The 144,179-nt window shown below is 34.9% G+C and overlaps 1 protein-coding gene across 1 annotated transcript; it reads left to right on the top strand.

Annotated features, from left to right (window-relative positions):
- The first annotated feature begins 52,540 nt into the window (after nt 1–52,540).
- LOC110373323 (angiotensin-converting enzyme) lies at nt 52,541–140,719 on the top strand. The gene is made up of 12 exons (XM_064037826.1): nt 52,541–52,575; nt 127,190–127,400; nt 130,648–130,815; nt 131,834–131,921; nt 133,324–133,464; nt 136,852–137,028; nt 138,053–138,150; nt 138,322–138,610; nt 138,681–138,837; nt 138,924–139,100; nt 139,189–139,302; nt 139,399–140,719. Exons 2-12 carry the CDS (start codon nt 127,197–127,199, stop codon nt 139,958–139,960), a joined length of 2,175 nt encoding a protein of 724 aa, XP_063893896.1. The 5' UTR covers nt 52,541–52,575; nt 127,190–127,196; the 3' UTR covers nt 139,961–140,719.
- The last annotated feature ends 3,460 nt before the right edge of the window (nt 140,720–144,179 follow it).

The following is a 144,179-nucleotide window of genomic DNA, read 5'->3' as shown; positions in this document are numbered from 1 at the left end:
TGCTAGCGTAATCTGTTTCGGAAGGACTTCTTTTGATATAACCGATACTTCAACATATTCAGGATTATCACTCACAAACGATTTTCCTGGAGAAAAACCAGAACGCGGTGTAGTGACTTTAGCTTTCTTACCACGCTTTCCCACCGTAATGAACTCTCCATTCTGTATATCATCATCCGGACTTGAATCATCTCTGCCTCTTTTATTCCCAACTTTCAAATTGCTTTCAGTGTCACCCTCCTCTAAATCAGACGTACCATCAGTATTGTGTATCATAGCTTGTAAGGTCACAGAGCTAGAATGACAGCTGCTACCGTCCTCCTCGTCGCAACCGCTTTCCATTATTTATAGAAACTTTTTTATGAAGAAAAAAATGACAAATGCCAACTTTGACAATTAAAATAAGCTGAAATTTTATTTAGAAATTATGATGAAAAATGGTTGTATCACTGGTAATTTGTGACACAAACACCATAATTATGTCCAAAGATATAATATGTTTTAGTAGTAACAGTCACTCACTTCAAAACTTACACAAACTCACATAGAATAATTATTATACCGGAGCAAAACTAAACAATGTTGTCGCGTCAAAATCACGATGACAGATGATCCCAAAAACTTGTAGATAGGCAATATGGAAGAGAGGAAGACTTTCGGCAAGGAAACCTCTCTTTCTTTTCTACAATATAATAAGTTTAAAATAACGATTGTATTTGCGGTTCGTTTGTTTATATACATTTGTCATTTCTTCAAAGAAGGACGGAAAATAAACCGTGAAATTAAATATAACTAGGAAGGTACCAATTTCTGTTTGCGGAACAGCTTTTGTACGAGGAAAAGGCACCTTCGTTGACATTTCAAAGAGCAAAGCTATGAAGATTAAATACTTTTGAAAAAATGACGACGAAATACCGAACGAGTAGAAGATTTCTCATTTTATCTTTCAGCTATTTATTAGATTAACAGCCTTCCTGAATTGGAAATTGAAAAGGCGTTGGGATTGAATGCGGAAGGTCGGGATGATCAAAGATGGCGTAAATTGAGAGAGGCCTAGTCCAGCGGTGGTTTACGGTAGTACGGCTTAGTTCATTGGTGTATAAGTAACTACTTACCTTCAGCCCGTAGTTTCAGGCGCATACCGACTTCTTTCTATACAGCGATAAAAAACCTGTTGCATTATTGTGATGTAAGTTTAAGCTTATACGTTTCATCAAAATGAGTGTGATAATCGTCGCAAAAAAATATTGAGTTCTTCTTTAAGAATGCCCAATTACCTAACATCAATTCTCATTCCAAATAGCCATAATATTTACTCTCAAACGTTTGCATGTAATGGTTTTCTGTGCACTGCCATAACTTAGTGCCATTACGCATAACATAGCGACATAGGAATCTCAATAAAAATTGCTCCAAGCAAGCGTTTGTGCACATGATTGTATGCGCCTAAGTGAGACCTACATTCCTGAGCTCCAGAGCAATCAGTTTCACCTTGAACTTGATAATACTGCAAGCAAACGGTTCTTAGGATGTATACGCATGAACGAACAGAATATGGTGAACAGGAACATTAGTGGCTATTAAGTACTTATAAAACTGGGTCAATGTAGCTGAACACAGGTCGGTGTCTTTGTGCGGTGTCCGGGAACGCTTTAATGTTAACGTCCACATGTTCGAACAAAAATATTCCGATCCCGTGTTCATTGTTCTCACTGCTGATAGTTCGTGCGTACACGCCTTTGAGAAAAGAAAAGTTTAACAGCATACTCGGGTGTGATTGGCAGGTTGCCAAGTAAAACTTAATTCTTGAGTGGGAGTGCGAAGAAGTAGGCTCTGAATTGAGGCCTTATCAGTATTCCTTGGGTGACCTAATTGAAATCCTATCTTCATAGACATCTTTAACCTCAATAGATTCAGTTGTTATTTGTTGAGGATTATTTTGTCTGTCGGTCTGATATGTGAATTGTTGAAGATCCGTATGTGGGGACAAATAGCTAAAGGTTTCTTATTCCCCTTTTCAAAACGTGTTCTTTCTTTGAAGCAGGCAGAACTTAATATAATTTTCTTCTACAATTTGTACTGGTTCTGAATTAGCTCTAAGCCCACATATTCTGATATTAAACCGGCGTATTCACGCTGTCTCATGCAGATGCATATAGTGCACCAACACTGCGGCTTCTCGTGGCTTTGTGACGCGTGTGTGCTAACAAATATTGCGTTGAAAAAATATTAAGCGTAGTCTCTGTATTGTGATTTCCACTACTTGATAAAGTCCTATATATAGTGCTACCACAATGTGACTTATAACGCGGTGTGCGTCGTGAAATATTACGGCGAGATTCATTCCAAATTCAACCAAAAAAGCTTGAATATCAAGGAGAAGAACTTCTAACTTCTTCTAAAGGCGACTTACTTTTAATAAAACATCCTTTATTGTTTTAATTTCAAAGGCTGTAAGATTATCCTTTACAATAACTAAGATGATAAAGTACCAAAATTACTCATTCATCAACAAATACCGCTGACTAATTGACAGCACTAGGAAACATCCACAAAATTACATTGTCCTTGAATACGAGTTGTTTCGCTATGCTAGTTAGTAATTAATTTCGTGTTCTCCACACTAAATAATGATTTATTAACCTTGATGTTCGGCGTCTTTTAATTTTAATCGTGTTTGTCACAGCAATGGTTAGGGATTAGGCAATGAGTTTGTTTCTCACATTTTCGAGCTTCAAACTTAAATCAATTGAAAAAGAATTTTGAAATTCATTTGTTTTAATAAGCCTTAATCATGAGCGACATACAAGTATCGTAATGAGATTCATTATTTCCGAACGGCTTAAAACACAACGCTTAATTGGCAGAATTAAAGCATCTCTTCACTTACACATAATGTCAACAACCTCAACGATAATAAAAAATCGATACAGAACATAAAAAGAGCGCGAAGTAATAATATAAATTATAGTAACAAGAGAAACATGTGACTTTTAATGTAACCATGAACTGGTTTGAATCAATCACAATCAGGCGCCCGTGACGTAGGGTACGGTCACGCGCCGTTTAGTTGATCTCTTTTTTCATTCTGACACCCTGGTAATGTATTCTGTTTTATTAGGTCTTTAGACTAGGAGATATATTGACGGAAACTAGGACTTTATTACTCTAGTGTTTGTGTTGCTAATGATTTTATAGCAAGAATACCAAAATTTTGACAATTCGGAGTGAAATATAAATTCGGAACATGCGGTGTATATGATGAACTAGGAATGAAAGAAAACTTCCGACATACATGTGGTTTTAAATCGAATTTTGTGTATGTTAGGTTCCTTTAATTTTGGATATTCTATTTGAATCCGATTTCGTGGTATCTAAATTGAGGCTTTGTTTGTTTCCAGCAAAAATATTTTTGATGGGATTTGAAACCTATTGTTTGCAGTTCGCTTGTTACTTAACACAGTTTATGACAGATATTTTTTTGTGTTTTGTTTGTATGTATATTAAATTCAATTTTCTCTTCTTTTCAGGGTGAGTACCTACATAGCCAAGCTGTTGCAAGTCTGAATGCAAATACGTGCTTTCCTGCTAACTGGTTGGTATATTCATTGAAGTTTTAAACTAAATAAACTCATCGTCTGCAGCTTTGTACAGTCAACTTCACGTCAGTGGTAATAGTATTAAAGGAAAATCGTACTTATTACTATTGAGTTACGGTGCATGACAGTTACCACTAATGTGCAGTTTACTGTACCTTGCAGCAAGATAAATAATAAACCAATTTGCTCTATACAGACTGTAGAAATGGAAATGAAAGATAAAAACGAAATCACCGGTAATTATTCAAGCTTTTGAAGCTGAATAGTTTATACGCTCCGGGATTTAAATTCGTCGACTGTTAACAATGCGACTAGACCAAAAGTATTCGAGTTTAAATTAGGATTGTTTGGGCTACAGTTCAAAACGGCGGATTCAAAGTTTTAGGGCATTCTAAATTTAATAGGCTTTTCAACATTACGTACGTTTTAGGAAAAATATAAATTATAGGCCGGAGAACAGAAAACATAAGTACAGACAATAAAATATTTTTTGGTAAAAATTCAAAAGATGGCAAGACAAACATTTATTTACATTAACGTGATCCATCAATACTTTCCTCTCTAGACATCACCAACACCAGCTTAGTTACATTTTCTCATCACATTACAAACTGCCTTATAGACTTAACAACTCCACTGATAAAGCAATCGTTCCAGAATTTTCGTCCTTATCAATTTATAACAATTCAGTAGCTGTCCGCACAAAGCCATTTATTTACATTAAGCTCAAGTGATATTTTATTCCGAACTTCGCTGCTACTTTAGATCGACACGCTCCAGAAATAATAAGGAGAGATCTTTATACAAATATAGGACAAGATAATGATAGATTGGAGAATGTAATGATAAGTAAGTAATCGGAGAAATAGAGAGTCACGCTCCTCTTAATGTCAAGGTTATCAATCTAAATATTTATCGTAGGTTATGCTGTATTATGCCAGCATTTTTTTCTGTAGGGTTAAAGAGACGACAAATAGAATCATTGGTCATCAGTAGTCGTTACTCTTTTGGAAATCAGTGATTAGATTTTATGGGCTTTTTTTAAGTTTCCTCAAAAGGATCCCGTAGCCTTCTTAAGTCTCAAACTTCGGCACTTCTATCTAAAACATCCGATTGTACGATTGTAACTGTATCAGGTAGTAAAATAGCAGTCAGTCCTTTACATGTTACGTTATTCAGAAGTTCACACTAGTTTATTCATTGGTGCATTCTATCAACGCATTCGGTCACAACCTGCCTCTCCATTTACTTTCTAATCCGTGTAACCGGACATTTGCTTACCGAAACAGACTCAATTGATTGAAGTTGACTCAAGCAAAATGTGGGAACAAAAAAATATGCTCCAGATATTTTTAGACAAGTTATTATTCGACTTTGTTTGGTGTTATTTCCTTTTTTGATTACAATTGTTTTGTTATCTGAGAAAAAAATATAAAACAATAAACACGCTAAGATTGCTTCCGTCGTCTCATTTTTATGTTTATCTATTTTAGTATCATGTTCATCTTTCGTCACCAAATCATACTTTAAGATAAAAACTATGATCGTGGTCTCCTGGACCTCGGCTATCTTAGATATTTAGTAATAGTGATATCACAAAAAGTTTCATACGCAGAACAATTTTTACGCCCCCTTGATTTAGTTCAGTACCTAACAATCTAGCCTTACTTAAAAATAAGCGAGTATACATTCTCAATTACCCCAAAAAAATAGTATAACTGAGAACGTTTTCTTATTTCTAAGTTAGAGACTATCATTGTCAAGAATCTGCGTCGGAGCTCAATTGTCTTTATTGTCACACTTGAAGCAATGAACACTCGGACATTATACTGGTTTATAGTAGTGTAAGAGATTTGCTGTATAGATACTTAGGTACTTTCTTGTGCGACTTATCTGATCTTTTTCTTATATTTTTTTGGGGAAATATTCATTTGCGAAGATTTCTGATCAACAAAGCGTTTAGATCAATTGAGGGGTTTTTCACGTATAGGTATAGTTATGAACTCGTAGTGATCCACCCGGTTTTACCCACCTCCATTAAATATTAACATTATCGAACCCGAATAAAACAGCTAGATAGCAAATGTTCAGCGCAGAGATCTTCCTTACAGTGAATTTTTATTCAAATACTCATATTAATCTATAGATTAATTAGTACTTTTACTTATATAAGACCATAAATTATTTTGGTATTACTACATGTATTTTAAAATCTTTTATTTCCCGCTTTTGCTTGTAAATTAAGCCCGTTTATCACACGCATGCATGTCATGCGTCATTATTTATGACCTCTGCATCTGTGGTGACAACTTCATTCAATAAATTACTGATGCCAGAAGTCCTTAAGACATCATTTATTCAGTTCGGTGAGATTGATCGAGAATTTTGATAACTCGTTTTGATATGGAAAAAATATTCATATGATATAGTTTGTTTGTGAACAGTCGTGGTGGCCTAGTGGTTAAAGAACCAACCTCTCGAGTATGTGGGTGTGGGTTTGATTCCAGGTCAGGCAAGTACCAATGCAGCTTGTATGTACTTTCTAAGTATATCTTGGACACCAATGGCTGATAAAAAGGTGAAGGAAAACATCTTGAGGAAACCTGGACTTATAGTCTGAAATCACCAACCCGCATTGAGCAAGCGTGGTGATTAATGCTCAATCCTTCTCCATGTGAGAGGAGGCCTGTGCCCAGCAGTGGGACGATAAAAAAAAAAAAAAGGCTGTAACATAGTTTGTTTGAATACAGACGGCAAAGAAAATGGTAAGTTTTCACAAGTAAAGTTAAAATTTTTAGGGGACGTAAAGTGAAATCGTACTACAATAATCTATCTACTGTTACGCCAGGTCTTGATCAATCTTGAAGCATCTAATACATAAAATTATTTAATTTTTAACTCATTAAATCGTTAAAAAACTAGAGAATACCTGAATTTGAAAATCTTTATTAAATATTTAAACAAAAAGTTCTTTTATAAATTGAAACGTTTTGCATAAACTTGTTATAAAGATTTTAAAACGTTTTCAGAAGCAGAACTTTTAAAAACTTTTGCATGCAAAATGTTAGGGAATATTTACATGGACTAGTTTGACTATTCAGATTTCAGATTTTCAGCGTGAACTAATGACATCTATGGAGAAGTGATAAAAATATTTTAATAAGAAACAAGTATGCAAGAAGACTGTGTACTTTACTCGTAAAAGTTTAGTCTGAATCCCGTTTTAATAACTAAGACATAAAGAATGCAATTCTTTATTAGCTGAGATTCATAAATATCATATCTGTCTCAAACACAAGCAAATTATAGTTTTCAAGCAAATATATATATATAAAAAAACATTGTATATTTTCTACAAAGGTCTTTAAGATTTTTTAAAAATAAATAGGTATGCTATTTATAACACAGAACTTTTTGCTAAACAGCTCTGTCTAGTCTCAACGGGTACTTAATTCAATTTTAAAGCGTTATGCACAAGACTGCTTCACGTGTAAATAGCGTTTATGCAAACAGCGATGACGTCAAAGCAGCTAATTCGTATGTGCGCCCATATGTATGCGCCTTTACATTCGGATGAACTTTTAAATTTTCGTTTTTTTTTTTTACAAGTTTTGTGATTGCGGTTGAAATAGAATCAACGTCTTATGGAATTGTAACAGTAAATGAAAGTACGATGTAAAAGGATGCCTCTGATTTTACTGAAAAATAATAATGATGGATTTTTCTTCGTTGATACACTCTTGACAGTGTGGTCATGGATCCACTCCATGAAACACTCCACACGTTGTTTCGTCATTTTTCTGCTAGAAGTCATTCTACTGTTACTAGTAAATAACGATGGATTACCAAAAAAATATATGGGAATAGTAGTTAGCTTATTTAGATTAGCCAATGTAACTTATTTGCAATATCATTTAAATCTGCCTCTTTTTCACAAATTAAAACAACATGTTCAAAAATGTTACCATCGTTCATAAATCCCCAAACTCATAGGAACAGTGGTGAAACAATAGCCGGTTAACAGGAAGCGTTTACAGTGAGTGGTGGACGACTATAGCAAGTCAAATAGCCCGGCTCGTTATGACAAATTTAGGGGGATTTAGCGGTACAGCTCCGAGACTGTGATGCTAAAGACTTTACAAGACATTCTGTTAACACGTTCGTGAATTTGTTGGGACTTTGTTTTGGGATTGATGAATATGTGTTAAAATAAAGAGGTTAACTTACAAGGCTCCTAACGTGTTTTCTTTGCTAAATAGTGGAATATAGGTACTGTTGGCAAATTTTTCAGAACAAAATTGTACACATATTTGTTATATCCACAATCCTTAGGACAAATAGAAATAAAGAGAGCTTTACCTATTTGGAACTTTAACGTACAGTTAATGGAAACCTGCTCTAAAGTATCACTTAATTTACCTCACAATATATGCCCTATTCCCAAAACAACCTAACATACATAAGTCCAAAGACCAACACCTAAAACAGAAAATACTTAACACATTTAGAAACTAAATAACTACCTACTTAGCAACAAGCCCTAACTGAAATAACTAAGAGCATACAGTCTTATAACTTATAGTTACACAAAGTAAGCCCAGATGGCGTTCACTGGACCTCTGCAAACAACTCTGTAATAGTATAACGTATATAACTAATAGTATACAAGATAAAGTTTCGGGTACCTAAGCCTTTAAGTTGCGTGTATGATGTATAGTTGCATATTAATAACTTGGTAAAAGGATTCAAGGTGATTTTGGTTAAAGTAGTAGTAGTAGTGCTGGTTTGAAAGAAATAAGTCCCGAAAAGTTCTAAGTAGACCTCCTTTATGCTTTTTACATTAAGTACAGAAAACGTGCATAAGAACATAAGTAAGTATGCCAAAAAAAGCTGCTTCTGTTTCCTCTATAATCCACATTTTAAAATCCGAGTTCGTCTTTCTAAAACGCTCTCACAAAACACTCGTTAAATCTTCAAAGGGAAATTTTAAAATCTCTTCAGCAAATCAGTGTTTTCCTTGAACACTAAACACCAAGGTCCCAGGGCTATTGTTAAGCTATATACAGAACACTTAGCTGTTAGAAGCTAAGGGTCCTACACACTATTCTCTCCGGCTCCGCTTTCGTAGTACCCTTGTGTCAAGGACGGCTGTTTTGCAAGCTCTCATTTGAAATATTCTTAGCAATAGAATAGTTTATGTTTTATTTGTGGCTTGAATCTTTTATGAGTTGTAGATCTAGTTTTTTTTGGAACCTATACTGGATAGAAAATTATGAAATGTATAATTTAAATCTATCAAAACACAAATATGGTTTAACTCCTTTAATTGTGTTTTACTTAAATTGTGATTCATCAATTAGTGAAGCAATTAAGGCATACTTGGATGGAAAGATACCAATGGACTTTAGGCAAAATAATGTCAAAAGTTGGCGGCTACGTTGAGAACATCCAGGCTTTCCATTTAAGATCCTAAACAAATATTTGAGGACACGCTAGTGAACAAGATAGTTTCAATAATCCAAAGATTAAACAATAAGATTCCCCAGAGACCTAGTAGACCTAGTAGGCACTTAAAAGTCCAAAAGTATTGGACTTTTAAGTGCCTACTTATCACAATTTCATCATATCTTCCGAAACTCCGACGGGATTTCTTCACGCACGTTAAGCAGTATAAATATAAATAGGAATATCTCCATAAAGAAGGCCTAAATAATTTCACCTACTCCAGTTACTTCATTCTTTTGTTTACCCATAAAGCAATGTTTACAAGCACGAGATTGGGTAATTTTATAACATAGCCCTACTGTAGGGCAGTTACACACTTGTGTTGCGTTCAAAGTTTGATAACATCGTGAAAACCGGAACGTTATTGCTTCATGCTTGAATTGGGGCAGATAACATTGTAAGTAAAATGATAAGGGGTTGATAAAATACCTAATTGCAGGTAATGTTTACATTCTTGATGATAGTCTGATTATGATAAACGGTTGAACATAAATTGGCATATATTTTCTTTTCTATCGAGCAGGTGTTTTATAAATAGATCGATCGATTAACGAGGTAAAACTGTATTAGCTACGGTCAGTTCATAGAAGTGTCACTACGTATGTATATGAGGGGACCAATCGGTAACAGTGAAGACAAATCTAGATCTGGTTTTGACGATTACATTATTTTATATCATCTATTTTGATACCACGCAATCCTGAGAAAACACAGTATTCTATCACAGTATCGCAGCTTCTATCCCAGTATGTCAAGGATTCAGCAAATAGCCCTATACGATGTTATCTCCACGAGAATTATAAGAAAGTTTCATAACATTGATTCGAAAGAGCTAGAAGGGTCCACAAAGTGACATATAGGAATGCTTGTTTCAAACACCGTATATCTTGGACAATCCATAAAATAGTTTTGCCCATAAAGGTAGTAAGGTAGTAAAACTTTCTTCAAGGTTATAAGCCAAAAAAACAAGGGGATTTTTTTGGTATTTGTCTGTGAAGTTTATATGTTTTTTGGTCTAACAATAATATTTGTGGAAGTAGGCTATCTTAATCATCTTTGGAAGTCCCTATTCGTTTCTTTGCGCGTTGCTTGCGGTATCATGCCATCATATTCTATGCCTTAAATTCAGATATTTATTTACAGAAACATAATCATGTGTCTCGCCCCATATATCTATCGTGCAATACTTTTTATTTTCAATTTTGCAATTTATTCAGCAGCAATATAAGTAGGCGTCTATTGTTACGAGTGCTGTCTGCTGCCAAAAAAGGCCGATTTGTTCCATCACAATAAGTTGTCTATCTCCATATAAAGACAGAAATATCGCACTGTAAATAAAAGTAAATCCTTGCATAAAGTGACTCAGCTCTCTGTAAGTTTATGTCGAGGTCATGATATTACAACTATTACGTCAGAGGGTATCGTAAAAGTGCTACATGGTAGGAGGTTCCGTAGGTAGAAAGATTTAAAACCAGCCAGTCTTGGCCCAGTACCAAGGCTCATAAAAACTTGAGTCCGCTTCCTACGCTCTCGTTTTAGGATATTGAAAATTATGAATGAATTCCGTAAGCAGTATACCGTTGTATTTATTCCTTTGTTCCTATTTGGGCGTTCATTTATGAGACCTGACTCAGTTCAAGCCCTGATTGTTAGGAAATTCTAAGAGTGCGGTGTTTTCAGGCGTCATCGATTCCTTTATTTCGAAAACAGGTTCAAGGCCTTTTCAGAGAAAATTAAGGAACAAACTGGAAATTCGGGAGGCATTAAGTAAACTTTTAATTATGCTTCAATGGCTTTAAATATAAACTCTTCTAATAACGTTAATATTTAATGGAATATAATTAAGAACCACTGGCCTCATTTATTATTCTTTAACCGGTCATCTTTATGGTTTTATTTGGCAAACAAAATCGAATCGAAAAATTGAGTTGAGTGTGATAATTCGATTCCTTTATTATCAGTATTTATTAAAGTAATTTAAAAAATGAAAATGTCTGAAGTTTCTTAGCTAGCGAGTTATCTACGTTTTCGTTTTTCTTCTGTCCCGGTTCTCAGCAGCGAGGGTTAGATTAATTAAGCTGAGTTTATTCCCTGGTAAAATCTTTTAGGACAACTTTAGCGATTAATTTACTATCATCCAGAAGGCTTTCCCTAATGCTTTTTATGGATAAAATAAGTTTTTAAAACAGAGGCATTATTATATTTAGCTTCCTAAAATTATAACTAAAGGCAATTTTGATAGGCTTTATATGTCTTTACATAAACTGCCGAACAATACCGAAATAACATGATTACAATACCAGAACTAACAAAGATGAAACGATATTAAATTTTCTGACATCAAAAGAATATTATTCTTTTACGAGACAATATTTTGTCCTTATATTTTTATTTATTTTAGTCCTTTTCTCAGACAGAGTAAACAATCAAATTCACGGAAAGATAGAAAAACCAGAGATAAACTTACTATTGTAGTCACCGTCGCTAATTACAGAGGATCAGAAGTTGTTTTATGCTTACAAAGAAAATATTTGTTGAGAACTACGAAGATCTAATTTTAATTAGTTGTTTACATTGTGAAAATAGCTTTCGACTCTGCAGCTAGTTTTAAAACCGCTGACAATATTCGAAGTTCAAAATCCTGACAACACAGTATCCTATCATTATTTAACACAAATTCTGGGTAGATTGCATAATGTCTCCTATGGAAATGGATCGTTATTAACCCTAAATATCCCAATTTGATGTTTCAAAAAGACTCGCAGACATAGGTAATTTGGACACGATCAGTTCCAAATATTAGCATCTACATAACTCGAAACAATACACGTTTCTAAAATAATAGAACCACTATACCTGGACTCGACTTCCTACGTGCCGATATTAAGCCAAGCTATATCGGTGCATAATAAGTGGATTTGCAATCAGACGTGTTTGGTGCAACAGCACTCAAACGCCACCTACAGGATCGCAGAATTAATTGGTTTTGTTTTATATGTCACAGCGTTTACAGGTTTAATGGAGATGTTAAGTTTTACCTTCATCTATTTTAATTGTACAGGAATTTTATTTTAAATATTTGGAAACTGTACTCGAAATTTTTCAATTCTTCTTAATTGGGTCATTACCCATTTTTGATCACCTTCATCATAATTTCTTGCTCATTTTGTACTGGAAACATAAAAAAACATACGTAAGTATATGAATAATTGACAGCGTCGTTCAATGCGGATGGATTCTAGATGCCTCTGAAGCAAAGAGAAAATAACCTACTAGTTAACTTATACCACCTGTACGGGAATCGTCTACCGATTCAGACCAATTCAATAATGTTAATGTTAATCCAAATATTTACGAGGCTATAAAATTAGTTTAGACTAGTAATCTTACCATAGCATCTCGAACTGTTCCCAATTCATCTCCAACCTTACTAGGTCAAATATTAGCAAGCCTTTATCGAATTGTCATTGCATCAATGTTCCAAAAACTCCTAGTCAGTTCCCCGCAGACGTCTTCACCAAATTTAGACGATATTTCAGTTCTAGTGACAGACATACTTTAATAAATTACCTTTCTGAATTCACTGCGTTTGACAAAGCTTGATGTCTTAGAATTTATTGTCAAAATGAAACTATTTGGATTAGTCGCCATACTTCTAACTATATAAAAATATCTACTTTTATTTATTCCTGAATAAGCAGTAGCTATTGCTTAGTTTTCATCTGTTTATTTATTTCGTTTATTTTTCCTCCAATTTCCTGTTTTTGTTTTGACATAATTACTGATTCCTTGATCTTATTTGCTGTGTTGTTTTGATCACTCTATTTTCCGGATTTGGTTACCATAATATTATATTTCTGAAATCAAAGAATGTCCTTGCACTAATATAACAAAGGCAGTAAAAATAGAACTTACCCCTTTCCCTCTTAGGAGATCAGTTTGTGATACCTTAAAGGAATTATGAACTCATTAATTTAATTATTAATTGCCTACTGATTCGCACGAGTTGCCTGTAATAAATTAATTTGTAAAGTACGGGAATTTATTTAAGGAAGTAATTAATTTAATTTATACATGTTCTTATTAAATAAGGTCAAAATATTTATATACCTTCAGGCAGGAATTAAAATTATGAAAATTTCTGAAAATGTTGATACATTGGGGGATCCAGGGGAGATTCAGGTTAGTGTGAATTATTTTATGGACACATTTGCACGACTACAACTAAGCGGGGCTAATTTGTTAGATCTATTCCCAAATTAATGGCGTTGTAAACGATAAATGTAAAAGTCTGAAAACAACTTAGAATTTTCTAGTCCAGTCAAGAATACTCGATCCAAAATATACAAATTTTTAAAATATCTTGCTGATATCAAAACAATATTCTTATCTTACGCAGCCGACTGAATCTATCTAAGCCTTATTCTGAAACGTTAATGAGGTGCCTGAAGTATGCTATAAGCTCTTGTTAAAGTAAGCAAGTAAGTACCTTAAGAGTACCCTCAGACTGCAGACTAAACAGTCGCCCGATGGTTGAGTTTTAGAAACTTTCACAAAGCAGCCCGGAGCCTGGAATTTAGGGATTGGTACACCCGTGCATCGGCGAGCACGTAAATGTCGGTCCTGCGCCTGATCTCTTTCCGGTCGTGTCGGATTGCCGTCCCATCGGGCTATGAGAGTTAAGGAATAGTGACTGCACTTGTGTTTGCGCAAATGCTTGTGCACTATAATATGTCCTGCGCAGTTGGCTGATCTCCTTACATGAAAAGAGGAGGAGGAGGACATCAAATACTTAATCTTTGTAATTTGCGTACCACCATCTTCATACTGATTTATGAGCCCAAAGAAACTATCGGCCGACTAAAAGTTTGCAGTGTGCGGTAGCTCTAAGTTTAGAGCTTACTCGATACCGGTATTAGTTAGATTATCGTTAGAACGAGCCAGCGTTTAATAAGATTTTGAAATCGAATCGAATTATGTATCAACTGTTTATGTATTCTGTCGATGAGTGTTTAAGTTTTGTTCTTGTTAAACTGATTGGTTTAAGTAGGTATTGAATGTGTTAAACTTCGTTGCAGTCGGTTTGATTTAAAATCTCTTTTCTGCTATGTATATCTTTTTTTTAATTTTGCTCTATCTTCGTCACTCACTACCCGTTTTGAGAACCCCTAAAATAACCCCTCACTACCTATGCTTTTTAATTCTTTACAAATCCTCTTCTCTATTTTGACTACTGTGATGACTGATGTTAGTATGCAGAAAAACCATAAAAATATTATAAAAAGACATTCGTAGTTTCCATATCCATATCGGTGTCGGCGAGTCTAACCAAATGCAGCTGAGTCGGTATGCATACCTACCATTCCACAGCCTAACCACGACAAACGCATATAAACCACACAGTTTGATCAATCAGCATGTTTGTTAATTAGCACCGCTCAGATTATAAGCTTTTGTAATCAATCAACGCGAATAGACAACGTCGGATCATAAATAACGTATGAAGACTCAAAAATCTGCAGGTACAAGCAAAACTAGATGAGGTTCTGTTTCGCAAATATACATATTATGTGATAGCGCTAGAAATAGACATTTAAAAGGTCACGCTAGATTTGTTTAGATGTAAATAGAAAGGATTCATTTATCAGTATCATTTTTCCTGGAAGCAAGAGTCATTCCATGATATCTTACCAATTCCATTAAGGTTAATCTTCCCATTTTCTCACTAATTGCTTCATGTTAGGTAAACTATGAATTGAATTTTATCTCACTTAAACTTGGTAACAGACAGAATAACGTCCTTTGAATGAACCCTAAAACCAGCGAATCAATCACAGTATCACAATAAGTAAAATATTTTTAGTCTCCACCGAATAGATTTAAACTGTTGATTGGCAAATATTTTTAAAACTGATTGATTGCTTTGGCTAAAACGTGGCGTTACTTATATGCATACACATACATGCATACAATTTATTTTACGTACTGTACTGTAAAACCATTTTAGTTAGTGTTATTCGAATTGGATTTTGATGGAATCACAGAAGCGCACTTAGCTTTACGTGGATTTCATTTGAGCGTTAGCTTTTAATACAAAATAGATACCTACTGAAATGTTTATTAAACGAATGCTTACCTAAACCAATATTATGAAACCTTAATAACGTTATAAACGTTTTTGAACGGTAAACCTCTGTAAAGATTGAGATTGAAAATAAATGACAAATACCTGGATATTTTTAACTTATGTAGTATATACGAAATAGGCGAAATCCAGTCTATCATAAACTAAATATTCTTTTGCATACTCATATATCCTCCAGGAATTCTAATTCATAACATAATGCAGGAATTTTGGCCCTCACTATATCACTTTTATTGATACTTTGGTAAATAAGTTATAGCGGATACAATTCATAGGCTAGACGGATAATCCTTTCGATATATTAGCCTTAAAATATTGGTAACTAGCTTTATCTAGGCACAGTTTATTTATCTTAATTATTCGGCCAACGTTTTCCTGAAAAGTTCTTAGGATCCAATTAGCGATTTGTAGGTATCCTATTTGTCTCGACTAGGCTTTTGAAAGAAAGTCAGTCTTATAAACATCATGAAATAACTTCAATGAATAAGATAAGAAGAAAGACGCTAAGAGAGTAATGCATATCTATATCTTATTTAAAAATAAGTAGACATGTGAATACTTACATGTATGCAAAGGAATTTATTCTAGAACTTTTTTTTTAGTGTACACAATTAGAAACTTCTCAATAAAATCGTCGGAAACGTTATTACTGAGTTATACCTACATAAATACACACTTGTGGTTGTCCACTTATTATATAGATAATTTATTACGTATACCACCTGTTGGTTTAATCAACAAACGAGGATATGTGTAATTCGGAAACTCATCTCAAAATCAGGATTTCCTTTTCATTAAACCACCGAATAATCTAGATATTACCATCCATATTTTCATTATTACATACATAGCTATTAATAACCGAACTGGATCACGTTTCGTAATGTAATTGAATTTACTTTTGGAAATCAGGTACCTATACGGAATACGTGATACTTTTATTGAAAAGCATCTGTAAAAGGCTGATCCGATTTTGTTTGTAAAAGTAATTTGTAAATGTTGTTATTAATAACAGTATGTCCTGTGATGAATTTATAATGAATTACGGTAATATATGTATGTATATGTGTAACTAGTTTTCGCCAGCGGATTCACCCGGGGTCCGTGGGAACTACTTCAAGTATCGATATAAATAGCAACCCTCATCACCCTGCAGCCTTCCTCTATAAATGGGCTTTCTGAAACTGAAAGAAAAAACTGATCGCTTTAGTATTTTAGAGATTATCGCGTTAAAACAAGAGACTCGTCAGCTTTTTAATATAAGTTTTGATTTTTTATACAGAAAAAATACTAATAGTCCAATTATAATAACAAAGGCTTTTTTCTTTTTCAGGTAAGTTCCAGACATATTGAAACTATTTTAGTATGAAAATAATAGCTGCTTAGTTTGGTAAGTTTAATTTTATTCTTTCTAAGAATTTATTAAAAATGAGAAAGGTTTTAATAATTTATTTTTGATCATACTTTCAGCCAGTGGCGTAGCGTGGGTATCTGCCGCCCGGGGCAGTTGTCGATTTTGCCGCCCCTTCCCGTGTATTTTTTTTTAACAAGTGTTACCTACCGGCCGTTTGTCATTTTTAACCGACTTCAAAAAAAGGGTTTTTTTTTGTATCGACGTTAAAAATCATCAAATAACCCTTCCCGCTGTGGGTTAGCAGCGGTGAGGGAGTGTCAGACTCTTACTGATTAAAAACCGTCGTGTTCTGTCGAAGGCCTTTTATGTTTTATGGTAACTCTTTCGAACAACCCGCGGCCCCGGCAGAAGGGGGAGGTTCTCAAGTAGATTTTTCTTTTATATCTTTGTTACTTGATTTCTGGAAGGTTTTAATATTCCAAATACGCGAGCGAAGCGAGCGGGAAATTTTTATCGGACTTAAACCAAAAATTACGTAAAATTTAGCCCAAACGTACCTAACTTTTTGTTTGTTGACAGATGCAAAAATAAGGGCATATCGTTTTAGAATAGGCGAGCGAAGCGAGCGCGAAATTTTTATCGGACTTAAAACAAAAATTACGTAAAATTTAGTCCAAACGTACTTAACGTTTTGTTTGTTGACAAATGCAGAAATAAGGGCCATAATATAGTTTCTGAAAACGCGAGCGAAGCGAGCGCGAAATTTTTATGGGACTTAAACCCAGGCCCGCCGTAAGCGGGCGTGCAGCGCGTGCACAGCACGCGGGCGGCACGTCCTAGGGGGCGGCAAATCTAGCGAGTTATCACGTAATATTTAAAAAATACAATATCTTTTTACTAATGATTTGATTTCAATATTTCCGAACGCAGCAATAGCACTAAGAATATTACTTACACTGCCGGTTTCAGTTAGGTACATCTGTTGAAAGGACATTTTCAAAATTAAAATTCTTAAAAACGATTTAAGATCAATCAGTGGCGTAGCGTGGGGCAAATGCTATTTAGGGGGCGGCAAAATTAAAACAATAAAATTTCAGAAAAAGCCGCCCTAGTTTTGGTCGTCTCCTATCAATTTTGACTGTTTCACCCTTTGCATCCCCAAAAAAATTCGCGCTCGCTACGCTCGCGGCTCCATGTCAGATTTCGCGCTTTATCTTTATTTAATTGTTGAGGCATTCAATTCCCAAAAAACATTTTCGCGCACGTCCGTTATGGCTTTTTATGATATGTTTACTTCATGAAAACTCTAAGGAAAAAATCGCGCTCGCTTCGCTCGCGGCTTTTGCGCTTCACTTCTGTGCACATCTTACTTTTTGACTTTGCTTTGTTAATTTACAGTGGTTTTTATTTGTTTTGTGTCCTTAGACTAAAAAATTTTCGCGCTCGCTCCGCTCGCTCTTCCTTACATATAACATGTGTCTTATAAGTTGACTTTTCAACGGGAAACTTTGATATACATTGATATAGATATTATTTAAGTGCGTAAGTTTAAGTTAATCATAATCTTATAAGGCTAAACCAGGACAGCTTAGGTTACTCTGAACATTTCAATAAATAAAAAGTTATGTGTAATGTATGTTATGTATTGCAATAGTTATTTATCCAAAAGTAGGTGGGTTTTCTGCAGTCAGAGCGGTGCATGTACATATTTTTTTCTGTTGGGCAAGTAAGATGGATATGAATGGGCGGGGGGGTCCGGACCCTCTGGGTCCCCCCCCCTTATCTATATTTTTTGACAAATGTATGTAGTTGTAGGGCGGCATAATCAGTTTTGCACGCGGGCGAACAAACAGCTAGCGGCGGGCCTGCTTAAACCAAATATTACGTAAAATTTAGCCCAAACGTACTTAACTTTTTGTTTGTTGACAAATGCAAAATCAAGCGCATACAGTTTCTGAATACCCGAATAAGCGAAATTTTAATAATTTTTTATTTAAGACTCAAAACCAAAATTACGTAAAATGTAGTGTCACGTGTGTTTTAAGTACCTAACAATAATTAATTTTAAGTTTTAAAAGTTTCAACTTGTTTAATGTTTTGTTATTGTTAGACAGTTTTATGTACCTAGCGGCGCAGATACTAGTTGCGAACAATTTTTTTTTTATTGCGTAAATTTTGCCGCCCCCTAAAAGCTGCCGCCCGGGGAATGTGCCCCCCCTGCCCCCCCCACGCTACGCCACTGCTTTCAGCGTATCTTAATTTACGGTTAATTTTAAAAGAAATAACCATTTTTCTTTATAGTGTTGTATAGTAAAAAAAACTCCAATTCGTAGTGGTTAAAAACACAGAAAGAATTATACTGAAATAAGAATTATTTATTGGACGAATATGAATAAAGACGACCAACCGAACGGTTAATGAATTTAATTCGATTTTGATGGAGGACATTTTTTCTTAATGAATTGAACTATCGACTAGCTTTAGTGTCTTTGTTAGTGCCTAGTTTATTTCATTTTCATTGTATTTACGTACAAAATCAAAGGTTTCATAAAAACCTAAAGTTCCTAGATTTTCTTGAAGATATTTAGTGAAACACAAAAAACTGCCTTCCAAACACATGGGATATGGACCATAATTTAATGATCGCTCATCTGAAAAAAAAAACATCGATCGAGAAGAAACTAGGCCAACAGTTAGTTTTATGGAACTTTGAGAAGGTAGCAATAATAATAATGATTGAGTAGTTTGAATTTCCGTAACCGCTGAACAATAAAACTGAGAGCATCTCTATTAATTTGCCCGGTTCACGACTGCACAGTGGTCGCCTTCAGTATCTTCTACGAGCAATCAAATCGTAATAATATAAACAAGACCTAATTTTTTACTCTGATTCAATGTGCAGAAATCCGTATTAATAGTCACGTTACGAGTAAAAAATTAAACATTTGTTTAATAAAAAGAACTGGAGACTGCTCGGGATTTTAAACAACATTTTTAAATCAGTTATCAAAAGTTATTCAATAGCTTGTTGTACATACAATCGCACAGTTCTCTTAAAATGTATTTGATTGTGTTAATTAATTAAAATCTTGGAACCAATAATTTCTGTTTGTTCCTAGTATTAATGGAATTAACATCAACTTTAATTCTTCTCTGAGCTGAATTATGCTTTCAGGCGACAGAATTCCAGCCTGTAATTAATAGTAATTATTCTGAAAAGTTCTGTAACTGATGTAATTAAAAATCAAAAGATCAACGTTACGTACAGACGGCAGTAGGCTAACCAACCCGAATCTGTCAAATTCTACCAATCAAATATTAATCTTCCACTATTGTGATAAAGTTGAAAATTGATTGAAGAAATGTCATTGATGAGATAGGTTGATGTGAAAAGTCTGTATCCAGAATTCAGGATTTTAATCTTTGTACTCAATTCAATATAAAGTTAACATAAATTCTGGCTACATTAAAACCTTTTTATAGGTTACATTATTGACCAATCCACTAAAACTTTGAATGGCAATAATACATTATTTATTTAGGTTAATGTTTCTACGTGTGTGTTCTTTAAAATGGGAAGAATGTGGTAATATGGGTTATACATAGTTTATAGGGCAACGGGGCAAGGTGCCATATATTCTAAATATATTTTTTATAATGTAAACACAATATAATATACCAGATCACGTGACTAATGGATATTATATTGAACTGTTTATTTTTTATTGGTGGTTAAAGCGATTTAATATTTTTATTATGTTTATGATCAGAATGGATAGTAATAATAACTTATATTTTAAAATAGCTTACATTAACTCAAGGCTATTTGACCAATGCAGTATTAGCTATTTATTGCTAGACGCCTAATCGTCAAAATATTCCACGGTTTCTCTGCCTACTGGTAATAGGCGCCAAAAAGTCTGCAATTTTGAAAGACATTCATAGTTATGTTCTGTGATAAAACGAGTAGTTTGTTAACTATTATATTCAGTTCCCGTTTATTCTAATAAACAAAGTAGTAGATTTTGTAAGTTTGTATTCCAAGAATCATATCCGAAATTACTCCTTCCGCCAATTAGAGTATAACTTCTCATAATTTCGTTTTGTTAAAGTTATTACTATTTTGTGAGAGCTCGATTCTGCTTTTGATGTAATTCATTCATTTTCAGTTTATAATGAATAGCAATCAGCATAAATCATAACATTTATCAACTAACCATCTTATCTGATAACAGGAACTAATTAGAATTACTCAACATAAATACAACTTCAATAAAATCAAATACGAAAATCGTGAAGCAAACCTTAGAATATTGAAATATCAATTTAACGTTAATAAACCGTTTGAAACTGATCAAATTCAATCAGAAATTCTTAGTCAAACATCATCAATTACTTTTAGAAGGTGAATGTAAATAGAATATTAATCATTCGTTAATTACTAACTACGGTCGTTGGTTTAATTTCCCTGTTGATTTTGCTACTGGGTAAGAGTAACAGACTGCAGACTAAACAGTCGACCGATAGTTGACCCGATAGTTGCCCAATGTATTTTTAAGAAAATCTTGTTTCCATCCAAACTTTTCAGTCGGTTTGATACCGTCTAAATACCTGATCTTTATTATGTGCATTAATCTTCACACACATTTAGGAGTCCTAACTATCGGCCTACTAAAAGTTTGCAGTGTGCGTTCTAAAGCGTTCAAATATGTATTAGGTACATACCCTTTCTACAACCAATAGTGTCATTAGAGGTGTTCAGTGAACTAATTAGTTGTTCCAGTAGTTCCAGTAAATTACCCTTTACATGAACTTAAGACCAAGTGTGATGGAAGTCTTAAGTATGGAACGAAACGACCGTCGACCAATAAAGATATTGATGGATGTGACGGTTGGAAAGAATGTCTCTTGTAAGATGACGTTAGATGGAGAAGTATGGTAGATGAAGACATGCTGAAGAACTATAATAAAATTAGATTATACTATACTAAGTATGGACTATATTTTAAGGAATACTATTGTGGTCTACTCATTAGAAATGTAGCTAGCAAGAACCAGATTTGCAAATTAGAAAGTGTCCTTTCTTCATAAATGAAACTGCGTATCACATCGTAAAATTCCACCATGCCCCATGGGCACAATAAAAACGGCATAATAAATTCGTAACTAAACTATGGTGAAATGCGAAAAGTTTCCAAAACCGCTTTCCATTAGGTGGGCCATAAACTCTCGTGTCATCTGTTTCAAACCTGGACCAAGTTTAAATTAAAGCACTCTCTTTGTAAAACTCCATTTTTGCTGCAGGTACGGTCACATAAAAAGGTAAAAGAACCAGGAAACAAGCTTTTCCATACTGGTTTTTAAACAAGGGGATCATAATATGGGATTATGCAAATTCGAAGACCTTATTTTCTTTTGCCGATTTTTTTCCTATTTAAGTAATCCCAGACCCTTCCCAAGTAGCATTCGGGGTTCTATATAAGATGTCTAGTCGTTCACATGTACTCTACAAGCTGTGTATGTCAGTTGTATATGAGCTGTATAGCTTGCTATAATGCTTTTATTGAACCAGTTTGGGCACAAATTAGACAGCCTTAAGTTCACTATGGCTGTACATTAGAAGTATAATAGCATTATAATAGCAGTTTAAGTAGTAACATCGGACTTAAGGCTGACTTACGGCACTATATGGAACGCAGTGTGAACCATACAACGTACGTGAGTGTAATAAAGAGTAATAAGTGGCTAAATACACAGCCTTCACAGTTAAAATCGGACAAAAGTACTCCAGTAAGCTACCTTAAATTCACTTGTGTCCTAAATTATTTCCACATTTTAATATATTAGTTTGTCAATTGTACGGAGTGCACGGATTCGGGGCAAACTAACTCCGGCGGATTATTATTATAATATAACACGCTGTAGTACCTGTTTTATATACTATAGCATGTTAATGCCATGGGAATGCAACTTTATCGTGAAATGTATACATATTGACAACTAAAATTTTCACGCGCCTCTGTAAAAACGCTTTATTCATTTTGAAATATTTAAAACTGGCTGAGAGGAAAATTTACATTTTCAGTTTTTGATATTTTATTGGCATTATAATTATACTACGGTTAATAATTTTAACATGAAACCAAAACTCATTCGCTCTATCTGCGTATTTTGTGATAAATCTGCATTAATCTTGTTGATTTATTTGGTAAATATTTTAGGTTACGTAGAACAAAATGGTGGAAATGAAATACGGCTATGTGAACTGTTATATAGCCCTCTAACAGCCTACAGTCCACAAGTGAATCATTTAAACACTTCTGTACAGGTAGTAAAAAAAAGGTTATTTTAAGTATCACAAACAAGTCCTAATACAGCTACTGGCTGTATAACAGTCTAAGACAAGTAAACATAACAGCCTTTGGCTTTATAAATGACCAGAAGTGTTCTATTAAAATGCCAGCTGTATAACATCGAACAAGTAGGCCGTTAAATAGCGGTTGCCGTATCTCTACCCTCCTATAATGCTCTTAGTCAGAAAGCTGACTAAAGGATAGTTGTTAGAGTATTATAACACTCATAACCGTATAAAAGTATTACTCTACACTCCTGTAAGTCCCTTAGACAGGTATAGGTGTAATTAATTACGATAATGCAGCTAATACATCACGAGTGAACTGTAGTAATGCTTTAAGTTCACCATGGAACTAAATGTGTACTCTTAAATGGAACAAAATGCTACTTGGGTTGGTTGTTTACTTGGTAGAAGGGCTGATTTGGATCGAGTTTCATCTTATTTACAAAGGTAGGATAGATTACTATTTGTAATTGGACCTTTCCTCATTAGGCTTAGGGAACAACCTGATTGGCTCCCCGTTATGAATCTTTCAGAGTTAGAAAGGCAACCGTCTACCTACTAAATAAAGTATACTCGTATACCGAATTAATGTGATAAGATCCTCTGTATTATTTTCTTATAAATTGTTGGTCTTATGTTGGGTCGTAAAGCTACTTGTTAAGAACTAAGTAGGTAGTAAGATAATTACGACTCTGATCATAGGAATAAAACATGTTATTAAAGGCGAAGTAGCCCTTAGTCAGGAATGATTCGTGTCCGAAAATAAGTATACGTCCGTACATTTATTTAAGTAGAGACATTATGTGTGGACTAGACTACTTTTGTCTCAGTTTGTTCATGAGTAGGAATTTTGTGCCTCTCTCAATGAGCTCATCCATATTGCCCGTCAGAAAAAGATTTTTTTCGCGGGTAGGTGCGAAAAAAGTGACTACATATCTCTAGAGGTTTTATTTTATTTAAATTAAAAATAACACTTTTTATATAATTACTTTAATAAAATTTTAAACTAATAGTGTCCCTACATAATTACTTACGTTAGTAGCACTCTATGAACTATTTGAACTAAGAAAACCATCACCAGTTCACCACACTTATTTCACTGACTTGCACGGGCACTACATAGATTCTTGCTATGTCACAACTTGCTGAGATCCTGTCCATTCAGAAGACGTTAGAAGAGAGCTTCAACAAGAAGATGACCGAATTGGGTGCTCAGATCCAGAGTGCGGGAACTGCCAAGGATACTGTGGCAAAGGTTGCTGAAGAGTTCCGGACGTTCAGAGAGCTCATGTATAGCATGCTTGGCTTGCTCAGGAAGCAGATTCATGAGTGTGCATTGCAGTTGGATGGGATGGAGACTAGACATCGACGTAAGGCTTTGCTTTTCCAAGGGCTCCCGGAAGCCGATAAAGAAGATTGTAGTGCTGTCATTCTGGATGTTCTCACTGGCAAGTTAGCACTCCGGAGCATGACAGCATCTTCAATAAAAGTGGCCCACAGACTCGGTAATCCCAGTAACGACCATGCAAGACCAATTCTTGTCAAGTTTGCTTCTCTGGATGTTAAGGCGGAGATATGGAGGGCAAAGTCTAGTTTGAAAGGCACCAAGATTTCTGTGAAGGAGTTCTTAACAAAGGACAGGCAATCCATCTTCGCTAGAGCTCGACAACATTTTGGAATGCGGTCATGCTGGACTCAGGATGGCGTAATAGTAATTAAAGCCATGGACGGGAGCAGGCACAAGGTGACTACGTCCAGTGAACTGAATTCGCTGGACGTGGAGAAATTACTTAAAGATGCCTCCGACATTGACTGGACACCTCTTATTGAGGCTGTTGCAGTTGATGAAAAGGTTGCTGTATTTAATTTTAAGGTAAATAGCTTGTATGATGTCCATGCTCCGATTAAAAAAGTCAAGTTAAAACGGCCACCAGCACCTTGGATGACGCCGTTGATTAAAATTGCCATGAGACGAAGAGATCGCGCTTTTAGGAAATATAAGAAGATTCGTACGGATGAGAACTGGGAACTTTTCAGGGTTGCTAGGAATCGGTGTAATCAGATGATACGCAACGCTAAACGCCGCCATATATTTGCTCATGTATCATCATCTTCTTCTGCCGATATCTGGAAGTTCTTAGGAACTTTAGGTATTGGTAAATCGCAGAATGTAGACTTTCCTAATACTATTGATTTAAGCGATTTAAATCGCCATTTCTGTGCAACACCTCTTTTGGATCATCGTATCCAATCGAATACTATCAGTTACATATCTAGTCTACCGCGCCCCAATATAGAACCTTTTCTTTTTGTACCAATCAGTGAAGAAGACACAAAAAAGATAATCCTTTCCATTAAGTCAAAAGCAGTTGGTTATGACAACATAAGTCGTTGCATGATTGTCACTATCCTGGATCAATTGGTACCTGCAATTACCCACATAATTAACTTCTCCTTTTCACTGGTAAATTCCCTTCACTATGGCGAAAAGCCTACGTGCGTCCTTTACCCAAGATCCCTGTTCCTACCCTTCCCAGTAATTTCCGTCCAATTTCCATTTTACCTTTTCTTTCTAAGGTGCTTGAGGCTTGTGCCCATAAGCAGTTCTCTCGTTTTATATATGTCAATAAAGTTATCAGCCCTTTCCAATCCGGCTTTAGGCCTGGGCATAGCACCTGCTCTGCTCTCCTTAAAGTGACTGGCGATATTCGAACAAGCATGGAAACCAAGCTCACAGTGCTGGTGTTAATTGACTTCTCGAATGCGTTCAATACAGTCAGTCACGATCTCCTGATACACATCCTATCCTTCTACAAGGTGTCTTCTCAAGCGCTGGATTGGTTCATGTCTTATCTTCAAGACCGCCAGCAGTCAGTACGAGTTGATGAAGTGACATCAAATTGGTGCAAATTGGATGCTGGTGTGCCACAAGGCGGTATTCTTTCTCCACTTTTATTTTCAATTTTTATAAATCTCCTTACTCTTGAACTTCAGTCTGCGTATCATCTTTATGCTGATGACTTGCAATTATATCGTCACTCCAGCCTCGAGGACTTATCTGCTACAATCATGGAATTAAATAATGATCTAGCTGGGTTGAAGAGCTGGGCTGATAGGTTTGGAGTGGCGGTAAATCCTGGCAAGTGCCAAGCTATTTTAGTTGGTAGTAGTCGCATTATGCAAAGAGTGGATTTAAGCAGCTTACCTCCGGTACAATTTGATGGTATGAACATCCCTTATAACTCAAGCGTGAAAAACCTGGGCTTACATATCGACACTACGTTAAGCTGGCAATCTCATATTGGGAGTGTTAGCCAGAAGGTAACAGGTTTGCTGCGCTACTTTTATCGGTTAAAAAACCTTCTCCCGTTCAACGTGAAAGCGATGCTTGTGCGAACCTTGATCTTTCCCATAATTGATTATGGTGATGTTTGCTTCTATGACCTGAATGCAGATCTGCTCAATAAACTTGACCGGCTTCTCAACAATTGCATTCGATTCGTTTTTAATCTCCGCAAGTACGATCATGTGTCTGCTTATCGAGAACAGCTTAGATGGCTGCCAATTAGGCAAAGACGTGAGATGAGAGCATTAACTACTTTATTTTCCATTCTTCATACTCCTTTTTCACCTCCTTATTTATCATGCCACTTCCAGTTTTTGTGTTCTCAACATGACAGAAATTTGCGTTCCTCCAACAACCGTCTACTCCAATGTCCCTCACATCGCACAGATTTCCTTCATTCCTCTTTTTTTGTCCAATCTATTCTTTTATGGAACAAGTTGCCCTCGGAAATTAGGATGGTTAATAGCCGATTGACTTTCAAATTGAAGCTTCGTGAGTATCTTCACCAGAGTTTGCAGAATTGACACAACTGTGAATTTGATTTTGTGTTATTTATATATGTATTAAAGTTTATTTAATATTATATATATATGTGTATGTATAATAAGTCTATGTACGTTTATATATTTTCGATTTGTCTCATATACATATTTAGTGCACCTGCCATGAAATTTCTCCTCCACCTAAAGGTTGACTGGTAGAGAACGCCTAAGGCGTTAAGTCCGCCTTTGTACATTGTTTTTTTGTAAAATGTGTGCAAAAAGTATAATAAATAAAAAAGATCTCTGGGAGTAAGAAAAAGGTTACGTGGATGGCGACAATATTGATTCTTTTCCCGAATTCAATAAGAATATTAATTTAATCCGTTTTCAATTTGCGACCTTCGCCCTACAATTAACGACAGCTAAAGGGAGCAATTAGCAACATTGTTCGAAAGATCAATAAATGGTCGACTTCCAAAATTTCAAGGACACGGGTTGAAGATAATCTTTAATTGGAAAAAGACAAAGTAACTTCCAGCAGATTTCTTCAATTAATCAGAATTCGAATTAACAGCTTACTTTGCCATAATTGGGAAGGGGTCGTCCGATTGCAGTGTTTATCATCGTTTATGCGAACAATCAGTCCACTGGGTTTCAATTTGGAGCTTTGGTGGTATTTGAACAGTTAATTAGAGTACATATTATGTTGTTAACATTTTGAATGACCCTAATTCTAGAATTGAACTAGATCAGAAGTTGTATGTTTTATTATGTTTGAAAGTGTATCACACTTTATAAATATCGTATATTAAAACATGCTTTGAGTATCAATATGCTACATAATAAGAGAAAAATCAACCGATATCACCAGTAGAAAATTAACTTCCATCCCATTTCCATTTTACAGTCTTCAACGCAAATTCATTTGCGAGGAATCTAATAACCTAACCTAACCGAGCGACCGAGAAATATGTATTAACATAATATTCGAATAACTCCAATACCATGACCGTAGCGATTACAATTCTAATAACAAAGCAATCTCTCTATAGATATACATATATAAGATGTCGACGGCGCCGTCTCGTCGTAAGTTTATAAGCCTAAAATGGCTGAATGAGAAAAATATTTTGGACTTCTTGCTGCCCGTGCCTTTTGTAACAATCTATGGATCCCTAAGAAAGAGGATAAGATGAATTTTGCAACGAAAGGGATCTTTAAAGTTTTCTGTTTCCCAAACCCAAAAACATCTACACGGAGTTTAATCGCTGATATATTATAAGCAACCTTTAAATTAATAACAAATACGCACAATTAATAAGCACCTAACCTTAAGGGCAAGCCGTGCGCAATATCTTTAAAATTTCGTCAGCCCTTCAAGCCCCTGTCATTAGGCCTACGTGCAAGAATTTATCGGCCGGTCGGGTTTCTCCTAACACTCGTATGCTATTCTCATTAAGCGTTCCTCGCTTCCAATAAATGTTCTCACTATAACCGTATTGAATATCGTGTAGTGAGGAATTAATAGGGTTAATGTGTCATGTGCTTGAAACATTATTGTGGCTGTTTTGATTTTAGTGTAGGACGTGATTATTATATTAATTTGTAGAGATTTTATATTATATATTATTTATATTATATATATACTCTGTTTCAGACCACCAAACAGCAGTGTCCTATAAAAACCAAATACTGAAAGGAAAACTAACCACTTTTCTGTGATCCTCGAAAATTAATATCCCCGCAGCCATTCCACGTTGGAACCATTCGTCTCGCAAAAACATACTTTTTGAACTTTTTCAACAAACGTTTGGCACAGAATTTTTTAATCGTCCATGTAAAAGTGACCACTTTCAAATTCGCTGGTGATTTTAGTACGTTCTATATTTTTTTCTCTCACTCCATCATGTTTTTGTAGATTCCTGAATTCATATTTTTTTTGACACTTACCTGTAGGTTTAAAATTCTCTTTTATTTTGTCTGTTACTAAAACAGTTATAGTAAAATTCACGGGTTATTAGATTCTTTATGATTTCAAAATACATATTTTCTACGTCCATAATAATACCCAACACATTGAGTGCTAAGTATAGGGGTATCATTAGCCAGATGCTTTTGTGGTGAAGCTCATATTTATGAGATTTCATGCGGTTGCCGGCTCGTGAATGATGAATTGTCTTCCGTTATATAATATTCTGATATGTGGTCATAATCTCTTAGGAGATTTCCGCACTTTCTCCGAATCAATTTTAATGTTTACTTACTTAATGTTATAATAGATCCCCCATTAATGTGCCCTTACTTATTGCTGAGTCAAAAAATAAGTATTTTTGAGAACATACAAAACCTATATACCTTTTTGTACATACCTAGATCTGTATAAGCTTTCCACTAAAAATGACTCAAAAGTAACACAACAAAATCACAATCTTTCATACACGACATTGTCAGATTTCATATTTGAAACCTTAGCCTTGTCAAAGAATTACGAGTGTAATATTTTCGAAATCCCATTAGTTTAACTTTTGAATGCATGAACAGACATCGTGTCATTTGAAACTTTAAAACATAATCCCAAATTGAATTTATTTCGGTAGAAATAAGATTGGTACTCTGATATGTCTGAAAGCTTTTTTTACTTTCAACTTTTCATAACCTTTATCTTTTATATTTATCTGCTGTTGATCTTTTTCATCATCTTTTTATTCAAATGCTTGTTTGGAATTCATAAAACTATGATTTACAGAGAGTTTTTCAGCTGTATCAGTTAATTTTTCATTCTCAACTTTTACTGGTAGAGTTTTATTGAACTTTCTATGCGTATTCTATTCTAACAAAATGTTGGTGGTTCCAAAATGGCTGGCTTTGTGTGGTTTAGTGTCATTTATTATATCCTATTCTGCGTTGTCTTACCCGTCATTCCGTCATGTCGCTAATTGCTGTGACTGATTTTATTAAGCTTGTGCTTCGTAATTTATTTTGTTTTATCACGTCATTACCTTCAGTTCCAATCAATAAACCTTATGTTATCTATCTTTCAGTGTTATAGCCAGGCCAATTTTGGGAATATTAGAATATTATACCTAAATGATTTAATTTCTCAGTCTATACTAAATCATGCTCCTACTTGTCAATCCCATCCACCGTCAAACCGTTTATATCTCTCAAAGTTTCAGACATAAAGTAAAACCATTATTTCTGATTAATGACCAGTACTTCAGATAACGAATGTAATGATTCAGATATAAATGAATTGATTGACATTACTGTAATGGACTTATTTGTTCGTTTAACCGTTGTGAAATGAGATCATATTTTATTGGTTGCAAATCCTGCAATGTATCTGAAACGTTAATTAATTGTTGATACAAAGAGGTTTGTTAATGTAACAAAAGTGTACGTAGATAATTACCCTATTATTGGCAATGCTGATAGATTAATTGGATTTGAGAAGGCTGCTAATGGCCTGAATAGAGATAGAACTATCGAACCTCAATGACGATGTATTTGAGGTAATGGAATTATAACTCACGTCACTGTATTTTCGAGTGATTCTCTGGAACATCCGGTGAAAACACGTCACTGAAAGGTGAATGAAGTAGTAATCCTAAAACAATAGGTTCAGAAATAATATCCTCATTCAACCCCTTTCGACTGCAAGTAGGTTATGGCGGATGAAAAGCAGTATTGTGGCGGTTAGTCTTTCGAATCATCGTGATTGATAATTATCTCTTATTTCCCGTGTTTTCCTTTCATAACTTTCCAATAATAGAAGGTATACAATGAGGGAGCTGACAAAGGTATGCTGCCTGGATGCTCTTATTGTACTATGAGTGGTTCCCAATTACTGGTTGCCATGGAAACACCGATGCGTGAGTATTTTATCCTTTGTTAAAGGGTATGCAAAGTATTTCCTATTCAGGAAGAATGTTGCTTGTATCTAGACACACGGCAGTGTGTCCGCCAAGTTCGAGCAAAAAAGGCGACACACCGGCCGTGGGTTATATTACACGAACCATTTCGGGCCAAATTCGACCCCCCTGTAACTCAAAATCTATTTTATTTACGCATATCAAATTTCTAGTATCTGTTGAGACCCCCTCACTTATCTAAAATACAAAATTTCATTAATATACCTATTGTAGGTCTTGAGATATTGACGTCAGAAAATCGCTATTTTTACTATACACTTATTCACTGATTCACTGACTCACTCATCAAAAACCTAGACCACTTCCAATGGTCGTATTGACTTGAAATTTGGCATGGAGGTAGGTCTTTATGTCAAGGTAAAGGGAAAAATCTGGAAATGGCCAAGTGTGAGTCGGTTTCAAAATAATGAAGGTGTTTTATACCCGGTGTAAATTTATACCCCTAAGGAACTAAAACGAACTAAATTTATCTATATTTATATAATATATCTTCGAATGGTACAAAGGTTTGTATTTAGTCAAAGTAAAGTAAAAATCTGAAAACGGCCAAGTGTGAATCACTTTCGAAAATAACGAATGTGTAACTTTGATCCACGAACATAATATATGATAACATGTCATGTCAGTCAGTTGGTAAATCTAGTCATAGTTAATCTAGTTCATTTCTTTGTAAGAAACATAGTGCATGTAAAAAAATCTAAAAGATAGTATAAATGAGACATTTCTTTAACTAACTTCATCATAAGAAAAAAATAAAATAAACAACCTTACAAAAATAAATGAAATCCCACCCAAAACAAAAATGTGAAAGACTGCCAAGTTCGATAATATGGCAATGCTTCGCCTATAAAAGAAGTGAGATCTGAATAAGTACCAAGTTCCATACACATACCTCAGTTAAAAATAGTTACTTTTTAATGATGATTACTTGGCAAGTTTTAATAGAAAATTAAATACTTGATTCATTGCGTTTAGTAGGTTTATAACAAGGTGTATGAAAACTTGCCAAGTAACATCATTAAAAAGTAACTATTTTTAACTGAGGTATGTGTATGGAACTTGGTACTTATTCAGATCTCACTTCTTTTATAGGCGAAGCATTCCCATATTATCGAACTTGGCAGTCTTTCACATTTTTGTTTTGGGTGGGTTGGTATTAAGTGCACATTATGATCAGCAATCTTGATAGAATCGAACCAAATGTACCGTAAACGACTTTAAAAATTGCTTTTTATGTGTGTGACTTTCTCTGAGACTCCTTTCACTCCCACCTTTGTCTTTATTCTGTCAATTCGCAATCAATTTAATACGAATTAATGAATCAATTACAGTATACTCATTAATGTTTGTCGGTATTAAAATTCCAAGAATTTTGCAGTATTACTGAAATTGCTGTCATTTCATTGTGACTATCGAAACCAGGGTCTTGTAACCTTTCCAGTATGGACCCAATACATATTCTATTGAAACAGGAATTCGCGGTATTTACACGGCCCCTTTCTATCGTGTATCCGTTTTCTATTAAATAACTAAATTAGATTTTGTTTGTTCAATGTTTGTAGTTTAGAATTTTGGGTGAAACGTGATGATCCTTTATTTGAATTCTTGTAACAATTTTATTGTTAAACGGTGCCGCCTCCTAGAATTCCTTCTCTTTATGGATTAGATATAAGATGAGAAAGGTTCATTTTAAGTGATATATATTTTACAAAGTTTGAAATAAACTGCAAAAATGGATTAGATATACATACTCGTGAGATGAGAATTCATGTCAGATGAGTAGATATTTTAAAAGACGTAAATAAAAAAAATAATCTTTGCGTTATTTTTAGCGTGTTTCTGTAGGCAACAAAATCTAGAGAGGTAACAAAATTCAAATAAACTATCGTTATCAGCATCAAGTACCTTTACGAGTAAGTAAATACGTATAGTTTACTCAAGATGTTTATAAAGCACACATTTTCGATCAATTGATGCTACGTAGGTGTAGGTCTAACTACCTAACAAGGGATATAGTCAATAGGCTTCCCATTTTATGAAGTGTTTCAAAATTAAGACCTTAAGAAGGAAAACCTTTTGAAGGAAGAAGTTCTTATGCTACTTAAACATAAGACCTTTTAATGCCATTTACACAAATAAAATAAACTTATAAGAAAAACGTAGGTGCCTTGTAAGTAAATCCTTCATAAATCTTCTATATGTTATCATATGATATTATCTACATCGCCTGTCGTTGTTCATCTCCTAATTGCACTTGTTGCATGGCTGAAAGACTTGCTTTGTTTTGTGGTAGCCAATTAGCTAAATGATAGTGTTACTCATTAGCTATTGTGTTTAGATAATACCTATTAAAGTGATAGTATATATTGATGCATGAATATGGTTTCAGACTGATCATCTTTCTGTATTGTTGAAACTGTTGGCTGATTCTCCTTCTCACTATTATCGTTCTTAATTGTTAAATAGCTCTCTATATTTTCTTCATAAAAACCCTTCCATATTGATACACATGAAAAAAACTGAAAAACTTTAATGACTACATATTTTTTCCTAAAGAAAAATTTCTACATTGACACACAAAAACACACAAAAAGAAAACTTTATTTACTATCTAATAATTTTTTACAACAAGAAGTTCGTGTGAACATGAAAATTGGTTGAATTATATCCTTACGTTCAACCGCTCGGTGTAAATGAATTGGCATAAAAATTCCAAGTTATCCATCAAAAGTCCGTTCCAATACCACAAGACTAAGTATCACGTATATATCTAAGTTGGTAAATAGGTCAGCACTACTTCTTCCTTCGACTTTGACTGATCGTATAGCCAAAAGTTGTTGCACTTAAGTTTAAAAAATGTTCTAGCAAACTAGTGAGCGTATTAGGTTAAGAGAGGAATAGTAAGAAATTAAAGCTATTAGTTTAAACAACAAAAAATATTTTAAGTTTTTTTCTTTTTGGAGCAGGTGGGCGTTTGGTCTAATGGTTCCTGAAACCTTTTATAAAGAAACCTATCATCTTTTCAATTAAATCTTTCTTAAAAGAGTTTGGAAAGTTTTCTAGAAATATCTATGGAGGCTTAGGTAAGAATCGTTACATTTATTTCTAGATAGTTTTACAAGAGTATCCATTTCATGATTAAATTGTTCAGATTCCTGTTAGCTGTACGCCGCGATTTCACTTGCGTTCTAAGAGAACTTCATGCATTTTCTTTAATAGTAGGCAATTAATGTCTCCAGTCATCCACCTGCCCGCTAGGTTTTATCTAAATCGGTTTAGTCTTCATAATATCGCTGACTAAAAAAATAAAAGCTAAATGCACGTCATAAACTACCAAAAATACCATCCTATCCATGCTAGGTAATGAGTTAAAATTTACGACACCAGTAAAAAATAAGTCTCCATAATTCGTATACAATGTAATTTATTTTTGTTGACCTTATAATCCTAACAGTCGCGGATCACAGGGTTTTATGACAATCGTTGGTATTCAGCTGTAAGAAGTCCGCATAAATAAAATTGCTTAGTCTTCGAACAATCAAAAAGGTCGAGGTTAACAGGTTTAAATTATTCTGAGCAATGCTTGAATTGTGATTAAAGTTTTATTGTACCTTCTGTTTCATTTGAATGAATTTGTTATCTGTAATTATTTCGTATTTTTGGCTAAAACTACGTTTCTTAATTTTACTATAAATCTTGCTATAAGTTTGTATGACTTTTCGAATGAGTTACAGAGATTTTAGTCTTTAGTGTTGGTACTGAAAAAGACCATACACTATAAGAATCTGACAAACCGCGTGGTTTTACGGTGGTTCTAACATCGCTCAAAAAAGTCTTATAGGAAGTACATAGAAATAAATTGACCCAAAACAAAACAAGCTCCCAAAAATGAAGCAATAACAAAATCCTATTAATGAATGAACAGAGAGTATGAATCATTCACTCGTTCACTTCACACGTGGGAGCACTGCACAAGTTAAACAAAACCGGGCCTCGTGGTGATGGCTTGAATGATTTATTATTATTGAGTGCGAACGAACGGAAACTACTGCGGAGGTATGAAGTTATTATGCAGTTCCGCTTTTAAAAGTTTATAGCTTTCAATCGTGGTTAGACTTTAGTTTATAGTTCATGATTGGTGAGTCAGTTACTGTCAATAGAGGATAGTCAATAAACGTTGCCGAAAATAGACTGGAAGTGTTCATCATTGAGGAATTGTTCGTGGTCATGCGGTCCTCTGAACAACCAAAATGACTCACAATTTTAGCGTCATAATACTCCTTAAAATTAAAGACTGGCTTCGCTGACTAACATGTTTTATACATCACAAGCTATTCTCATGTGGTTTATACGCATACGAGAGAAAGGGACAGACGCTATGACACAGCTGTGCGTGAAATAAATCCTTCACTTAAACTGAACACCGAAAATACCCCGCAAAAGTTTAAAGAGCGTAACAATGTTGTCTTTTAAAATTATCACATAGCAACGGAAGGGTTATAACATTTGCGGTCCCGGGGTCCTTTTGACCAAACTTCAAATATCCTTGGTTGGCAGGAAAATTATTCAAAAGCTTACGCTGTACCTTCTAGTTTCGTGTTTACTGACCGTAATTTATCTACATCGTACTCGTACAAGTGTTGGGGGTATCTATCCTATTTTCCTTGGAAGTTGTTTGTTCTTGGGTTCACCTTCATCAGCTATTCTTGTTTCAAACTCTTGGAGATTACCAGCAGTGCTTGCAAACTGTTGCGTTTGCTAATAAACGTGTCCTAACATGTTATACTGCGAGTCTGTGATGTTAAGATTTTGTAGTGCAAGCTTTAAAGTCATGTAGCACTTCGTAGTTGGAGTAATTTTAGCGATATACTGTGTGAAACGTGTACACTTTGTAAGTTAGTTAGAGGTTTGACTGCATTAGCTGGAATATTTGAAATAGTAACAGTGGGACATTAATTTCAGCAATTTGAAAAGCATACATGACTAATTAAAAATAGGCCACCACAATGTTTTCAGGTTCCCGTTTTCATACATTGTGCGACCATTCCACGTACTATTCAAAATAATTAATTGACACAATTATGTTAATTGCTGAAATAATCTGGTTTATACGCCACATAATACCGGATTTACCGGACTAGCCCGTAAACATTCACGGTGAGATAGGCACATGTAATATGAAAAATCATTTAAAATATACGTATGACGTAAATGTGAAATTATTCATAAAATGACACTTATCTGGTCCTTTGTGGCTACTTAACTTAATCACAGGCGTCGAAGGACCAGTAAAATGCTAAATGTTCGCAGTAAAAAGTAATATACGGTCCCAATGGTGGGAAACTTGTGTGTAAGAACTCCGCTAGTTTCCGCGTGTGTCTCTGAATATTCATGTTTATTACGAAATTTAATTAAAGGGAGTTTGGTCTTTGGTCCTTTAGTTGTTTAACTTGTTGGTCCTTTACCTCAAATGTTGCTAGTGACAAATAAGATAAGTATTTTTAATCGTGTAAGTAATACTCTGTGCTCGCATACTTTTATATACATAATAGACTCTCGATACCACCATTCCCAACTGTACTTGGCTTTTATTGTTTTTGACTCCTATTCGAGCTTTTATCCTGTTAGACACTTTTTTCTTTAAAATTATTATTTCAATTGTTTCATAACACAGAACAGTTTCTATTGGATCGTTCAAAAGATCTGTTACAGCAGAGTCAACAAATAAATTGAGCGCGATTCACCCGGTGGACTGTTCCGACACTTTTATTTCTTACATTTTCACAATCGCCGACTTCGCGTTTATAGGGAAACGTCGCGTGTCGACATCCTTATCCTATTTTAATGATCCGGATATTTTTAAGGATATCTCCGCTTTATTTTAACGGCTTTGAAGTTTTTAAATCCGTTTTGCGACTTTTCGGTTTTGTTACTTTATTAATGTCATAAGTAAGTTTGAAGATCCTTTTTTCTCGTGATTTCCTACTAAACTGTTTTGATTAAGAGATTTTAATTGAGATTCATTGGAAACTTCGGTCATGGTATTTTTTTTGCAATAAATAATATTCTACGTTCAAAGTATTTCTACCATGATAGTTCAGTCAAGCAAAGGGTAAGTAACTTACTATCCTCAGTTTATGGATTATGGAGAGGTGCCAACGTGTGCCAACAATCTTTATACGTCTTCTGTGAGGAAATAGCAATGAACTGTACAAGTTAACCGAATGTAACTTTGAGGCTGCGATTGCTGAAGTTAGTCTTTTGTTTTATTTGCTAGCACTGGCTTTAAATAATTCTGTACTTAAAACGTTCTCTTTTTGAATTATTTATTTTTTTTGGTGTGTTAGTATACCTATCGTCCTTTGATCAGAATGTCGTAAGTGTCATCTGTCTAAAGATATGTAGGTACGTTAAATAAAAAAGGTATAACAATACATTCGTACACAGATCAGTTCAAAAGTAATTAGAACAACCTAACCTTATCTCGAAAATAATTTTCGCAGAGAACCTCGATTATATTCAATATACAGGATAAAAAAGCTTTTCAATCTTTCGATAAGTGGTATGAATTTAGATGGTATCGGATTTCGAAAGGTGGCCTGACCTCCGCCGCGGGCCATTCCGATAGCAAGTAATAGAATCATGAACTCGATTTTATCGGTTAATCAACTCAATATGAGCGTACGGCAAATCCCTTGAGAATCATAAATTTTATTTTCAGTATTTTTCTTTTTATTTACGCGTTGTTTGTAAAAAAACACAAAAATATTGATAAAAGAATATGCTTGTTCGCTTCTTAGAAAACTACTTCTTGCTTTTGCGACTTTTATTTCATATCTTGTTTGCCAGGTCTAAATGTATCTTTGATATTATGCATATCATAAAATTGTCTCGTCCTTTAAAATAGAGCAGAAAAACTGAAAAGAAAAAGCAAAGTAATAAATATTTTGGCTTGAATTGCAATCATGCAGGTCCTTCCAACACTACATAATAGCTATTTCTTTACCTCTCCTATTTGTCAGTTTACTTCAGTACAAACAGGCACGTACTTGTCGTTTTCGACGAACACTGGGTTCGTATTTACCAACGCCCACAACATAGTGCTTTGATCAAAATAATATCAAATACCCAACTTCGTAAATAACGATCGTCTGTCAAAGAAAAGGCAACATAATATAACTAGAAATTTCACCATGTTCAAAAACTTTTAGGTGCTTTAATAACTCGTTGAAAATTTTATGATTAATAAAGGCAGACTGTACATATTTAAATAAGCGTTTTAACGTGAATTTAAAGTAAGTATATGGTTTAAGTTTAAAATTAAAGTTACATTTAGGTAAGTCACATATTTTTCTACGATAAAAAGCATCAATCAATTTTGACTGTGAAAGGTCGTGTGGATCAAATTGCTGATCGCGATAAGACCACCAAACGTTGCGATATTTACTACATAATACTAGTTTTTAAACCTTTATTGTTGCATAATAACGCCTATTCTCCATGTTTTCTGAAATATTTAAAGGGCTACATAACTGTTGCATGACAGCGGCCGTCAGGCAATTTTGAGAAAACTGACACCTGTTAGGAGAGAAAGACCGTCCAACCCACGCTATAAGAACAATAATGTAGTAAATTTTTCATTTTATCGCTTATCCACTGCATTAAGACTGTAAAATACAAAATAAAATGTACACTGTATTGTAATATTTTTCAATACCCATCACTTATTTTCCTCAACATCAGTATTCAAAGCAAATTCTTGTAATCCCGCTATCGGGTCCACGATTATAATATCGGATTACCACTGGGTATTTTCTAATAACGCGTCAGATACCAACACTCGTCAATTACTCTCGTTTGATAAGTGGGGATGGTATTACAGACAATAAATTTGTACTGTCCAAATAAATAGTGACTATAAAACACTTTATAGGTACTGTAAATAAAGCTAGTTTATTCCTGCTTGTATTGGAACGGAACTGAATTGAATTGATGAGAGGAAACGACAGCTTTGAAATTCCTTTTAGGATTCTTAGGAACAAACTTCGCATCTGCAGAAGTGGACTAATGCTTAGTTTAGAACACATATATTAGATGCATATTGACAGCATTTAATTGTGAACAAAATGCAATGCAATGAAGCTAGGCAAGCTTTTAAATTAACTGTTCATGAGAACGCGGTTGTGGTCTACCTTAAGTGATTAAGATTTGGTGATGATGATACTTAAAAGCGTTCATAAGAAAATCTATGATTAGTGCGGTTACTGGACTGAAACTTTTTATCTTGCACTAAATTATACAAGTATGGAACCCAATCTTCTCGACCAACACTATACTAGCATTACCATCACTCGCCAACGTATTTCAACTTACGGCAGAATGTATGACCACTGTATATTTTATCACAGTACGCAAAACATGTTCATCCTGGCACTGAGCCATTTCGAGTTGTGACCAGAAGTCATATAAATGTGTCCACTGTGCTATTAGTCCTACTATACGCTAAGGGGCTAAGAGTATAATATTTATGAACTCGAGAAAACATGTAACATTTTGATTGAGACCTTCTGTTTCAGGCTGCGGGATTGTTCGTAAGAGTTACCGCGGCCCTGGTACATAAAAGACTTACGAAGGAACACGATGGATTTTTTTGTCAGTAAAAGTCTGACAGGGAGTGTCAGACTTTCACCACACCTCACCCACAGAAGGAGGGGTCATTTGATGATTTTTGCCATCGATAAAAAAGACCTTCTGATTCTTGAAAATCAAGATAAGCTAGATTTCTAGCCCCTTGATTGCTACTGAGAAAAGAAAACTAATTTTCGTATATATCAAATGTCAAACCTCACAAAACTTCGCCAATTTTGATATCATGTTATTTCTGAAGTAATTTGAGTTGATATGTCTATCCTAGAAGCGGTATAATTTAGTAGCAAAGCTGCTGATAATGATACGTTTCTCATCAGTGGGCGTATTAGTGGCGTACTTGAAATAGAAGACGCTTGACGCTTTCATTAAGGGTAGGCGTTGTGTGGGAACGACTGTAGGTTTGCGCTAAGATAAAAATTGCTAAAAATATTGTATCCGTTTTCTAATTTAGGTTGAAGAAGGAAAATAATCTTAAGTCTTCTGTTAATAGAGGATTTGCTTTTCTTTTTAATTTCATTGGAAAACTATTAATATTATTTGTTGCTAGAGAGTATTTTGTGAATTTTTCGATCGTCTACCTGTTGCCGTTATAGAGCAACATTTTCCTGTGTTACTAAGAAAAAAATGTTCTATGAGAGGGAAGGCCCCTGAAATTTCTATTTTATTAACGCTTTCGGTAGTTTTTGTTATAGTGACAACAAAACTACATCACTTTTCAACTATACAACTGTCTAGTCGATAAGAAACAATCTAGTGAGAGACAGATAGCGAAATCTTAGAACTGGGGTCCAGTTTTACCCTTTGGTACGGAAACCTAAAAATAAATCAATTTAACTCTGGTTAATGAAGTGTAAAATAATATTAAACGAAACGGGCAGACCCTAAATGTCCATTAAAAATTAAAAAAATTTTCTTGTCCATTCGCCCTCTTGGCTAGACATCGGACGTAGGCGTGAAGCCAATACAATTTTAATTAAGGGACTAATAAAGTAACAAAGCGAAAAGGACCCCAGCAAATGAAGGCTATTTTAGGAACAAGCAGAAACTAGCTAAAATCTTTTACCAATGTCTCTTTGCTCCCTTCAAAACCAGCATTGAATAGATTCTAATAGAACTTTTACTGGCATCTTTGTGCGTTACAAAATAGCTTCTATTGTATACAAAATTGAGTATCTTCTTCTTTGACCTCAAATAGAATATGTGAAGTAGTACATAGCAAAGAAACTTTGTTGACTTAGGAGCACCTTTGCGAATGGGAAATAATTCAAATACAAGTCAATTCAAATAAAACTTTCATGGTAATAAGGGTGTGCGGAAATAGTAGTGTATAGGTACATTTCAATACTTTAGTGTTTACTATTCAAAAGTCCTGGTTTGTTGAAAGGCTATGATATACCTATTATACCTATACCCCAAAAGGAATCAACTGCCATTTTTTAATTTGTACACTCAGTGGTTTACTCGTGGTGGCGTAGTGGGCAAAGAACCTACCTCTCGAGTATGAGGGCGCGGGTTCGATTCCAGGTCAGGCAAGTACCAATGCAACTTTTCTAAGTTTGTATGTACTTTCTAAGTATATCTTAGACACCAATGACTGTGTTTCGGATGGCACGTTAAACTGTAGGTCCCGGCTGTCATTGAACATCCTTGGCAGTCGTTACGGGTAGTCAGAAGCCAGTAAATCTGACACCAGTCTAACCAAGGGGTATTGGGTTGCCCAGGAAACTGGGTTGAGGAGGTCAGGCAGGGCAGTCGCTCCTTGTAAAGCACTGGTACTCAGCTACATCCGGTTAGACTGGAAGCCGACCCCAACATAGTTTGGGAAAAAGGCTCGGAGGATGATGATGATGGTTTACTCCGTGTTTAATCAATCAGGATAAGTCTACATGTTTAGATTACAACTACAGACTGAATTAATGAGCCGATAAAGATCTGGAATTTAGATTAAAACATTTTGATTAATGGGTAAAGTGGTCTAAGCTTGAAGTTAGTGCTTAAACTTTGCCTTATTGAGCGTGGGAGGGCTTTGATCACACACTGGGTATTAATAAAGGGATAACTTTTAGTCCTTAATTTGAGCAACAAATTGCTTGTAACATGAAGTAGAAACAGGATTTTATTTTATGTATTCCTTTATATTCCTCCAATAAGAAGTTTAATTACCAGCCCCGAGGCTAATCTATAACATGTCTAATTAATTATTACTGAAATTCTGAAAATTGACACAGCAATAAAAATATTGAAAGAATCGATTGCATAATCACATCAAAAACAGAAAAATAATCGTCCTGTTTGTGTATTTGTCTTGTTTCTATTTTGAATTACAAAAGACCTAAATACCCATAACTGCCAATAAATCAAGGAACAGCTCTTTAAGTACAGTATTCAAAGAACGAGAAGGTAACTAGAACACATTAAACCTTCGTTTTACTACAAAGCTTTTTACTACGAAGGTTAGAAGAACAAAGGTATGCTATACATACACAGATGTAGTGAGAAACATGCCTGTAGTAAGACGATAGTGGGCGATCATATCGCGTCTTGGCATTACGAGGCAATCTGGCCTTTGGGGTTCGGGTACTGCCATGGACGTAAGCGGAGCGAGTAAGACTTTTTCGGTCCTTTATTCGACTAAAAGGACCAAAGTGATGACGCTTGTGAAGTGTACCTACAATTATTAATTAAATATAAATAAGGTGTTGAATATAAATCAACGTTGTGCTATCAGGCTTTTAGTATAATTAGCCCACACCTGCACTATAAATTATTCTTACAACGCGTGGTACGTGTTAAATCCTTTATCTAATTAAATTTTCATATTAAAATAACACGTTCTAGCATTATTAATACTATTTAACCCTAGAGCAGAATTATTTTAGTACAATTCTAGGCACTACATTATGTGAAATTGAAATTATTTTAATTAAAGCTCCGTTTTCATTTGGTGTTATTCTAAAGCTGAATTGGTTTTGTTCGGTGCAAATATTATACGTATGCAAATAATTGTTTGAAGATGAGATCTTCATGTAAGTTAGGCAGCATCTGAAGCGTGTGGGAACGAGGGCTGGTTAGTTTCAAACAATTGAGAGTTGCAGTTTCGGTTGGATAAGTTAATTAAAACGATTTTGGTAATTTTGTTCAAACATCTGAATAATTTTAAGTTGTAGAGATTATCCAGATAGATAAATTGAACACAAATTCTTTTTTAATGTAGTTGCTACAGATTTAGTTTTCTTTTTTAATTGTGAAGAACTCAATGCATAACAATATTATTACATTAATTACCATTAATTACTGCATTATATTTATCAAAAATCTAAAAATATTACTAAAAAAAACATGGAAAAAATACTTTTTTTTCTTTTTTTATTCCGCTTTTCTCAGCACCCTATCGCAGCCTAACGCGGCATTCTATTGATGTACATTTTTATTACGGAATGATTTGCAGATGTACCAACGTATAGACAGACATATTTACATCCCAGCTAGTAGTGAGCCAGTACAAAATTTCCGTACTTCTTTTGTTTTGACTTCTTTTATTCCAGTTTAATGACGGCCCTTTGTGAAGTAGAATTTACAATTGTTTTTCCGTGGGCTGGGCTGGTACTGTGACTTGAAACATACTTACAAATTGGAAACATGTTACTTTGATCTTTTGTATTTGACTTGATTCTTTTTATCTGGTTAGTTTTATTTATTGTTAATATTTCTTATAAAATATATTGTTGGAAATATATTTTATGTAGTCAATATTTTTTCCTAAAATAATAATTATTTATTTTTGATTACTGGTGAAGAAGCCATAAAAATATGAAAATTAATACACATACAAAAATGTTGTTATACATATGTAGGTAAGTAAACAGTGTTTTTCCGCAGTTTCACTCACGGATGGCCAAATTAACCTACCTGAAAAAAACTGGTCTATATTCTTCTAAGTGTGTATCTGTACTACATCCGATAATATCATAAAGGTTCAGTTACTTTTCTGTGAACACTCAGGTAAGGGTACGGATTAAGAAATAATGTAGCATATTTCAGTATTATCGCGTACTTATGTAACAGTGGAAAATACCCCAACTGCTTTGTCCTAAAACAAATTCAAGCTTCCAGGAACAGACAAATGACATTCTTAACTTAAGTCTTAATAGAATACGTTATCCTTAACATTTTTCCTCAGGAATAATTTATATTTCGTTTATCTTCCACCTCGACTTATCCTTCACAATTTATTGCATAAATCGACTCACTCCATCTTATTGTCCGGTCCCTTTGTTGCTATAAACCTTTGTTTTGTACGGAATACAATCATTATGATGTTATATTATTTATGATCGATTAGGGGTTGTGCAGGAAAATAGTATGTTCAATTTAATTCTCCGTTTATAGAAAACGTCGATGTACCTTCATGTCGACAGTTTTCTATAATTGTAAGCATAAAAACAAAACACGAAAAAGTTTATCCTATCTTAAAAAAAATCTTTATGCCCAGTCGTCAGCATTGCTTTCGTGTTTCATCAATCAAAAAAATCTGATCTAAAGAACACCCACCGGCCCAACAAATCACACAATGGAGTCTTGTATGCACTTATCTTTTATCAAACACGAAGGTCAAGCTAACGTACACCAGATGCGTAATACTACGTAGGTACTGCGTACAATTATCAACAGACGCAACCCACTTCAAAGAAATGTTTGATAAAGTTGATTGGTCTAGCGTCTGGCATTTCTCAGACCTCCGTTTTAAGGGCGCCACAGATCCTACCATTTCATATTAGTAATCGTTGTGTGTTGTGCCAAATGCTTTGCCTAATTCCTCCGTGTTTGTGCTTCTGCGAATGTGGGTTATGCGTGGTTTGATCGATATGAATATAGGCTGGATGTTGAAATAGTATTTCTGTTTATGAGGCCTTTCAATTGATTTCTATTCGTAGAATAGGTGATGGATAGCAGAAGTGTTATGTTTATGACGACAACACTGTCATTTTTTTCATTGTGTGTTTGATTAATATGTACAGCATAAAGATTAACCTATATAATATTATATTTTATACAATTGTCAAAATGAAAGATATTGTGAAAACAAAACTGGGACATACCCCAAATTATTTCGCTGAATAAAATGGCGCTGCCGCCCTACATTTGCAAACAATATCTCATACGATGAAACAGAAATTAAAACTTGGGAGAGAGAGATTTTTTGGGTACGTCCTAACGCAGAAAATTCGTAATATTTCTATCAAGCACATTTGCGGTGTTAAGATAAGAAGCCGTAGAAGTCCAAGTAATGAGTTTGGTCGATCGTTAGCAATTAAGTGAAGGCCGCAGCCGGTCCCTGAGGGAGCAATGTGCGTAACGAGATATTTCACCCGATGCTGGTGATACCATCGCGGCAGACAAGAGAATGGGGGTCAACGGTCAGCTAAATGATTTACTGGCTATCGATTTTGGATGCCGGTTAAGATTTCCAATATTGTGGCGAGATAGTGTATTCATTAATTTGTAATAGGTACCTATAAGTCATTATACATGGTTATCATTTTCTGAAAAGAATAAAAAGACAAAAAAAAAACTAAATACTGCAATTTGAGGACGCTACTTTTAATGCGCAAAACTTTTTTGTTGGACTTAATTATAAAGGCTTCTAGAAACTAAAACTGTAACTTAAAAGTTAGACCCGAAGTTGTAAGTTTCGGTCTTTCTGAGGAATAGTAAAAAAGAGAAATACATACCTTTTTTGGCATATAAGTAAAGATAGGAAATAATAATTGGGTCTACAAAAAAGTATCAATTTCGCTATAGTGGTGTTGTAAGATAAACTCTTTCACATAAATCATGATCATCTATAACCCTGATCTTCTAACAAGCATTGGTTATAGGCAGACGAGTAATATATTATTGTGCTGAATATAATTCAAGACGCCTATATTCTCCAGAGTCTAGACTTCTAGACTATTAATTAAATTGTCAGCTCTCACAGTCTTGAAACTTTTGCAAATTGGTAGGGGTACTCGGTAGTTTAAAATTACGAATCGGAACAGTTTAATACTAGGTCCCCCGTTTTCGGGTCCGACTAATTGACGGGTGACCTAAGTTAAATGTAATTATGATGTGTGTGACGTTTCCGAGTTCGTTTAGACGAATTTTAAGTGAATATGTTATCAACGACAAATGTGTTGAATATAGGGAATGTTTAGGTACAATTATATCGAACATTTCTTAAGACTGCGGGCATAAAATGAAAATGATCTGAAAGTGGATCTTATTCTTACATGCCCTATTTGGGAGGCTTTTGACCACCAGTTAATTGATCAAACTTTATGATCATCAAAAACCGGTCATTCAGTACATAATAATTTTCAAAATCGCAAAGCAAACGACCTTCCGTAAATTCAATCTTCGATCAATGTTTTCGTGTAAAAGATTCAATTTACCGAAAGAACGAACAATATTTTTTGTCACGGACAATAAACGAGAAATCCTTGTAAGGGTAGTGGAGTACTATCGCACTAAATAACAGAGGACCTGAGCTTGATAAAGGTTGAACAACTATTCCGGTGTCTTTCTTTACACCTTTGTTAAACTGCTCTAACTTTTCCACCCGTTGATCTTTTGACCCGGAATAGGCAAGCTTGCTCGTTAAATTAAAGTGAGCTAAATTGAACTTTATGTCTATAGTGCTTAAGGTCTTGATTGAATTCCATTGATAGATCTTAGGCTTATTAGCTTATAAGCTATGCCTGGATTAACATCTCGAGGAAGTCGATGTATGTAAGCATCTAGGACTAAAAGATTATCAAGGCGTTGAGCGTAGGTGGCAATTTATTACCTGGTGCTTTAAGAATTCGGATGGATCATATTATTTACGTCTTTGAGCACTTTCCGTGGAGTTCTCTTTATTTGTATCGTGTTTTAATATGTACCTATATGTAAGTATAAATATTATATTATATCTTATTGAATTTTTTATCTATGTCTTAAGCTTTAGCATTGAGCGCGGCTTGCAAAACATCTAACTTACATGTAGAAAGAGTTCCAACATAAAATTTTATTTGTTGACCTCTGCTCGACTCATGCAGTCACATGCTGATGAATGCTTTTACGCTTCATGCTTAATAGTTCCCATTGTAGCCGCGTGTCTATGAAAAATGAGATATCTATTAAAAGGATCCCTCATAGAGTGTTACAAGTAGCCATAGTCTGGAAATTCCGAAGGTTAACCACTAAATCCCGTGCTTAATTTCTCAGAAAAATCAAGGGTTAAATCAACCGTTATACCATTCTGTATCAGAATTTACAGGGGTAGAAGCGTCGTAGATTCAGCTACTCGATTTTTGGCTCGGCCTCATAAAATCCAAAACGTCGACGCGAACGTAATTTATTAGTGAATTAAGTTAATAAAACGGAATGTCTGTCAGTTGGTACAGCTTTGTATCCAGAAATATTGCTTTGTGTTATGGTGTTATATTTCATTTCATTATGTTCAATGCCATCGGTGATATCGTATTTTGTTCTTGCATTTGTGTTCAGTAGATCAGTCTTTAGTTAATAGTTTTCTAGGTATTAAAACTTCTGGTAATCTTGAAAGTATTTATTATAGTTATCGGCACGAATCTTGAGCTGTGACCTTCACCTGCGTAGAAGTAATTTATTGAGTCCCTTTTGTGGTATGAAGTGAGGCGCGGGGGCGGGCTAAAGCGGTGATTGGCCACCAGTGCATGCCGTCATAGCCGTCACTCGGGATTGGTTCTTTGCTAATAAATCACTTCTGCGCAGATGTAGGTCAGAGCTCAAGATTCGTGCCGATAACTATAATAACAAATAGTTGGTTGATGGATCTATCGCTGGACATGACATAATATCCTAAGCATTGCTTTTGCGTTTCTGAATAGGAAATTGTTCTACGCATAACACCTGGCTTACATTCTGCATTATGAATATCGTTCTCTAGCATACCTATTAAATTATTTCGATCGTCATTCAATGCTTGCGGTATATGCGAAGCGTTCCGTTAGTCATGGTCATAAATATAATATAAAATTCTACTATACAGGAGCGATATTTTGAACCATCATTTAGGAACATCGTTAATATTGTGTTGTTTGGAGCAAGAAATTAAATACAATTTCTTGTTATGAAGAAATATTCAATTGTTATGAAGTCGCAATAAAAGGATTACAAATCATGCCTTTTATCCTACTCATCATAAGCTCTTATAGTTTCCGTGATAAATTCCATGCATTGGACCAAAACAATCGTTCCCCAATATTTTCCTTTTCATTTCATTAAAACCTTTTAAACGCAATCTCGTCCGATCCCAGCGCTTCTGTTTCACTAAAGAGGATTAAACACCTGCCAAATAAATGGAAAAAGCGAGGAAAACCGCGACATTTACTAGTATAATGGCATTTTGCCAAACAGAGGTTACTGCGCTCCACAAATATTTTATTGTAAGGACAATGATAAATATGCTAAGGAGAGATGCTTGGCCCCTATACGGTCTCAGAAACTAATTTCTCGGCTCATTTTAGAGTTAGTTATCAGATTTCGTCAAATACAAACTTATTGAGTTCTTCAATCATTGAATTAACTTCGCCTTAAGTGGGTCACGGGCCTTTAGGTCGTATTTCGTAAACGTATTGTTCCCGAAAACAGGAGCGAAGGGAGCAAAAGGGTCACTTACAAAAAGGGCCAATTATAAAACGTACCTACTATTTTTTCAACACAGTATAATTTATTACACGCGTTGACAAATAGCTGAAACAATATCTCTGGAAGATTAAAAATAAAATAAAAAATTCTGAAATAATTTAAGTCGAGTCTCCAAACATAAAAATGAGTTACGACGTATGTCCAGACTAAGCTAACGTCGTTATGTGCCAGACAATCCCTGGAGACTAACACGAAGCGTGTGTAAAAATGACAAAACTTAGTCAAATAACTTGTTAATGTTTTAAAAGTGTCGCATAAAACCGTCTATGCGTTGTGCTACAAACTTTTTATATGTTTTTCTCGTTTAAAATAGAAGACAGTCGTTTAAAAAAAAAGGCAGGTGATAATTTAAAATGAAGAACTGAATTTGTAACAACGTTCTCGGCTGGAAGGACATCAAATTTGCTTATAGTAGTGAGATGGTAGAAAGTGTCAAAGCCTAACAGGACATTACTGTCGTCATTATCATTATGACCATTTGTAACTGGTGAAATTGTACAGATTATATTACCTACATGTTTCATGTGACGAAATGGTAAATCTAATCATCTTAATTGTCATAATCGAATGAACGGTTCATGAACGCTAAAAGCGATGCTACTAGTATACTTGTAGGTGTACAATTTATTGTTATAAATAATGGGTAAAATTAAATGGCTAATTATAAAATAATGAACAGTGTAAATGTACAGGAAGAATGTTCGTTAGGAAAGTTTTGACGTTCTCCCTAAGCGTTTATTTATACCTTTAAGTTATTAAATTATAAATTACAACACGAGTAGAAAGTTCTTGAAAACGTTTGAGAGTTGAAAGTTTATGAATGTTCGTATTTTACATGCGTAGGAATGTATTGTTTAGTTCTAGAAGTACTCTTGGAACAATTATAGATGGGAAATCATTAGATAACCCCCATACACTGCAGAGAGGGAGTAACAAACTTTTACGTAGTTTTTTTTTCGGAGCTTAAATTCTGCTGAAGATATACAAAATACAACAGAAACCCACAATCGAGTTTGATTGGACCTTCATGCCCTTCAATAAAGACCATAAATTCCAATACATGTACTGTGTCCAATATACGATTATGTATTACAACATCTTAGAACTAACTCATCGTAAATCTACTAAGTTTAATATTCCCAGTCCTGATTCTAGGATCAATGTTTGCTTATAGTACCCTGAACACAAACAGTGGCCAAACTATTGAGTCTTGATTGGTATCTAAATCACTTGCTGCTGATAATAAATCTTTCTTAATTTCCTGGGGAGGTCATTTGTTAAAGATCCCTTATAGCGATAGAAACTCTGATTGGAACGTGCCGTATAATTCATTAAGTTTTTCGAAAATGATGGAATTAAGTTTAGTGTATTTACGCAAAATTGCTTCAAATCTAAATATTCCTTCCTTCTAATCTTCCTTTGTTATGAGTACCTATACGTATAAGAATTTGAGATTCGGTCGACAAGATTTTGCAAAATTATAAACGATGAATCTTTAGGAGAAAATACGCTTGTACCACCTAATATCACTCAAGAAGACGTACTTAAAGTCTCAACACTTCATCGTGTTAATTCCCTCACAGCATCTATAGAACACCTTGTATAACAAGGATGCAACTCCGACGGGTATCAGAACTTCATAATAAGTTTACGCTCAACTAGTCGGCGAACCGATTACACGGTAGGTGTGAAACATGGGATCTATCCATCGGAACTCGCTGATAGCTTCTGGTAGTAACTGATAAGTCTTTGAGGAGATTCAACTTGCACCGCTCAGGTGGCGCTTTTCGGAACCGCTTAGATGTTCATAGGTGTTGGTAGATGGGTGTTAATCGAAAGTAGTTTTAATGCTCTTCTATTTAAAGTTAAAATTTAATTAAGTATTTATGGTGTGTGTAGTATGGAAAATGCTTATTTGCGAATTTATGGTTTCTCGATTACAGGGTTGAATCGAGATCTTTATTTGAGAAGTGGGGAAATAGATAGGTCTCTGGAGACCGTTATGGACTGCTTTTTGTAAGGCTATGTGGATACATGATGTATTGACCTGAAAATTTCAGTGAATTTAAGAGATAACACTATTGAAAATAAAACAATGTTGAGATCGCAAATATTTTTACGGCTTCATAAACACTTCTTTAAGTCTAAGTCAGAATGCTCTTAAATAATAAATTTTACAGCCTCCAAATTAACAAAAACCGCTGACACAATATTTTTTTACATAGCAATAAAATATTTAAACCCTTTATAGCCCCATATTTTCAGACAGCCTTCTTGTATCAGGGACCCAATCAAGGGTTTTAATAAATGTCCTCAAAGCACCATTACTTTGATTAAAGCTGACCTTAGTTGATTAGCTATCTGTATTTCTATGCCCTATTGTTGGCGATTAAGATCTTTTTAATCGTTCTGTCTAATATTTTAGATTTTAAATAGAAACGCAGAATCTGCTATACGATCCAAAAACTTCACAAGAAAAATATGATGTTGTGATTTTTTTTCCATGAAAACCATTTACAGTCGGTGCAAAGTTACATGAAAAAGTTTCGGAGAATTTGATAATATTTTCGCAAAAATATTTAAAAAATATACACGTAGTAAAAGTAAAAATAATAGTGTAAAATCCTCAATATTATTTTCAGATTTTTGTTATTGTAGTGACGTTCTTATTTAGTTACGGCAATTTCAACAGAAATAATATCGACAGCAGCAAAAATCTCATAAAAAAGCCCTTAAATAAACGAGCCATAACCATTAATACCTAAGAACTTTTTACGATTACGACTTGTTATATTTAAGGGGGCTTTTCACAATTTGTCTTCTGATGCTTTGTCGAGATGGAAGATGAATTTCTCATACTTTGGTCAGGACCATTTAGTTAATGAAAAGAAATGTTAGTCTTCACTGCTCTATATAATATCAAGCACATTATTCAGAGGGATTGGAGAAAAGTATACGACGAAACTGGCTTCGTCTCTTCGAAGTGTCTGTCACTTAATTTATTTTGTCAATGCCCCATAGAATACATATCATTATTATGAGAAATTATTTACGCGTTCTAGGTAACTTGCTCGAACTCTCTTGAGAACAGTCTTGATAATTCAGCAAGTACACAATCAATACTTGAAGGTCGCTCAGTTAACGCCGTCTAATTAAAAATGAATGATGAATCAACCATCGTACCTTGAACTGCATTAAGCCTGGTTTGTGGAAACGTTAATAAGGCACTTACACTACTTCTGTTAATAACACTTCTCTAATTAATGTTTTCCTTCTCGAGTAACTCTTGCAATAACTGCTAAAAATACTTCAGCTAATAAGTTGGCGACAGCTGAAAAATTTAGTACTTTCTCGAATGCGAAAGTTTGACTGAACATTCCGCGGCTTACAAGGAAAAGTGTGCAAATTTTATTTTGCCATAAATAGAATTTTCTTCCAGTAAAACGAAATCAAATTAGAGTACTCAAATTGCAGAGCTGAAGGTTGAAGAAAACAATTTAAGTCGAAATATCAAAATAAATATGAACATCGTCGGAAGCCAAGTCATGTGAATGACGAATTTTTATTGTTGCTCGTATTTTTTTCCTGATTACATAAATTCATTGTGGGAACCAAGATGGCCGTAGAGATTTACGCAAACAAGCGCCCAGATTCTTTCTAACAGCCGGAACAATTTTATACCTTAATCTTTCATTTTTATGCGGTAGGAATGCCTAATAGCACTTGCTACAGCGGCGAAAAGGTGCTTCTAGCGAGAATTAAGATGTTTAGTGCAGGAATTCAATTTTATTTTGCTTGGTTTTACGATAGCACTGCTTTTGTTGTAAAATTGAAATGTTTACGTTAAGATCTAAATAGCAGCATACTCGTAACCATCATTTGCTCTCATATTTCGGACATAAAATCAAAATATTTAAATCGTAAAAATAGGTGTAAGTTTTGTAAGAATAACGTCACTAGCAGCAGCAACAATTTGTTTAGCGCAACGCGTGGCTATTTACATATTGAAATAGCGCTACTGTTGTCAATACCACGCTTGAAAAGTCTGACTTTCCAATCTAAAGCTTACTCCTAGTTCCGACTCACTAGTTTAAAATCCATCGTAAAATCGTTTCGGATGCTGATAGTTGAAAACTGCAGTAAAAACACCCGTAAAGGAAACTTATACCATTTAATTGGTCATATTTTACGAGATAAAAATTATTTGCACTTAGACTCGCATTTTTGGCTTGAACTATTTCCGTGTCTTCCTTAGAACCTGTAACTTTAGAATGTTCGCTGTCAATTACGTTCACTATTGCCGTGAAAATGTTTGAGTCACTTAATCTTTTTTTCGAACATCAAAAGCCGAAGTGTCGATAAAAGAAACGTAAAAGACCTCACAGGGTAACATGCACGGCTGACTTGAAAATCGTTCACGTTTCCCACATTACTAATCCGAACTCCGTTTGTTCGCAGGACTGCGAGTGGCATACATCGAGCTGATTGTGCGCGTAAGTACATACACACTGGTAAAATGTACACACACACTAGTAAAATGGGCTTGTTCCCATTTACTCCAAACCCATTGTTTTCTGTTAGCAGAGTTCATACATTTCTTCCAATTGGGTCCAAAATGTGGAACAAAATAAATAGATTAAAGTATACCTTCAAAATCCTTCCACATGGCTCCAAAAAATTGTGTGTATCGTCAGCAAAATTATATCAAACTTACATCTCAGTCTTAAAATCTTGGAACTAGTTGGGAGGATTTTATATTTTTTAAAGAATTGATTTCTTCGCTTTGGACTTGTTGGGAAGGAATTTGTGGAACATTTGGGAACAAGCCGTAAAATGTACACAACACAGGTACACTTTGTACCATATTTGCAACTCGTGATGTGATTCCTGGTTTTTGGTTGTACCGAGGAGAATGCTTGATGAGCTTCAGAAACTAAATTAAACATGATTGATTACAAGTGTACGGAAAATACGAGTAAATAGGCGAAGGCGGGTTTAAGTCGAGTATTTACCAATGTTTATGTTCAAACGAACATCGGCGAACTTCATTAATTTTGCGCTCAAGTTTTTGCTATCGAATTTCGTTTCGGTGTTTGATAATGTTAAGGCTGGTGTTTTGTTTATTTTGACTTCATTTAGTTGATCGATTATGACATTGTACTTTCATAATATTTTTCGGTAATTCTTTCAAGTAATCCATAGTGCAAACGGCTTAGTGAAAACAACTTTAATATTAAACTAAATAATTATCTTAAGAGTTAATTAGGATAATGAATTGATTATTAAGCAATACATTATTACATTGCTAATATTATTTCAAACAAAATTCAATTAAAACTAACTTTTAAGCCATTACTCTCTTAGAACTGCACGTAATACATGGATACAATCAGTAGGTACACCTACAGGTAGTCGACTTAAAAAAAAATACATGTGGCACTCGGGGACTGCCGCGGTAAAGCTATTGCATAGCATTCTATAATAACTTATGCAATTATAATTATTTATTTTTATTTTTTATTTTATTCATACAGTATTTCTTTTTCTTTGATTTATTAATTCAAGTTACGCTTTTTGAGCGTGGTGACCGATAGGAAAACAATTTTTTCTTTCTTTCTCACAAACAGCTGATTATGTATTCGTCCGGTTTCAGAGCAGCTCGTCTCGATTCGGGCGAGTTCCGTAAAGTCGTACAATACGTCTAATCGCACGACACACAGCGCCGTGTCGAAGACTGCCGAACTGACACGACGTTAGACGATGCACGGCCTTCAAGCCACACCTCCGTGCCCGTCGGAGTGGGGAGCGTGAGGTTTTTTCGTTACGGAATTTCTGGATTTGGTCCCCGCGCTCAAGGCCTGCGATAGAAGCTATGCAATAGCTTAAAAAAAAATTGAAATTCGCCCGTAAACCAAATGACTGGGAGTTCACTTAAATATTGACTTAATTGAAACCCGCTGTATATTTTGTTACTCTCGTACTAGTTTTAATGAATATTCAGTTAACCGTATTAGCTAACCACATGCGGTATACAGTGTTCACATATTGCTCCCCAAGTCGATATGAAAATGTATTAAACCATTTTAAACTAAACCAACGTTTGTATAGTTAAGCTTAACGTGAGTTTTTACTAGAAAATATTATACTAATAGTTCCCCGCGGGTTCACTCGCATCTCGAGATAAAAGGAAGGAAGGTGAATGAATATATTTTGAGGAAATTCATTTAGATTTAAAAAGTCTGGAATGCTTTTTTCTGTAGTAGAAAAGCCTTGAGCTGTGACGGTGGAAAGGCTGATGATGATGAAGTAACTATAAGAAAGTTCGGTGTGGCAAATGATTTGGCGTAATGCTTCAAATATTATAACAATACGAAACAATTTAGAAACAATCACTATTATATACTCCAATAGAGACATAATAAAACGATCCTTTTGTAAAAGGCGAGAAATATAAAAAAGCAAATTGATCACAATTTCATATGTCAAATACATTTAATGTGTTCCAAGTCAGTGAACATTTGTTGAGAATAAAAGCTTTTAGTAAATAAGTGTGTGTGGGTTGAAATGGGTGAAAAAATGTTAACGTGTACCTCCATTACTTGAAATCTTTTGGGTTTCGGAAACCTAAATTGTTCGATCTGATTCTTCAATTTTGACCGCTATTGTTATGGGTCATTTTGGGACAAAGGTTGAAATTTAACATATTTTTTTCTATTCGTAAAGGTCAAGTACCTAATCAAATTCTAATATTTTTATATTAATCTCAGTTGTCCCTAACTTTTTCATTTAATTACATAGTTTTAATGAAGTACATCAACAAAAAGTCTTGATGAGTTCTGTGTAATAATAAATAGGCGTTCTATTAAATTAAAGGACACTTCTACGAACTCTTTTTATAAATAAGTACATATTTTAATTTTATTATTGTGAGAATTTAAAATTACAACAATTCTGCTCATTTAGATATCTACTACTTACATATAACATTAAAATCTTAATGATTTTAAAAACTGATAGTATCTTGATCAGGGTAAAAAAATACGGTTCACAGAGTTGAGGACTGCCAAAATAGGTCGATCATGCTTTTTAATTCAGTCATATTGATCAATTAAATGTGTAATAACATCGATGTGTCTTAATATTTTCGCTTGCCATAGCTAGTCCACCCACAGTCTATTTTTAAATATCGTTCAATGTCCGAATGAATAGATATTTCACCGTCATAACAACATTCTAAGCTGCCGTTATCTCTTGACGTGCAAAACAATCGTCTATTATCCACTGGATGCGAAAATCTTTACATAAAATTGCTAACGGTAAATGTTAGACATTCAATGTTCTGTCGCACCGTTCATTCAAAAATACACCCTCACTCATGGCACTAAAGTGCAATATTATATAGCAGTTCCAACGTAGAATTGTTTCATTCTTTGTCTACTGGAGGAGTGGTCTAAAAGGATTTGTTCTATTTGTTTCTGTATCGCTTTCGGCTAAATTAAAATGGTACTCATCAATAGATTGGTATGTTCAGGACTTTTCAATGGATATGTTGCGGAATATATTTAAATGAACCTTTCTGTTTAGTTCGTGGTTTTATTGATTGGGACCGAAAAGTTTAATGGTCTGCTTTACTTTATATGTTGTAAAGAAGTATTGGGGTTTGTTTTTCCGGGATTGGATGTATAAACCAAATGAACTATTATTTTGTAGCATTGATTCTATATTATAAAGCTGAAGATTTTGTTTGTTTACACGCATTTCTCTGGTACTCTAGAAAATTATTTCAATGTTAGATAGCTCATTTATTGAAGAAAGCTATAGGTTACCATCCAGGTGTGCGGAGTAGTATATCTGGAGCTGTCAAACAGGACTACATACAATTTTGGAATAAACAAAGGGTTCTTGTAATTTCATATTGATTTGAATGTTGCCGAAATGATTGCTTTTCCAGAAATTGATGCAATAACCGATTTACACACATCCATTGAAATATAGGTACAAGGTATATTGTTTGCAATGCAAATGTTATGTAAGTAAATACATATATCATGCTTATATTACTTGGAATAAACCTAACCGCTTCATGAATTACAGAGTTCCAGAAATCCGTCCATTTGATTGTCTTGTTTTCTTGGAAATTTGAGTTAAAAGAAAAATGTCTTCTTATGAAGAATGAAAGTTCATGAAGAACAACTAATTCTAAATAATAATTAAAACAAAATAGGTTGAATGGAATATAAATAGAAGAAGGTATAATTCACAGCATGACTCTCATTCCTTAATTATCTTTATACAGGGTTACTGGTAAGTAGACCGCATCCTTTCAGGAGGTGATAGTATAGGTCAATACGGACAAATTTGACCCTGGGATACACTGGGCAAAAGTTAACCCGTTTCAAGATAATCGAATTTCAAGATCAGTCGTCTAGGTACTCGTATAAATTTTCATTATTTGTCAAAAGTCTCGTTTTTGTGGATTTTTGTGTGTGTTTTGGATAGAAGATGAATCATTTCATAATAACAAACCATAAAACTGTACAAATCACAGAGGAAATTATAGCGAACAGCAATTACTTTTTTAGTAGATATTTTCTCAAAAATATTACTCTTCATTTTTTTGTGCAGAATACTTAAAAAACATCTACATTTATCTAGCTATCCAAAAAGCCACAAAACACACAAAAATCCGCAAAAACGAGACTTTTAACTAATAATAAAAATGTATACGTGTACCTAGACGACTTGTAAAAAAATGATCTTAAAATTCGATTATCTTGAAACGGGTTAACTTTTGCCCAGTGTATCCCAAGGTCAAATTTGTCCGTATTGACCAGTACTATCACCTCCTGAAAGGATGCGGTCTACTTACCAGTAACCCTGTATATTACTCAAACTTAGACATTGGCAAAAACACAAACCCTCCAAAGGGCAAAGACGAAAACATACTAAAACCAACGAACGTTACAAAGTAGTACCCACTTTAATTTACGATTTTAGCTACCGACTTTACTACCACCAGGTATATTGTCAAGTTTTACACACTTTGTACGAACCGTAAAAATCCAAGTTCAGCGATAAAAGTACCATTACAACCGCTTCACTAGTTTTCGCGATTTACACTCCAAGGGGACTTTGTTATTGTAGTTTTAGTACCCTAGTATCTTCTCAAATGGAAATATAAGCTAAGATGACAAACATAATATCAATATTAAAGAAAATAATCATTATATCAGTAAAGCTAATTAATATAAAATGTGTTGTACTTAATCACATTAAATTAAATACGTTAATATACTGGTTAATATATGTCGATTAGCACAAATAAAAAAGAAAAATACGTAAAAACATGTATTTTTCAAACAAAGTAAATAGCATAAAAATGTGCGAAATTCAACAACTAACGAAAAAGAACAACTGAAATTCTCCCTTGAAAACTGACAGCTGTTAACTGATCAAAACATTCGATATTCCTAACTTTAACTCTGTTTTTTTACACATAATGTTGTTAATAATGAAAACTAAAAATTACTCCTGTGGCTAAACCACTGCATGGATTAGGTTATTTTTGTTACAATTCGTATCATCGTACATATTCGTAATAGAATATCATGAAGTATATGTGATAAGATTTAATGTGATTAGGTACGACACACGCGATATAAAAAAGCTAATATATAAAAGAAAATTCATAAAAATACGCTTTTATTTGCTATAAAAATAATGATTTACGTCTCGAATGAAGGGCTTGTGAACAAAAAATGACAGTTCCAAAGTGTTGCACTTAGCATGATTGACTTCGAAAACATCTTAATGGCTGAGAGATTCAGCACCTGCTTTATTTTTATGTTCAGATACACATTACTTAGAAGAACTTTTTAATATGATTTACTTAACGAGACTTGAAAGGTACACAAATAGATAATTACAAACAAAATACTTAAACTATCCCACGCTTGGTCATTTTTATTATTCGTCCATTGTATATCACATACATACATATTTGTTCATCCTAAAATCGACCACAGAACATTCCAGAACCAACCAGAAAATAATGGAACAACGCGGCTCTCGCACCGTTCAAACGCATCGCTTGCAAACCACTGAGGCGAACCGCCTTCCCGCAGCACCAAACGCAATATTTGTTAACTTGCCACGTTTCGCCCAATTAGGAGATTCTATACCATGGTCAAAGGGTGACAGAAGTCCCAGTGAATACGTGATTGGTAGAGAGAAGATATATAAACAGATTTTATTGGGAGAATAGATAAGAATACCCATGTTTTGTGTATGACAATGTGTGCTGTGGCAAATAATAATTGTTGATTGAGGTTTTGCTAGTTAAAAATACTATAAGTTGTTGTAAACAAATATACTGTTGTGTGCTAAATAAAGGTACTACGTGGTGTGGGTGAATTTTTCATTTTCCACCTAAAAATCTTTCGATAAGGCCTTTGTTTTCGGGATTAAAAAACAGCACGAGTAACATTCACCCAGAACCCGTTAGCTTACGAAAAAAAAAATATAGATCGAAAAGTTCTGTTGCGTAAAGGGAGGATAAAACCCTAGCATTTAAAATTCAATACTAGTAGATTACTCTTCACCTCTGAAGCTCAGTGCAGTTCCAGGAAAACGTGGGGCTTTTAGTCATGTAGGCACGTTGTATATTGTAGCCACATCCGATATGCTATCAGATTTGACAAGAATAGTTTAGAAAGTTCAAATGCATCTTTCAGTATGTTTAGGCTCTTAAGTGGGTGATCCAACTCTGATAAACATTAATTACTCATAAACAAAAGAAGTCCTCTACGGCACCTTTCTGTTCACGCCAACTTTGAAACTACTGCACGGATTTTCTCCCATAGATATAGTGGTTCGTGAAGAAGGTAAATACGTGGTGCATCATATGTTTATCTGTTACAATGAAGGCGAAACAAAGTATATTAATCTTTCTAAATATTAAGCTCCTATATTACAACGCCAAAGTAAATAAATTGACACATATTTTCAAAACAAATGACAGTTTGCTTTATCTATTCAGACACACATATCTATATCTATCTATGTCAATCCGCAATGTGTACGTCTGTCGATGTTACAGCGAACATACGTGACAGAATGATTTCTGGCCGACACTCGGTATTGTGACGCATAGCAAGCTCTGATATGATTGAGATTAATGCAGATTATTGTAATCCGTGTTCATATTTCGTAATTAGGTGGATATTCTGATGAAGGGATTAAAGTGCAGGTGCAAGTGCGTATATGTGTGCAGTATCCGATTTTGATATTTTCTGAGACGGTTAAAAAGTCAGTTTTTGGAGGCGCTACTCAATTCGGCAAACGAGACAACTCTTATATCAATATTTTCAGATTTTTTGTGTTTTTTTAAAGAAGTTTTTTTTTTTTTAATCTGTGCTTTGTATCAATTTGTAAATGACATTTTTTGTATTAGTCATATCTAATCTTTATATATCTACTAGAGTGTATTTTGAAATGAATCATTTCAAATCGGCTTTTCCCTGTACAGAGGAAGTTGGGATTCTAAATCAATCGTTTCGTATCTATTCAAATTCGTAACTGGGTTACTACTATATCTATAAACATTGGTATATTATTCACTCAACACGTATGATTGGAAGTTAGGATAGTTACGCAAACTACGCTTTTGTTTAGATAGCTTAAGCATATAAAGTCTATTTTTGGAGTAGGTATTTCTGTAGCGAAAACTGGTAGTTTGCTAAGCAGTTTTTCATGTGGAAGTTATTCGTAGATAATTTTCTCAATTTACTTTGAAAAACTAAACTTAAATGTATGTTTATGTATACCGCAAGGTAGACGACCCCATTAATTCTAAACATTGTTTACTGATGCTTCGGATGTAGTATCCTCAAGTTAATTAAGGGAAATCATGCTTAACGACTGCTTAATAAACCTAATTCAAATTACTTTAAAATATGTATTTTCACAAAATTACTGCAACCAAACTTTCTGACGCAACTGAATAAAAAGACTTCAACTTACTTCTCACTTAACGCCGCAAGTTTCTTGCAGCTATAACGAATGTACGCTAAACTTCTATTTAACTAAAATACAGTGAAGATTGTTATAAAATTAGCACACCAAGTGGTTGCATCTTAAACATTAGCTTGTACTTTAGAATGTGGCGTCTCTTTGTCATGTTCAAGTTTATTAACATTACAATGCACAGACCATGGAGAACAAAATCAGAAATTAACGGATATGTCATAATGCAAAATCTCCTTAGGAAATAGCGCGCCAAAAGGCTCGTGCTTGCGGGACGAGGAACGTTGCTAGCGCCGTCCTTATATGCATATGAAACCCGTCAATTATCACCAATCAATCAAGACCAATCTTTGACTTGTATGTTTTGCTTTAAAAAGGCACCTAAACGTCTGTTTCGTTCTAGTAACTGATGACGCCTACCTTACGTGGCCAGACCTACAAGAAGACACCTGGCCTACCTATCCTTATGGCATCTCCGTTATCTTACCTTGATCCGTGGTACATACTTACTTAACAGAATTGTTTCTGCAAGGCTCTCTTTATGAACCTCGTTATATGTGGCTTACTTTACACGAACAAGTCATTCCATATTTGGTCTCTTTGCTTTATTTTGTCATCTATATTCATTATACCAGATTTTATTCGGATTCCATTACCATAATCACTTCTGTACAGTTTTGGTTGAAAACAAAGTTAAGAAGACGTGACTTCAAAAGTTTAATGTCAATGTATTCTTAATTAATTTACTTTTGAAGTCTGAATTTTATTCGCAATTTTTGACACGCATTTTCAAATATAGTCTATCACAGGGTATTTTGACTGAACATTTAGAATTCAACCAGTCATTTAAATAATAATTTGATTTTAGATACTGCAAGAGACAAATGTGCAGTGAATTTCAATTTTGAATATCAAGCAATGACGAAGTATATTTTCAATCTGTTTAATGACTCAAATAATTTAATGAACGAGCTAATTTAATTGAAGACTGGGAATGATAATTATGAATAACGAGGTACTTATAAACATTTAGACGTTATCAACAGCAGCAGAATACTGTTCCCTTTGTCTTAAAATTTCATATAATTTATGACTTTTTGCTAAATCTCTACCGAAATCTTAAAACGTCTGTGTAATGATTAATCTTTTTAATCTTTGCCGTTTTATGTTTTTCGATAAGTATCTTACGAATATCGTCGAAACTTTTAGTGCTTCCTTTCGATATGATTTCCAATAAAATGCTATGGGTTCATTCTAAACGGATCATTACATAGTGGAGTTCTTTGCCCGCTCCAATTCAAATAGAGTTTATTCTTGGGGTTAATAAAAACGTTCATAACTCCCATTTATGGTTGCGTATGCGGTGATTAAGTAACCAATATAGACGCTATAAATTTATTTGTATAGGTAAGTTACTGCCTCGGTGGCCTGTTATTTCAGAATAGCTTGGATAGTTCAGGTACTATTATAGTTTAAAGTAACATTTTATATTAGATCGCTTTTTGATTTATACTGAGAACAGCTAAAGTTCATGTAAATGTTAACGATTATGGGTTGAATTCGAAGTCATATTAAGTTGTAATGTGTTGGACGTGGGTGGCGTGGGTGAATATGACTTCATTATGTAAGAAGTTCAGTACAATACCAGAAGCTAGATTTCCAATGTTTTTAAAGTAACTACAATCTTACGGGTAGAACAATAAAACAATTAGGTAATTCAAATATTCGGTTATATTTTGGAACTTAAAACCAATGAAACATAGTAGTAGCAGGCAAAGTATAATCAACTAACACGTGCTTAACCGTTAATATAATAACATAACACAAATTAACTAATATATACCAATAATATAATAACCACCTTAAAGTAAAATAACAGCCACAGTTCAATAAGTAAGCAGTATAGTATTTAGAGATCAAATCCATAACAAATCAAAACACTTACAGTAGGTTTCTTCTAAGTTACCACCGAGAGGTGTTGTCGACTCCGTGGTTCGCGTTCGAAAGCCGAACCGCCCCACCGCCTGATCCCTCGAGCGCGCGCTTTTTCGTCGCGCTTGAGTGATCACACTTGACAAACGACTTTGACACTTGTCACGAGATCGGAATGAAATTGCCAAAAATGTTGCCAGAATATAACAATATTTGAAATGTCTAACAGACGGCCGTCCTGAGAAAGGAATGACCTCATTTCTTTCCGGCCATTCGAACGCGTTTGTATGCCCCTATACAAAACCATGGAGTCGTAAGCTAGTAACATTAATTATTAATCTAATTCTTAATGTAGGTACTAAACTAATTCACATTCGTTATTAATCTAATTCTTAATTAATTAATTAATAAATTAGAATGAAATTACATTTTTTTTTGTAATGAAGGTAACTTAGACTATAGCTTAATTATATTCCGATTCAAATAAGATCATACTCTTGGATTGATTTAGAATTATTTTGATTAGCAAGTTGACGTGATTACATGGTTGCCACAGGGACCTGAAACATACACAATACATGATTAACTAAGTTGTTTTGTGTAAATAAATGATAAAGAGAATCATCTAATAGTCAGTAGGTCTATACAGATTAGCGAAGATTAAAGTTTTCGTTTTGAGATGGTTAACTGTAATGTTAGTTAATACTGTGACAATGTGAGATTCAGTTCAAAACCGCTATTATGTACTATTAGAGCGTAATATTGCTTAGTGAAAGAAAAGGGTGAACACCGTTTGTGCTCCGGAATCTGTCACTGTTACTGACTACCGTTTGCACTCCGGTCTCGGTTCACTTTTATAGAAGAGGTGTGAACACCGCTTGTACTTCGGAATCCGTCATTGTTACTGACTACCGCTTGTACTTCGGTCTCGGTTCACTTAGTTAGAAAAAACGTAAGAACACCGCTTGTACTCCGGAATCTGCCACTGTTACTGGCTACCGTTTGCACTTCGGTCTCGGTTCATATTATAAGATCACTTACTGGCGGATAATTCCAGAACGTTCAGATACGGCTCGACAGTCATGCCAAGTCGGATCTGTAATGAAAACTGGGAGAGGTACGGGAAGGAGGATAAGGATTGTCATATTCACAAGTCTAATGGATTGCCTAAACTGTTTAAATGATGAAGTCCATATACCTACAACCTGAATCGTATGATCAGTGATCGTATGTACATAATAATATAATTAATTTAAGTCTAAGTGTAAGTATTTAAAAAGTACATAATAATATAATTAATTTAAGTCATTGCAATATATTTAATTTAAGTCATTAGAGTCATTTCTGTTTACTGAGTCGTTATTCATAATGTCATGTCCTTCGTCGTCAGAATCCTTATTAGTATTAAATGGAACGTCATCGTCTTCACCGTCAGTGTCTTTACCAGGTGCAAAAGTTATCCAACGCTTTAGCTGGTCTGCTGGATAAATACTTTTGTATTTCCGTTTTGAGTGACCATCGATGCTAGATACTTCGTAACGATCATTGTCTAATACTGCCGTAATTTTTAGGGGACCCCTAAATTTTGGACATAACTTTTTACTTTTGCCGTCAGCGGGATTGTGATGGTTTGGTATCATAACTAAATCACCTAGTACAAAATATTTCGTAGGAGCCCTGTTACTGTCAAATCGTCTTTTCATGTATTCCTGACTCTTTTCTGTGTTTTCTGCGGCTGTCGTCCGTATTTCATCTCGGGACGAGCTCAGTTCAGGTGTATCTCTAGAGTCAGTTAGTTCTACTAAGATAGGACCTTCCTCAGGAGATATCGTACGACGCCCGAATATTATTTCAGAGGGAGATTTGCCCGTGGTTTTATTGACAGTATTATTTAAGCTCCACTGCAGTTTACCTACTCTAACATCCCAATCACGTTCGTCTTGGTCAAAATTAGTTGCAGCCAACGAGTCAAGGATTGTACGATTATATCGTTCAATCTGCCCGTTGGCTCGCGGTGTTGCCACCGCATTCAGTATGTGTCTAGCACCTATCGCTTTAACAAAATTAGTGAATGCCGAAGAAGTAAAACTAGTGCCTCGATCGGTAATGATAACACTAGGACTTCCTATTATATCAAATATTTCTTGTAGCATTTTAATAGTAGTTTTAGTCTTTACATCTTTTACAGGTCGAATAAAAATAAATTTACTGAAGCCATCGATTATGCCGAGTATATACGAATTTCCCTTCTTACTTCTCACAAATGGCCCTAGGTGATCCATATGGAGAGTGTGGAATGGGATATTTCCTTTAGGTATTGGGTGTAGATAGCCGGTAGGTTTATTAGACGATGCTTTATTGTAAGCACAATTGATACATGCTTCCACATATTTACGAACGAAACGTTTCATTTTTGGAAACCAGTAATCTTGTTTTACTTTATCAAGCGTCTTCTCCACCCCGAAGTGACCCATCTCGTCATGGCATAACTGGCAAATACGCCATCTAGCCCCATTAGGCACCACCCATTTCTTTTGATCTCCTACGACTCTATAAACTTTATCATCCTGGAGGACAAAGTTCGTAAAGATGTCTTTGATCTCCTTTTGGTTACTCTGCAAGATCAGCTTGATATGTTGCAGCTTTGGGTCTGACATTTGAACTGTTTGTAGCCAATCAATCGTACTAATATTCATTATTTCGTATTCCCGAGCGTCTAAAAGTTCCTGAGAATCTGGTTTATTGACAGGGTTACGACTAAGTGCGTCGACATGTCTCATATTGTCGCCTGGCCTATACTCTATAGTGTAGTCATACTCCTGCAAGAGTAACCACCACCGGGCTATGCGAGGTACGAGATCTCGTTTAGTTAGGGTGGTTCTAAGAGCATTACAGTCTGTGTAAACTTTGAAGGGTATGCCAATCAGATATATACGAAATTTTTTTAGAGATAAAACAACAGCAAGAGTCTCTAATTCATAGGAATGTAAGTATTCTTCATCCTTAGAGGTCTGTTTGCTGAAGTATGCTACAGGTTTAGGTAAAGACCGTTCGTCTGGTCTTTGTAACAGAATGCCGCCTACTCCTAACTTGCTGGCATCGCAATGCACCTCCGTTATGTAGGTTGGGTCGTACAGTGCCAATATGGGACGTTCGGTAAGTTTAGTTTTAATTATATTAAAGGCTTCTTCTTGAGGGCTACCCCAAACCCAAGGGGTATTTGCTTTCGTCAGGTAAGTCAAGGGCTTGGCGATACTAGCAAAGTTAGGGACAAATCGTCTGAAAAAACTAGCAAGACCAACAAATTGTCGGACTTGGTGAACGTTACTAGGTGTCGGAAATAATGTCACAGCTTCGGTTTTCCTACTACCAGGCCTGAGGCCATCTTTAGAAATCTCATAGCCTAAATAGTCTAGCTTGGTTTCAAAAAAATAACATTTTTCAATGTTCAAGGTTAGACCGGCTTTACGAAGGCAGTCTAAGATTTTCGATAATTTTTCCAAACCTTCGTCTACATCGGTTGCGGCAGATAGTATGTCGTCCATGTAAGGTAGGGCTAAGTCAAATCTATCCTTCCCCAAAGCTTTATTGATCATATGCTGAAAAACTGCTGGTGCATTAACCAAACCAAACGGCATTCGTGTGTATTCGAAATGTCCGTCTGGAGTTACAAAAGCTGTCAAATGCATAGAGTCTTCTGCCATCGGGATTTGATAGTAGCCTGATTTTAGGTCCAAACTTGTAAATAGTCTTTTACCGTTAAGTCTATCCAATTGGTCATCTATAACTGGCATAGGGTAAGAATCTTTGATAGTCTTCTTATTAAGCGCCCTATAGTCTACACATAAGCGATAGTCGTTGTTTTTCTTTTTAACCAAAACAATCGGACTCGCATAAGAAGAATTAGACTCTTTAACAATTTTATTATCAAGAAGCTCGTTAACTAGTTTCTGAACTACAATTCGTTCACTATATGGTAACCTATAAGGCTTATATGAGACTGGTGAGTCATCGTTAAGTGTAATGTGCATCTCCGAAATAGTGGATGTCCCTAGTTCACCAACATTCAAAGCAAAACAGTCGCGATATTCATTTAAGAGGATTAATAGTCGTTGTTTTTGCTCACTTGTAGTCTCAGAGCCAATTTTTAGCATATCTAGTGTCAGTGGGGTAGGACTGTCTTTTATTGGTGTCTCAATAGTCAGTTTGTGAATCCCTAACTTTTCAGTCTTTTGGAAATCACAATACATGTCAAGCGAAATTGGGAGTAAATTGGCTCTAGCTATAAGCTTCCCCTTATTCAATATATGTTTATTTCCCGAAAGATTAATGACTAATATTTTCCCTAAACCCTTAGTAACTGAAAACAGACCTTGGGGAATTATTATCTCTTCGTCAGTTTTGAAACTGGTGTTACCTGTTAAATATATTAAACCTGTATGGTTGTTCCCTAAACAAACGTTAACGCTTACTACTCCGCTAATCTCTTTATCAGACTCCACATAGACTCCCGATTTCTTTGTTTCGGCCGTCTCTGAATACAGCATCAAAGTATTACTAGTTTTGTAAGCCTTTACTTCGGGCAATTCGGGGCAATTCGGGACTTTGACCAATAAGTACATCAGTATTAATAAACTCGTCGCTTACAATAAATGCTTCTACTACAGCAGTAACAAAATCCACGCTTATCTCAACAGATACTTTACCTAATGGAAATATCGCACCTGCTGCAAAACCTTTTAATAGAGGTAATCCCTCTGTTAACATATCTAGTCTCAACTCTATTGCTGTACTCTGTTTTATAAGCGTGCATTCGCTACCAAAATCAACAAATGCAGTTTTTTGTGTGCCATTTAACATAATTTTCTTATTATAAATATTTTTACTAGGTTTACTTGACTCAATCAGCTGTACCTTGTTTACGTTAGGGGCGCTTTTATTATCCTTGTCCTTCTCTGAGTCACGCTTACAGTACTCTGTTAAATGCCCCATTCTATTACATTTTGCACATTTTTGTAAAGGTTTCGTACATTTTGGTACAGTATGCCCAGGCTCGGAGCAATTATAGCAGTTTATTTTAAACGCAGAATTTCTAATGACCCGTGTATTCTCTTTAGATTGTGCAGGCATTTTTTTAACTTCTCTTACATTTTTACTTGAAACACTTCGCAAATACTTAAGGAGTCTACTCGGTCGTTTAAAATCAGCACCTAATGCATTAAAGCGAATATTATTATCATATATACCCTGCACAATACAGTCTACTGCATTTTTACCCTTAATTTTGCAGTGGTTAACTAGCTTAGCTTTATCATAAAAGTATTCTTCTAGAGTCTCGTCCCTTCTGCTTTTCCTATCTAGCATCTCGGTTAGTTTGTCTGCATAATTTCGGTTATCCGGGAAACTCTTTAATAGCTTAGCCTGCCATTCCCTCCAATTTAGTTTAACAGATGATAAGCCCTCGTACCATTTGCGTGCAAGACCAGCAAGTTTAGGTAATGCATTATATATAATTTCCTTATCACTCCAGTTATATATTTGTGCAGTCTCATTAACCTTCTTTATCCAGGATATCATTGTTTGGTTCTTTTGTCCGGGATCAAAGTTAGGTATAACATCCTTAGCGCCTAAGAATGAATTCTGATCGCGTTTGTTAATTGCGTCAATTAATTTTACCATGACATCGACTTCCTTTGTTTTACTTTGTCGTACACTGCGTCGGTGTGATCTATCCCTATTTCTATTCGATCTAGGTGAGCCGGACGCTGTTGTACTAGTTGTGACAGAACTTCTGACAGAACTTCGGCTATCACGTTTTCTATTGTTTCGCGGCGTCCGTTCTCGCCGATAACGCCTCTTGTGCCTACGAAGACGTGAACGCGATCGTCTTTTGTATGACCCAGAAGAGTGTGAATCTGTACTGCGGGCCTGCCTAATAGATCGTGAACGTCGATAACGAGATTTTCGCGAAACGTGCCTGTTTCGTGAATAGAATGTTTCAGAGGGGACCGAAGTTGGGCTATCACTAGTGTCACTACGTGTTGTAGACCGTGTGTGTGCACGAGCACGTTTGGCTCTTCGAGAACGACCCTGAGTCTTCCTTTTCCTAGACCTACTCCGACGCCCATCTGCCCGTGGGGGTGTATAGGTTTCCCTATCAGACATCGCTATAGTCCAGTCGTGTTATTGTAACGTCTAAAGTCACGTCAGTAAAAGGGGTAGAAGTCAAGTCAAAGGGTTAGGGTAAGGAGATAACGAAGTAATTAGTGAACGTGTACAAATGTAACACATCAGGTTTCAATATAAAAATATGGTAGGTAAAAAAAAATATGCAATATCAGGTAATTAAAGTGTAACAGGACAATAATAGAATTCAAATTGTTGTATATCTGGTCCTGGCATAGCACAGAATAAAATAAAGTAACATATTATTCAATCAAGTGTCATCTGAATACCATACACAAGGATTCTATTTGTACATATTGCAAATAATAACATTGTCAGTTTTCATTCGCTGTGTGGCATCAAAATGTGTGCTGCTTCGAGAGCATAAATAACTTGTATCTATTTATAAACTAATATGTATCTAGTAAATCACGAAACAATAATATATAAGCGAACAAATGGTTTAGTAAAATGCAGTCGGTTACGGCACGTGTGTGTGAGTGACCCACTAAAGACCGCACCCATCCAGGAAGTGGTAACTTCACCGAGATTTGTACGGATCACTGCGATGTATCTGCGCATACCTCCATAGAGTAGCCATGGCAAAGCATGCGCAAAAACACCTCACAACTTGTTGGTCACCCACCTATACTTCATGTACCGGTATGAAAATATACGTAGATATCACAATAGTAGCCAATTTACGTAAAAATAATGCACACAGCGAAATATTAAAAAAAAATGTAGACTAACCTATTTAAGGTTATCTGTGGCCGTTATTTAACTTAAGTGGTTGGTAAATACAGAAAACAAATAGAAGCGTAGGTAATGTTAATTTAAAGGTGGGCATTGATATATCCCACTTCTGAATTGTAAGAAGTTCAGTACAATACCAGAAGCTAGATTTCCAATGTTTTTAAAGTAACTACAATCTTACGGGTAGAACAATAAAACAATTAGGTAATTCAAATATTCGGTTATATTTTGGAACTTAAAACCAATGAAACATAGTAGTAGCAGGCAAAGTATAATCAACTAACACGTGCTTAACCGTTAATATAATAACATAACACAAATTAACTAATATATACCAATAATATAATAACCACCTTAAAGTAAAATAACAGCCACAGTTCAATAAGTAAGCAGTATAGTATTTAGAGATCAAATCCATAACAAATCAAAACACTTACAGTAGGTTTCTTCTAAGTTACCACCGAGAGGTGTTGTCGACTCCGTGGTTCGCGTTCGAAAGCCGAACCGCCCCACCGCCTGATCCCTCGAGCGCGCGCTTTTTCGTCGCGCTTGAGTGATCACACTTGACAAACGACTTTGACACTTGTCACGAGATCGGAATGAAATTGCCAAAAATGTTGCCAGAATATAACAATATTTGAAATGTCTAACAATTAAGATACCTTGAAGGCAAGAGTAGATGAAATTCTTTAGCTCTTTCAAATAGCGGGTTATTCATTAACGGTATACGTAGGTATGCAATAACCTACGATTTTCCAAAAAATAAAATTATCCAATCAGGAAGAGTTGTTAGTCTACATATATAAGTAAAACGGTTTATAGATTTCCTTCATAACATATGTTTGCATATGTTATGATAGTCCTAAAGCGATACCTGCGTTATTTCGGACACATAGCGCGGAAACCCCCTGACAATATTGAAAAATCGATATTATTAGGCAAAAGACAGGGGAAGAGACCACGGGGCCGCAGACCAACCCGATGGACGGATTTGCTCAGTAAGACCCTGCAGAAACCATTCCAGGAGGCATACAGGCTGGCACAGGATAGAGAACGCTGGCGACAGCTAATAGTCGGCGTAGGAGATGGGGTCACGATCCTCAACGAGTGAGGGACCGACTAAAGAAGAGAAGAAAGCAATTAAATAAATATTGCATACGCCTTCTCCGAGCGTGCAATCCACCTCCTACATACTTTAACTTTCTGTGAAATTTCACGTAGAAACTCGAAGCGTTGCTATTAAAATATGCAAATGTATTTTATTTATCAAATCAGGTGTTTGGCAGCAACTGGTGTCAATTGGCGATAAATTGACAAGCTTTGATGAAAAAACTTTTCGGTAACAACGTTTTGCAATCTTTACTTACTTCGTTTATTTCGAAAACTTCGTCGAAAGTAGGATTTTGTATTTAACGTACCTCTATTATTTGTTTAATTTTGATACAGTTTAGGAGTGTTTTTGCATTTAGCAGAATTTTTGAAGTTTGCAGACAGAGTCGTCTTAAGTCTTCATTTTGATTATATTTATTGCGAATCTCTTTATATCTGCTATTGAAATGTCAAAGGTAATACCGATGAATATTAATGAAGTCTCTGATATTCATTACTATCATGTATACTCACGCAACTACCATGACACAAGAGTCAATATGTACAAAAATTAACAGCCTTACTACAAAAACTTAAACATCAGTTGAACACTTGTCTAAAAAAGTGTGGCTTCAAAATGGACCTTATTTCAACGACATAACCTGACAGTTTTTTAGACAAATGTTGAACAGAAGTTTAAAGTTATTATGGTACGACGAAAAAAGTTTTGATATAACCCATACATATGTAAAAATTTAATAAATAACCCGTTGTATAAAATAAAACCAACGCCATGTAAATACCTAGGAACATTGATACATCAAGGCAAATTCCGTTTCATCATATGTACCAATACATTTTCCCAACAGTTTTTATAGGATCGCTCTTTATAGGTATATCTAGAGAAATGTAAACGTTTCACTTTTATGTTTCCTTTTGCTTATTTCGTGTATAAACGGTAGCTTGTATGTAAGAATGTTTATTGATGTTTTCTCTGGATATACTTTTTGACGAACTGAATTTTATTCGGCACGATTTTGAACTTCGGAGCCTGTTTATTTGCGATTTTTCTCGGAAGTTTCGTTTATCTATAATATAAAAATGAATCGCAAAATGTGTTGGTAAGCGCATAACTCAACAACGTCTGGACCAATTTGGCTGGTTTTCTTTGTTGTGTTTGTTATTGTCAGGAGAAGGTTCTTATAAAAAAAAAATTGGGTAAAGTAGAGAAGTCAGTTGACGGGAGCGAAGCCGCGGGCAAAAGCTAGTTGAAAATATTTTTCTATATGTTGCGCAGATCTAAGGGTTTATGCTAATACTAGCTGTTGCCCGCGACTTCGTCTGCGTGGGCAATATAGAATTGTCAAAATACTATTTATCCCGTAGGTGTATTGTGTTTAGGTATATGTATATGTGGCCTTTTATCATCATCATCACCCCTGCTCTTATACCAAACTAAACATTATTTTGTTCGTTCCATTACGTACTGATAGGTTCAAACTAATACATTTTACATCCTTCATCATCCCTTATTTTATCACCCGTGGGGGTTGAATGGGGGTTGAATTAATCAAAATCGTATTTAAGCGAACGTCATCATAAAATTCTAATTCGTCATCAGGACTTCTACATAAAATCTAAGAAGATGTATACAAACTTTCATCCCCTATTTTATCCCCTTAGGGATGGAATTTATCAAAATCCTTTCGTAAGGGTTGCCTACGCCATAGTAGCTTTATGCATGCAAAGTCTCTGTCCGATCGGTTTAAAATTGACAAAGTTTCATACAAACTTTCATCCCCTATTTTATCCCCTTGGGGGTAGAATTGATCACAATCCTTTCTTAGCGGATGCCTACGTCATAACATCTACCTGCATGCCAAATTTCAGCCCGATCCGTCCAGTGGTTTCAGCTGTGCGTTGATAGATCACTATGTCAGTCAGTCAGTCACCTTTGAGTTTTATATATTTAGAAGAAGTCTCTGTCCGATCGGTTTAAAATTGACAAAGTTTCATACAAACTTTCATCCCCTATTTTATCCCCTTGGGGGTAGAATTGATCACAATCCTTTCTTAGCGGATGCCTACGTCATAACATCTACCTGCATGCCAAATTTCAGCCCGATCCGTCCAGTGGTTTCAGCTGTGCGTTGATAGATCACTATGTCAGTCAGTCAGTCACCTTTGAGTTTTATATATTTAGATTTCAACTCATATGTTCTCAAATGCAAGAAGCTGCGTAATTCACTTTCAGATTTTAATTTTGTCATATTTTAGAAGTAATATATTTGAAGAGCATTACGTACTAACGGAAGCGTCTATTAAAATAATCCCTTGCTAGCAATTTTTGAAATTATAAAATGCTTTATTGGGCTATCATAACATAACTGCGTATAGGGGCCGCTAACTTAACTTCCAGTCATAAAATAAAGTTTATACCCTGTTGAGGTATAAAACGCTGTTATTACGATTGACTAACAATGGCTGTAAATATAAAACGGAAAGTGGACAGATTTATGAAACATGATAGTTTGGTATTAAAGAGCAAAATTGTACGTAAATAAATGGATACACATACACATTTAATTATATTAATCTGAAATTACAAACATATTTCAACAAGCATAAACTATGTAATTGCTTCCTCGTAATTATTGCAATTACCATCATATAGAATTTCGATAGTCTTGAGTCTATCAACCTATAGTACAATTAGGTACATCTACATAACAATACAGAGAAGGAAGAGACCATAAAACAACAGTTGATAATCTTAATCCCAATACATGTCAAGGAAGAAAGGCATTCAACCTTTGCCGTGTTTGCCAATAACAAGTGACACTAGTCTTTGTTTCAGGTCATTGAACTCCACTAGCTATCCATTACACTATGGTGAAAGCAATAAAACACGTCCAAGACTTTCATTAAATCCAGGCACGGGACCTACCTTGACTGCGTTTTACCACCAAAATAGGTTAGCTACTTATCTACTGAACAAATGTAGAGCGTTCATAAACCTCTCCACTAAATTTTGTCTGACATAATCAACACCTTTTAAAAATATCATCTGCTATTCCTTTATGAAATTCTTGAGAGTCTTCTCATTACAGTCTGTCAGCATAAAAATCAGGACCTAGTACAAAATTGATGTTTTCACCCGCTTCCCTGCACACCAGTTTCATAAGAGCATCGTTACTTGAACATTTTGGTGAAACCTTAAAAAGACAAATGGGTATCTCATTACTATCGTCACTCCTTGGTTATATGAAATTCTTGGCCGTGGTGCCTTAAGATGCCGTATTAGTGCTTTCAATCTACCGAAGGATTATGGTTTCGTTGCAACCGCACGTTGGGGTGAAATTAATACGAAAGTCTTAGGGCAATCTTGCAGACTTTGCTTTAATAGACTCAGTAATACTATACGCGGAGTACATTGTACTAGATGCTTGGGTATTGTCACGAGTTTCCTTGTTCTAATTAAAGATTGATGTAGAAATAACATGCCACAAGATACTTTTGTAAAAGGTTGGTTAAGAGAAGGTATGCGAAAGATAAAATGCCAGATTTAACAAGGCCTTGAAACAAAAGGCAAACTGGACTACAAAAATATTCATACGGCCACATATGGCCGTTTTGCAGTCCACAATACCGCCCCAAAAATTGTATGTTCTTGCAAAAGTTCGTGACGACCTACATTTTTGCGCAAAACGATATGAAACCAAAACATCGTGGGCTGTCGAAGGTCTTTTCTGAACAATAAAAATGTTAATCTAGGCCCCTTCGAATTCATTTCATACGTTTCTGTAAAATTCTGGTTAATAAGTCGTAAAATGCTGGACATGAATATTTTAAACGTTAACCTAAATAAGATGATATTTTATTCATTATTTTATTTTTATTCAAACCAGGCTTTAATGGTCGATAAAATGAAAACTTAAGGCTAATGTTTTAATTTTAATAAAGTCGACTTAACTTTTAATCTTTAACCTACTTCACAATTGTGCATATTGTTTCGCTTCTCTAATTAATAAAGATTATAAGTAACTTCCCACTTTGAACTCAACGCGAACGAACTTATAAAAAAAGAAGTAACTTTGTTAAGTTGTTAGTTTGTCTAAACAAAAAAAGCTCTACATTTTTTTAGATAAAACTTTGTTTCAAGCTAAACAACGATATAATTCGTATGTTGTAGATAGTAAAAAATATTCGAATATGTATTTCCTTTTCGAAAAAGTATTTTTACTCTTGAATTTTTTAACAAATTACGAAATCGAAATAATTGGTGACCAAAGTAACAGGCCGATTTGTAATTAATATTACGCTTCGGAAAACATTTTACATTTCGACTTCAATATTAACTGAAAAGAAATGATCCAATTGTTTACCTACTTAATTACTCATTAAAACAAGTATTGAATAACATGTTTTAAATATAAAATAACGTAAAACATGTATTTTTAACTTGAAACGGAAATATTTTTGCTTATTAATTATTTGCCCGCATTATCACTTGCTGTATTCAGGGCACGGATTTAATATGACACCCGGGATTATATCACATTTCAATCCCGATACTATAAATAAATTACTTACTTATTTTTGTTCGAAACTTTTTCAAAAAAGTTATCAACTGAAAAACTGTAAATAGGAAAAAACACATACTTAGGTAGTATTTTTTATTAGCATTTATTCAAGGTAATAGTGGTCTATATTTAATTAAGAATGCTGAATCTGAATATGCCAATACTCACGGACCATTTATGGCAATTTTATGGTTCAGTATATTCTCACTCTGAATTCTAAGTACTGCAATATCCAAGAGATCTAAAACTTTTAGAGCTCTCACACGCTGCAAATTTTTAGCCGGCAGATAGTTAGTTTGGGCTCATAAATCAGTATGGAGATGAATGGAAGTGCGCAAATGTGGCAAAAATGACGGCAAAACTTTGATTGGAATTATGTTTTCTTAAAAAAAAAAAAAAAAAACTTAACCAACTGTCGGCAAACTGTTTAGTCTTCAGTATGCGGTAGCACTGTTAGGAAATAAGCGAGTCAGAATTTTATTCGAAATCAGCTAGGAAACGACATTATTTTTATTGCAAACATAAATACGCTGTGGAAAATCTTCACAAATATTCCGAGCACGGTTTTAATAAAACCCAGTATTCCTAGTATTTGTGCTGTGTGGGCTTATTGAGATATTCGATGTACACTTCCCGTTGAAGTTGCGGAGAAGTTTCGATGCGTACAAAAGAAGTATGGAGTATGCAAAATCTGCAGACGTGAGCACTCACCACGTGTTCTTGGTAGCATTTGTAGATGTTATAATGCACCGGTTTTTATTAACTTCTTGAGTTTAATGTATGTATTCGTAGTTCTGTACTTGTAAGATGCAGCTGTGTAGCTTTGTAATGAATTGTGTTTTTGATGATGGTAAATAATTTCATATTGTTATCTATTTTAAGATCCGGTTAGACTGGAAGCCGACCCCAACATAGTTGGGAAAAAGGCTCGGAGGATGATGATTTATTTTAAGATCGAAAAACGAATGCACATGTACTCTTTGAGTGTGTTGTTTGTAGATATAAATAACCCAAAAATATGTAGAAAACTATTTTACGCCCAACAACGTTTTTTCCGTTTTTCTGACAGAATTTTTTTTCATATCTGGGCTAAAAATTCTAAACTGACTGACTGTTTAGAATTTTTCGAGTAGGTATTTTAAATATTTCTGTTTTTATTATAAAATCATTAATCTGGTTAGTGATGATTACATAAAATGTTATGTTATACATTTACCTACTTATTTTAAGCTTTATTGAGACTTTCCATTTTGTCAATTTTGACATAAATACTTCGACGTCATCAAGTGATGGAAAATTGTGTGTTCTTGGCTGTTGACGTATATTTTTGAAGCGGAAATAAGGCTCCGAATTCCATTTCCGGAATGTTTAAAAGTTTGATCTTCCTGATATTTTTTATTTCGTTCATACAACGCTCATCCCTATATAGATAAGGGTGAAAGGAATCATGGAAGATTTTATAGTTTGGTATCTATACTTCCAGTATAAAGCTGAAGAGATGGTTTTTGAGCGCGCTGTTCTCAGGAACTAGGTACGATTTGAAATTTCAAAATATTTCTACGGAAGGCTTTTTAATCCGGTTTGAAAAGAAGTTCCTACGGGGTACGGGTGACACCGTTGGTGAAAGCTAGTCACATATTCTTTAAGAGAAAAACAAAGAAGCATTTACTTATTGAACCAACAGAAGGCAAACGGCAAACTGCTTTCATGTGCTACAATACTAAGTGATAATTTATTTATGTACTTATTCTGTTCTGACCAAACGATTGGTGTGATTGTGTGCTCAGCCCCTGTTTGTACGGAAGCAATTTTAACATATTGATTGATCCATCAATATGTATAAAGAAAATGGGACACTGAGGCTTGTATAAAATAGGTAGCTATTCTTTTGGGTAGTTCAGTGTTTGGGTGGAATAATGCAAGACGCAACCTTTTTATAGGGGGATTGCATCAAATGAATCAACCCGCTGTGGGTATAGCAAGGAAGAGTATCAGACTTCTGACTAATTTAAACCCGCCGTTGTTTCTTCTGGAGCGCTTTGTGTACCAGGGCCGCAGTAGCGCTGGGAGCAATTCTTTCTTCTCAACCATCCCGCCTCGGTAGGTGTAAGCTCCCTGCAGTTCAAAAAACTATGGGTTGATATGCAATCTTGAATGTCAATTGATGCGCTGCTATCAAGATCCACAGAGCATTTATTGTTTTAAATCATAGTAGCAAATTTTATCAAAACATTTTATAATTGTGTTCTATTATTTGAAAGCTCTCATCAGAAGATCCAAAAACCACCCATTAAAAACCATGAAATAGTAATTTATTCATGTTTTAAAGTGCACTGATGCGGAACACGTATCAACGGCTGTTAAATTGTATCCTTTCATTGCTTTTAATGTAGGCTATCATATTTTTGTGCTTTTGTTTTAAATCCATTTTAAACGACGAGATTTTAAATGTTCCTTTAAAACGACCTGTGTTTTATAAATTTGAAACGTGCTTGTTTTCTACCAAATTTTGACTACGTATGAAAACTTTATTGTACTATATTTTTAAAAGGGATTGTTATAGATATTTCGTTTACCCATTTTCGCAGAAAATTGTAACAAGATATTTCGCCCATAATTGGTAGTATTTACAGTCCTATGAAGCATAAATATTGTTATATTTTCCTCGAGTGAGCTATTACTAACAACTGTTCTGAACTTCTTTTATGTAGTTACCCATTTATCTTTTATAAATATAGCTTTATTATGATTCCCAATATTTTTTTATCGGGCAATTTATCGGTTGGCTTTTACCATCGCTACTTTATAGACACTGTTCCGGCAAAATATCTTTGGTTATTTTTAAGGATAGCTTTTAGATAACGACTGGGTCCGAAGAATTATAAATAATAATAGGTACCTACATTTTATTTTACTTGCGGTATCGATCGGTTCTTCAGTGAATTTTTCTTTACGAATCTTTTCTTACCTTGAAAATGGAAAATTAAATAGTCTTGGGCCATAATTCATATGAAGCTAATGTCAAAAATCAATCTCCAATCGTAAAACATCAGATAGATAAGTTATAGAAATTCGAAGTTAATAAATTACTCAAATAAACCGGCCAAGTGCGAGTCGGACTCGCGCACCGAGGGTTCCGTACAAATCCTGTATAGATAAAAAGTGAGTCTCGGGCCAACCGTTCAGTTTAGAACAATCATAGTTATGGTAATTTCGTGAGAGTCAAAGTAGTTAATATTTTTTATTTTATAATATAACTAAAATAGTAGGCCAGTACCTTGTAAAAGTTATTTTATTAAAGTTATTTATATATTATTTATATACAACATTTTATAGTCATCTTTCAGAAATTTGATTGAAAATAACTGATTATGTCTTAAAGGTCATTGGACATATCTGACCCGCTTTGTAAAAAGTGGCGGACATGAATCAAAGTAGTTTTAAATTGTGGAGAATGGTATGACGTTTCTTTGAATATAAATATTTTATTAAAATTCCATGGAGACGAATGTCCAGGATTGTTTGAAAAATATAAAAGACAAGCAGTTTCAGAGGATTGTACAGGTTGCAAGGCTAGTTTTTATTGTTAAAGACATTTCATAAAGAAGGAAGATGCCAATTCGGATGACCAGGATCTGATGAGGATCTGGAAACCCTGAGAAATCGATTGCAACTCTTGAATATTGTAGGCACGCATCGAGTCATAACCAGACATGTGAGTGTATTTTTGAGGGTACTGGTAAACAGTGAAGGTTTGGAGCTGATTTGATTATGGAGACTACAGAGAGTCGAGGGAACTCCTGAACGGTATGTTACAACTACCACGTGCTTGGGCTTATTTTATTCGTATTGGCGAAGACTTTCCACATAGATAGGTTTGACTGCCATTGTGGGATCGATAGCAAAGATCAGATATAGTTATGGGAACTCCTTTACAATTTATAACGTAACCTTGTGTTGGAGCTTATTTTAGGTGATGAGAATTCACTACTAACTTGGGTTAAAGCAGCCATTGCAGGAATGGGATCTTTTATTTTTGAGGGATTAATCACCTAACGAGCCCCAGTTTCAGGTTTTTTTCGAAACCGCCTGACGACTTGTGGCTGTCGAATTGTAACAACGACTTCTAGAGAGTAGGATTCGGGTCTGCTGGCTTTACGTTTCTAGAGCCTTGACAAAAGTGTAATTCTGTCCCTTTCTTGGTTTTATAAAATCGGCTTTATTTTATTTTGTAGCATTTTGCACACAAATCTAACTTCAATCACATAAAAAAGCAACAAGAAAACAAAAGGAAGGAATAAATGAAAAAGATGTTAGGTGCATCGGTCTAGAAGTCGGTGTCTAGAGGATGCATCTATATTTATTTAACCACCGAGATCTAGACCGATGCATATAAACAGTTTTCTTGTTGTTTTTAGAAGTGTGAAGTGAAAAGTTCTCGTCAATACGAATAATATAAGCCCAAACACAACGTAACTAAAACATACCGTTAGGGAGTTATCTCGACTTTCTCACGTCTCCATCATCAGGTAAGCTCTAGACCTTCACTGTTTGATAGAATCACCAGACATACATCTGAGAATCAAGTTTTAATCCTATGCATGCCTACAATTTCTGATAGTTGCCCTCGATTTCTCAGGATTTCCATCATCAGACCCTGACCTGATGACAATGGAAATAAAAGGTGAGTATACTCTTTCACTACAAAGAAATGATTTCTCAAATCCGTCAAACGTGGTCGTTTAAATTCTCCATTGAAATGAGGAAAATATTTGATGTTTACACCTGATTTGCTCTAGATTCCCATGGTTCACATTGATGCGACTAATGCCATAGTAAATCAGAGCCTTTATCATTATACTGTGCTATATTTCGTTCGTATCCGCCGTGAGTATGGTTTCCATACTAAGGTGCCCAATGACCTTTGAATGATTTAAAATTTTTCACAGTTTAGAGGCAATTATATTTAAGAAGTGTTTGATATGAATTTCACTTTTTATTCAAAACTTTAATATCTCTACGCGTTCATGTGAAAAAGGGTAGGTAGTAAGTTTATAATAATTAATAAAATATTTTATGTCATGTAAGCAAAAATAATATTTTTATATTTTATGTAACTTCAAATTTATAATTTTCGCAATTTTTCCTTTATCTGTACTACATAACGTTGCTTCGTGCCGAATTTCAAGATTCTGAGTTCACGGGAAGTACCTTGTAGGTTTTGATTCCCTAGCGTGTGACGGAAATTCGTCTAAGGTTTCGGTAAAACTGCTGTATCTTTTGATCGCGATTTTTTCATTGCTTAAAGGGACAATAGACCTAGGTATTTGGTATAAATTTCAATTTGGTACCTTTATTCGTTCGTGAGAAATAAGGTAGTAAGTTTCATTTTATTAAAATATTTTTATTATATTATATAACTAAAAAAAATTGATTTTCGCAATTTTTCCTATATTTGCATTATATGACAATGCTTCATGCCAAATTTCAAGATTCTGAGTTTACGGGAAGTACCCTGTAGGTTTTGATTCCTTTGCGAGTGTCGAAATTTTGTTGAAAATATCGACATAATCGGCTGTATCTTTGGATTAGCTTGGCTTAGAAGTTTGATATTTTCACAGCTTAAAGGGGCAATAGACTCGAGTATTTCATGTGAATTTCAGCTTGATACGTCCACGCGTTCTTAAGATAAAGGGTCTTGACAGACAGACAGACAGACAGACGGACAACAAAGTGATCCTATAAGGGTTCCGTTTTTTCCTTTCGAGGTACGGAACCCTAAAAAGGATAAAAGATTTAGCTAACAATTTACGTTGATGTTGTCGCATTCAGTTCACTGGTCCTATCAGTCTATCAAAGTAAGAACAGGAAATCTTAAGAGGTACTTGAAATTAGGGTCACGTAGAGGAAAATGCCGTACAAAATGTCCCTAGTCAAGTGGAATGACAGTACAAAGGTACGCCTTGAAGGGATGCTAAGCTATTAAAAGGCATGCCACGTATCAATCTATTTTTGTCCGTAGCTTGTCTATTAATTCAGGCGGTGTGACAGAAGTTAGGCTTTCGTCGGTTTTCAGTCATAGGATTGATCTTTCGACGAAATTTGGAACAACGTAATATGTTTTTTAGTTGGTCAATAGGGTAGTTTCCAGGGTCGAAATAATGAAATAATATTTAGTCCGCTTTTTAGATAATCAAAAAATATTGGATACGTATTTTTTCTTTTTTTAATTAAACATAAAATGACAAAGATAATACACTTCAAAAATTAGGAGTGGGGGCCTTTTACGTCACAGTGTCCTGAAAATTGTAGCAACTTGTGACGTCACACTCAACTTTAACACGCTATATCTTAACAAGTTCTGATCCAATTTAAAAAAGAAAAAATACGTATCGCTTAATTTTGGACAATCTACAAGACGGACTCATTATTATTTTTTAGGAAACTAGCCTATTATGGCATTAAGAAAATTAACATTTAATTACAGATTCTCAGATGGTGTCATAATTTACCTATCCGGTTTTTAAGTTTTGGTACTCAAATGTATCTTCTCAGAAGGCAAAATAAACTTTTAAAAAGGGAGTTGTGAATTTGTAATGAGAACCTCCCCCTTTTTGGGAAGTCGGTTAAAGAGTACCTACCACAAAGAATGCGAGAATTAGGTTTATCCATTTATAAGACACTAGGTTATTATCCTTTGTGACGAACAAAACCGTCTTCATTTTAGTAGGATACAACTTTCTAAAGGGGACTTATTAAAGGTTCTTAGTATTAAGATTTGAATTATAAAGTGAAATCCTACGCTGAATAACAATACTTCAGTATCGTTTGAGAATAGTTTCTACATAAATTAGTACCAATAGAAGTCGCTTGGAACCTAGCTTTTAGCTTTTGTTCAAAGTTTAGTATGGTTATTGTTTTCCTTGTGACAAAGTAAGACGTAGTAATTGCTTCTAATTGTGGTAGTATAACTTTATCTTGTATTATTAATGCTAAGTTTTAGAGTCGATTCGGGTCCTCTTAAGACAAGTAGGAGTTATTTCTTTTTATAAATTCCTACTATAGAACTTCCTTCATTTAACTTAGTCCAAATGCACAATAATTAATGCAATGAGTAAGTCAACGCACAAGTGCATCCCATCCCATATTCCAACAAATTACTTAATGCCACGAAGACATCAGAAAATTCAGCACTTTCCTATGAACTCCAGTGCAATGATAAATCTATTCACGGTTCATTTATCAAGTCTTCATTAGTTTCTGCAAGACTACAGCTAAACTGTTGACTATTACTTCGAGGAAACTTTCGCGGGTAATCAAATACGAAAAGCGATCTTTCGTAAAATTAATCTTTTCAGCTATATTCAGTGGAGTGTGGTAATGATGAGAAACTGTAGGTAAATGTTGCTGAGAGAACAACGTAAGTGGTCAATGACCTTTAGATGCTCGATTGTCACATGTTGTTGAATTTTCTGCCAGAATGGAAGAATAGAACATGATCATTCTCCTTCATTTGTCAACATTGGATTTGGGATCGACGCAGCATGAATTCTTTGTCTGATATCACGTCAAAAGTGATTTTCTTTCCAACCATATCGTCTTATTTCATCTATTGATAGGCAGAAGAGAACAGATCATTAACTTTTTTTCAATTAATAACAGGCAATTTTCAACGAAACAATTTTCCCTATGACATACCAACGGTTCCACGACAATTTCACAAAATTATGAGTATAGCGATAACATCGAATGTTATGTGCATTGTGAAAGAACACGAGATATAATTGGGCCGAACAGTTTAAGTACTTAATAATAGGCTATTGCCATTGTCCGACCAAGACGACTTCGGTAATTGAAGTATCATTCCATAATTCTCAATTCCGCTAACAATGATGAATACCCGGCCATTCTGAAAGCAGAAATAAGAATACAAACTCATTCTAAAGAATATCGCTTTTAGTAAAATCCAAATTGTTTGTCATTCTCCTTTGTGATGAGCCATCTTCAATTTATCCTTCGTTTTTTAAGAAAATAAAATGGGAAGGTTTTTCTTCTATATTTAAATGGTGGATTGCGATACCGAAAGTCATGAATTATGCGTTATCCAATTTTTGATACATGGTATCCGTAACGTACGTTTTGTTTTGGCCTTGATCTCTCTTCTGCATTGTTTATTTATAGTTTTACGTCTCGCGAAATATTAGCTCATAAATTATTGATGAGATTTATTTATTAACGTGGTGCCGTGCTGTCCGAATTTATGTAGGTTTTTGTTCTACAAAATATTTTCCTTAAATGTTTTACAGCGGTTGATGCTTTAAAAGACTATTATCATACATACATGATTACAACCTTTATACATATTATACTGAAATACACATAATGCGACTTTCATGAAATCCAAAATAAACTAAGTACCTACTGATAAATTAAAATATTTAAAATTTCAGGATTTGCGATTTCTGAGTACTTATCTATACATGTAATGATTTATTACAAATAACAATTCAATTATTTAATAACGTATTTTAATTTAAAAAACTTTAAACAAGTATCGTATTTTATTATTGCATTTATCGTATTATTTTCTACAAACACATTTATTTAAATGCGAATTGAATTATTTTGTTAGTAGGCTTATCTACTTATAATTGCAAAATTCTGTTTAAATAATATTATACAGAATTTAACGTAAAAAATATCCTCCCAAAAGAGATATCCTTTCAACTCCACAAATATAGAAGAGCTTGTAAAACATTTCTAATTCTGATATTTCCTTTTAAGCATTTTTCCATAAAATCCCGGCTTCCCACATGACAGTGACATAATCTCTTTCCTCCGCCTCCTCGGTTGGGGTTACACGTTACATATGACATCGTTGTGGGGAAACGGTAAAATATTCGGTAAAACCGATGTTTGGTACACGGACATTTCATTGCAATGTAAGCCAGGCTAATCTGTTTTTATTGTAGTTTATCATTACACTGCAAAAAATTGTTGAGATGTTAATCCTACTAATATTATAAACGCAAACGATCATTATGAAATTTTGTACATTGTACTTGGTGGCACTAGAATGAAGACAGGAAACTTTTTATATAATAAAAAAACTCACTCGGGAAGCGGGTGAAACCGCGGGGAACAACAAGTAGTCTATATTCCCGTGAGAAGAATGATTAATAAAATTATTAATGATGCGGAATGCCTGAATTAATTAGGTTTATGTATAAACTAATGTCATATTTCCCTTTGTAACGTACAAATATGTATCAATAAAGCAACTATATTCCATGAATCTTTAAGCATGAGATATCTCTCATACTCGATTTCTATGAAACGAGTCAAAGTTGGAATAATCTTGGAACTAGCAGTTTATTTCTTAGAATATCTTATTACTTAGAATCGAATGCTGTAAGATAGTTACTATTATTTCTATGAAAAAACACATAAATGGAATTAATTAGGTGGTGGAGCGGTTGTTAGTTAACGAGGGAGTATTTTCGTTGAATGCTTGGATGATCCTTAGTTAGAGGTGGGCGACTTTGAAAGAACAAGGAGAGAATGAATAATACCGCTTTTAAAATATCTTAACAACTTCCCTGGCCCTGAGTCATATGTGTTACACACCGATTGTCTAACTCTTGTGTCTGCATCGTGCACAGCGAAGTGGTTAAACAATAAATGATCGTATCTACGAGTAGGCACGATAAACAAACATAAAAACAAGCAAATAACTCAGACGACTAATATAACACAGCACATAGTGACAAAAGTCTCCATCAAAAATTCACGAGGTCAACGACCTGTCCTTCCGAAAAGCTAGTCCTTTTATCCGCAACGCGCTAGAATACAAAATTACATACAAATGTACTATCGAGAAAATAAAAGGGGAATCGGACAAAATGCGTAGATATAGTTAATCCGATATATTCACAAGTTTTTTTTTCTACCAGCCATGTCATTGACCTATTTGGCAAGCGTTCAAAACACTAAAATGTTACGCGTGTTCTACTTAGAAAGAATAGACGAAAAAAATGTTTGTTGCGTAGAACCGCGTCGTTGTCAATTAAAGATCGACTGTTATGTTTCAATAAAAAGAAAAAATATCTTTTCAGAACTGTTATTGTTTTCAATTTCAACAATATCTAGGTATATTTGCTTTCTACCACCACTCAACGGCAGCCTGTAATCAAACGCCTAGGGCATTAAATCCACCATTGTACCTTGTATGCATAAAGTATGAGATAGTAGAATCTATATTCTTCCTATCAATCTATCTAACATATACCCTTATCTCTACTTATATTATAAAGAGGAAAACTTTGTTTGTTTGTTTGGTTGTAATGGATAAACTCAAAAACTACTGGACCGATTTTAAATATTCTTTCACCATTAGAAAGCTATATTGTCGGCGAGTAACATAGACTATATTTTATCCCGGTGCGGGCAGTACCTCCCACGGGACGCGGGTGAAACCGCGGGAAAACGGCTAGTAAAACAATATATCTAGTGTTTCTTGTGTAAAACAAAGGTAAATAACATTCTGATGGTGAGAGAATTTTTGGTCCGGTAGTTTCAGTTTCAAATCTTTCCTCTTACATTAAGTGTGTGCCCCAGCATTTGCAAGGCTGAGCAGCTTATTTAGAGGTTAGACAATAATAGCAAGTACCCTCGCATAAGCAAATAGAGTCGAGTGCAACTCTCTAAAAGCCCTCTGACCTTAATCTACTTAAGTGACGAGTCTGGCCATGGTTGAATGAAGGTGTCCTTTATTTCAACTGTTTCATGAAAAGGCAGTATTTCCCTAATGTAGGATTCTTTTATGGGTGAAAATATTTTATGTTTATTATAGAAAATTTGTCCTTTGCCCAGGTTGAGGGGTCAGATAGGCAGTCGCTCCTTGTAAGACTGCAAGCCGATCCTAACATAAGTAGTTGGGATAAGGCTAGGCTGATGATGATAGAAAACATTTATAATTATTTATGTATTAAAGGTGAATTAACGGTGGATTCAAACCGGCTTTGCAATCTCCTGCTATAATAACGCAATATGCAGTTACCACTAAATTCAACCAAATTGATTGCCAGATTAACTTCATTGTTACTGAAGTGCCGCTTTTAGGCAAACGGCAGTTTGAACACCGGTTAATAATGTATGGACTTCAAAGTGTGCTCACGATCAACTAAACTAAACTGACGCAGAGGACCGTATTTTAGCTATTCCGCACAATTATTGGGCCTTTGTTACAGACTGATTGAATTTAGGCTAAACAATACATCATATACATATGTATTTAGCGTAGATCAACTAATCATTATTATGTAAAAGTAACGTATGAAAAGAAGCATAAATACAGTTGAATTGCGAACCTCCTCTTTACTTTGAAGCCGGTTAAAAGAGGGAAAGATCTCTAAGAACATCACTATTACGAGTCATGAGTTCCTCGCGGTTGTCAGTTCAAGGTCACAGTAGTAATCTTAGCAAAATGTTCGCAGTCATACTACAGCGTAATGTGTTGTAATCTTGTCCGAATGTCTTGGTGCAATTCACGAGAAGAAAGCGTGGAGTATCATAGAAGGAAGCATATTAAACGTTATGAGTTAGAAGTTAAGATTCAAAACTGATTAGATTATACCTTTAGTGCACCTAAGCGGTATTGACGTGGGCTCCAATTTTAATATCAACTTATCTTTCTGAACTTCTGAAGGTCTTTTAAATAGGAAATGAATATTTGCCAATAGTAATAACATTCGCTCAATTCCTTTGATCATTACGTTTCGTCTTACTCTTACAACGTGTGTTAGTTGATATAAAATAAAGTCTTGAGCAAACATTTACCCCATTTTCTTGATCAGCATTTGCTTCACAAACAAAATGTGCGTGTTATATTTCTCTTTTAACGGGAACATTTCCGCGAATTTTAATAAAGGATAAAACTCAAGCTGAGATTTTTGTGAAAAATACTCACTTTATAGCAACGATGCTGATATTAATACTAAAGCGGTTTGCTTAATATCATGCAATAAAGTTCACAAGAATAAGATTCAATATTAAATATCAAAGCTGCAATTTAAACCTTTCTGGGATGTTTCAAAGCTGTTGCATTGCGTCCATTTCCGCGCTAACCGAACAGGAATTCTTCCAACAAAGTCTTTGTAAAAAGTTAGAATTCGCACACAAATAACGTGGAACACTTCAAATAAATAGAATTGATTGAGACATTCAATCCTTTGCAGTTTGTTTTGTCGCTTGGCTGATTTTGTTAACAATTTATACCTCTACAAAGGTACACGCCCTCCAATCTGTATAGTGCACAGATTCGTTCGAGAAACATCCATAAAGTATTGAGTTTACGTAGAAATGTAGAAGAGGATAAATTCTTTATTAGGCCTTGTCGGAAGGTAAATTTTTGGGCCGAAGTACTTTGGCTTTTCAGCAATGTGCTTCCACAATTTTTATAGCTCGGAGTAGGTTATATGTACCTTCAGGAACTTTTATGGTAAGACACAGTCCGTCCTTTTTACGTCGGTTTTTTTAATCAAACAATATTATGTGCTTCTACGAGCGTCTGATTAGTTAAGGGTTCTTTTTAATTTCTCGTAAAGTTAATTTAATTGAGGAATTTTGTATCAAGGATTCAAAAGGTCAAATGTTTTAGTTCAATCATCTCCCAACAATATGTAAGAGCAGGTTATATGGTAATTTTGTATTAGAGTAGGGAGCATTATTTTAATTAATGTCGCGATTTTCTATGGACTTGAACCAAACATATCAAAGCACACAATTTTATACTATTAGGACTAACGAACTCGCAACGAGATGCGTATATGTAAGATAATTTGGGCACTATTTTAAGTTTACTAGAAGTAAGTAAAGCTTTTCCCTGCTGATTGGGGATCCTGATGCCTGTATAGGTCTTTTTCTTCTTCTTGTTCACGACAGTCGTAAAACTATCATCAAACTGTATTTCATCAAAGGTGTTATCTATTAGTTCTGTCGTTTTCACAAGGCAACTTTGCAACTCGGTAGGCTTAGGAGTTAGACTTATATCGTTCTCGGTGCAAACAGCTGATGGGGTCACGCGGTGAGGCGCGAGCGAGCGCGCGGGGAGCGACGGTGTTGCGGGCGCGGGGGGCGGCTCTTGTGCCGAAGCAGTGGCCGGCGCAGCGGTGCCGCTCTGCGCGGGCGTGAGGAGCGGCAACGGTGTCGACGACAGCACGCAGGGCGCATGCGCGCTGGTAGCTGCTTGCTGCCGCGAAGACGACGCACTCGGGACGCGCTTGGCTTCGTTATTTAAAAACAAACCGTTGTTAGATTTTGCGCCAATATTTTGCTCACTTTGTGCCTGATATTGACTACTTTTAATGTTTTGTAGTACCAGTGTTTTACAAGGAGCGACTGCCTAACACCCCCACCCGCATTCCTGGGCAAAGCACACAATTTTATACTAAGTATTAGGACTAACGAACACGCAACTCCAGCGTTCATTAGTTTGCGTAGAACATGTAGATATATAAGTTTTATCCAATGAGCCGGTACGTGAGTAGTAACTTATATTATTATCTAAAATTCTAGACGTATCTTTTACATTATTTTAACTTTAATATATTTTAAATTTTATTAGGTACCACAATATAACGAAGAGGAGACATTTCTTTCCCCATCCCCGAGTAACTTAGGCTATATTTTGTCCGGGTACGGGAAGAACCTATGGAATGAGCCCTTAATCATCATGCTTGCTTAAGGTAGACTGCCGATTTCAGGCTTTGTACCATGCAGTAACGAATTATATAAATAATCCCTAATATTATTTATGTGTAGAAAGTGGGAATTTCCTCTATGGAGTATGTAGATACATCTGATATCAAGTCACGTAATAATAGAATCATATAGCTTCTCGTGTATACTAAGAAATTGTGTTATTTAATCTCCTTAGAGTCGTTATTAATTCCAAGATATATCTTACATATACATCGGTGTTCCTTGTAAGATTAAGCAACGGCTCTGTACTACCTATATTCATGAGAAATATAAAAATAGTTTACTTTCATCAAACCCATACAGTGCAGTAAGAGATAAAAGCAGCAAAGTAATTTTCCACATTTAATACAAAGTTTTATCTTACTTTTTCAGTGCAAACATATCGAATGATTGCTTGATTCAATCAATTTTACTTTACCGGCTTCTGAAAGCGAAGTTTTAATTGGTGATTGTTTTACTTGCAAAACTCAATTTTGTAATTCGATTTTCATTCCGAAAATATTTTTTTCCAAAGTTCTTTCGTTTATTACAAAGTTAATCAAATCAATTTATACTGTCTTTGAAATTCTTTGAGACATACGTAGCTTTATATTGAACTGTAATTTTATGAAATTGGGCCTAATAATAATATTTTTTGAATAACTTAATTTTAGTCTATGTGGTTTATTGCCTTGCTTTGGTACTAACATTGGATGCTTCATTCATATGTTTATTTACAGTAAGATTTTTTAAAATACAATAGCAAAAGATTTGGTCTAAAAATAAAATAGATAAGAAATATCACAATCCCGCAAGCAGTATCAAATCTTCAGACACCTACTTTATATTCCACGCATTTTTTGTGATACGCTTCCTCCCTTATAAATAGGAGGTAATATTATACATACATATCACATTTCAATATAATAGGCACATACACACTTCACACTGTATTCATAAAAAAAAAACATAGCCAGTATTATTTAAGCATTAGGTAATTAAGCATTGCATTGTAAGAGAGCACGCATGGGTTATTATTTAAAACCATTATTGCCACAAAACCAAAATAACCATTTTCTGAAAAGCTGGGCAAACTACTGAATCGATATTCCAACGAACGGTCAGTCATCAAAGGACCCTTAATAAAAATCCAAACCCAAAACAGAACAATAAAAACATTAATCTAACAAAATCAATAGAAATCCAATACGATGTTTACCACAAACGTTTATAGATAATGCGAAATCGTTGACAAACATCTTTATTCTTAGTTATTTCAGTAAGGATTAGTTTAACCATATTTTCATTATCATTGAACATCAAGCCCTAATATAATCTTGATGCAGACGTAACTAAATTGAAATCTAATATTAGTCTGAGTGAATAATGTTATATTTTTATTTTTGCTTTGAACTTTTATGATAACTGCTATTTTTGTCCTTACTTAGACGGTTCACCTCGATGCTCTTCTTAACTTTCAGGTCAAATGAAATTTTCTTTATGATAGTGTGGGCGTATGTTTTTTTCTGAAACATTCACTTGAAGACTTTGTGAACTGGGCATCTATGTTTTCAGTTAAAGCGAGAAATCTGTCAAGAACAAAAAACAATCGCTTATGTATTCATCGATCAAATACAAGAAAGCTGTGTGATACAAAAAAATATGAAAAACTGAATCCACACAAAAAGATTTTAAAATTGAATGCTTATTGTTATAGGTGAGCTATCTCATATAAAACATATTTTTATACAATTGTATGTATGTTTGCAGAAACCCTTAATAGTCTCCCTTTTATTTGCTCGACTTTATAATGACTTCTTGTTAAATATATCGTAAAGGTATTTCGTTGAAACGTAATTCTATAACAATCAAAACAAACTTTTACACAATTTGTATCTTCTTTTCCAAAGCATTTCTTTGAGTTTCCTAACGAGCTGCGAATGTTAGCACAATTTGTCTTCGACTTGAAGTTTTGTTACAACTTTGCGTATAAAAGGTATCTATTCATCTCACCTGACTTTTCTCCTGAAAACGTACCTATGTACATATATGTATGTAGGTGTAATCATAGCCACGGAAAATCTTCTAGCGTCAAGTACTATTGAGCAAAAAAAGGTTTATTTTCAAAGCTTCGAAAAAATAAGAGAACAAAATTAGCCTTACTAGCTTAGGCTTTTCTAAACCAGAAAACACGTTTTCACTATAGAGTACCACTACGTACGCTAAAAGCTATGTAAATACATTATGTTCGAACAAAGATCGAGCTGAAAACCTCAGTTCTTTACAAATTATTCAAGCACCACCTATTTTTATTTACAGAGAAATTTCAAATAAAACTAGCTGTTTTCCGGAGCTTTACCCGGGTTCCGTGGGAACCTATGTTACTCGGGAAGAGTGTAGCTGTCGAACAGTGAAAGATTTTTTCAAATTCATTCAGACGTTTTGGTGCCTTTTAGCTACAAACAACCAAACAAAAATATGTTTCCTCTTTATTATATTAGTATAGATAACCATCAGAAAGACGATAAAACTTAATCCCAACTTTACTCTAAAGACCGTAGCTATATCGGATGCCGGTCGTTCATTCGGCAACCGTTCAGCAAAAGCCGCATGCAGCCATCAGATTCCAGGCCGGACAGCTAAAGCAATTGACTCATCAAGTATCCAGGCCTAATCGTTGGCCGTTGAACAATAGATGCATTTTCGGTACGAAACTCCTAGCTGGAACTGCGCTAAATATTAGAGGGAACGTTGAGGCGTTTTGGGGCTTGTGATCAGAATTAAGTTTGTAGTCCAGTTAGTAGTAAAGTTGTAGTTATTATTATAGTATGTCTATTGTCTGTGTTAGTGTTTTTGCTGAAGAATTTTTGTACGAAATTGGCAGCTTGATACTTAAAGTCCCAATCGATGAATCAGATGGACTTTGCAAAACGACACACTTATGTTGCGTAATATTTTTGTGATTCATAACAGGAAATAGGATAAACAATTCATTCTAAACTCTTGGCGATTTATAATGGGCTTTGTCATAGAACATTTACAACAATTCCTTTTATACTATGTTAATTATTTGACACTTTGAACTTTGTTGTTAAGGGTTTTAGCATTCATGTTCATATACTTTATTTAATTACTGTTTTATGAACTCATGTGTTTTAATATGGATCCTAAAAGTGCTTGGTTATTACACATAAAATTATTTAGCATTGTAATTAAGTTTGTATAGCCATCATATTTCGGTTAATTGGCCATTCCGATGTGTCAGTAAATTGCTGAATATTTTTGCCCACAAATTGGTGCCTATAAAAGGTTACAGCTTCTGGTATTATTTGGTCAAAAATAAAAACTTAATTACCTTCTTTAACCCACCAACCCGCATTGAGCAAGCGTGGTGATTAATGCTCAATCCTTCTCCGTGTGAGAGGAGGCCTGCGCCCAGCAGTGGGACGATAAAAAGGCTGTAACAGTAACAGTAACTTCTTTAAATGTTAGGCTTTAGTTCTCAAAAAGCGGCAATTACCAATTTTGAACTATAAAGCCTTAAAAGTCTCTTTAAAAACTGCAATTACGAGCAAACAATTGTCTTTCATCCCCTGTTTTTGCTCGCGGCGCAAAAACTGCAGTATTGTGTCTGCAAAGGGAATAAAAAATGGCGGAATTTGCTTGCTTGTCTAACAACAATGGTTACCTGAAAGCGCATTTTTATTGTGAAAACATGCAAGATGCAAGACGCAAGCCGGACAATAGAAGCCGGGGAGATGCATGCTGTGTAAATGGAAAATTTTCGAACCTCGAAGCTTTTAGAAACGGAAATTTCTTTAGCGATATGGAGGTCTTACGAAGTGGAGTCACTTACTGATCTTGTGGTCAGGGATGAAAAGTTGTCAGTCATGAAATTTAAGGTATCGAAGATATTAAAGGTAGTCAATATCGTCTTATATGTTAATGTCGAATTAAATTAAATGAAGTCAAGAGTATTAATAAACGCTCTAATTACTCAAACGGTTCACCTGACAAATATGCCAATAACGAATATCGTTAACGTCAGTTTATCAATACAAAATTAAAATAAATTAACACGATCGAATATAAATCTAATTTTCATATCTGTCCAACTAAAATATTCATTAATTAAACAGCTACAGTCTATTTTGCATATAATGTAAACATCCCGTCACATGGCTGCCAGGAGCAGTCCACATATTGTAGATAAATATTTAGGACCACCAATGATAGAGCGTGTGTTCACTAAAACCGCTATTCATTGAAATCTGTGCAATATTGCTGATTTGCACCAGCATTATAAGCTAAAAAGGTCGTGGTGGCCTAGTGGGCAAAGAACCAACCTCTCGAGTATGAGGGCGCGGGTTCGATTCCAGGTCAGGCAAGTACCAATGCAACTTTTCTAAGTTTGTATGTACTTTCTAAGTACATCTTAGACACCGAAGACTGTGTTTCGGATGGCACGTTAAACTGTCGGTCCCGGCTGTCATTGAACATCCTTGGCAGTCGTTACGGGTAGTCGGAAGCCAGTAAGTCTGACACCAGTCTAACCAAGGGGTATCGGGTTGCCCGGGTAACTGGGTTGAGGAGGTCAGATAGGCAGTCGCTTCTTGTGAAGCACTGGTACTCAGCTGAATCCGGTTAGACTGGAAGCCGACCCCAACATAGTTGGGAAAAAGCTCGGAGGATGAGGATGATGATATAAGCTAAAATTACTCTTGATAGAAGACAGTTCTCAAAATAATTAATCAGCTTCTAATAACCTATTAAATAAATCAATCAAGAATAAATTGCAGACAGACTTTCATTTAGAACACTCGTCTCGATCTTAACCTTTTAAGTGAGTTGAGCTAAACGATGACCATCTGATTACATTGACCATTAAAAATGACACAGCATATAACAAAAGTAAAGTAATACAAGTCAGGCACACAGACTAGGCAAGCCCCTTGTGTTAAGTGTCAAAACTCGATCTATTAGTCACACTTGTGACTTGCATTAAGTTGACCTTCTGCCCTCTTGAGTTGCACTGTGTCACGTCATGCTCCTTTTTAGGGTTCCGTAGCCAAAATGGCAAAAACGGAACCCTTATAGTTTCGTCATGTCCGTCTGTCCGTCTGTCCGTCTGTCCGTCTGTCCGTCTGTCCGTCTGTCACAGCCGATTTACTCGGAAACTATAAGTACTACAGTGATGAAATTTGATGGGAATATGTGTTGTATGAACCGCTACAAAAATATGACACTAAATAGTAAAAAAAAGAATTGGGGGTGGGGCCCCCCATACATGTAACTGAGGGATGAAATTTTTTTTTTCGATGTACATACCCGTGTGGGGTATCAATGGAAAGGTCTTTTAAAATGATATAAAGTTTTCTAAAAAACATTTTTCTTAAAGTGAACGGTTTTTGAGATATCAGCTCTCAAAGTCGTAAAAAGTATGTCCCCCCCCCTCTATTTTTATAACTACGGGGTATAAAATTCTAAAAAAAATAGAGGTGATGCATGCTAATTAACTCTTTCAACGATTTTTGGTTTGATCAAAGTATCTCTTATAGTTTTTGAGATAGGTTGATTTAACTGTAATTTACGGAACCCTTCGTGCACGAGTCCGACTCGCACTTGGCCGGTTTTTGTGCTATGAATTAGGTTACTAGTGTTTTGAAGCCAGGACAAGGGTTCTGTTTGTGTTTTAGTTCCCTAACCATACGTCCTACATTTTTAAAAGCCGTAGGTACTGAGTTTTTATTCTATTTATTTACTAATTTATACACACAGTTTATTTGTATTTACTTGATGAAAGCGCAACCCCTTGTATTTAATGATTTAGCATTGAATAAAATAGAAGTATGAATCATCAAATCAAAAAGAACTATCCTAACTTGATTGGGTTAAGTAATTAATGGCTGATCAGTGCAATCAGTGTTTTTTAAGTCATACGTCATTTGTTTTCGAACGACTTTTCAGGTCAAACTTTAACCTATTTTTGTGATACATTTTCTAGGTACAATGGTATTCATCTTATCACATTTACAAACAATTGAAGGATGCAATGCTGCTAGTTCGAATACATTGATAACCCTATCATGGCTAGCTGTCGGATCTGAGACGCCGTGTGCGTAAACAAATCAAGCTGTTATCGCAAATATTATTAACTTGAATAACTTCACACTATATTCCATTCATATTATTTACAGTAAATGTACCATGAACTCACGCGTAGTTGGTAAGGGTCGTAATTTTCCATAATTATCTTTTAATTTTAGCTCGGGTCCTATGAATGTATGACGTGTTGTTCACTATAGACTTTATATCCCAATGAAACTTAAACCATTTACTTAGGAATTATCTTGATCAATTTTCAAAGTTATCAGTTGCTTTAAGAAAAGGCGGGCATTTATGTTGTCGCTGAACTAGGACATAGTTCTCACTTCAAAAATTATGTCTACAAAACCATTGATTTTTCCATGATTCTTTCTGATATAACAGCGCAATCACACAAATAATTCGGCCATTACACCAATCATTGGCTCAAATATTTGCAAGCTTCATTTAAATAAAACTCTCCCAGCAGTTTCCATTGCCAACGATAATTACAAACGATTTTATACCTATCGAATATAACCTCTTGTTTGAGGTACAATTATTGTTTAATGATGTGTCATATGGCCAACGTATGTAGTAATTATAGTGAAGATTACTTCATTGTATTACAGGTTCTAGAAATTCAATCTGTCTGATATTAATTTGACTATGTAATGAACTGTTACACGGCTCTAGAATATTGTTTAGGCAAAATACTATCAATTTGTATGCCTGCAAAGGATAAATAGGTTTATTCCAATGGTATTAGGTATATATTATATGCTCATTTCGCTAGATTTTAATTACGTATGTAAGATAAGCGGCGTTAGCTGTAGTTGAGTTGTGACAATTCCTCAGTTTGATCACTTACGCTGAACTAGGATGTCATGATATTGTTAGATAATTTCAGTAGAATGAAGCCCATTTTCACCAACAGAATAAACGCCCGATTAAGCAAAACAGCTGTTTAAATTATAATCGGGGCTTGTGTTTCTAAAACGATTGATTCCCAAGACAAGGTTGGATGAAAAACTAAATTTCACGAAATATCACGCTTATTGGCAAAAAAGCCGTTGTTTAACCGACTAATTACATAAACCACTCTCGGTGTCATTGGCTCTAATTTAATTAAAAGTTAATCAATATTTATAATTACTGTCACATTATTAACTAGCTACGGGTACCTATCTAAATCGTACAATATGTTTAAATTGGTTTTTGATCTAACAATACAAACTAAGGTTCGTTTACATTACATTTTTGTAATGAAACTAAACTTTATTGTCCCTGATACACGTTAAGTAAACTAATTTGAATTGCCCACAGGTTTTTATAGCCACTTTAATTTTTATATCTAATGAAAATCCACAAAGAAAATTAAAAGTTTTTTAGTTTTATTTAAAAAATAAAAGTACACGCTTTTAAATGAATTTCTCTAGAAGTTAATAAAAGTTTAACGTATATAGTAATTGCATCTGAAAACTGAAGCACATTAATAACATTTTTAATTAAAAAAAGAAAAGGCGATCTTAATGAAAATGTATCAACCGCTATTAAAATTAAGGGACTCGTAATGTGTTTTCATAAAAGTGACATTTAAAAATCTTTCGTGTTTCGTTTTATCATCAATTTGGCTTTTTGGGTAATATCTTTGGTTGATTTGCATAAAATAAATATGTATATCTGCGAAATTAACACATTTGCTTGTTATTTTATTCAAATGAATGCGTACGCGAATGGTTTAATGTCTTCGAGATAGGCATTTCTTTGCCATCTCTGTATTTGAATGGAATTCAGCACTCTCGTTAAGGTCACCTTTTTGCACCCTCTATGACATTCTATGAAGCAAATTGCGGTTTCACTGAGTTCATTATTTAGTACGCATACATAAAAGCATTTTTTGTCTGCAATAATCGGTAATCGGATTTGAATAAAATTGTGTATGCGTAATGCATAATGTACTTACATATTGACAGTATTATTGCGAAGTTTATTGTGGGATAGGACGACTTTGTATAATGAGGGAGAATTTTATTTCAACAAATTTTTTATCCATGAATTATATCCATATTTTTCTTGTTTATATAACAGACATTTTTATGTTCTGTAATGATTTGAAAAGTGAGATTCAGCAAAGTCTTTAACACAACCATCAATGTCACACAAGATTTTCTACCATAGGAAATGAATACTTCTTCGTCTAGCCCCATAGCAACAATCTCCGGTCAGCCACTGAACAAAGGGGAGCTGTCAGAAAGTAATTCCAATTCAGCATGACGGCTCGTTGCCCGTGTTGTATATCAAAACAAGTGGTCTTGGCATCGGGCCAATCTTCAACGCTATCCCTTGAGTGTAAACAGGCTCCGCTGGAGGTATCTTTAATTTCCGAACGCTTGTGATTTTTTTTTTGTTCGCTGAATAGGTTATTTTTTTTTGTTAATGGTGGAAGAACATTCTAAGACTGATATGAATTAACCTACGTTATTTTTGTTATGTGTAAAAAATGTAAGCTAAGAAATTATATTGCTTACATTTTTTATATTTGAACTAGCTCGTTCCAGCGGTTTCATCCCGTGGGAACCTCGACACGATATCTCGATAAATGGGCTCTCGATATCTAATACTGAAAGAATTTTTCAAATCGGACCAGTAGTTCCTGAGATTAGCACGTTCAAACAAACAAACAAACTTTTCAGCTTTATAATATTAGTATAAATAAGTTGTCTAGCTCAGCTAAATCTCAGCTAGACAACTTATTCATACGAGTAGTCAATTATTAATATGCATTTCAAAAATTATAATAAAATACGAGCGGATAATACAGTTTATAAATGGATCGCTTAAGTGCACTCTCCAATGCAGTGGTTAGAATCACCCCCAACAAAGGCAATAATAAATAATCCACGATTTATAGTTGAGCTAATTTATGAATAAACAGTCCAATGAACTGCATTAATCGTATAGAATCACAGTTGAAACATTCGGCGAAAATTCTGTGTCTATTATATTGTCGCGTGTATTTGAGTCCTGCTGTGAATTGTGGCGTTCCGTCATTTGTTACAATGGTGTCGAAATCGTCAACCGTAACGGGTGTGCTTGTATTTATGTATGTAGTTGTAGTAGTTTTTCGAATATACCTATGTTGTAATGACGTAACACGACGATTTTTTGTTATAAAATTTAATAATAATTGAACATCCCAAGCTTAACTGAACTGAAATAAGTTCTTGTTGCTTTTTCTTTTCATCTGACGAAAGCACTATCCGATTACATTTTATTTTCGTTTGAAATACAGATAGTAAGTCTAGGTACTTATATTTATTTAATAATATCTACGCAATTTAATTTCTATCAACATCTTATCTAGCTTTCGTTATAAAAATAACTTTGTAACTTCAGACATTTCTTATACTGCATCAATTTCTTTAACATAAAATATTTTCTCTGTTCTAACATAACCGTGCTTCGGCAAGACTTTAATGTTTCTCTTGTGTTGCAAAAGTAATGCAAATCCAATGTCGGAAACAATACATTGTGTATTCACAGCCTAATAGAAGTTTCATGCACGTGCAGTGTGCACAGCCCTTTTCACGGCTCTGTTCCAAGTTTTGCAATATCATCCATCGTCGCTTATCTTCCTGCATATAACATACGTTTCGATGCCGAACGTTCAATGTAAAAGTTCTTTTATTTGTTTTTCGATAAACCCAAATCTTTTGAGGATTTTTCTTCGGACGTCTTTAGGTTCCGATGTGGGAGAAAAGTTTTGAATGGTGATATTTACCTACATGATATGGCTACTTATTTTTACTTTATAGTCGGATGGAAAAGATTATAGATCAGACACATTGTTTTGTCACTTATATAACTTAACCCTCAGATAATATACCTATGGTGATACTTCATTTACTTATAATCGTAATATTATTACATGCTTATAAAATTCTTCACAACTTCATAACCACAAAATACATCAACATTTTATTTCCTTTTGCTGAATCTCCTATTATATATATAGAAAGAAAGTTTTACCAGAAAATATCTTCATACATTTCTGCGAGAACCATTACTTAGTACACATCTAAGTGGATCCTTTCATACATAAAAGGTTTTTCCAATTCACATCACCCAACCCGATTCAACCTATGACATACAATTTCGCCAATGCAGTACTTTCACAAATCAGTCACAAGTAAATCTATAAATACCTATAAGCTACATTATGGCTATTTCACATAACGCTATTTGAACTCTGAGCTAGAGATAAGGAGATCACCTAGCTGCGCAGGACAATTAGTGCACGAGCATTTGCGCAGACACAGGTGCACTCTCTGTTCCTTCACTCTCCTAGCTCGATTACACGACCGGAGAGAGATCAGGCGCAGGATCGACATATTTTACGTGCTGATGTACATATACATATGCTATGGCAAAAAAAGCAACTAGGTTTTGTGCTACGGGCAGACGAAACCGTTTGCAATAGCAATCTTTACATCTTTATTAATTCTTTACAATTTAAAAAGGCAAGTAACAATGTTGTTTTATCATGAATCAACCTCAAAGTTTTAAATAGCGTGTATTGTGTAAAATGGAATGGAAATGTTTGCCAAAATTTTCGACTGAATTTTTGGGACAAAGTATTGCCAAACGGACTCTCGATTTGTAGTGTCAAGATAGCATCGGCTATTTTAATAAACTGTGAATTGTAAAATGAATAACAAAAAATAAATTCAAGCCAAATTGTAAGGGTATCAGGCAACAGTCCATTGCAATATCTGAAAAAATATAACTAACTAAAAGCACGGCATGCCAGCATTAACGACATTATCCGTCGTGCTCTTTCCACCGCCGGCGTGCCAGCCGTGTTAGAGCCTAATGGACTGGTACGTGACGATGGAAAGAGGCCTGATGGTATGACGTTGTTGCCATGGAAGTTGGGTAGGCCCTTGGTGTGGGATGCAACGTGCGTCGACACCCTGGCGCCATCGCATCTTCCCTGCACGGCAGGTCATGCTGGTGCGGCTGCTGCTTCTGCAGAGGCCACCAAGCGGCGCAAGTATAGTAACCTTATTGGGAACTATACTTTTGAGCCGTTTGGGGTTGAAACGCTCGGACCATGGGGCCCGAGTTCGCGTTTACTTTATAAGGACATCGCGAAAAGGCTTGTCGACGCTTCGCGTGACCAGAGGGCTGGCTTATTCTTCGGACAAAGAATTAGCATTGCCATTCAACGTGGCAATACAGCCAGTCTTCTGGGCACGTTTCCGGAGGACAGTGATGCGGAGGAATACTTCGACGCCTGATCGATGCTCTTTTATATTTTAGGTTTTATGTTTATATATATTTTGTATATAGTATTTTATTTTTAGTTTTGTATAAAGATAAGTAGTTTAAGTTTGTATATATGTATAGTGTGTACATTGTAGAAATAGATTATAAAAACTAACTAAAACTATTTTCGAAATGGTTAATAAAAGTCTGGGATTAAGTCTAGGAAGATCCCGGGGTTGCAGGTCGCGTGGCAACTTTGTTCGAGCCCCGAGAAGCATGGTCGGCTGATAACCTCAATTGAGTTCACACCGTCGGAAAAAATTCAGAATTTCGCAGGTGTTAATCGAATTTCGTTCTCGACAGCTATCATTCGGATGGAGTTCGAAATTGTTTGGTTTTATTAACCCCCGACGCAAAAACGACGGGGTGTTATAAGTTTGACGTGTCTGTGTGTGTGTGTGTGTGTGTGTGTGTGTGTGTGTGTGTGTGTGTGTGTGTATGTGGCATCGTAGCTCCCAAACGGATGATCCGATTGTAATGCGGTTTTTTTTGTTTAAAAGGTATGTCAGTCGGGAGTGTTCTTAGCTATGTTTGGTGGAAATCGGTTCAGGTCTTCAAGGTCATCAGCTGGTTTGCTAGATGTGATAGGAATGTTACACGCTCAGTTTACTTGCAAGTATATGTGGGATCTGAAATTTGAAACACTAATGTCTTTTGGAACCACTGAGCTGGTCTGCTGTTAGGGCACGAAGGTAGGAGACGTAACCCTGAACTGCCTTTTAGTAAACCCATCGAGTTTGGGCTCGTTGAATTTGTCTTGACGAGTTCTCTTCATATTTCTGATTGACGAGAACCTGATGCTGGAAATGGGATGTGGTGGATGAAACCCTGGAATGCCGGAATGAAACGGATAAACCGATTTATATTTTTGCTGAAAATCTAGAATGTCCAAAGGTTAATCTTTATTGTTTCTCAATCTGTGCAATTCTCCCAGAGCCAGTTTGTCATGAGGATTGTTAAACAGCTTCCTTCGGCCGAGATCGCATATAGCGACCCCATCTTAAGATAAAATAAATTAAATGAAAGAAGGAAAATTATGGAGCTCCTTTAAAAAGCATGAAATAAAATTAAATTATAAATTTAAAAAACCCCCCGACCCAAAAAAAGTACGCAATAATTATGACAAAAGGTTAAAAACGCTAAACTCTATAAAAAGCAAAAAATAACTTTTAACACTACGTAAACTAAATTTTGACGTGTCGGGGGACCGCTTTTTACCTTCATAAATACTTACATAAATCAAATGATACCTACCTAATTACAACATTCGTTTAAAAAAAACACGTATCTAAAGTAATGAATTAGAGCGGTCCCCCGACACGACAAAATTTAGTTTACGTAGTGTTAAAAGTTATTTTTTGCTTTTTATAGAGTTTAGCGTTTTTAACCTTTTGTCATAATTATTGCGTACTTTTTTTGGGTCGGGGGGTTTTTCTTATTTCCTTTAAATTTTATAATGGACGTCGTTAACAAAAAAGGTGAAGGTTTTTTTTCAAGTTTTTGCCAGATTAAAAAGTCGATCTCCATTACTGTATGTCTATGCAACTGAAAATAAGACTACCATCAGATTCAAATTAAAATAAAATAACTTTAAAAAAAATTGGAGGAAAGATCGTCGGCATAAAAGTTTTTAATTAACAATCGCGTATGTTCGATACTTGTTCAGCAAAATTCGCTCTTTTCACACCTTTGAACAAAATTTGCTGTTTCCTAAGTTCTATTGTATGCCGATATTCTCGTCCCATTTAACGTTCATGAGAGTTATTATTTTCTTTTTGCCGGATATCGTTGCAATTGTTAATGGAAATACTGATATTGAATTGCAGGGGAATTTCAGAAAGGTGCTGAATTCGGTTGTTATTTGTGAGCTGAAGATTAGGCGGACTCGTAATTCAAAACTAGCTTTAGTATAGGACAGCACTGTACAATTAAAGTATGAGGTGTATATTAATTTACATTTTAGAGCACACACATTTATAAGAGAAATATAAGTACAATTCTCACTATAAATACGAGTATGAAATAGATGCATAAATGTTCGTTAGAGAAAATCCTTGTTTTATGACATTCATGATTTCTACATTAAAAAAGCCGTATTACTTTTTGTAAAAAAGGTTACACTTACTACTACTAAACACTGAATCAAGGACTTGTTTAAACAAAAACGGACTTCGTACAACTAGAACTCTTGGATTCCCCAAGTTGGAAATTCTGTATCGTATCTTGTGTGGGGTAAAGGAAACTTCTGGAAGTAGTACATAGTCGGAAAGTCGAAAGGTAACAGAGATACAGTAATAGCAAACAGTTTAAAGTTTTGCGTGGACAAACATTGGAAAATGTTGTTTCAACTTGTGAATCCTTTAGTCGTTAGTTTCTGGATACATGTGAAGAATCCTCAGCGGCTGACCATTTGCTAGTCTGAATATCTAGTTCTCTTTTATATTGAATGTTCGCGTAAATCGTTATTCAAAGTGCCGTCAGATAAATGGCTGAAATACTTCAGGGCAACTGCTAGCAGATCACTTTAAAATCCACAAACTGAAATAGCAGCTGAAAAGGATAAATCGAACATTTCCTTTACTCAAAAGTGCAGTTAAAATAATCCAAAAGAGAGGAACGCACCGACCAATAGATTTTCACACAAAGAGCTTTTTAAAAAGTTTCCCAAACACATACATTTGCCGTCACACTCAGAGCAAAGTAGCTCGATAGGTTGCAAACTTCCAACTTTGCTGGGTTTCGGACCGGGAAAAATCCGGAGTAATCTCCCCGGATAGGAGTCCGCCTTGGGGAACGGATCGAAAGATACACACAAGCTATATCTACCTACCTACGTAATATTTTACGGTACCTTTGCAACTTTATTATTGTTGTGTATGAATTTATTAACAATATTTTAGTCCCGGTGGAAATAGATTGGTGAACCGTAAACGATCTATTCCGGTTCGTTTTAGGTTTGAATAATCGCTTCTGAAAATGAGGTGAACCTTTCCAAAGTTTATCCTTTGTGTCAACATTATAAAGGTTACAACAACATTAAAGGCACTTCGAGATACAAATATTCGTAGATAAGTACGTCTATATAAAATCCACGCACAAGAGAAACATTTTCATTAATATTCTTTGTGCATCTATCTCAATCAGATAACGTTCCCTTAATAACAAGATACAAGCAAAATGATACGTCTTTATTTACAATAAGATCTGTATCTGTACTTTGTATGATTGAGTTCATTGAATGTTTAGTGTTTATGATTGAAAGGTCAATTGGGTGGGGCCCTATGGAAATTCCTTGGGTATGACCTTGGCTGACTTGATTGTTTAATTCTATTCTTAGTTTCTTGATCTTGAATTATTTCTTAATAAATGTCTTATTACATTACCAAAGGTCAAACAATTTGGGTGATGAATTTGATACCTCAATTTCGTCTTCAATATGGTACTGACTTCTTAATTGCAGAAATAAATCTACACAGCTCTCGAAACCTCAAGATCTGGTGGTTGTTTATGTATTGCACGAAATGTTTCAGCTTGAACAGACTAATTGTCATTGGTAATGTAACTGATTGGCTAAAATTGCGTTGGTATTTTTGCAGAATTTCTACTTCTTTTCTGGTATAGGTACTTCTCTAGCATATATGAGAAGATTCATACATTCAGGTATATTTTGTATCGTTTCCATCAATTTAATGATTAGCAATCACCATTATAGCTATACAAATATTCAACAGACATAGTACAAATATTCACATTCCCAAAAGATCAAATATTGTAGCAATTGTTAAAAGCTTCAAACAAAACCGGCAAATCTGTGTAAAGTACTTCGATCTTGAGCCACTTCAGTTTTGCCGCTGCCTATGTATGGAATTCTGTTTAAATATGTATGTATGATGTGCTAACGTTCAGTACTCTTTTGTTTGATGTCGACTGTGTAAATGTTGAAAGCTGTTTGTGAAATGATATTCAGGAGATTTTCTGGGTATTGTTCAAAGACGCTACCTTCATTCGAAAATTTGCTCGCATTAAAATTTATGAACTCTGCCTGAACTATCGAAACGCTGTGAAGAGAACGATATCGAGTTCAATACACTCGAACATTTTTGTTTTTTCAAAGTTTGTTCTAAACCACAAACTGGCAGCCAACAATAGAATTAAAACCTTCACTCTTTGAGCGATTTAAAAATAGAACTAGTAAATTGTTGCGAGCAGTCAAAGAGTTGCTATTAGTTCGAAAGAAAAGGAACAAGGGGTATAATAAGGCGTTGTGGCTTCCAGCGAAACTTTAGAAAATCAATCGAGGGGTTAGTAGGAACATAATGGCGGTTGTCTGGGCTATCAAAGAGCCGTTACTAAAACCATATTGCGGGTTTAAACTGCCAATAATAGTGCTAATAGGAACGTAATTCACGTAACACCATCATATTGCTATAATATTACTTTTATATGATAGTTTCGTTGTTCCTGTAATTGAATTTCGATTTAATTATGGTATTTGGGTTAATGCTCAATTTGATTTATAATGTACGAGTTTATTGCGTATTTCTATTTTATTTTGTCATTAAAATTAATAGCTGTTAATGAAGTGCACTGATCCGAACAATGGTTATTTTACCTTGCTACATAATTTCTGTTTTAATTACCTACTTAATAAATAGTGTATATTTTTTTTAGGTTTAGTACTACTCAGCTGTTCTGAATTATACGTGACAATATACAAAACAGCGACTTTCTTTGCGGCTCATTCCTAGCTACAACTTTAGGCGTCGTAAAATATTTTGACAGCTCAAGTCCAGCTTTTAGTGTGCCCAAGTAAAAAGGGTACGAGATTTTAATAAGTAAGCTAAGTACATTTAATAGTGTCCTTTTCAGTTTGTCAGTCTCAAACTATGTTGCTTTATTTAGGTCGGATCTCGACCTAAAATTTAAGCTCTAACCTGCTTTAAGTAGGCTTAGCGCCGATCTCTAATTTAGGGTACTGAAGCATCTCCTAGCTAAAAGGAGGAGTACTTAATAGCAGTATTTTTCGCCAGTAACTTCAACACGACTGGTTAAATATTTTTACGGAAAATATTTTCTCGACGCTTCACTGGATATTTTGCTCTGACACTATTGACACTGGCATAATTTAGCTTTTACGCGTCTTTTCGGAATTAGGGTCGTAATTATTTCCAGACGGTTGAACTGACTCCAAAAAGTAGAATATATTTTCTTTACTCAAAACTGAACTAAAAAATTGAGGATAATTTAATTATTTTTTATTTGCTAATTTAATAAATAGAACACTTTATAGGGAAAAGTGTCCCCAATAAGCGTTATGAAAATCGAGAGAGAGGCCAGTTCTTCAAAATTTAATTTATTCCTTTCATCCAATAAGACCACTTAGATTCGATGGAAAATAATTACTGCTCCTGCGAAATTCTCTTCGGGCTGTAATGAAGAATAATCAAATTAGAACAATATGAAATAGGTGCTCTCAACTATTTTCTAGGTGAAAATACTAAAGCCTATTTTGCAATACTTTGTTTTTGACTTATTATGATCGCATTTAACGGTGAACAAAAATGTAGAAGCATGTGAACTTTGCTCTAGTACACTTTCGTAATTTTCATGTGAAATTGTATTGTAGAGGCCATTCAAATACGTTTCATCGGTAAAAGTTTATCGCAAAGTTGCCTTTAAGTTTTAATATCTCATTTCATTATTATAAGTAGGTGCTTACCTCCATTTCAAATTTCAAATGGCTTTCACAAACGAAAAGCCTTCTGTACAAGTATTAATATTTCTCGCTTCAAAGAATGCTTAACTTTTGATTCGAACTCAAAGCTTGCACTCTAAGTAAGTGGCTCGCGATCCTAAGCCATGCACAGTGGAGGGATTTCATAACAATGGAATCTAAAACCGGAATCCTGGCCTGGATTTCCTTGAGTACTTCTGAAGACAGATCAACTGCCTTTTGATTGTGAGCTACGGAACCAGCTCGCTTACGCTCTTGTGTATTTTGAGGTTATTTCATGAGATAGGAAGGGATTTAAGGAACGGATTTCAATTGTTTTCTTGTTCACCTTATGAAAGTATAAATGGAAAGCAACCGTCTTTTGTTATATAAATATTCAACCAGCTTTGACTAAGCCAATGAATCAGTGAATGCGATAATACAGCTTATATTAGATAAACAAACAGCTAGATAGATCACACAGTTTTGATTAATACTGGCAGTCTAGACTGTAGAATATATGCATATATAGTAGACTGCCACTATCAATCAAAACTAAAACTAGAAAAAGCATTTATTCATAAAACAAACATCTAAACAAAATCAATCAAAAACACAAACGAAACCAAAACCACTGAACTCCGATCGCATCAACAATTAAAGCTAGCAAACCAATGATCAATTTTAAATCGCATTACAATAAATAATTGCATTAACAAAATGTATTAATCCAATGGCAGAACGCGTATAAGTCTGTTCGACAATTTGAAGCCGGATTAATTGGTTTACGAATCAATAGAAGCAGTTGACGGTCGCTGATTGGCTAAAATAACATGTTGTTCATTATTCGGATTAGCTTCGCACTGCTAATTGGATGATAGATAGTCGTCTCTATAGAAGGATTAAGGGTGGATCACAGTTCTAAGGAGCTCGATTCAGGCCTGTGACAGCAAAGTAATTGTTTCAAGTGCTTCTAAGACTATTCTTGTACACTTAAAAAGACCATTTATTTGTTCAATCCATTGTTGTTTGTTTTGTATAAAACTAATCTTAACTTTCTCTTCTTTGCAGGTTAGAACCGGTATGTGGAACAAACAAACAGTATGTATTTATATCTAAGAAGGAATCTACATAACGTGCTTTAAGATTACTTGGCGTTCTACTTGCAGAGCTAAAGTATGAAAGAAAATATTACTATAGATGAATGCAGCTACGTAGGTGCAAGTATTGTTTGTGAAGTTTTCCTTTAATGGCTGAATGTGGTACTTGATCCTCACCCTGAGTAGGAAATAAAAACAGAAAAACAAAACGCAACAAGTTTGTGTTTGCAATTATCATCTAAATAAACAAAACGTGATATTCAACTACAAAGTTTATTTACAATTTACCTAAAAATGTTAAAAGGTTTCTGACCTCCACAGCTAAAAAATCCAACATCAAAGTTTTATCCGAAAGACTTGACACAAAAGAAATTAAGAAATAAATAATTAAATTTCAATCAACGCCTTTTAGAGACCGCAATAGGCTCGAAGGAAAAGAAAAACCCTGCGATAAAAAGTTGCCCAAAAATCTTGAGGATCCCGTCAAACATCGTACTGGATTTGAAATGCCTTTAAGTACCGCTTTCTTACTACATTAAACCTCATTTCAACATACTAGGCTTCTACTCATGAATCATTTATATTTAAGGGTAGCAGCAAAGTGGGGACTTTTGTAAAACATTCAAAGAGATCATGTGTGAGAGAACCGTTCAGGTACAATCTTTAAACAATTCAACAAGCACCTACATAAATATCTCTTTTGTTATATTTGTTGTTTAGTTTAATCTAGTCAGTATTTAACAGTTGAATATCGCTATTCTTCTTATCGAGTAAGCTGCAGGTTTAATCATATAACAAGCCCTATTGTCAGAGTTTTCTAAAACAAGCCTGACCTCTTATAAATGTGAATATAATTCTAGCTCCATTATTGTCAAACTTCAGCACATATCAAAAATATAAGACAACTCTGAAAACATCTACTTGTCATATCTTTCTAATGTCATGAAGAGTTTTGAAAACAAACTCCCGAACAACAAATTCTGAAACATCCAGTTGATATATTGTATTACAAATGATCCATCACAATTAGTTAAAACAGGAACTGTGTACAGAAAATATGTTTAATTTAGAAACAAAGGTAATTATCCCTTAGCGTTGTGTCACCATATTATATATTTGAATATATCATTGTAATTAAAAGTATCATCATCCCTTTGTTTTGGTCTAAGGCTGACTCTTCTTCTTCCTAATCAATTTCATCACCAGCCTAGCCTTTTTTCAAACTACGTTGGCTTCGGCATCCAGTTTTGACCGAATGGAACCCAGAACCAGTGTTTTATATGAAACCAGATACACCTTGCTGAGATTGGTTGTCAGACTTTTTGGCTTTTTGCAACCAGTAACGATTGTAAAATATGACCAAATGACAGAAGTCGAATTAAGAAGTTCCTTCCTTTTAGGAATTCAGTTAAACATTAATGTGAATCTCAGTCTCACCCATTCAAGAAGAAGGATTTCGTTGTGTACCTAATAATCTTTTAATTAGCTATTTCAGAGTACTTTGAAATAAGTCGCGGAAATTACTTTGAGTTTCCAATTTGGTTTATTCATTAGTATTACTAACTCCTTGTTTTTGTTGTAATAGAAGATTTTATTACTTGTCAATCAATTTCGTTATTAGCTTTCAAATGATGAGAAATTGACTGATTTATAATAGCATCTATTTCATATTTTATTCGCTTTATAATTATAATTTTTGCGAACAAAAGAAGCTAGAACAACAATACACTGGGTTTTCAAAAAAAGGTAATTTGAGTCAATAAAAACGAATTAGTTTTGTTCGCATATTCTTCAGAAAATGTTCGTATTGTAGTTATGAATTATGATTTTGTATGAAAAGCACTTTCTTCACAATAGCGGGTTATGATTGAACGATTCTAGAAAAACGGACAAGTACCGAAATTAGTTGGTATGAACTATTGTGTGGTTGCTGAGTGTAAGGTTTGTTTTTTAGAGTATTGTTCGGAGAAGTTTATTGTCCTTTGACGATAAACATGAAAAAAAAGGACTTTTTAAAATTAAAAACTTATTTTTAAAGGCATTGAAAGTCCGTTTGGGAAAACAAAAGTGTTAACATGAATATTTTGCGAATTGCGAGATTTTATATAAATTTTAATACATATAATATTTTTTGTGTCTGAGTGCAGTAATAAATGTAAAAAAACTGTTTAACAACAAAAACAAAACGTGAAAAATTCCTTTCAGTATTACAAAGGCGAAAGTTTCATGGTGAACTTTCTTTTGAAAGAATGTGCGCTTTGAAAATAAGGAAGAGTTCTAAGTTTGAAAGTTGATCTTAGAGGGAAATGGTGGTATCATCAACCAGGTATAATTTCTACTCACTTCATTAATCCATAAAATTGAATGTATTTTGCTTACAAATATGAGACCTTATTAGAACCTGATAAGGTCATCAACCCCATTATTAACCACGGTTACCGCATTTATTTCACACTGGCTTCCGCCCGCGGCTTCGTCCGCCTCGAGTTCAGTTATATCGCGTTTCTAAGAGAACTCTTCAAAAGTCCGGGATAAAAACTATCCTATGTTCTTTCTCAAGGTCAACTCCATCTCTGTACCAAATTTTAGTAAAATCTGTTCAGACGTGAAAGCGTAACAGACAGACAGACAGAGTTACTTTCGCATGTATAATAGTAGTAGGGATTATGGGTACTGCCTGCTACAAAATCTTACAGATCCCATTGAAAGAGCAGTTCAAAAACATTCTCATTTTAAATCAAACATAATAATGCTACAAATAGTGATCTCATCATTTGATTACTATCCCATTCATACGTTTGCTTACGCTCCAAAATGCCAAGAATCTCAACTTGGCAGGATCTCAAATCTGATTCGGGTCAGTGACTGAAAAGAGGTTTTATTTCACAACTGTATTATGAGAGTATAATTTCAGCTAAATTTTTAGTTTATATAGTCCCCCATATTATTTGAAAAAGAGACTTCCAATTTCTGAAGGCCTTCTTTAACTTTTTCTTGTAATATGAGTAACCAACTAGCTTCCGCCCGCGGCTTCGCCCGCGGCTTCGCCCGCGTGGAGTTCAGTTATATCGCGTTTCTAAGAGAACTCTTCAAAAGTCCGGTTCCTGTAAGTATCCTGTTCTTTCACAAGGTCAACTCTATCTCTGTACCAAAATTTTATTAAAATCAGTTCAGTGGTTTACACGTGAAAGCGTAACAGACAGACAGACACACAGAGTTACTTTCGCATTTATAATATTAGTAGGGATGTTATTTAAACGAATGTTTGTAGGGTAGTGGAGACCACGACTCGGCAAACGTAGTGTAGGACGTCCTCAGGCACGGTGGAGTGATGACTTGCGCAAGGCGGCTGGCAGGAGCTGGATGCGAGCAGCCGAAAATCGATCTCAGTGGCGTGCATTTGGAGAGGCCTATGTCCAGCAGTGGACTGCTATAGGCTGATGATGATGATGTAGGGTACATACATAAATTGCTTCGCACTCTGGAAGTCTGTGGTAGAAGATTTTTAAAGCCTCTGGTTGTGAGCTTATCTATCACGCTCGATATGTCTCATTGATGGATAGCCTATGGAAACAGGAAACAAAATTTATGGGAAAAAATTGCCTGTCTTATTAAATTGATTAGACCTCCTCTCTTTTGGTGGGCTGGTTTATTATTTTTATGGTTATTTATCCGTATAAAATATAAGTACTAAAACCAAACTTTACTGCGTCTTGAGTACTATTCAAAATAATAATTTTGTTGAGCTTATAATTAACACAAAAGTATTTTTATTCTTGCTAGACTAGCCAATCTAACGGTCAATGATAGCAGAAAATAAACTATTTATTATACTCAGCCATAAAGTACATCCTTTGGGGCCCAATAGACACTGTAAAATATACTTTAATGAAAGCAATAAGTATCAGACTAAATTGTTCTAAGCCCCAAGGTCAAATAAAGCGAAACGAATCGTTGGCATCCAAAAATTGTAAATAGAGCAATTTATTTTAGTGGAACTTATTTTTGTCTATACATTTGTAGGCAAAATTTGAGTGTGTGCCTGAAATAACATTGTACAAAGATCCTATCGGAGAAGAAAATATTTTCGGGTCTCTGCGAAAATGTGTTCATACGATTAGGCAGTTTAGTTCACACTGCCCAGACTTTTATGGATCAAGATGAATCCAAAAAAGGAAATGAAAATGGTGTTAGATTTGAATCAGAATCGAACAAATAAACTTGTAATTTTATCCTTTAGTTCGTAGAAAAACCTCATATTTGTTGGAGGCGGTTTTATCCGATAGTTGCAAAACGCTTTTTCTAGGTACCCTCGAGTTCGTTGCAGCGTTTTCATTCAAGAGCACCTAGGTTAACTGCTAGTCTGAGAGCGAATAAAGTCCTTTATTTTACAAATTTTAATGTTCGTAATTGGAATTCTTTTTTTCTGTAAAAAAATATCCTTGTGGTATAAAATATTTGTAGTAATGTAGAGGAATGATTTATGAATTAAAGTTTTTGACTTTATAAGATCGGGAGTAAATGAAAGATAGATATCTATAGGTATGTTTTACTCCCACTTTATGGCATTATAACTTATTTTATAAAAACCCGATCTTACGTCAACATAATTTTAATACAGAAAAAGGATTGAAATAGCCGTGCGTTGGTGTAACTTGATCATGAAGTCTTGCAAGTTCTAGATTATTGCAGGCTTTATGTTTGCTTTGCTAGGCGCCGCTACAGGATTCAATTTACTTCATAATATTTTTTATTTAAAATAACAATTTTAATTGACGCGGCTAAAAGATATTTAATAAAATTATGAAGAAAATACTAAATTGTTTGAAATTCAGTGTCTAAAAAAACGAAAGAAAAGCTTTGTACAAAAAGGCCAGCCCATGAATATTAAGCTTTTATAATTTTGGTCTGGGTTTATTATATGTAACTAGCTGTTGCCCGCGACTTCGTACGCGGATCCTGTCCCTTATGCCAGCGACTACGGGGTCAGCAAAATCAAAGATCTGAATAGTCTGATATTGAATTTTAAGGGACCGAAGAGAAACGTTCTATATACTTAATTTTTGTACTTTAACAGCAAAAGCACAGCAGACTAAACAAAACGCTGAGAACTGAACCGCAATAGACGTGACCATAGGGATAAAAGTAGTGATTCTAATTAGTCCGCATTTGTGTGTGGCAAAAATATTACACAAGTATTATTACGTTAAAAACATTAAATAGATGACAAAGTCGTGGTCACTTAGTGGAAGTCGTGGTGGTTTAGTGGGAAGAGAACCAATCTCTCAAGTATGAGCGTGCGTCTTTGATTCCAGGTCTGGCAAGTGCCTGCCAATGCAACTTTTCTAAGTTCATATGTACTTTCTACGTATATTTTGGATACCAATGACCGTCATTTGGAGGGGATGTTAAACTGTAGGTTCCGGCTGTCATTGAACATTCTTGGCAGTCGTTATGGGTAGTCAGAAGCCAGTACGTCTTACCAAGGGGTGTTGGGTTGAACGGGTAACCGGGTCGTGGAGGTCAGATAGGCAGTCGCTCCTTGTAAAACACTGGTACTCAGTTGCATCGTGACTGGAAGTCGACCCTAACATAATTGGGACAAAGGCTCTTGAGATAATAACGACAATAATAATGAGATATAGGTACCGCAGGACATCTGAGGCTGGGAGACGGGGAGTAGCGACCCCACGGGGCTATATATACTGAGTTCTCCAGGGAGAGTATACTGTCCCCCATCTCCGGCCGGTCGGAGTGAACCATGACGGGGGTAGGTCTCACGCCTCTGGCTTGGCTTGGCCGTCCAGAGTGGAGTCGCTAGAGCAGGATTAGTAGCCCTGCTCGGAGGGTAGGTGCCTCATGGTAAGCACAGGGAGCGCGTAATCTGCGTTTAAAGTCCACCGAGGTATCCTCACCCTTCAGCCGCTCATGTCCCTGTTGTCCTCTTGTTGCTATTCAGTGACTGCTTCCCGGGGGCCATACCCCTATATCGTACGTCATACCTCTATATGCTATAGTCTAGCTGGGCCCCTGGAGTTCCACATCAGGTGTTTTAGATCTTCAATTTGTGTAAGTCAATAGAAAGTGCTTATCAAATTGAACAACTTTTGCTAAAACGTCATACCTGTATATGGTATAGAGAAGCTGGGCTCTTGGGGTTCCACATCAGGTGTTCCAGATCTTAAAATTTATTATCTCAGCTGAAAATGCTCATCACATGAAACAATTTTTGCCATGGCACCATTTTTGTATCTCTTATAGTTTTGTTGGTCTGTTGGAGTTCTGCATCAGGTCTTCAAGTTTCGAAGATAAATTATAGCCTATATGTTGACCAGGCTTAATACTGATACAACAAAGAAAAAATCATTGAAATCCGTTCAGTAGTTCGGAAGATTAGCGTGTACAAATCTAAGAAGATGTATACAAACTTTCATCCCCTATTTTATCCCCTTAGGGATGGAATTTATCAAAATCCTTTCTTAAGGGTTGCCTACGCCATAGTAGCTTTATGCATGCAAAGTCTCAGTCCGATCGGTTTAAAATTGACAAAGTTTCATACAAACTTTCATCCCCTATTTTATCCCCTTGGGGGTAGAATTGATCAAAATCCTTTCTTAGCGGATGCCTACGTCATAACATCTACCTGCATGCCAAATTTCAGCCCGATCCGTCCAGTGGTTTCAGCTGTGCGTTGATAGATCACTATGTCAGTCAGTCAGTCAGTCACCTTTGAGTTTTATATATTTAGATTACAAGCAGACATTAAAAATAAAGTATTTGAAGTCAAAACCTTACTTTCTTTAATGCATAATCATCACCATATTAAATGAAAGTACCAAAGCAATGCAATATATGTAATTCCTTCTTAACAAAAGCTTGAAAAGGTGAAACTACAGTCTCATAATTGCACCGGGTGTACAATTGCGACTCATTACATACATTGTTTGTTTTAAACATGAACTCTGTTTTTCTCGTCCATTTCTTCCACATGAGGATTAAACCGACCTTTATATACTGTACCAAACTTTATTTCGTGTTAGAAAACAACAGTGTCACCTCGCTAAATTAATTACACAGACACTGTTCTTTACTAAGTTTCTAAGAAGTTCAGACATCCCGAGTGTCTCGTTAAAGGTCTTTGACTGACTGGTTAGGACGCTCTAATTAAACTTTATAGGTACCTAAGCAAAATTTTAGATCGAAGTATTCACACTTCGATTTATAAAAGAACTGATGACAGAAGCAATCAATCTTTCGCTGAAGACAATTTCATTCTTTCCAGACGTTCGGTAAGTAGTTTAGGAATAGTCAGATGGATTTTATTCTCAAGTGTCAATTTACTTGGCTGAGTGACTCCATGTCCAAAAGTTTTATCCAGTTATGAGAATCATTTTTGAATTTTGGAATTATATTGCTTTTTCTTAGGAAACTTATTTGTAACTTTTGTCTTATTTTGACTGAGCTTTAGAGGCTTACTTGGAATCCATTAGCCGGTTTCAGTCAAGGAGTAATCCAATCCATACTCAATTGGTCCAGCATATGTACATGTGAATGTCAATAAGATAAATGTGTTCTTTATGACATATCATGACAGAGCTGTAACATAGAAACTGTATTCTATAATTAGCAAAGTTCATACATTTGCGCACTATGACAAGACAGTAACATCGGAACCACCTCAAACGAGTTTCGTCTAAAGCAAACACAATTATGAAGTAATACATAGTTTCCTTTGAATCCAACTCACAGTTACTAATAGACTTGTAAACCAAGATAAGATCATCAATGTGTACAGTTAACTTTGTAACTCTGACACCACAGGTAACTTCCTAACTCATTAACGGGAATGACTGCGGACCGATAACTTGGTTCGAATTTACGTTCGAGCCGTCGAAACTTTGAAACTTACTTCTTTACAAATTCTGACGCTTGTTTGTGCAAGTTTCATTCGTTTACACGTATTTATCGAGATACGATTAGTTTGGCTTTTCTGGGCTTGTTGACTTGGTCTACTGGATACGGTATTGGACTTTTTATGAATGCGATTCGAGGGATTACATTTGCTGTGTCATCAGTAAAGTTTTTTAGTGTGATAGTGTTTGCAACCAATATTGTTTCTTCTTTATCTTGTATAATCTTTTGTCCTTTTTATTTCATGTCGGTTTACCCAACTTCGGCTTTGTGTGATACTGTGGTATTATTTACTGTTAATTCCTCTAAATTATTATTTATTATTGTGAACCAGGAAAGCAAAGTCGTAATTTATCCGTAGTAAGTATCGTTAGTAAGAGGATTATGAATGCTTATTTTGTTTCTTATGACGTCTTTATGTCATCCTCCTTTGTAATTACTTTTGGTTAGCTCATAAATATTTTGTAATAAGATATGATACGTCCAATTTTAGCTTCCATTAATTTAATTAGAGTTGTAGTAATGAAATTAGTAAATAGCATTGCCTGAACGGTTCGATGTCCATTAATTGTTAAGCAGTAATGTTTGTTATATCTTAATTAATTTCGAAACATGAAATGCATTTGAAAACGAACACTAATAAGTTCGAATTTCACATCAATGTAGTAATACGTAATAAATCAATACACTCACTAAATCTCTTCGAACGTTGACAGCATTTCAAAAGCTCTGAGTACAGCGAAGTGACAAATAGCCAGAATTCGTGAGGCGCGGAACGTATCAAAATTATTAATGTAGGTACGCTTTGAATCGAAAGGACTTTTAGGCTGAAATTTAGACGGATCGCTAGGTTTTCGTATGAATTAAGTTAATTTGTCTGAGCATGAAGATTTAAGTGGTTTGCTTGAAATTGTTCAGTGATTGAGTGATATCAATAAATAAAAAGTGTTGCTGTATGAAATATTAAATCAAGTATTTGAATAAGACCACTTTTAGCCGATGTTCGGTTGACAGTTGTTTTGAAGGTTTATCAAAATATATAGATAGGTACGGGGAAATCATTTTTCTCTAGCTAGCCGACTTAAATATTTTTAGTAAAGATATTTTTTCCCAACACTGTCATTCGATACAAATGGTAAAACAATTCTAATTTAAGAAGTTATACGTAGGAGGTTCGAACCCAAAAAGGCGTGCTATTTACGTTTGTTGCGCAATTTGTTTCTTCGAATAAAAAGTAGAGGAAAACGTAGTGGAGAAAATTCTTTTCTAGAGCCAAAAATAAAGTGTGACTTGAAAGTTCAACCCGCAGTAATTTACTAGGTAAATGCAAATTTTAAGGACAACTAAAGTCGTTGCCGAATTTGTGTGGGATTTTAGGAATGTTTTTAGAAAATTTGCATTCAAAAAACTGTGGCAGTCTGTGATATGCAAAGTTTCATTCACGTGGCTAAGTAATGTAATTTACTACATTTGTAATTTTATCTGTTCCAAACTGAATTCCGTTCTTAATTTTGATGACGTACAGGTAAGATTGATAAATCAAACTTATTGCGTTTATAGTATGAAATACTTACAAATGCCACCAAAGATTTTTACTCTTGCACTTGTGGTGCATGTATCAAATAAACCTCATTTTATTTCACATTTGACATTAACGTCCTTTAGAGAGCCCCCAAAACAAATTGTGTATACAGTATACAAATAATTTATACACTATCAACGCTACACCAACGGCCACTTATACCGCCCGGAAAGCCAGCAAAAAACGGCCATAAAACACTTTCAAAGCTTTAAATTTTTAGCTAGTTAAGTACCAAAGAGCTCCACAAACTAAAAGTTATGGATAGTATTTCATATTTAGTACCAGTGTCTAGCATACACATTATATGCAATCGCAAATGGAAATAGGTTCAGATCGAGCGAGCAACGGTATGCATATTTCATGACAGTAACCTACGGCGAAGGATTGCGAGCGACTTATCAATATATGCATTTTCTCACTTATAATACCACAAGAGCTTCAAAATTATCGGGTATTTTCCGATAGGTTCGTTGCAAACAAATGAAGGAGTCAAGTTTTTCAGGTTAAAAAATAACGAGCGCGCGAGTGATTTCCTGAAAAACTTGACGACTTTATTTGTTTGCAGGGAACCTTGAGGGAAATGCCAGATAATTATGAAGCTCGTGTGGTATTCGGGAGATTATTTTTCCGTCCCAAATGTCGGCCACAACCTGTCAGTTTGACGTAGCAACGACCAGAGAAAATATTCAAAAAATTTTCAGTATAATACCATGTAGGTTGTACCACGTGACGTCGAATGGTGCAATTCTATTGGTCGATATTTGGGTCGGAAAAATAATCATACAAATTTGTGGCCGCGTTAGCGAAAATTATTGGTTTTTGAAATGGAATTTGTTGCGTTATTCTAAGAAGAAAACTTGGATTTTAGTGTTAGATATTTCCAATATAAACTTGGCAACACTTAAAACTTTTATTTATAGAACAACCTTCTTCTAAATTGGCGATTATTTTTGTAGAAAGATAAATAACAAGCCTGAAAACTAATTAATTTAGGACTAATTCCTAAAAATATCTTTTAATCTTTTCATTGAGATTTAACGCAAAAAAAGTAGGATCGTATCGCTTCCAGTCAATGACCGAAGTTGTGCTCAAAAACTAGTTGAGAGTGCGATTGATTATATCGAGATGAATACTATACACAGCTAACTATTTTTTTATCACAGACTATCTCATTAGCTTAATTACTCACACAAACTTATATCAAGCAGCAGTCAAGCATCAGCCTTTAACATTAGCCACTTTGATCTAACAATACGAGGGCATCGTGCGTTTTGGCGCACTCAAAATACGTCTGTGGTCCCGAATGTACATTTAGAACGAGCGGTTGCGGGTTAGCTCGACAAACGCATGGGCGGTCCCCCTGACACGGCACGGCAAGTGCGAAGTAAATTTCAATTTGGACGACTTAACAGGTACTGTATATTGTGGCTTTGAAGTCAACATCTGGGAGTAAAGGTTTTGAATTTTGATTTTTGTTTAGCGATATTTCTTATCGAATTATATTTATATGTAACCCACAGAACTGTTATCTACACTTGCAGCGATGAATCTAAGGAGCACCTCTGGGAGGCCAAATATTCCTGCGCCTGCTCATGAAATAGTTTTGTTTACAATAAATCCAGACTCTGTATTACCATCATCCATCAGTAGGTACTTTTGAGAGTAGGAGATTGTTAGATGCAAAAGTGTGTACCGCACTCTAGCGGCAACATTTTGTCTGGACGACATACCATAAATAATAACAGTTTATGAAATTAGTTCATTTGCTATCTGGTCTAGTAGGTTGACTAGGTAGGTACTTAGATTTTACTATGTTTGGCAGTTGGCATCAAATGCCTCTCAAAATGAGAGTACCTATTTGAAGAAACGAAACACTTTTAGTAATGTTACTTGGGAACCTATGTTCAGTAGTTCTCGACTCACTTGAGGAAAAATAAAAATAATAATTGTGTGTCTTTGTTCGTAATGTCCCTGATGGCTTTTACTGCTTCCACGAGGCTAAACACATATGGCTTTTAGCTGAGAAACAAACGGTAATATGCAACCTTTTATGTAATCCGATATTGTGTTAATTATAATGTCGTCTGCTGTGTTTGTTTTGATAATGCCTTCTTATTTAATTATCGTTTTTAATTTCAATAAGCAAAGCCTCTTAATGTGGCTAATTATGATATTGATAGTAAAGTAACTTAATTTAAATAGATGTCTGATGTAGCGGTTCTTTCATACCAATTTATTTTTTGTAGTCACTCTATCGTAATTAGCCAAAGGACTGATAATAACTTGAATCTTATTTATTCAAGTAGATTTATCCTGAGTTAATCAACAGTTTTAAGAACCCATTTACTCAATTCTCAAATACTGCACCTATCAAATATTAAGCCCCTTAAACAGCATAGTTCGAGAAAACAACAATAATTGCTCCCTTTAAGCCGAACATCCTTCAAAATTAAATTTACAGCGCCGATCGACAGGCCATTATTACTCGAAGTTAACACTAAACCAGCCGTTTATATATAAACAATATATAGTAGTATGTTCGTTCAATACATCGCTCTCAAAGGCAGTAATTTAGTGCACGCTAAGGATCGTTTATCGTAGTCAATTTTGTATTGAGTTCGTAGTTCCAATTTCGTAACAAAATTTAGTCTGCTGTAAGCTTTGTTGTGACAAAGCTAGTAGGAGGATTTCATAGTTTTTCTACTGTTTTTCGTAAACATGAGTTTTTAGGGATTTCTTTTTTTGGAATTACAGGTGCTACCGCTTTTTTTAGAGGAAGTCATCGTATGATCCCTCCCGCTGTGGGTGCAGCGTGAGGGTGAGTCAGACTCTTAGTGACTAAAACCCACCATGTTCCTTCTTAAGCCCCTTATTTACCAGGGCCACGGTAACTCCTTCGAATAATCCCGCAGCCCAGGTAACTGCTACTTGGATTATCCTAATTCTCAAATTTTTACACTTATATAATTAGTAGGATAAACAATTCTGAAGATAATTACGTAAAGGTTCAGAGGCCGATAGTACCATTAATTTGCATGCACCTATCGAGTTTGCTCACATACCAATCTGGTGGATATTGCTATTGTAATTTTATAGTTATCAGGTGTTTGTGATTGCCCAATTGAATTATGCAATATGCCCTTGTACCTGCATAATAGGAACATGGTGATAAGGTCAATAGCATTAGGCTACTTCGGATTGCTTTACCCAGACCTTACAGTTGTAAGTAACTTTCGTAAAAATTACGTAACTGCCATAAGCTCTAAGAAATTACTGTAAGCTACTAACGAAGTGGTTTTATTTGTAAAAACCTATGTTGATTTATTTATACATATATTAGGGTCTCCCAGAGCTAGTACATACAATATAGAAAAATATATAAATGTGCAACAACCTTACCCATTAGCCAATTATCCATAAGACAACCGACGTTCAAAATCTATATTCTCAGACAGACATGCTTAATTAATAAAAACTAGCAACTTAATTAGGTACGAAACCTACTTACGTGAGCAAAACCAAATTATAAGGCCGGCCTTGGGCTATTTTTGTATAGGATCCGTGTATGTACAACACATATAAGTAGTTTGCAAACTTTTACATGTAAATATTTTAGAAGCTAAATTGCTCCGCTTCGGTGGAGAGCCTCGGGGATATTAATCTTGTTATTTTTATCACGTTAGTACTAAGTAGTTTGTTGCACTATATTTTGTGCACAATTATTTGAGTGGTGATAAGACTAATAAGGCAGTTTAGGGTAGGGAATGTTTCCCACATTTCTTTAGCAAGCTGATGACCCTAAGAAAATCATAAAGAGACATGATATATTCATCACTACGAAAAGCTAGTGTTTCAATCACTAAGCCAACAAAACCGATTTTTCTCATATTTCGAAGCCCTATGAGAAGAGAATTAAGTTAAATTATAACCAATTTGATACACTGCAAGGAAAATTATCTAAACAGTTTAAAAAATTACCATTTCCCATACTTAAAATATTTGTTTTAAAAAACTTGTAATTCGTAGCGCTAACAAGCCATGCGCTGTGCACTAAACAATGTCCTAGTTAACCCATCCGCGCGGAATGTGTGTAATGCTTGTAATGGTTACATTCTGAATCTATGTGCTTACATAAAGGATGGCTGGTACGTTGACCACAACGTGTTTGAAAAAAATCAGGCTTAATAAATTAATTAAAAAAACTTTTTTATAATTTTTAAAGTTTTATAAAAGGGTTTTTTTTTATTTAAATTTATCTTACAACCGCTTTAATACACTAAAGAGCAAAAATATCTAAACAGTTTAAAAATTTACCATTTCCCATACTTAAAATATTTGTTTTAAAAAACTTTAAATTAGCAGCCGCTAACAAGCCATGCGTGGTGCATTAACAATGTCCTAGTTAACCCATCCGCGCGGAATGTGTGTAATGCTTGTAATGGTTACATTCTGAATCTATGTGCTTACATAAAGGATGGCTGGTACGTTGACCACAACGTGTTTGAAAAAAATCAGGCTTAATAAATTAATTAAAAAAAAAAAACTTTTTTTATAATTTTTTAAAGTTTTTATAAAAAGGTTTTTTTTTATTTAAATTTATCTTACAACCGCTTTAATACACTAAAGAGCAAAAATATCTAAACAGTTTAAAAATTTACCATTTCCCATACTTAAAATATTTGTTTTAAAAAACTTTAAATTAGCAGCCGCTAACAAGCCATGCGTGGTGCATTAACAATGTCCTAGTTAACCCATCCGCGCGGAATGTGTGTAATGCTTGTAATGGTTACATTCTGAATCTATGTGCTTACATAAAGGATGGCTGGTACGTTGACCACAACGTGTTTGAAAAAAATCAGGCTTAATAAATTAATTAAAAAAAACTTTTTATAATTTTTAAAGTTTTATAAAAGGGTTTTTTTTTATTTAAATTTATCTTACAACCGCTTTAATACACTAAAGAGCAAAAATATCTAAACAGTTTAAAAATTTACCATTTCCCATACTTAAAATATTTGTTTTAAAAAACTTTAAATTAGCAGCCGCTAACAAGCCATGCGTGGTGCATTAACAATGTCCTAGTTAACCCATCCGCGCGGAATGTGTGTAATGCTTGTAATGGTTACATTCTGAATCTATGTGCTTACATAAAGGATGGCTGGTACTTTGACCAAAACAACGTGTTTGAAAAAAAATCAGGCTTAATAAATTAATTAAAAAAAAAAAAACTTTTTTTATAATTTTTTAAAGTTTTTATAAAAAGGTTTTTTTTTTATTTAAATTTATCTTACAACCGCTTTAATACACTACAGAGCAAAAATATCAGAACAATTTAAAAGTCTACCACTTCCCATACCTAAAATTGTTTTAAAAAACTTGTAATTCGCAGCCGCTAACAAGCCATACGCGGTGCATTAACAATGTCCTAGTTAACCCATCCGCGCGGAACGTGTGTAATGCTTGTAATGGCTTTCATTCTGAATCCATGTGCTTACATAAAGGATTCTCTCATTTAGTACCTGTTTTGTCAACGAATTATGAAGGCTTTTTGTTTGTTAGTAGGAATTTGTGTCATTTTAATTTTAGGCTCGTTGGACTAAAAAATATTTTGTGGTGCTCGCGCTGTAGGCATAGGTAAAAAAATGCAATATAAATAATATAAATTCGTAGGCTTTTCTCCTTTATTAAAGTATTGCAATTCATTCAAAACCCTTCTTATGATACCGTTTTTCCAAATACCTCACCATAAGAGTAAAATAATGAAAAATCACACTTATGCATTTTCTTGATAAACACTCTAACATCCTTACTATTTAACAATAACCAGACAACACAACAAAATAATAAATACACATTTACTCTACACAAAAAAACAAAGTGGACATACCCCGAAAGACATGCATTAAATGTAATGAAAAAGCTTATAAAGGGTTCAGTGCACCCGTACTTTCTAGACGTATTCCAGACAACAGCTTAAGGGACTCTAAAATGTGTGGAAAGCTGAGAACACAGTATATGCAAATTGTAAGTCTTGTAATCTCTTTACATTTGTTCAGTCCAAGTAATTGTGGAAAAGTCTCAAGGGATTTTTTTATGAATATTTTTATGTTATTAATGCTAATTGAACGAGCGAAATTAATGTAATACGTGTACTTTTTATATGTAAAAACAAGTTACAAGTATTATTTTAATTGGTGACAATAGGTGTATCTGTAGGTAAAGCGCTAACTTGTTAAAAACTACTGTCATTTCCAGCTATTTAGTTCAATACACAAAACTAATCCAAATCCGCTCAGCTTAATAAAACTTCAAAAGCATCGGTACAAAATATTCGCTCTAAATATTGAGTGCCACTAGTTAGAAACAAACCAATTTATTTTCCAATTTTCAACCACACTTGAGCGCACAATTTTCAATCGCAAAAAACATATCATATCATATCATATCATATCATTTATTGCATTCCATAATGTACATTTGGTGGAAAATATAAAATAATAGAGGTAGTCACAATTATGGACCCTGATGGGCACAGCAAAGAGTTAGAAGAGAGGAAGGCGTTTAATGTAATAAATTAGGTAGTATGTAGTATATTATTCAAGTATTTATTTATATTATAATATTGCGTATATTTTTGTGTAGCACAACTACATTTTATGGTTATTTTTCTTTATATGTTGCTTTTATTTAATTTTCAGTTATTTCTTTATCGGTAATACACTCGTTGATTGTATAATATGCTTTTTTTATTAAAATTTGTTTTAGGATGTTAAGGAATTTTGTGTCACTTGTTTCGTCCTTGATTTTGTTGGGCAATTTATTGTATATTTTGATGCACATCACGTAGGGGCTGTTGGAGTGTAGTGTCATGTTGGAGGTAGGTAGCATCAGCATATTTTTGTGTCTCAGTGATCTATTGGTGTGTTTGTCTCCGCGTTTGGTAAAGAACTTACTTTATCCTCTTAAATACGGAGTTTAGTCGTACACTAATGAGTGTTTCCTCTTTCCCTAATAAGCCACAACAAAGCCGTGTTTAACCGACCATGAAGAAAGTAATTGAAGATCATACGTGATTGGAATACTCTGGAACTAAGGATCGGTTACGAAAGAATCTTACCAGTTTTCTAAGAACCCTTTGTAAATTAATAGGGAGTTCGTTGAAGTATGCAAATTATGCAGCAAGGGATTAAGGGAGATACTTCATATTAAATGAATAGAAGATTTTAATAATGCTCTTTAAAAATTTATGTTCCTTTGGGGTTTTGCGATTTGTGTTGAAGAGTTTAATGTAAAAGCGAATAATAATGCGTTGGCTAATATTTATAGGGTTTAAAGTATATCAGAAAATACTGTGTGGTTAAATTTGTTGGTTTATTAAAGCTTTTTCAAAATTCAAAACTTGATAAAAAGTACTGCAAAAAAACCTTCTAAACTTAAAACAAAACGTACATTATAAAGCTCTCAAGTCACACGAAACAGATGCCAAAACTTTTAACTCTATTAATCCATCGCGACTAAGTAAACCAAAACAGTACTTTTCATTAAAAGATAATGCCAAGTCATCTGCATCAGCTGTTAGCGCATTTTCAAGCCAAAGTTTCGAAGTCATATCAGTATTCTCTGGGAGTCTAGCTAATGTCCCATCGTCAGAGATTGCGGTTGTTCAAAACTTTAAAGTATCTTATTTTTCGCCACTAACTTTAAATACGTGACAATATCAGTCTCTCAGACTGTAATACAATTGAAACACAATACCAAATAATGTCCTGTCTCCGGTATTTCTTTTTGTTATAGGCTAGTCCTTTCTTATTCTGCTCCAATGCTTCGTTGACGTTAAACCTTATTGAGCACGTTTTCTGAAACCATGTAACTATTTCCGCCTGCCTATTATCTGAAATGCGGTCAAGTAAGACCTGGAACAAAAAACAATATTTAACTTTCGTCAAACGATATTGAGTCTTATGGCTTTGTGTTTTAAAGTCGTAGTTTAAAAGTGCATTCGTTCATTACGGTGGATTGTGACGCACATGAACAGTCGCATTGATAGGACGACCAGTTTCCGCACTCCCGTTGCGCTCAATTGAGCTGCCTTTCGTTGGAACTTGACGTGGCGTATAATACGCAAATTTCGTCCAAATAGGTCACACAACTTGACACCGGTATCCAACCGGAACGAGCAAGCGAAATTGAGTTATTATATCCGGAATGTTTGTCAAAGAAAGTTCAGCGGCGTTTGGGTTAATGAGAAAGACACTGTTGGTGTTTTCCTAAACTAAGCGGACGACGTTAAACCGAATGAAGTCAGATTACTGAATTTTATCTACATAATTCTTTGTCAACTTAAACTCAAGAATTAACGAAAAATCAGACACTTATGTCCAATGTGGCTAAAGCCTTTAAATTAAAGTTAAATAATCGTATTTTCGTTTGTTACAAATCCGGGAATTTCATACTTGCTAAAAATCCAAATTGTAAAAGTTCACAAAGCTCGTCTTGTTTGCGAAGCCGTTAAATCGCTTTTTGTCTTCGTTTCATGTGAAACAAATGATTTAATTTCAGAACCTCTAAAGCTCGCATTCTCTTGGGGATTTGCAGCAATAATTCAGGATGTAATTTGCATAAAAAATCTTTTGCATTTCCTCCTCTCACTTGATGTAGTTTTAATATCTCCTCTGAAAGAAGTTGAATGAAAGCAACAATCGCTTTATGAATGCCTGGTCTTTAATTTTCTTTTTATCATCCTGACCCTTTCAGACGAATAAAGGATGAATGGCTCCAGTTCTAACGGTTGAATGTTAAAAAAACTTTAATTTTGCGGTACCCTCATTAATGCTCGTTTTTAGGGTGTTCCCTTATTGCTGAGATAATTGATACTGAGCTGGTTGTATAAGCGAAATTCGGGTTTCGTAATAATGGCTGAATCACTGATAGCCTTTGTGGTTTGCTGCGATTTTCTTGTTATCACCACGTTTGGAACTTGAAATGAATTCCCAGTTTTTTTTATTTCTTTATAAGGCTTAACTGGGTAAAAACCCGATATTTTAGTTCACGTATTTGTAGAAATTTTACCCATTATAGGTCGAACGTTTTCACCGAAGAAATTTCGTGCTAACGTGCGATCTTTGTAATAGTAGTTCCAACGTGCTCAAGCGCTCAAATGCTTAAACGCGATTGGCTCGTACTATTGGGGCCGAGGCACAACTTCAAATAACTATTGATACATACCTATGTATATGTAGAATTCTATAAAACATCCAATTTTTCATGTCACGATAATATCATGGTGTAATTTTGATAGACTTGCCAAAATTGTACAAACATTTACCTACATACATAATAGGGTATTTTAGTCTAGATGAGAAAAAAATTAAAAGTGTATTACAATGATTGTTTAGAGGAAAAGCAATCGGGAAATGTTAGTTTCACTTCGTAAGGTACATAAATATATTTTTTATTGCAGTTTAAAGTTTTTAGGTTTTTTTATCTGTCTTTGAACACTACGAAATGTCGCCGCCATGCTAATGACGTCATTACGGTAGTAAACAAAAGTGTCATAGATTTTATAACCTCTAAATATTATCCACATTTCCCAAAGTATTGATTCTTGAAGTAGTTAACCTATCATTAAAGAGTAAATTTCATTAGATAGGTAATGTTAATACAGTTACTTACATCAAAGTGATCTTCACAAAAGTATAAACGAGATTTATCTGATAACAGTCCGGGATCTCGTCTCGCAACTTTTAACCAAGTGTTTCTCATATTTATATCCACTGGTACTTGAATCCATATTTGTCTGGTGTTTTTACACTAGTGTTCTCACATTCAGAAACAACACACCAACGATACGGAGCATAATTACTCATTATTAAAATTTTCAATACATATCAAAATATGTATTACTGACAGCTGTAGTTTGTTTACTAACGTAATGACGTCATGACCAAAAAACAATCATGGCGTCCGTTGTGTGCCGCGTTTTCGCGAAATACGCGCGAAATTTGAAATTATGATAAAACAATTAATTTATATTCGTACATAACGTGAGAAAAAAAATATTTTTAATTTTTTAGAGATATATTAAGACTAAAGAATTTATTTAAGATATATTTCAAAAATGCATGTAATACCCTATTGTTTGTGTACATGACACTGTGAAGCTATGTACCACTGAAAAAAGACATCAAATGTAACAATCATGTTACAGCCTATAGTGAGCAGTAATCATGAAATGCGTTGTTTTATTTATGTCACACAAGCGGAGTATACCTCTAAACTTTATGTTTTATGGCAACTATAAACTTACATCCACAAAAAAAGATCTTGTTACAAAAACTAGCTATTTTTCTACTTCGGTCACCATTTATTTAATGGTCTGTACTGTAATACAGGGAAGATTACTTGAATGAGAAGGGATTTCACTGAATCCGCGTGAATCCAATATAGATTAGTGGGTCCCACATCAAATCTCTTTCTAATGGGCTGGCAATAAGGTCTTATCAAAGGAGACATATGAGATATCAAAATAGAAAGTAAAGAATTATTTACTTTATGTAGTTGTATTTAAAGTATACTTTTGAATGAAAACCTTTCACGTCAACATTTCATTAGAACAAACTTTTGAGCTTCACGTCAAGGCTGGTGGGAACTAGGAGTGCTTTCCGTTGTCTTGCATAAAGTGTATTCCAAAAAGTACTTTTAAAAGTTTTGTTTTAGATCCGTCTTTTTGTGGAAACGTTACGTAATTTCAATAGTTTTTGTTGTGAAAATGTACCTTGCAAAATCTATTCACAACATCCCATATTCGGGTGAATGGGTAAAAAAATATTATGGGGTTTTCCTGGGGCACCTTAATGCAAAATCTTTCAATATCGGCTCCAAGGTTTCGACTTAACAAATTCATTTATCTTTACACCATGACGTATGTAACCTTTTTTGTAACCCTCCTTTTTGTTATTTCTTATTGTTACTGCAAGAGTCTCTCTATATTCTTTTCAGTTCCTAACACCGTATAGCCCCTTGAGCGACCCCCACTTTTGTATTAGACCCACTTAATCAAGTCACGATTTTACATTTACTGTTATTTTTTGTTCACAGATCAAAAATGCGGCTCCTAACTCTTCTCTTCATCTGCTTCTACGCACTCCTGTCTCCCCTACAATGCGGTACTTCCTCCAGCGCTGATGACAGAAGATGGCTGGTCTCTCTAGTGGACCTGGTGGAGTTAGACTATGTAGACCATTGTGAACAAAGAGCTAATGCTGCGTGGAATGAACTCACTGGAAATAGTAAAGGATTGGCGTCTAAGGTATGTTGATAAATGCATTTTTTTTTAATAAAATACATGTTGTCAGCTGACAAAAGTCTCCGGGGTTGCGGGATTGTATGTAAGAGTTCCCGCAGTTTGAACACAAGGGGTTCAAGAAGGAACATGGTAGGATGTAATCAGTAAATATCTGGCACTCGTTCAGGCTGTACCCAAAAAACGGGAGAGGTCATTTGATGATTACATTTTAAAAATAAAAACATTACAGGTGGTTTTCATTCGATAAATCTGTGTCAATAAATATTAAATCGATTTTTCAGCAAGTAAACTTAAAATAGGACATGATATAAGACATAATAATATATTCGTATAAATTCCATTAAATAAATAATTATTTTAAAGTGTAATTGCAACAATTATGGTTTATCTATACATATAATAAATCTGTAGAAAGTGATTGTTTGTTCGGGATTCACGTAAAATCTACGAATTTAATGCAGACAATGCTTATATACAAAAGTTCTACGTAACTTGGGGTATTACTTAGGCTTTGTTTCATCGAAATCGGTTCACTCTATCAAAAGATATGATTAATTTAGTGAATTCAAGATGTAAAATATTACGACACGCAATCTGTTTGACAAAACAGTGCAGGTTAAAGTAGCTCCATCTGTGGTAAATAAAATACATCAAGAAGCGAGGTGGTAAATAACAATGAATTACCATTTACATTCTTTATATACTATTATTTCAATAGATGGAGTTGTGTATTTTCCGTAATTCACCATATTTTAACACGTAGTGTAATTTTTCGATAGACATTTCAATAGTGTTTGTCAGTTTGCCGTGCCACATCAAAATCCAACTATAATTATTACCTTGATGAAAGGAAAATTAATAGATCTCAGCCAAATTTAAAACGGTGCCATCTAAATTATTTTTTGAACATTATGTCAAAAATGATGACTTTAGTGGACCAATTAATTATAATTTAAAGTTACAGATGGAGTTCATATCAGGATTTTTTCATAAACATAGTTTAGCTTATCTTCCACTAATGTGGTGGCCTTAAACAAATTACTTTGAGTGAGTAGTATTATTTTTTCTGATGCAAAATATGAAAACTTAATCCTAGAAGAAATCAGGATATATCTATCAGGAGCTGCCTTATCGCGTCTGAAAACGTACAAAATACGCGTCGCATACCAGAGACATGCTTACTTTCAACTTCCGATCGCAATTAATACACTGTTCACGATTACGAACAGTCTCAGTTAGACCCGAGCCAAGTCTAAAAAAACACCTTTTATATAATACTACGTTTGATATCATTCAATTACAAAGACAGATTTGTTCTCTGTTGCTAATCCTATCCACCTATATCCTATCCTAATCCAGAATGCATTGCAGGTGAGCATTGCACAAAAACCAATGGTATCCTATTCGAAAAGTCAAAAGAGTTGACCTGCCAACGTCAGCTTCTGCGCTAAGCAAGTGTTCTTAATAGTACCATCAGAATTACATTCATCGTTGAATGAGGTGAATAAATTTTCAGAAACCACAATAACAGTAGGAGCCAAAGCGTATTATCGCTTCATAGAGCTCTGATTGGCCCCAGGTGACCAAGTCAGGTCTGATTTGTTCGTTCATCAGATCTTTGAAAGTGTTTCGGTGGATACTTACTGTCGTCCTGTTTACGTGTGACACAAAATATGGTATATAAACGTCCTCCGCAAGAGCGAAATTTTCCCAGTGTGCGGTAGTGACGCACAGTATACAACACTTATGTTTCTTTTGATTTGCTGGCTCCACCAAGAAATGACAAATTGCGAGCGTACATTTTGAAAATCTTGGCAAAACTGCAGGTTTCAAGTACGAACACATGAAGTGGACTCTCTCAGATACGTACATTTTGCCTATTCGTGAACTAATGAAAACATTTCGGTGGAGTCCCGGCTTAGGCCACCACATTAGGCGTGCGCGATCCTCGGGCGTGTGAGTAGCGCGGGCGACGCGCGTGCGTCGCGTTTTGCTGCCCTGCGGCATTTGCAGCGCGCTCGCGGCGCGCACGCGCCGCTCTCCTTGACGTTTAACTGCTAAGGCGTTTAGCGGGCGGCGGGGATAGCGGGCGAAGGGGAACGCAACTCGAGCGCCGCGTGCTCGCCTCGAGCGCGTCGCTTGCACTCTTCACACATGCCGCAGGGCAGCAAAACGCGATGTTCACGCAGCGCGCTCGCGACGCCCGCGCTACTCACACGCCCGAGGATCGCGCACGCCTAATGTGGGGTCAGCCTTACCATAGTGAGTAAGTGAACCTATCCTACCCTATGCGCCTGCTGATGATGATGACTCATTTCATCTCTATCCAGCTATTCCCCAACTATGTTGGTGTTGGCTTCCAGTCGCCGAATCTGTTCGAGTACCAATATTTTGCTTGGAGCGACTACCTATCTGATCTCTTCAATCCAGTCACATTACAAGACATTATCCATGGTAAGACTGACAAACTTTCTGGCTTCTGATTAGTCACAGCAGCTGCAGAAAATGTACAAATGACAGCTTTGTCAGACTCAAAGCATATAGACATAGATTATAGCTGTTTCCTGTGAAAATTACTTAGGTACGCACTATACGTAATAATTTTCCAAATTGGCTGACTAGATCCAGAGATATTTACAACGTCACAAACTTTACTTTATTGTTTAGATAAATGGTCACATCCACAACACAACCTTGATCATTGAATCTATGCGACTGCTAAGTGCTAATCCTAATTATACTGTCACGTGAAAGAATGCACCTACGGGATAAGTAGTATTTTGACGATTCTATATTGCCCACGCAGACGAAGTTGCGGGCAACAGCTAGTTAAATAAATAATTTGCTTTAAATACTTTATTGAATAGCAGAAATGCATATGGCTGCTCTGGTTTAATTAACTGATTAACTCGGTATTCAACTGCAGTCAGTGTTTGGCATGGCATAACAACATTTAAATAATATTTGCATATGGGTATGACGTAATTAGCAAAAGCAGCTTACGCGATGCATTTCAGGTACAAATATCTCTTACACAAAGTGTTACAGAAATAACTCTTATAAATATCTAAGTGAATACATACCTACGTGAATAATTTTGTTGTGATTTTTTGTATTTCTGCAGATACAAAACCAGTGTATTGTACATTCTATTAAATGTTCAATTACATTAAATGTCTGTACTAAAACGTAAAACCCGAACCTAAAATGAAATCTCGCACCATTATTAACACAAATGTATTTTCTTTAGCTGGAGCGCGACAAGACGTACGGCATGTTCGTTGTCCAACAAACGACTGACATCAAAAGCGCTCTCACGGCGCATGCGCTCTCGGCCGATGACAACGTGCTCAGGCGCAAGGTGAAGTTGCTGTTACAGCCTGGAGATACACTACTTGATACTGAGCAGTGGATAAGGGTAAGATTATAATGAATTATATTTTTATTGGAGATCTAAGGGGGAGGCCTATGTTTAGCAGTGGACGTCCTATGGCTGAGATGATGATATTTATATTTTAATTTGTTATGTAAGGAAAATGTAGCAAATAAGTATATTGTAATGCAGGTACAAATACGCTTCAAAACAATTAAACTTAGATGCAGAAATCCTTAACAATAAAGTAATATTTTGATGTGGTATTTCTGAAAGCTTAAAAAGACAACTACGTAATGTGTTCATAATACGAAGGAAATAAAAATAGATAACAGTGTTTTTAATATGAAGAATTTCCCAATGAAATTCTATTCATCCGTATAACAATATCCATTTCTCATACAATTTTCATACAGTTATAAGTATTCTATTTCTATTCATATTCATACCGAGCAAGCGAGAGTATTTTTCAGTACAAAAGTACGCTAAAAATCCTGCAAAATAACTCGGTACCAACAAAAGCTGGCTAACAATAAAAGTACCGAGAACGAGAACTGAACATACAATATACACCTGAGAGATAATAAATTCATTTAGTTATTTTTATTACGATAGGTAGTGGGAAGTAATTGGATATAAATCTTTGCTTTTATTTATGACGTCCGTTGTGGAGTTTTATCGGTGAAATATGGTTGTAACCACCCGTTTGAGACGTGGCTTTACCGTAGCGAGAGCCTTTTATGTCGGAGCTCCATTTTTCTTGTCTTTAAGTGTAAACAATTTTGTGCATTTTTTCTCGCTGAAAAAAATGCTAAAATATAGAAATAAGTAAGCTAGCACGTGAAGTATTATTGCTGAGGTAGAAAAAGACTAGTAAGAGACAATAATATCGTCACATTTATAAGAGCACCTTAGTAGTGCAAACAGTAGAAAGCATTAACTAGCCCTAAAATTATATTCGAGATATAACATCTGATAACACCACAGTAAGCAAAAAAAAAACTACCTTAAAATTATCTTTGTTATATTTTGATTGTATGCTACATTGTATGATTTTTTTCAGCTGGTCACGTTCGGCGATAACGCTCAGAACAGAATTAGATTTGCAACTAACTACGATTGTGGGGCCGCCACCAATTGTTCGCTAAAAGGTAAGACTAATCTTGTATTAATACCTTTATTTTGGCTTCGGGCAGTTTTAACTCTGAATAATATTTGGGTCTCTGTTAGACTGGTATGGTTTAAATAGTGAGATAGTTGCAGTCAAACTAACAAAAATACTTCAAAATTCATGGACTGAACCGCCATACCGTTCTTTACGTCGAGCAATCGGCTAAAAAGTGTAGGAAAGTAGTCATGGAACCAATTCTTATACAGAAAATATAAAAATTAATTTTGAAAAAGACTGTGTAACATTTTTTAACAAAATTATGTCAATTGCCATTTGAACTGGAGACACGAAAATAATTTATTTTGGAAAACAACTGCGACACCCAATTTAAAAACGAATTAAGTGCTTTGCGAGTCCCTTAGAAAGGAAGTGGAAAGACAAATACGCACACAACACGACCACTGTCTTTACGAAATAAAATTTCAAAGTCATTATGAATTTCATAAAGTAAGAAGGAACTTTTAATAACAGGGCACAAGAGACGAATGTTTGTAAAAAGTTAATTTCTCATCTTTCGAGAGGGATCGTGTTTTTAGGGAAAAAACGGCAAGATTTTGCGGTGAGACGTTAAAAGAAGAATTAGTTCATAATCAAGTTAGCTAAGTAGCTCTTAAAATAATTGCATTATTACCTTTCGCTAGTATAATATCCATTCCATCGCGTGGAAAATGCTTTCCAGCTTCCAAAAAAAAGAATCCTTTAGCCTTTCTCAACAAATGGGCTATCTATCAAAAATGTGTTTTAAATTGGCCCAGTAGCTTCTGAGATAAGCTCGTTTAAACCAGCAAACACGCACACTCTTTAGCTTTATAATATTAAGTATGTACTATAAAATGTTTTGTTTATCATAATGACCACATAACTCCATAGTCAATCATTAGAGCATTATTTACGTCAAACTAAAGTTACTAAAGCTTACTAGTACTTGCGTTTTGCTTTGCTAAACCTAGATCACAATTCAAATACCACCTAAACGCTGTCGAGTCAGTACATCGGAAATAAGAGATTTTACGACAAGCATAACTCGACGCGATTTTAATGGTTTGCCATATTTTAGAAATGCTGAATGTCAATGGACGCGGGATATGAAATGCATCGCGTTTTGTGATTTAATAAAATAGTACTATGGATACTGGTAGTAATATAGGTATTGAATAAAATAAAAACAAATGCAAATAAAGCAAAATGACAAATAATGAACATTTTTATGAATGCTGTAATTTATTAATCTGCAGTCAACAATGACCGGCATTTCGAAATCCCTTTTATTTTTATTTTTAAAGTTGGTTTTATAAATCTGTTTGTGATCCAAGAACAAATACATAGCTAAATACAAAAGCTGATGTCGAGTTCTTTTCATTAAATTCAATCACCTTTCACAGAATTCCACTACAACTTCGCTCGGCAGCAGGACGAAGAAACACTGCTTCGCATGAAAAAGTCCTGGGAGCATAACTTGCCAGACCTCAACGATTACTTAGAGCACATCCTTCCTTTGTTGAGAAATGCATCAAAACAGAACAGTAAGTTTATTGTTACTTTTTTCTTAATATTTACTACAACTACTACAAGGGTTCCCGTCGTTCACTCGAGTCAAGTGGGAACCACTGCAGTCATCGGGATAAAATATAGCCTATGTTACTCGTAGATAATGTGGTTTTCTCATGGCGAAAGACTTTTTTTTTATCGGTCCAGTAGTTTTTAAGTTTATCCATTCCAAACAAAGTTTTCCTCTGAAGAAACAAAGTTTTATACTAATACTAGCTTTTGCTCGCAACTTCGTTCGCGTGGAATAGTGACTACCAGCAGATTTTTGATTTGACCAATAGATGGCGCTATATGTCCGGAATAATTTTTTTTTTTTTTTTTTGTAATAAAAACTATCTTATGTCCTTTCTCAAGTTTCAAACTATGTCTGTACCAAATTTCACACAAATCGGTTCAGTAGTTTAGGCGTGAAGAAAAGACAGACAGACAGACAGACAGACAGAAAGAAAGACAGACAGACAGACAGACAGAGTTACTTTCGCATTTATAATATTAGTTTGGATTATAATATTCTATACTAATATATTAATTTAATTATAATATTAGTATAGATTATATATAGAGTATATGCCTGTCTGCCTGTCACTACTACTCACTATTATAAGCAATCTGATACCCCTAGATCAGATTTGTTTCAGACTATCCGTAGACTACCACAGTAACTCATTTGGTTATTTCAGCACTTTTGTAGGTTGTATTTCTTTGTTGTTCTTTGTCTATCTTTCGTGTAATTCAAATTCTAAAAAGTTGTTATAGTTATATTTTTATAATTTAAAAGAAATTTATTTAAAGTGGCATGGACTATTCTAAAAACCGATGCAGTAAAAAGTGCCTTTCAGCCACTTTTCCGACCTTTTTTAAAGCTCAACGCTTCTTAAACAAAAGCCACGCTAAACTGTAGTTTATTCAGTGCTCGTAATTTCATTACAGTGAAACAAATTCTTGCAACCTTTGTTATAAAAATGCTAGTTTTATTTGTACTCTGGGGGACAAAGACAAGTTTTTGCTCTTAAACTGTGTGAAGACATGATGAGAGGTTTAAGTTCCACACAAAGTTAGACAGTGTTTTGTTTCGGAGTTTTCAACAATAGAATAAAAATATAGTGTGACGTCAAGTTTTTTCTCACTTGTTCCATTCTCAAAAGTTTTTGAAGCGAAAGTTTCAGTTGAATGTACTTCCTTTGCACACCTTCCTTTTATACACATGTCATTTACTTTCGTCAAGTTTTCTTTTTGCCAATAAAGGATATAAAGGTACTTTTATATCTCCATTCATATCATTTTTACTGCTTCTATACATCATTTATAGAATCTCTTTCTTGCTAAATAGGTTCTCCATACTTTTAACTTGACTTGACTTCGCAACCTGTTTGAAAATAATTAGTCTCTAAATTCTATTATCAGCTGCCTACGATACAATAAATTTATTTGACGGTCCAATAAATCATAACATTAATATATCAGACAATAATACAACCAATTAACAGATATATAGTGATTTATTAGAAGATAGCAATTACGGTTTGTAATTGATATATTACTTTAATTGGATCTACATATATTATTTAAGTAAATGATTAATCTGAAGCTGTACATATATTCACAAAATTATGAATAGTTACAATATATCTGACATTAAATAATTAATTTATATTAAAAATTCTATATTAAAAAATATCATTCATAAATCTTGTAATATTCAAACGTGGTTCAAAAGTTAACCCTCATAAGAAAACAAAACAAATTCAACCATGTTGTTTAACAGGACACCATAAATTAACAAACAAGAAATAAATTAGTCAACACGCATTAACTCGTATGCCATAACAAACGCCATGGGATACATTTATTGTCTCCATAATTCCGCTTTCAACCGGATAAAAGAGCTTTCGAAAAAGGAACAATACAGTTTGTTGAATTGCTACCAACCTGTTTGCTTTTCTCATCTTTGCAACTCTATGGGAAGATTTTTTAAATGTGGTTATTATGATAGAGCTCGTGGCTAAGTCAAAGCCGCGCGGATCGATCGATCATAAGGTTAAGCAACGCTTGGCGCGGTCGGTCCGTGGATGGGTGACCATCTTGTCATAACGAGTTCTTCCGTGTTTCGGATGGCACGATAAACTGTAGGTCCCGGCTACCATTTAAACATCTTTGGTAGTCGTTACGGGTAGTCAGAAGCCAGAAAGTCTGACAACCAGTCTTACCAAGGGGTATTGGGTTGCCCAGGTAACTGGGTTGAGGAGGTCAGATAGGCAGTCGCTCCTTGTAAAACCCTGGTACTCAGCTGCATCCGGTTAGACTGGAAGCCGACCCCAACATAGTTGGGAAAAGGCTAGGCAGATGTGATTATGATATCTGGCTGAAAATAATGTCATTTGTGAGATGCCGTTAGGCAGAGAAGGACTAAGTCTGAAGGTCAATTTCTAGGTGAAAGTGCATTGAAAAAATCATTAATTAAGAAAACATTTGAAAATACACAAATACAGTTCATAACGAGCCTTTAGCAGTAATTAATTTATGGAAATAACGTTAAATCTAAATATTACACCTAATCTTAAGAAGTTTTGAAATTATATTCTAAGAAGGCTCGTCTTCGATACAAACTTTGAAATATATTTAGCAAGACGAAAGTGCTTAGAGATAGGTATTAAGGTTTGAATAATATCTCAAGAAAATATGAAAGTAGGACTAAAATTCGAAGTGTCTGTAAAATATCATAAACAAAGATATTAAAGGTTTAAAGTAAATTCCTTTCAGTAACTCTTAAAGAAAATTACGTTTGCTAATTATAATAAATATTAAATTGGATTAATATAAATCTTGGTTCAGTAATTAATATTTGAGTAACTTAGATTTAATATCGGGCCTTCAGAATATCCAGTTGAAACTGGTTACGGATTTGTCAATAAGGGCACAATTCCGAAGTTATGCTATGAAGTTGGAGAAAATGGCAATTTGTCGGGAAAGTTTAAAGCTTGAACTTTAGGGGTACTTGGGTCTGATGAATAAATATGTGATAATAACTTGAAATTGAAAACTTGTGGTATCAAAATATTTCGGAAGATTTTGTAATTTGCAGATTCAAAGACCGATCTCAATTTTAAACGAGCATTGTACCTACAGTTATTTTATCAATAAATCAAATATTTACATAGATAGACAGACATACTCTTTATTATGTATACCAATTAAAAAACAATAACAAAAAACTAATCTAAAGATTTTAAAGTCGGTGACACAATGGGCAGTCTTGGCGCTAAAAGCGATCTCTTATAGACAACCTTTAGATGGATTGAGATAAAAGGAAATAACTGTACAAATTACGATAAAAGTATTTAACTTATTACATTTTTTCACAGATTACAACTCAGTAGAAGAATACTGGGATGCGCTCGGCGAGTACGAAGGTGCCATTTTAAAGGCGCGGGAATTGTGGGAAAATGTGAAACCTCTTTACTCGAAACTCCACAAATACATTGCACTTAGGCTCAAGGGCTCTGACGCCGTCGGCAAGCCCCTGCCAGTACATTTACTAAGTAAGTACCCCACTCAATACTTAAGTTACAAGGAACTGAAAATTTTAAACCAAAATATTTTGTTTTTATTTTTGAGCGTGCGAAAATGTCGTCTAAAGTTGTCGATGTTTCTAAATATAGCACTACACGTTGGGGTCGGCTTCCAGTCTAACCGGATGTAGCTGAGTACCAGTGCTTTACAAGAAGCGACTGCCTATCTAACCTACTCAACCCAGTTACCTGGGCAACCCAATACCCGTCAGTTAGACTGGTGTCAGACTTACTGGCTTCTGACTACCCGTAACGACTGCCAAGGATGTTCAATGACAGCCGGGACCTACAGTTTAACAACGGTTTAAATATAGCACTACATTAAAGACCCTTATTGGCAGTTGGTTAAAAAAGGATATTCTCCATACCACATTTCCTCATAATTTCAAAGTTTGAAAAAGCCTTTTTAAACAAAAACACGTATGCTGAATGCACCACGGTAAAAGTTGTGTGGAAGTTAAAATTAAAACGGGGAAAGTTGTTGCAGTCGGTAAACAGTATAAATAGTTTGACTGCGGAAAACGGTAACTTAAGCCTAGGCAATTTCATTTGTTTTATTCCCTCGTAGCCTATAAACTAGCCACTAAAGAGTCGAGAAAATTAATTGAAAAAAAAAGTTTAGCAAAGGTATGAAACTAAATTCATAAAAGGAATGAGTAAGCATATTAATTTCTTTACTTTTGTAGTGAAAGAAATTATTTGAATGAGAGTGATCTTCTTTTCTTTGCTGTGTTTTTACTATTCAAATGCTGAGCTTATTTAAATATTTGGGACGGTAAAGAAATTCAATCAAATCACGTTCTTTGATAGGTAATGTTTAAACACGCCAAATATAATATAGTTCAAATACTGCCACAAAAAATCCTTTAATTATTTTTTTTTTATATTTAAAAGCAATTTCAGCTTTTATACAGTAGAACCAATACAGGCCATTTGGGTTAATGCAAATAACGTTGATTAAAGTTTCATACATTAATGGCACACTACTTTGCAGGATCGCTGACCGGAGATGATTGGTCCAATCTAATAGAAAGTTTACTGCCGAAACACGCTGGAATTTACCAAAAAGTCCACGCAAATCTTCAGTTGAAGGTAAGATTAATTTTGTTTTATATCTTTGGTCCTAAATTATCGTATCTAAGTAGAACATTTTTCTTTATTGATGTAAGATTCTATCTCTTACTTCTAATTAGCACTTAAAACGATATTAATCATTCTTTCTACGTGAGTAAATAAATCCATGATGTAATTATTATTTCACAGAACTTAGGCGGTGTAGAAGCTTTCAAACAAGCTGCAAAACTCATCAAAGCTCTAAACTTAGGAGACGCCAACCCAGATATTTGGACTGAATCTGTGTTCAATAGTACTTGCCCGCCAACCTTAGTGAATTGGTGTAAACCTAACAAAGTTAGAGCGATAACTTGTAAAGACGTCAGCATAGCAAACTTTATTGAAGCTCACGAAGCAGTCATGAAGATTGTCTACAAGCAAACCATTAATTTACATAGCAACAACACTTATATTCTAAGAGAGGCTTCCCGCTACTCTGGTAAGATTCCTCACTTGTTCTGAAGTAATATCTTTGAGAAGTTCGCAACTCATCGCGTTGTTTGTTCCAGCTGTGTTTGAAGCTATTCCTGGGTTTGTGTCGCTACTTTCCGTGAACCCACATGCGCTCAGTAAGGCTGGATTGTTCCCGTTGGAAACTTTCAACTACAATCCCAATTATCATCGTCTGGTCTTGCAGTTGATTATGGCTCTGAGAGATCTACCAAAGTAAGACTTATTATAATCATACGTCCTCTAATATGTACCTTTACTGTTTATATTTCAGAGATTGTAATTAAATATTATTTTTGCAGATTAAACTTCTATCTGGCAGCCGATGAATGGAGGATAAAAGTTTTAACAGGAGCGATTCCTTACTCGAAAATTCCAAGCAGCTGGAGTGATTTTCGTAAAAACTTCTCCAACATTGAAACGGGTGACAGTGATTTCCTTGGGGACCCATACATGATGTTTAATAAACCTTATATTGGGTGAGTAAATAATGAAGTAAACGTAAAGAAGAATGACTATTTCTGAGAAAAATAAAGCACGTTTAACTTAACTTTTTTTTTGTTACAGAAAATTCATGGGCTTAGTACTAAAGTACCAGATCTATCAGTCTTTTGCTGAAGAACTTGTATCGGATGATTCGGATTTAGTAAACCATATAGCTGAAAACAACGATCGTTTAATGTAAGTATATCCTATTCTATGAAAGTACATATATCCTAAATACTCGAAATATAAAGTATTTTTTGAGATTGGTTCAATTTGTATTGTTCTTTACAGAGATGCAATGATCCAAGGCTACGGAACTGTCTGGCCTGAAATGGTCAGCGATCTACTAGCCAAGCGGGAATACGGCCTAGAATACACGGGACTGACAGACTACTACAAATTCCTGGACGAATACCTAGATAACCAACTGGAGCCATCAACAGATAGTGGTTCCGTTATTAATTCCGATGATTACGTAGATGCCGTTGAGCCCGTGCCCGAAGAAAATGAAATCCCATCATCCGCCGAGAACCAAGAAACACCCAAAGAAGTAGATACGGCTATTGAAACTCACGAAGACATTATAAATAACATAATCAATACAGGTGAAGAATCGAATTCTAAGTTTAGTGTAGAAACGTCTACTGTAGGTGTTTTGGAAATAAAGAATCCTGTCGCAGCTGGGGACCAAAAGGAGGTTACTACGAAAGAGGCGTCGTATAACACGTACTGGTGGATAGGCATAGCTGTGGCCCTGGCAGTCGTTGTGATATTAATAGCAATAATAGCGAGGAAACGCCACAATCATAGGAAACAGCTGGAGAGGCAGCGAAGAGACAACTCGCATGCCTGATTTGAGGAATATCGGTTCTAGAAGTGGAACCGATACTTATTGACACTGAGACTAAAGTTAGTGAAATTGTGCCAATAATTCAGTGGAGTTCAAAAGACGTATTTCTGTTCAGTGTACCGATTTGTGTTATCTGCTTTATGTTCGAGATGTTTAGTTGTATTTAGCTGTGTTCGTTTATTATTTCTGTATTATTTATTACTTTCATCACACACCAATGCATTTAATGATGTAATTGTATACAATGTATACTCAGAATGTTTTAATTTGAATTTTCTAATAATAATGCTAGATTATAAAGATGGAAATATTTTTGTACATATCACAATTTGCGAAATAGAATAAAGATTGTTACCAAGAGTGTCTATAATAGTTGTATATTCTAGTTAGATGTAATTTTGCTGTGCCTTAAGCGTCTCAATTTCTAATAAGTAAGATGCATAAAATATGTTAGGAATTATCAAATTTGTAAAAAAATAATTGTAATTTTGTAAAATCTCTATTTACCTACTGTCATCTGCAAAAACTTTCCGACCAAAACTTAATTAGTTAGGTTCAGTGCTGCGTTTATGAATGTTATATTTGAGTTATTTACATCAATTGAATAATCTATCTCTATACCTGTCATAACCAAATATATATTTATGTTTATAATTTAATGTTGCTAATGAATACGTTACTAAAGCTTTACTGAGGTAAAGCCGGGATTAGTACTTGTGTCAACATTGAAAGCAGAAAATAATAAATGTTTTAAACATAAAATGTGTATTTATTGCTCATCTCATAACAATGTGTTGTAATCCATCTAGAAGAAAATACCCATTTCGAGGGAGTTCTTAATTTCAGTAAGTGCTAGCACTAGATTATATTGAATAATAGGTATAATATTTTCATCACAATTAGTGTCTGTGTTTGAATTATATTTGAGTAAGGCTATTCTCCATCTTGAGCGCAGGCATTACTTAAGGTGACAGCTAAATGATATTTTAATTCAAAGAGTATTTATCTCTGTAATATTTCGCTTAAACTAAAGACTAGTTAATCCTACTAGAATTAAAAACAGAATTAACTGTTTTTAATTCTGTATTAAATGGAGTTACGAAACTTTATATTTCTTTGAACAGAAGTAGGTAATAAATATCAAGACGAAAATATACTTATAAACACGAGATACTGGTCTTCAGCACAAGCCATAAATGAAAATGAATGCTTTTGCCCAAAAACAAGCCTTTCACTATTTGTCTAGACATTTCCTCATATCATTGAGGTCTGCCTCAAATCTAACCGGGTGCTGAGTGCCAGTGTTTTACATGAAGCGTCTGTTTATCTGACCTCCCCCACCCAGTTACCTGGGAAACCCGGTTCTGACTACTCGGAAGAACGAAAAAAGAAACCAAAAATAAGATAAAAAACACGCGTTTAGCACGTCTGCCATATTGGGGAGGCCGCCATATTGGATTTCTAATGACTTTTCTTATCTAGACATGTCATCAGAACTCAGAGCGTGTGCAAAATTTCAGCCTAATCAAAGATCGGGAAGTGGGTCGAATTAAGAAATAAGATTCCAAGATATTCTTACATACCTACATAGTTACAAGTATGAAGCATAGTTAAAAGCGTGTTAAAAACGAACTTGTCATGACAAAATGGTCACTCGTCCACGGACCGACCGAACCAAGTTGAATTACAGGGAGGTTGATATCCGTAATGTTCTAAGGGATAAATAAGAAACAGTATCTTATGACGTGAAGTAAATATTATCATATCGGGCGGAAGATATCCAGTGCTGAGCGGACTTGTCGACAGATATAACAAAGAGCTAAGTTGTTAGGGGTGTTATTCGATATGAATCGACGATTATTCCTGTCTTGGCGATCAAGCGTAAGTAAATGAATATACATGAGTAAGTATTGTGAATACGTAAGTAATATGTCTTACTATTATCCTCAGTTTTTTTTTGCAAATGCTGAGATAGATTTTTATGTAAGTACATGTTACTAAATCTATGATAATAAATTATCGTCTATCATTCAGACATCATGAGTATTTTAGGATAGTTTGAGGTGCGATGATTGATACTAAAAAACGCAGATATATGAAGAATTACTAAGTAATTCATTTAATAATTGAAAAAATACAGCTGGTAAAAGCCCAAAACAAGATCGTAGCCTAAGTATTCCAAAACAAACAAGCTTTAAAAATACTGACACTGCATTTCAACTTAAAGCTGTCACATTTTCTTAGCAAGCGAAAACATCATCAAAACTGCAGCGTTGCCAATATTGCCATCTAAACATGGCTTATCGGGTAAGTAGCATACACGAGAAAAAGCAAGAAAGCAGATATCGAAGTTGACACAATAACTGGCGGTATCCGTTACCCTCAGCTTGGCTGCCAGCCAAAAGTACCCAGATATGAAAAGGAAATGAGCACAAAGGACATTCTGCCACACAATTCCCGTATTTCTAGTGTTTCCAACCAGTTAAGGACTGGTTAAGGATTTGCTATCAGTTACATTAAACACTTTTTTGAGCATCCCAGGAATTGTATCAATTTTTCAATTTGAAATTCGAAACGAAATGACTTGTTCGAAATACGAATTTGTTGTTTTTTTTTTAGAATACTCTGTACCTATTGACCTTTTATTCTAATTTTAAAAGGATAAAGGAAAACCCATGTGTAGCTTATTGATATTCAATATTGTAATTTATTGATTGCGTAGGTAGAAACTGGTTTGTTTTCTTTGATCTTTGACCTTTATCCTGTAAATAAATTAGGTTCTATAGACAAAAATATCTAGACATTTATTGTAACATTTAGCTTCCCACAGGCACTTTTCTTTGTGCTAATAATTCTGTTTGCATATTTATTTGTTTGTTTTCATCTAGATAGAATGCTAACGTAAGAATAACAATTGGCCCATCAATCCAAGGCCGTAAATCTGATACAGCACTTATAGAAAGAATAAAGAAAAAAAGTTTCAATTTCGCACAAAAACAAAATAAAAACAAATTGAATGTGTTTGGATTAAATTCGACCAGAAATATTTTATTGGCTGGTTTTATAGTTATTAAGGTTTGCGATTTCATAAATGTAAGCATATGGCATTAACTTTATACATACCTACCACCACTAAAAATAATTTGTACAAGAAGTCATTAGAATGTTTTGTGTGATCCACTACACCCATGTAAGCACCTAAAAAGACATTTGGTTTCCGCTTGTAGTAAAAAAGTCCCTTAGTATAATTCCAAAGAGTAATAAGGTTTGAACTTTGGTAGTTGTGAAGATTTCTTTAGGACGGACCTAACTTGTAAAAATTAAGGCACTTGAGAGATAGATATGCGAAATTAAATCATCTTGCTTTATGAACCAGGTTAACACTTGGCTTATACAAAACTTATTGCATGCATAAAACCAGCAAGCGTAAAATTTTTAATAAAAATATCTTGCAGGCTCCAATTTAATAACCCCTAAAAAAAGGACGCTGTGACGTCACGGTGCCCATCATTCAAATTCCGTTCCACGTTCGAAGTTCAAACACGGTCAGTTGTTCTAAAAACGGCCAGTATAAACTGCAACTGTTTCCGACCACAAATCACTGCACAGTGTGCCAGCATTAGCATAATTTGAAATCAAACTATCCGATCACAATGTGGTTCCAAAAAGGTTCGGCTTATATCCGAAAACATGACCCAGTGGCCCATTGTGTATGTTTTTTGTCATAGTATTATCTACATACACCGAATTAATAATGCCGGCTTTTCACTATAGGATATAATATAATATATATTGCATTCTGAGAGTATACTGCTATATTTTATCGCTCGTCATACATATTTGTTGATTTATATAAAAATAATAGTGTCAATGGTACACCTAACTTTACTCTGTGGTGTTTTTGGTCTATGGATCTCTGGTTCTAGTTTTAAGTTGTCTATGATTGAAATATAGTTCGTTCCAAGTCAAATAAGCAAACACGCTGTTTTATTTCGTTTTAATAGGTTATGGGCCCAGAATTTATGGCCTTTAGGGTTTTAGCTAGTTATCGCGAGTTTATAAGTTGTCAAGTAACTAGTTTAATAATAAATCGCAGTTGGATAATTAGATTAGCTAGCCTAGGCGGGTCTTCTTTTAGTTTGCAGCGATTCTAAAGATGGCGACAAACTATATCATAAATGTGCCGAAATTAAGAGGACGAGAAAATTACAGTGAATGGGTA

This window comes from Helicoverpa armigera, chromosome 14 (assembly GCF_030705265.1).
Source record: "Helicoverpa armigera isolate CAAS_96S chromosome 14, ASM3070526v1, whole genome shotgun sequence".
Classification (NCBI taxonomy): domain Eukaryota; kingdom Metazoa; phylum Arthropoda; class Insecta; order Lepidoptera; family Noctuidae; genus Helicoverpa; species Helicoverpa armigera.
This window is presented reverse-complemented; position numbering and strand designations above follow the sequence as displayed.

What these genes read in the sequence shown, in the direction of transcription:
- LOC110373323 (XM_064037826.1), top strand. Translation starts at nt 127,197, where the DNA reads ATGCGGCTCCTAACTCTTCTCTTCATCTGCTTCTACGCACTCCTGTCT. An exon ending in CCTGCCAGTACATTTACTAA is followed by an intron (nt 137,029 to 138,052) that starts GTAAGTACCCCA and finishes ACTACTTTGCAG; the next exon opens with GATCGCTGACCGGAGATGAT. An exon ending in AGAGGCTTCCCGCTACTCTG is followed by an intron (nt 138,611 to 138,680) that starts GTAAGATTCCTC and finishes TGTTTGTTCCAG; the next exon opens with CTGTGTTTGAAGCTATTCCT.